Below are 144,179 nucleotides of genomic sequence, written 5' to 3' on the forward strand. Positions count from 1 at the left end.
CATTTTACAATCAAGGTACACATCCCGAGCTGGTAGATGTGGGGTTAGTATGCCATGTGTATATGCACTGTACTGTGTGACCTTGCAGATGAGTGAAGCATACCTGCTGATTCATGCCAAATCAACAATGAAGTACACTACTACATGCTTCTTTATTTATGCCACTTTGGTAGATGTATTCAGGAACATAACTGTCAAAGGTGTTGCAAGCCTGCTTATGTAATTTTTGCACGGCCCGTGGACAGCTTCACTTCGCTCCTTTCTGTACGTCTGAAATGGAATTGAAAGAAAATACCTAGAGCAAGAGCAATGCTAAGTATTTATACCCATTTAAACATTCTCATGGTGCGTGTGTACAAGACCTCGCTTAGCATCACTGTTTCAGAAATCAAAAAAACAGAAATGGTACTTTGCAGATATTTCTGGACTCGTGATCAGATGAAGAACAAGGGGCGTGATTTCACGAAGGCATATTGCTATAGTACACAAGAATTCAGGGTCAACACACTACATTCTAACTGCAAGAGTATTTATGTACGTGCATAAACAATTCTATTTAATTATTGGCATGATGTTGCAGAAAAGGTCTTAACAGTAAAATTTTTTAACGAGCTAATGCTGCCGAGAAGGCCGAGAGATGCATGAGTGAAGAAACGAAGAATTGCGCAAGTATAAAATGGAATCAGCTCGCACAAGACGAGGCAACTGGCAGACCACTGCGAAGGCCTACTGCAGCAGTGGACAAAATAAGGCTGAAGATGACAAAGATTAAAGCGCAAACGTAGAGGATGAGCATTAAATTGAGAAGCATAGCTTGCTGTCAATAGCTCTTGAATTCCATCAGAACACAACATGACTGTTGTATCCTGTACATGTAACGCGACAGAAGTTGAGCTGAATATGGCGGCTTGAATGAATGTCAAACCATTGAACAAAGCGTGTTGTTGGAGGCAATGTTTCAAAAACTGATATGTCTAAGGTGTGGCAGCAACCTTGATGCGATTCGCTGCCCCTATAAAGACGAGTCCTCTTGTCGAATAACTAGCTCCAACAACATTCTTTGTTCAACAATTTTTTCATGAGCTGTACATCTCGTTACATCATTACAAACATCAACTCTACCAAATGCTACTATGGCAGTAATAGTGGGTGCAATACCTAAACTGCAGCGTCATAACCAGGTGACCGGCTATTCAAACCGTTTTATTATAACAGATCGTTAAAGACTACAAACCTTGAGGCAAGCACAACACAAAGAACAAGCATAAGGAAAGTGAGAGAGTTTAATTTTAATAAATAAGGTCTGAATTAGTCGTCCGTATTTTAAGTTTACAAGATGGTTTTTCAACTACCTCGTTTGCTGTCGAAAAAAATCATGCTGCTAAAAAGATCATACCTGTAGTCAAGTGATAATTTGCAGGACGAAATTTCTTGATGCTGAGAGCGTGCATTAAAGGGACACTAAAGAGAAACAATGAATTGGTTTAGATTGATAAAGTGTGCTCGAAGAACTCTTGTGTAGTTTATATCACCACCATAGGGTGACGAAAAACCAAGTTCAAAGTTTCATAGTTAAAAACAGCGCGAAGAAGACGCGGACAAGAAAGAACACAGGAGTAGCGCTGACTGCCAACTGATGGTTTATTGTTAGAACGGCAGAATATACACAGATACAGACAAAACAGGGAAGGGAAACATAAGAGAGCTTCTAGCGGCGCTGCGTCCAGCGGCACATGTCGTTTAGGTCATAGGTGATTAGTTACGGAGATAGCAACACTCCTTGTCTGTTAGATTAATAGACGGCTCGATTACATGCTTCATCTTAATTTTATTGCGAAAGCCTCGTAGACTTCACGTGCGGTCGGTCCTTGTAGTCCGCAGCACACGCGTCTCCTGAAACGAGGTAGGCAGCCACACTTAGCACAGTGAATTAGTCGTCCGCATTTAAGTTTACAAGGCGGTTTTTCAACTACCTCGTTTGGTGCGAAAAAGATCATGCTGCTAAAAAGATCATACCTAGAAGCGGGTTCACGGAAGCTTGCTACATGACTGAAGAACTCAAAAGTTCTGTCTTAAGGCCTTCTTCTCTGCCAAGACACAAAGAAGGTACCCCTTTCCGGGTGATTGTCTCCGAGGCTGGGTCTTGGCAAAGGTGCTTGGGAAGTCACTTACTCAATTGTTTGAAGCTTCTTGAAGTGAATGTCCCGTACATGGTTCACAGCGTCTGAGGTATCGCACTTTCTTGCTGGTCTTGCCTGAGGGAACGCAGGCGTTCTCAGTGGACATCAAAGACCTATTTTACTCCTGCGCAAGAGGACCTTGTCAGAGTCGTGAAGAAAAGTATAGAAGATCATGGAGTCGTACGCTTTCAAACACCATAGGTACCAGCGCCTCCAGGTTCGAAGAGTTGCTGGTGCTGTACCTCCGCTCCACAGCGGTTGAACACAATACACAGATGTACGTACACAGGAATGGCGTTTGCATCGGCTCGCGCATAGCACCTGTGTTGATCGATCTGCTTCTAGCACATTATGATGGGATCCTCGATGAGAAGCTTCAGTCCGTGCTGGGTCCGGATCTTCCGGTATGTCGATGATTTCCTGGTTTTATTCCGGGTCCAACCAGAGGAGACCTCCAGTGAAGTGGAAAGAATACTTGGTATGTTCCGGTCTTGTTTTCCGGGCCTTGCCTTCACCCGAGAGCTGCCTGTTGAAGGCAAGATTCGCTTCCTTGACATGTAAATCTACCTCGGCCTTAACCACACCTGCTGGTCTTACGCACCACGATCAAAGAAGCTCCTCCTGCCTGCCGTTTTCATCGAATCACTCAAAGATTGTGAAACGGGCCATCGCGTGTGGAGCCCTGAGAAATGCCCTCGTTCGCTTCTGCCACCACTCGATCGCAAGCAGCTATGGGTCGCAAGTTCAGAAGCTAAAGGAGAGTGGCTACCCGGAGAGCCTGCTGATATCGTTGACTGCAGCTCTTTTGCGGGAAGTGAGGTCATCGAGGGAACGCCTTCAGAAGTCTAAGACTGTGGTTATCCCGTATGTACACAGTGTGTCCCACCGCATCAAGAAGGCCGCAGGGCGAGCGGGGTCCATGTAGTATTGTTGGCCCCCAACAAACTGAGCTCCATTTGCAAGAAGGTGAATGAGAACAAGCAAGTCAGCAAGGGTTGTATAAAAAAGCACGCAACTAACTATGTCCCTTGCAGTTATGAAGTAGTGTACGAGATCCCGACCACGTGTGGGGGTGCCTATATCGGGCAGACGGGCCGTTGCCTGATGGCGTGTTCGCGCCTGGCCGTTGCGTGAACACGCCAACAGCCTCATGGCAAGAAGCCGCAGCAATTTGGCCATTCTCTGTGCTAAGTGTGGCTGCCTACCTCGTTTTCAGGAGCCCCGTGTGCTGCGCACATACAAGGACCAAACCGCACGTGAAGTCTACGAGGCTTTCGCAATGAAATGTAAAGATGAAGCATGTGTAAGCGAGCCGTCTATTAATCTAACAGACAAGGAGTGTTGCTATCTCCGTAACTAATCACCTATGACTAAACGACATGTGCCGCTGGACGCATGCGCCGCTAGAAGCTCTCTTATGTTTCCCTCCCCTGTTTTGTCTGTATCTGTGTATATTCTGCGCGTTTTAACAATAAACCATCAGTTGTCAGACAGCGCTAGTCCTGTGTTCTTTCTTGTCCGCGTCTTCTTCGCGTGTTTAGGGGCGAAGTTCCCTAAGGCGGCACCCGTTCGTCCCTCGTAGTCGTCGTCGTCGTCGTAGTAGTATTAGTAGTCGTAGTCCGTAACAAGTCTTACGCTTTGACCTCCAGGTGGTGCCGGTGGGAGATTTTTCCTGTGCGTTGTTGAACAATAAAAAATTCGCAGCGTGCGCGTTAACTAAAAGCCGAATTCTTCTGTCTCTCATTCCCATTAGCAGCCATTGGCATGTTCCAGTAGCAAACGTTAGTAGAAGTAGAAGTGTAAGTGTTAGCTAAAAGCCGACTTCTTCTGTCTCTCATTCCCATTAGCAGCCATTGTTTACCTCCAAGGTAGTGCCTGATGAGATTTATCCTGTGCGTGATTAAACAATAAAAATTTGTTCAAAACGCCGTTGATTGATGAAATAAACCAACGAAAGACGCCAGATGTTTTGTAAAAGCAAAACGAAAGAACGCCAGATGTTTCTAAAGCAAAAAAAAAGACGCCAGCTGCTTAACGAAAGACGCCAGATTTTTCTAAAGCAATGGTTTTCTAAACAATGAAAATTCACAGCGTACATGTAAAATTAAAGTGAGCTGCAAGTCGTCATAATCATCGAACCTTTAGTATAAACGCGCCCGATCTCACGTCGGTGATGATGTACTGGGCAGAATTCACGGAAGATTCACGGTTTACCGATGAACCTCCGCAGTTTCGCCCACTCATCATCATTGACTCCGTGGATATGCTGTGATTTTTTTAACTATGGATTCTTACCAACTGGCTCGCATTCACTCGCTTCAAAGTTTCGTAATTAGATTTCGCGCCGAACTTTGTAACCCGTGACGTAAAACATTTCAAAGAGCATTTAACGTATTTTGGCGCCACTAGCGCGACGAAATTTCCACAAACTCGTTATGTCATATCTCTTGCCCCTTCAGAGGACAATGTACTTCGATTTACCCGGTTAGGAACTACTTGGGCCCAAGCAGGCGGCGTCAAAAATATGTGACGTCACGGCAAATGGTGCGGGAATTCCAAGGTGGCGGCGCCACCTGTATTTTTTTTGCGCGTTTTCTCGCTTATTAAGTGTCTTCTCGCAGCAAGCGTGGTGTTGTTGGTATCGTGGAAGGCTACTTTACTAATACGAGAAAAATCGTTTTGTTCTTTAGTGTCCCTTTAAACTTTGTGCACGATAAGCGTTAGGCGCAAATTCAAAGAGGTGGAGATGATTCATCATCATCATCATCAGCTCACTGCAGGGCAAAGGCCTCCCATGTTGCTTCAATCAACCCGGTCCTGTGCTTTCTGCTGCCATGTTATACCTACAAGCTTCTTAATCTCATCTACCCAGCTAACTTTCTGTCTCTCCCTCACGCGTTTGCCATCTCTTGGAATTCAGTCAGTTACCCTTAATGACCACCGGTTATCCTGCCGACATGCTACGTGCCCGGCCCATATCCATTCTTCTTGATTTCAACTATGATGTCCTTAACCCCCGTTTGTTCCCTGACCCACTCTGCTCTCTTCCTGTCTCTTAAGGTTACACCTATAATTTTCCTTTCCATCGCTCGCTGCGCCGTCCTCAATTAAAGTTGAACCCTCTTTGTAATTCTCCAGGTTTCTGCTCCGTAGGTATGTACCGGTAAGATGCAGCTGTTATATACCTTCCTCTTGAGGGATAGTGGTAGATTACCATTCATGATTGATAATGCTTGCCGAATGAGCCCCAACCCATCCTTATTCTTCCAGTTATTTCACTCTCATGGTTCGGCTCCGCGGTTACTACCTGTCCTAAGTAGACGTACTCCTTTACAACTTGCAGCGTCTCGCCACCTATCGCAAAGCGCTGTTCTCTGCCAAGATTGTTCCAATTTACTTCAGTTTTATACATAATAATTTTCAGACCTACTCTTCTACTTTCCATATCCAGTTCAGTAATCATGAGCTGTAATTCGTCTCCCGCGTTACTCATGAATGCAATGTCATCAGCGAATCGCAGGTTACTGAGATACTCTCCATTGACTCTCATCCCTAACTCTTCCCAATGTAGGGCCCTGAAAACCTCCTGTAAACACGCGGTGAATAACGTTGGAGAGATCGTGTCTCTCTGCCGTACGCCCTTCTTTATTGGGATTCTGTCGCTTTCTTTATGGATGACTACAGTGGCTGTGGATCCGCTGTAGATTTCTTCCATTATGTTTATATAGGCTTCGTCGATGCCTTGATTACGCAGTGCCTGCATGACTGCTGATGTCTTCACCGAATCAAATGCCTTCTCGTAATCTATGAATGCTATGTATAGGGGTTGGTTGTATTCAGCGCATTTCTCTATCACCTGAGTGATAGTATGATGGTCTATTGTCCTGTACGTACGAAATCCTGCCTGGTTCCTTGGTGGATTGAACTCTAATGTCGTATTAATTGATTACTGAGATGATTCAATGGATAGCAAATACTACAAAAGGCATCTCTGGGATAACCATTGGAAGGATAAGGACGAAGTAAGGAGAGCATATTGTGATGAGCTAGTGCTATGTTTGAAGCGAGGTCATCTTGCCTTAGGATATGCAGTCATAAAGTAAGATCCAGTAAGTAGGCGTCACATGTGTGGTTGTGACAGAAATACCGAAATGACGGGCCCCTTTTATTTAAATGTGGTCCACATGTGTTGGGTATAACAGCAGGTGTGCCAGCAGCAACTTGCCCTTTGAAGAGGGAGAAGATCTCTGACAAATGGCTAAATAAGAGACGTTGTTCTTCACAAGCTATTATTATGCGATGAGACGTGGAACTTCAATGCCGGACGCACATATTAGTGTTGAACGCAACTGAAAATTCAGCTGAAAATTCGGCTTGTCAAGTTAGGTCAAGCGCATAAAGGTTAAAATTGGGGCAAATCAACTGAACAACATAAAGTGTCATGCTGCATAAATAGCATTATTAGCAAATCTACGTTAGCTGTTGCTTGAAAGACGATAAGCTATGTCCAAGAATGATAACTTAAACGCTTTTAAGGGTCACGTTACTTAATGACACATTAAATGCGCACCTAAAATATCCCTAGATTCACATTGCTTCTCCCACTTTAGCGATTCACGATTCACCGCACAACACGGTGACCGAAGATTATTCCTTCAGAGCTCGTGCGAAAGAAATGAATGTTGAAGCTTCAGTTTCATGGCGTTACTCTAAGTTGACAAGAGTAAACTACATTCTTAAAACGCATGACAAGTGTGTGCCTGACGAAAATATTGGCTCCTTTCAGCAAATAATAACGTAGAGCAGTGCGTGCAACCAAGCTAATTACCAAAACTTTATAACTACCGACTACGTTCTTGACAAACGTAATGCGCGAGAACAATTCCACGACTACAACCGCATACAGTACCAACACGTTGTGCGATTTTCTTCGGAGACAATGCGTACTGCGATAAGAACTCACGATGTACGAAGTATCACGTTCAATATCACTTACCTCTTGCAAGAAAACACGCCGGCGGCGTACACTGCAGGCTGACCGCCGTTTTTCAACGATGCGCCAAGCGAGGAATGGCCAAGCTGAAGCCCCTACATCGCGTCGTCCGGGCGTCCCCGAGCGTCAAGGCATTTTCCAGGGCTACAGAGCGCGTCGTCGAGAAAGGATTGCGGCACTGCTACTCACTGACGTGCGGACACATTTGAAGGTGTTCTTCAAAACAATGCATCGCGTCCGTTGAGCACACTGAACAAAGAAGTCGCAGATATTGGAGTCGCACGGCCGGCATCTGGTGACTATTTGCCTGTTACCGCGTATAACACTGTGTGGAGACCTCGCTCTTACGTCAGTAACCACAACATACAACACACAATGCGAGGCAGCGCGGTTAAATTCGATCGCATGAACAACACTCGGCACGACAAAACACAGACGAATGCAGAACTTTCGTGGCTAGAAAGGTTTGCCTAGTGTCGTGAGCGAGCCAGCAAGTCAGCCAGGCGGTAATAGTTTTATAAGAGGTTTATTAGCGGCGACGATACTCAACAGCGACAGTCAAGGCGGGGCCGACTCTCAGCGCGAGTTGCGTTCTCTTCGAAAAGAGCCGAAGAGGGCGACCCACTAGAAGGTGTTCGAGAGAGAGGGCGACCCACTAGAAGTGTTCGAGAGGACAACCCATTACCAAGTTCGATCGCTTCGCCACATTACCCCGGGTACGAAAAGGGAGCCGCTGGCGACCTAGCAACTTGTCACATGAGGGGATCGTGGTAGGGCTTCAGGCGCTCCACGTTGACAATGTCGCGCCCTCGACGGCGCATGTCCGAAGAGGTTCTATGGGTTCGATCAGGTAGTTGACCGGGATGTGCGTTCGACGATACGGTAGGGGCCTGCGTATTTGGGCAGTAGTTTGGAAGAGAGGCCAGTTGCAGTGGTAGGGACAGAGAGCCAAACGAGCGCTCCACGGAGGAACGGGGGCGTAGAAGTGGTGGTGTCACCGCGAATGCTCTTCTGCCGCTCTTGGTTATGCGTAGTGAAGGTCTTGGAGAGCTCACGACACTCCTCAGCAAGTCTGGCTGTGGCAGAAATAGGCGCACATTCAGAGCTATCCGGCTTGTAGGGAAGGATTGTGTCGATTGTGTGCGACGGGTGCCTGCCATACAATAAGAAAAAGGGTGAGAAACCATAGTGCTCTGAGGGGCGGTATTGTAGGCGTACGTAACGAAGGGCAGAATGGCATCCCAATTTGTGTGGTCGGCGGCGACGTACATCGAGAGCATGTCGCCGAACGTGCGGTTAAAGCGTTCGGTGAGGCCATTCGTCTGCGGATGGTAAGCAGTAGTTTTGCGGTGAACAACGTTGCACTCTTTGAGAATGGCTTCGACGACTTCCGACAAGAAGACACGGCCTCGATCACTGAGGCAGCTCTTGGGGTGGACCGTGACGCAGCATGAATCCATGGAGCAAGAAGGAGGCCACATCGCGCTGTAGCCGCAGGAGGCGGCAGTTTCAGCGTATCGCGGTGATGTAGTATACGACGATGGCCCAGCGGTTACCAGTGGACGTCAGGAAGTGGCCCGCCACAATCGATGCCACGCGCGCCGCAACGGCCGGTCAGGAAAGGTAGGCAGGTTTGCAGACCTGCCGTCGACAGTGCTTGAAGTTTTGCGGCGCTGACAATCGTGATGAGGAGCGAACAAACTAGGTGGGGCGCTGCACGGTTAGCGTTGTACATTCCTCGTCCAACAAGGTGCCGTTGCGAATTGCGTGTAAGGTTTCTCGATACCCCATAGTGTGCACACGCGGATCAGAGTGGAACGACTCGCATATGTGAGTAACGCAGACTGCGGGTATTACTAGTAGCCACTGGACCGTCGCCGTCGTAATTGCGTCGGTGGAGGTAATCTCGCGAAGGCGAATGGTGGCTTGACGACGCATGCGCGAGAGGTGTGTGGCCGATGGATCGTCAGCAAGTCTATCAGTGACGCAATCCATGATCCTTGCGCTGTTCGGTAGCGATGGTGTGAACGTCATAAGCGACAGCTATGTGAGACACTGAACTGTGGCCATTGTCGTCAGGCAAGGAGAGCGGGCAGGGCGTCGGCGTCAGCATGCAGGCGTCCGTTGCGGTACAGCGGATGTCGTAGTCTTGCAGGCGAGTGCCCACCGGCGAGACGCCTGAGGGATCCTTCAGGACGACACACACAGTGCATGATGGTCGGTGACGACATCAAATGGGCGACCATACAAATAAGGTCGGAACTTCATAAGGGCCCAAATGATTGCCAGGCATTCTTTCTCCGTAACGGTACAGTTGGTCTCAGCTTTAGTAAGCGTACGACTTGCATATGCCACGACGTATTCCGGGAACCCAGGTTTGCGCTGCGCAAGGACAGCACCGAGGCCAACACCGCTGGCGTCGTGTGCCTCTGTAGGGGCCGTAGTATCGGAGGAGACGTCAACAAACTACGCAGCTTTGCGAAAGCGTCATCGCACTCTGACGACCACGAATTGAGGGGCCGTTGCTGCCAAGGAGCTTCGTCAGCGGCGATATAATAGTCGCGAAGTTGCGGATGAAGCGCCGAAAGTAGGAGCATAGTCCTACGAAACTGCGCAGTTCTTTGACCGACGTAGGTTTGGGGAACTCTGACACGGCCCGAAGCTTGGCTGGATCGGGGAGAATTCCGTCCTTGGACACCCGTATCCTAGTATCGTCAGCTGCCGTGCTGCAAATCGGCACTTCTTGAGATTCAGTTGTAGCCCGGCGTCGCTCAAGCGCGTCAAAACCTGCCGCAGGCGTTGAAGGTGCGTTGAGAAGTCCGGGGCGAAAACGACGACGTCGTCGAGGTAGCATAGGCACGTGTGCCATTTCAAGTTGCGCAGAACAGTATCCATCATGCGCTCAAAGGTCGCGGGCGCATTGCACAGCCCAAACGGCATGACGTTGAATTCGTACAAGCCATCCGGCGTGACAAAGGCTGTCTTCGGTCGAGCGTCATCAGCCATGGGGACTTGCCAGTACCCTGACCGCAAATCAAGCGATGAAAAGAATTCTGCTCCTTGCAGGCTGTCAATGGCGTCGTCTATTCGAGGTAGGGGATAAACGTCCTTACGGGTGATCTTATTTAGTCGTCGGTAGTCCACACAGAACCGCAGAGAGCCGTCCTTCTTCGCAACAAGAACGACAGGAGACGCCCGCGGACTGTTTGAGGGTCGAATAACGTCGCGGCGAAGCATGTCGTCGACTTGCCCGTTAATTACACGACGTTCTGCTGGATACCCGATATGGACGTTGCCGTAGTGGTGGTTGAGCGCCAGTGTCGATGCAATGGGTGACAGCAGACGTGCGGCCGAGAGGAGTTTGCGCGACATCGAACGAAGAACGACATTCTTCCAACAGGCATAGAAGCTGGGAACGCTCGACCGACGTGAGCTTGTCAGCAATCGAGGAACGAAATACATCAGCGCATGACGAATCAGATTTGGAAACAGCACTGAGCGTACGGGAGCTGGCGCAGTGCGTGTCACCCGGTGCGTCCATAAGTTGTGCGTTTTCGAGGGGTTCCGCTCTGCCGAGACATTCCCCTCGCACCAACGTAACCATGAACGGGGATGGGTTGGTAACAAAAATATCCGTGTCGCCCTGAGTGATTTCCACGGTCGCAAATGGCACCAGCAAGCCTTTCCTAGTGAAAACGCGGTCACATAGAGAAAGAAGTGCCACGGCGTCGCAGAGACCGGTGCAATAGACTGACACAGCCGTTGACGAGTTTGCATTAAGTGTGATGTCGTCTTTGACGAATACCTTGGTCGCAGCCGATGAACTGTCTGCCGGCGTCAAATGTGAGAATGGTGAGAGCTCTAATTCGGCTTATGCGCAATGAATGACGGCGTCGTGGCGGGCGAGAAAATCCCATCCCAGGATGACGTCGTGAGAGCATGAAGAAATTATGATGAATTCGACGGCGTACAGAGCGTCCTGAATGATGGCACGGGCTGTGCATACCGCCGTCGGGTGAATACTTTGGGCGCTGGCTGTACGGATGGAGAGCCGGGGAAGCGGCGTCGTCACTTTTCGTAGCAGGCGGCTTAGTTTAGCGTCCATAACGGATACGGCGGCTCCAGTATCGATAAGGGCAGATGCGCGAACACCGTCCACAAAAACGTCTATCACTTTCGATGGTCTTCTCTGAGGGCTTTCGCAGTTCGATAGCGTCGCAGCCCTTGCCTCGTGGACTGCGACGACTAGTTTTCCTGGTCGCGTGGGACCGGACGTGCCGGGATCGGTGACAGCGAGCGGCGTCGTGATGACGGTGAGCGGCGGGTAGATGCAGCTGGGCGAGACGGCGGCGACGGAGGCGTAGGTGGGAGGCGTAGGAGGCGCCAGTGAAGACTGGAGGGTCGCGAATACGAGGGACACCGGGACATGTCGGTGCGGGCGGGGTCGTTTGCTGGGAGGCGTCTTGAGACATGGTAGGCGGCAGGGTACAGGATCGAAGAGCCAGGGGCATCGAATGAGGGCCGAAGTTGTTGTGAAGGCTCAGCACTCTCCACCAAATTAGAAAGAGGTTTATTAGCGGCGACGATAACAACAGCGACAGTCAAGGCGGGGCCGACTCTCAGCGGGAGTTTTGTTCTCTTCGAAAAGAGCCGAAGAGGGCGACCCACTAGAAGGTGTTCGAGAGGAGAACCCATTACCAAGTTCGATCGCTTTGCCACAGTTTGCATACAGCTTGCAGAGGGCGTGGCAGTTCGCTGGCGTGCTCACATGCGCTGCGTTCTCCTGCGCCCTGTGTAGTTTCTTGTTTAAATTTACGCGAAACATGGCGCTGATAAATTGTAAACGAAGAAAAAGAAGCCTGGAGGCTATGCGGGTAGGTTAGCGTCTTCTGAACGGCACATGCTGGTGTCATATAGCGCGTAGAGAACAGAGATGTGAGAGATTCGGGGTTTCCGATCTAGTTCATTAACGTTATTTTTCAAGCAGTTATGTTTGAGTACAATGATTGAAATATTCATAGACAATTATAGTGGTTACATAAAGAACAAAAATACAATAAACAGTAAAATAGACGCAAAGACATATATTTTGGTACAGAATGTGAGTAAACAGCGAAAGGAAAAGACACCTGCATATCAATAAAAAATATTTAATTAAAAGTAAGAATCAACGAACAGTCAAATGAAATGTATGTACACTTGAGGTACCTCCCTTGATTTCATGCCCATTGTTGCAGGCGTACTGGATCCGTAGAAGCTCTGAATAAGAATCGATGCCTTTTCTTTGCACGAATTCTTTTGCCTAACGTCATAAAAGAAGTTATCTTTCGTTTAGGCATGGTGCGTTGGAGTGGCTAGAAACATTTGCAGTTGCACGCGAGCATGCACGAAGCTCTCAACACGCAGCTAGCAATGAAATTGCAACACCCACCAAAATTCCAGGGTCGGATCCAAGAGGAACAGGATACCGGTGCCCTTACCCCCTTCCCCCTTTAATTTTCCTTAGCAAAAGAAATGCAGGCATGAGATTTTTTTTGCTTTCGAAATTTTTTCTATTGCATTACTAGCTCATGGCCAAAGCACTGATGGGAAAGGTGTGTACGCCGCAGTAGTCACCGCGACGAGCGCGCGGGCGTCACGCTTTCAGTCTGCACCGTGCCATCACTTCTTAATCAAGTGAATTTGACAACGTGTAACATATTACTGCGTAATTCAGTCATGAACTTCTTCTGTGTGTAAAGACGGCCTCTTTGCGATTTCTATATAGTGTTCCCGCGTGCCCCTGTAGGACGAGCTGAGCGCTTTTGAAGCGTTGATGCAGTTGTTGTTTTTAGGGGGGATGCAGTATGCCCTACGGCATAACTGAAACAAGAATATGCAAATCGGCTCCCTAGACGAATTCCACGAGCGGTCACTGCTATTCGCTGATTCGTTTGGAACCAACCTACGTCCATCAACGCTGTTGACGAGCACAAGTGCAAGGCTCCGGGATTTAAGCATTACGCGAGCGAGTAATGTCGTCATTTATTAAAATAAGATATATTGATTAGAGAGCCCACGCCTGCCTCGCACCGCAGGTAAGACAGGTTATGCTTCCATTCATTGACGCCATCTGCAGATGGTATACATTTTACGAACGCCGGCTGTGTCTGCACGAGTTGGCACACATGTGACCACACTTTAGATTTAGATATGTGCAGCCGTACTCATGAGAAATCAGAGGTTACATTTTGTGGACCATGGTGGCTCAACGCCGGTGACAAGCGCAGGAGTGTTCATGGCACTAAATGCTCAAGCGGAAAGCTATATTTGTCGCAGTTCGCTACATCACATTCGTATCATTACATACATTACAAGCAGTCGCCGAATAAGCATGAATTCACGGTTCGAGCTAGTATAGGAGATGGGTCGGCTCGTTTCATCTCTCCTTCAGCGGCGTTCGTCACCCTCGCTCGGACGCTTTTACCCGCGGGTGGAACATACGATGCGCGGGGGGACGTTATCTATTTGGACTTTATACGGAACATGACGGCGACGGCAAAAACTCGTCGAATGTCCGTATAATTGCTATCGTAAAAATATTAAAAATAAACCATGGAGAGCACTCGTAGTTCAACGCTCCCCAGGCTTTTCAACAACACATCGCTTCTATAGAAAAAAGTAGACTGGTATATAGTCGGAGAGTGTGTCCCTGGTTAATGTCACACACTCCTTACCTTAAAAGAAAGCAATATGTCGGTGGTATACACGTCCACATATGTCCAATATGTCAGTGGTATCCAAGTTCCAAATAATTACGGGCATCTGTATGTTTTACGGCTGTCTTGTTCGTGCTTCTGAAGGACAGTTTTTGCAGTGTAAATGCGCCAAGGTAAAGTGAAATGGAAGAGAGTTAGTGGATTCACTTGCGTCAAACGCCTTCGTCGCCGATGTCTCCTTCGGCTCAAGCGTTGGCCACATACGCTATGCTGATCTCGACGATGGCGACGCCTTGTGCGCTGCAGTGTAAGCGTCCTTCATTTCTCGGCGTCGCGTCTCCCTCTAGCACCCCATGCGCACCAGATCTTGTGACAGTCGCAATCAATGCAGAGTCTGTGACCACCGGCAAGATCACCGCTGCTGTTGCCGCTGCCATGTAGTCTGCTAATTGAGCCCAGTACCCCTGCTCTATTTCAATGTACCATAGAAAGTACGTCCGTGCGCACGCTGCTCCCACTTCTCTGACAGCGTCCTTTCGCCTGCTTACGCCACGAGTTGCTCTTCTGGGTGTGACGTGCTATTGTGAACTAGAAGGGTGCTAGTGGGCTCACTCGCATAGAACGCGTTACGCCACCGATGTCTCCTTGGGCATTAGGGTATGCTCCAGGACCAACGAACCCCGATACGCGATTACCACAGCCAGAGACCTAAGCAGAGGATTATGGTCGTCTACACAACATTTATGGGCAACGCTTCTTTTTACTCGAACTTTAAACAAGGACACCCATACATCTAAATGAGAATATTGATCCGAACGATGAATCACGAGGATTGATATGAAAGTGATAGTGCGGAATCTTGAGCCCAACAAAATGTGGGTAGAACAAAGCGAGGGGGAACGACACAGACAATATTCTTACATTTGTCATGACACAAAAATTCTTTGACGCTGATTTCAATCAAATTTTGTCATGTAACAATAACAATGAATCATAAATGATTGAGAATTTTCACCAGCAGCCTCAAGGAAATTGAGTTTTGTTGAAATGTGTCTTCAATGACATTCGTAGAGTAGTGGTAGAAATTAATAGAATGCAACAGAATGCATAGCTAATTATTTAGTCAATAATTGAAATATTCTAATTGCGAGAATAGGCGCAACATTTAGTAGTCAGCTTTGTAAGGCTTTCTGCGACTATTCCAGCTGCCGTTTTAGATGTGAAGCATGTTATGGCGCAGTTCAATCCGGTGGTGGTGGTGGTGGTGGTGTGCGGCGTGACCACCCTTACTGCGCATGCGCAAACCTTCTCCACTTCTCCACTCCCTCTCTCCAATTTGCCTCTCCACATCACCTCTTCCCTTCCCTTTCCCCTCCTTTCCCCCTCTCATTTCTCTTTCCCACCCCTCCACTTACCCTATCCACTCCTCTCCACTCCCATCTCCCTCTCCTCTCCCTCCCCCCCCACTTTCCCTCTCCCCCTTCTCCATTCCCCCTCTCCACTACCCTCTCCCCTTTCCCCTCACCACTCCACCTCTGAAACGCGGGCTCTACATGCCGAAACACTGCTTCGCATCGCCTCATGGTCCCTTTTAGCGGGAGATGGTGTGATTTTTTCTATGCAAATAAATCAACTTGTACCAAAGCCAGCATCAATATTGACGGACGATGTCAAAAAAGAACGCCAGTCCTGTGCGGAACACGCAACGCAGTGACGAGGTAGGCAGGGCAATTGACATTGAAGCCCGTTGTAAGCACTCTTAGGGTGCCGAGTGCAAGTGCAATTGCTAAGTACGCACTACGCCGTAATTCATGGTCATTTTGAGATGTAGCGATGTACCCACTTCGCATCTTCAAGGCAGTATATGCACGTACGTGGAGGCGCACTTAGTTTTGGCTGTTGCTAAGGGTGACGACGATTATGTATATTGGCTCGGCAATATGTGATGAGTGTGTCGTTTTACATCACGCACTCGCTACGCACTTCAAATGATGTGACACCTGGTGTCATTTTAAGCTTCTGCCACGCAATTTTACGTGTTGTAACTTCTCGCACGATATGAAGAGCCGTCCTGGCTCGCTGAACTTTTGGAACCGCCGCTGTATATTAAAAAATATAGGGCACATGCGCCACCTTCTACGATTATTGTACAGCACTGCAGTGGCCTGGTTGCCCCAGGCTGGGCTGAGGTGATGAAATAGTCGCGGTTTATCTTCCGGCCCCCTTCCTGCCTGGGAGAGCGCAAAGGCGGAGCGGTCTCTCGCACGCATACTCTTGTACGTAGTATCGCCATTGTAATACAGTACTCCGTTTCTCATTTAATGGCGTGCACCTTGACTATTTGGTAATCTTGAATTTTGAGTGGTTCCAGCTACCTAGAGGGTAAGACAAACGAGGACACAGCTGTCTTTCGTTTTCCATTTCAAATTAGCTGCAACCACTCAACAAGCGTAACGCCCACGGAGCGCGTTGAAATTATTGCCCGTGGACACTGTACGGAATACCACACAAACATGACGCCGAAGCCAAACATTCGCTCACTGCGCCTATTCGCTATCCTTCTCCAATTGCTACCGCAATAAGCATTCAACGATGTTTCACCTGTTAACAAACGAGCGTTAGAAAGTCACCGCTTAAGCAACACGCCGTACAAAGGCTTCTTTACAAGTGTAAGTTTAAAATCATGCGTCTGCCGCTTTTGTAGTGACTCCACGGGGTCTCACAAACCTCCTGTGTGCTGTTATTCTCGTTTCAGCTTAAAACTTTTTCTCAAGGACAAGTCCGGGATAGGGAGATATCTATTCGCCATAGGTGTATTCTGGGCGAGGAGTTCCAGGTACATATTCGCAACACGCCGACGGTTGGCTTATACAGCCAGTTTTAGAGGAACTGCAGATTTTGCCCACGAGCACACAGACACGTTATAGCGCCAGAATCACAAGACTCAGCGACAGGATCTACCTAGTGAGATCATTTCGCAAAAGCTACCACTCAATAAATGTGGCGCGCACACTACACTTTCGGTACATTCACTGTTGCCAGAAACAGTAACTCATAAAATATTTGCAGTCTGTACGTCTCTTACAGTTAAGTGAACAATAATCTCGCTTACCGGTAGAGCTCGCTGACGCTAAGGTTCCCTGGGCAGTAACTACTTGCGACGTGCTCCTTTCCTAAAGGAGACAAGCAGCTACGCACAAAGCAGTTTCAGAGCACGAATAGTTTAGGCTGTAATTCATGATGACCATGGTCGAGCCGCAAAATTTCCTCGCGGACGCACATGTTCGGGCAGCATTCCAGGTATATCATACTTCTCACCTCATTTTTAATGATCCTACAGATGACATAGTGTAACTTAAATCTACACTTATAATAACCGAGAGCTGAGCTAGTTCGTAAGTATTCATTTTAAAAGACAGGGCTGTCTCATTCCTCATGGCACAACTTCAAAGCGCTAAAAACAGGGACAAACGAAAAAGAGTGGACACGACGAGCGCTAACTTGAAACTGAAATTTATTACAAGAAAGACTGGAAAAAGGTAAACCCTATTAGATGTAATAAATTTCAGTTTCAAGTTAGCGCTCGTCGTGTACACTCTTTTTCGTTTGTCCCTGTTTTTTAGCGCTTTGAAGTTGTGCCATGTCTTACAAACTCACCCAAGCTTCCGTGCTTCTAAGATTAATGTCTCATTCCGTTTGTTTCAGAGAAAGGCACCTGGCAATTACTTGTATCTAGTTACTTATAGAACTGCTTAACCTGTTCGAGTTTTTCAGGGCATTTCTTATGCGTAATTCTCAGGCGCTAGTTCCGTTCCTCTCAGAGAAGAACCCCAGTGGTTGTAAAGCTTTTAGTACGGATATTGAAGATCTTTATTACTCTTTGCCGCAAGAGGGGTTGCTAAAATATGGTAATTACTGCATTAACGAGCAGGAAACGGTTTTCACCGATGAACGAGGTGTTTCTACGGGGGCTTTTCTAAAAACTCTTTCCATATATTTGAAGTCGACGCTAGTACGTTGGAAGGAAGCCATTTAGGTGCAGAAATCAAGGATTTGTATTGGTTAGAAGGTCTTTGCGGTTCGATGTCAAAGTCCAAAGAAATCAAAACGATTTGTTAGTAAAAAGATAACTATTAACATTACGGCGAAAGGGTAAAACATCAGTACAAAACTTTCGAACAGTCTCCTCGTATGACATCCGCACCGGTACCGCTAACCCTGGCCCCGGCGGACCGCAAGGCGCGCACACGCACACACTTCACGACAGTTTGCCGGCAGCTCCCCCTTGGCTGCTCGCCGTGCCTGTTTATGAAGCATGTCCATACCAAGGCGCATGCGCAGTGGCGCTCGCTGCGGGGTCTTTTCACCGCCGGGGCAGACACGGATGAGGTTGGTGATCGGGTGGTTATCGTGAATTCCGCACAGGCAGCTCCGTTTTTACAGCGAAAGCTGTTATGAGATCACTTCACCGGCCGTTTTTGGCGCCGCAGTTGTCCGCCGCCGCTGGTGTCCGTAACCACTATCGCCCGAAATAAGAAAAAAAAACGAAACAAGAAAAACATTCCAGGATGGAACGAGGTTTGAACCTGGGCCATCTGCGTGGGAGCCCAGTATTCAGCCTCTGAGCCATGCGGGTTTTTTTTTCTTTCATGGTATTTATTCAACATAGGATAGCACTTGAAAGCAATTGAATGCAGACAAAGAACTAATATGTTGATTATGCTCTTATCGCAACACAATGAAGACAGAAGGCACTACAGAATTCGCAATCACCTCTATAGCAAATACATCAAGTAACTGATTTGCATGCTAGAACAGCGGTAAGGATAAGCACCTCACCAATGCCGTATACCATTCTGGTTGATATTCCAGTTGCTCGTAGACATCTCTTAGCTGAGTGACCAACCTAATGAATTGGGCTGTAGAGGAAACTATCGGCTCTGCGTTTCTCTGCAACATGCGCGTCTTCCACAGGTTGAGCCATGCCGGTGCTTGGAACTGCTTTGCAAAAATGTCCTATACAGGCTTCCTGTCGGGAAGAAACCACATTAGCATATGAAGTATAGCGTGACAGAAGAGTAAAATAAGCACCAAGCGTCGCACAACGCGAATTCTGTAACAAGGCATCACACAATGCGAATTGCGCAACGAGTAGGTTGTTGAATGCTTCTAACCCATTACAAAGGGCTCTGCCATAATTCTTCATTGTCATCAGGCACAGCATCAACAAAGTGCGCATAATGTCTTACATGCGTTTAGCAGGAAAGAAGTGTACGACCGCTCTCCGCAGAATGACGAAAAATGGCACAGTGCCTGCTTTCCTACTTTTCAAAAACTACGATTTATAGCATAGTGGGTTCCTCGCAAGTGCACTTGTATTAGTTGCCAAGGAAGCACATAAGCGCGTGATCCATTTCCTCGGGGTCTCAGTAAAGTTCTTTGCCCCCCCCCCCTCCACCTTTCTGTCCCACGTCAACGTATGTTATACAGCATGGCGGGAGAGGGACATAGCGACCGGGCGTCACCTAATACAAATACCTAACTGGTGGGCCGTTTAAAGCTTCCAACCCATTACAAAGGGTTGAGCCATAATTCTTCATCGTCAGCAGTCGTCGCGACAACAAAGTGCACATAATGCTTACAGATATACATATTGTAGCGAACCTTATTGGAACCCTCAAGTGGGTCGTCCTCCGGCCCCTTCTAGTGGGTTGCCCTCTTCGGACAGAGCGCAGCTCGCGCCGAGTCGGCCCCACCTTGACTGTCGCTGTCGTTCATCGTCGCCGAGTGTCCGCCAATAAACATCTTTATAATTTGGTGTAGAGTGCTGTGCCCTTCAAACAACTACGGTCAGCATTCAATGCCCTTGGAGCTGCGATCCCGTGCCGTGCCCTCTACCATGACTCAAGATGCCGCGCAGCAAACGCCTCCCCCTGCACCGACATCCTGTCCCAGTGTCCCCCGTATCCGCGACCCTCCTGTTTTCACCGGCGCGGATGGCACTGACGTCGAGGACTGGCTCGCGATTTACGAGCGTGTCAGCGTACCCAATAAATGGACGAGGCCGGGAAACTAAGTAACCTGGTTTTCTACCTCGCGGGTGTCGCAAGCCTATGGTACAACAACCACGCTTCCGATTTCACTACGTGGTCCGCTTTCAAGACCGCCATCGTCGACGTGTTTGGCCGCCCTGCCGTTCGTAAGCTGCAAGCTGAACAGCGTTTACGTGAACGAGCCCAGCAGTCCGGCGAGTCTTTCACGAGTTACATTGAAGACGTCCCGGACTTGTGCAAGAAAGCCAATGCGACCATGCCTGAGTCTGACAAGATCCGGAACGTCATGAAAGGCATCGACGACGATGCCTTCACCATGTTGCTCGCGAAAAACCCTAGCACTGTGGCTGAGGTCATCACACTGTGCCAAAGCTACGAGGAGCTGCGCCGGCAGCGGCTGATGGCGCGTCGACCTCCATCACGCGACGCCGATCTCGCTGGCATGTCGGCCATTTCGGACCACTCCGTCTTGCTCGCCGAAATCAAGTCCTTCGTGCGCGAGAAGATTGCCCGCCAGTTCTCTCTACTGGTCTTCGCTCACCCGCAGCCTCTTGAACAGCCGTCGAGCACACTGCTGCCTCCCCTACGCCGGGCTATTGAGCAGGAAATCGCAGAGGTCATGCCGGAATACCACCAGCCCCCTCGGGCGCCTGTGCCGCTCAGTTACACGCAAGTTGTCGCCAGGCCGCCTCCAGCGATTCCTGTGGTTCCCCCACATACTTACGCCGGAGCCGTCGCAAGGCCTCAGGCCTTCGAAGAGAGTGTGCCGGATGCGTACGCCGACGTCATTCATACGCCACGACTGCAGCCCACCATGCAGTCATATCAGCAGCCACCCGTCCCTCGCGTCCTGCGACATGGATGGGACCTAGCCCGGCAAGCCGATGGCGCACTTCCGACAACCGCCCCATCTGCGTTGCGTGTGGTTGCGCCGGTCACGTCGCCCGCTATTGGAATCGCATGCAGCCGCCTCGATTCGGATCGAGCGTCACCAGCCAGTCCAGCCGCCCATACTACGAGCCGCCGCCGCCTATGTCACCGACGTCACGCCCGTCTCCATCTACCCACCGTTCGCCGTCCCCAAGGCCGCTCACTGTCACCGATGAGGCCCCGTCCGGTCGCGCGCGACCAGGAAAACTAGTCGTCGCAGTCCAAGAGGCAAGGGCTGCGACGCTATCGAACTGCCAAAGCCCTCAGCAAAGCCCATCGAACGTAGTAGACGTGTTTGTAGATGGCGTGAGCACATTGGCCCTTGTGGACACTGGAGCTGCCGTATGCGTTATGGACGCTAAATGCCGACTACTACGAAAAGTGACGACGCCGCTTTCCGGGCTCTCCCTCCGTACAGCCAGCGCCCAAAGCATTCACCCGACAGCGGTGTGTACAGCCCGTGTCATCATTCAGGACTCTGTACGCCGTCGAATTCATCATCATTTCTTCATGCTCTCACGACGTCATCCTGTGATGGGATTTTCTCGCTCGCCACGATGCCGTAATTCGTTGCGCACCAGCTGAAATAGAGCTCTCACCATTCTCCAATTTGACGCCGGCGAATAGTCCATCGGCTGCGACCAAGGTACTCGTCAAAGACGACACAACAGTTCCTGCAAACTCGTCAACGGCTGTGTCCGTCTATTGCACCGGTCTCTCCGACACCGTTGCACTCCTTTCTCCCTCTGACCGCGTTTTGACCAGGAAAGGTTTGCTGGTGCCATTTGCGACCGTGCAAGTCACTCAGGGCGACACCGATATTTTCGTTACGAACCCATCCCCGTACATTGTTACGTTGGTGCGAGGGGAATGTCTCGGCAGAGCGGAGCCCTCGAAGACGCACAAGTTATGGACGCACCGGGTGACACGCACTGTGCCAGCTCCCGTACGCTCAGTGCTGTTACCACATCCGACTCGTCACCCGCTGACGTGCTTGCTTCCTCCATTGCTGACAACCTTACGTCGGTCCAGCGTTCCCAGCTTCTGTGCCTGTTGGAAGAATTCGTTCTTCGTTCGATGTCGCGCAAACTTCTCTCGGCCGCACGCTGCTGTCGAGCATCGCATCGACACTGGCGCCCAACCACCACTGCGGCAACGTCCCTATCGCGTATCTCCTGCAGAGCGTCGTGTAATTAACGAGCAAGTCGAAGACATGCTTCGCCGCGATGTTATTCGACCCTCAAACAGCCCATAGGCGTATCCTGTCGTCCTCGTTGCGAAGAAGGACGGCTCTGTCGGTTCTGCGTGGACTACCGACGACTCAATAAGATCACCCGTAAGGACGTTTATCCCCTCCCTCGAATAGACGACACCATTGACAGCCTGCAAGGAGCAGAATTCTTTTCATCGCTCGATTTGCGCTCAGGGTACTGGCAAGTCCCCATGGCTGATGACGCTCGACCGAAGACAGCGTTTGTCACACCCGACGGCTTGTACGAATTCAACGTCATGCCGTTTGGGCTGTGTAATGCGCCCGCGACCTTTGAGCGCATGATGGACACCGTTCTGCGCAACTTGAAATGGCACACGTGCCTGTGCTACCTCGACGACGTCGTCGTTTCCGCCCCGGACTTCTCCACGCATCTTGAACGCCTGCGGCTTGTTTTGACGCGTTTGAGCGACGCCGGGCTACAACTGAACCTAAAGAAGTACCGGTTTGCAGCTCGGCAGCTGACAATACTAGGCTACGTCGTATCCAAGGCCGGAATTCTCCCCGATCCAGCCAAGCTTCGGGCCGTGACAGAGTTCCTCAAACCTACGTCCGTCAAAGAACTGCGCAGTTTCGTAGGACTATGCTCCTATTTTCGGCGCTTCATACGAAACTTCGCGACCATCATATCGCCGCTGACGAAGCTCCTTGGCAGCAACGGGCCCCTGAATACGTGGTCGTCAGAGTGCGACGCCGCTTTCGCGAAGCTCCGTCGTTTGTTGACGTCTCCTCCGATACTACGCCACTACGACCCTGCGGCCCCTACAGAGGTACACACGGACGCCAGCGGTGTGGGCCTCGGCGCTGTCCTTGCACAGCGCAAACCTGGGTTTCCGGAATATGTCGTGGCATATGCAAGTCGCACGCTTACTAAAGCCGAGACCAATTACACCGTCACGGAGAAAGAATGCCTGGCAATCATCTGGGCCCTTACGAAGTTCCGACCTTATTTGGTCGCCCATTTGATGTCGTCACCGACCATCATGCGCTGTGCTGGTTGTCGTCATTGAAAGATCCCTCAGGCCGTCTCGCCCGTTGGGCACTTCCCCTACTGTACCGCAACGGACGCCAGCATGCTGACGCCGACACCCTGTCGCGCTCTCCCTTGCCTGACGACAGTGCCCACAGCTCAGTGTCTCCCCTTGCCGTTTCTTCCATCGACAATCACACCATCGCTACCGAACAGCGCAAGGATCGCTGGATTGCTTCACTAATAGCTTGCTGACTAATCCGTCGGCAACACCACCCACTCGCGCGTTGCGTCGTCAAGTCCACCATTTCGCCGTTCGCGACGACCTCCTCCACCGACGCAACTACAGCGGCGACGGCCGCCAGTGGCTACTAGTAATACCCCGAAGTCTGCGTTCTGACATATGCGAGTCGTTCCACTCTGATCCGCAGTCTGCGCATTCTGAGGTATCGAAAACTTACCACCGCATCCGCCAACGGTACTTTTGGCGAGGGATGTACCGCTACGTGCAGAAGTTCGTTCGCTTCTGCATCGATTGTCAGCGCCGCAAGACTTCAACGCACCTGTCGCCGACAGGTCTGCAACCTCTACCTTGCCCTGACCGGCCGTTTGGGCGTGTTGGCATGGATTTGTATGGGCCACTTCTTCTGACGTCCGCTGGTAACCGCTGGGCCATCGTCGCTGTAGACCACCTCACGCGATACGCCGAAACTGCCGCCCTCCCAGCGGCTACAGCGCGCGATGTGGCCTCCTTCCTGCTCCACCGATTCATGCTTCGTCACGGTCCACCTCAGGAGCTGCTCAGTGATCGAGGCCGTGTCTTCTTGTCAGAAGTCGTCGAAGCCATTCTAAAGGAGTGCAACGTTGTTCACCGCAAAACTACTGCTTACCACCCGCAGACGAATGGCCTCACCGAACGCTTTAACCGTACGCTCGGCGACATGCTCTCCATGTACGTCGCCGCCGATCACACCAATTGGGATGCTATTCTGCCCTTCGTCACCTACGCCTACAATACCGCCGCTCAGAGCACCACTGGTTTTTCTCCCTTTTTCTTATTGTATGGCAGGCATCCCTCGCGCACAATCGACACAATGCTTCCATACAAGCCGGATCGGTCTGAGTGTGCGCCGATTTCTGCTACCGCCCGACTTGCTGAAGAGTGTCGCGAACTTGCCAAGACCTTCACTACGCATGACCAAGAGCGGCAGAGGAGCATTAGCGGTGACAGAATCACTTCTGAGCCGACGTTCCTCCCTGGAGCGCTCGTATGGCTCTCCATCCCTACAACTGCACCTGGCCTCCCTTCAAAACTACTGCCCAAATACGAAGGCCCCTACCGTGTCGTTGAACGCACATCCCCTGTAAACTACCTGATCGAACCCATCGATCCATCCTCGGACATGCGCCGTCGAGGGCGCGACATTGTAAACGTGGAGCGCCTCAAGGCGTACCATGACCCGCTCATTGTGACAAGTTGTTAGGTCGCCAGGCGGCTCCCTTTTTCGCACCCGGAGTAATTGTAGCGAAGCTTATTGGAACCCTGAAGTGGGTCGTCCTCTCCGGCCCCTTCTAGTGGGTTGCTCTCTTCGGACAGATCGCAGCTGGCGCAGAGTCGGCCCGCCTTGACTGTCGCTGTCGTTCATCTTCGCCGAGTGTCCGCAATAAACATCTTTATAATATATGTATTATATGTATTATATAATACATATGTATTAATTTTATGCGCACACTCATGTTAATGAGCCGCATATGCGTTATATAACCAGTTATTTGTTGTTTAGCGCTGCCAACAGCGACATGGGTATTATCAACACCAGAAGCGGTATGCTGATATGTAGTGCTTATACTTGTCCATTTGACGGAGGAAGCACACACGTTTACGAACATGTGTGCGTGGTGGAACGGGGTCTCGATGGTTCTTGAACAATGCCATCATCACCGTGATGACTGAGCACCAGCAGCCGTTCATGATATGTTTCAGATCTGGTCGTGATCGGGTGATGACGGGTCCATGTGTAGTTAAGTATGGGGTATAGTACAGCTGTTGGAAATCGTGGATGCCTCTGTCGTCTTCTTGACAAATTGTCTGTCGATAATATAGCCGGCGACATGTGGGAACCTGAAGTCACCCTCTGCGCTCGTGATGTATAGGCCAGAGAGGCTGGTAGCCCTGGATAATACTATTTAGACCGACATCACTGGATTGCGCTTATCGTATTAGTAGACTACTTGGGTTTACGTCTCCCTGGTAGCCTAGTCTGCAAAGCGGTTGTCGATCAATCTGACGTCATCGTCGGTCATCGTGAGGCTATCACCCAGCCTCGTAAGATATGCAGGGAACACTGAGTCGTTCAGGCGGACCCTGTGCATGGCATAAATGAATTGTAATGTCGAGAGACCACGTGCCAGCTGTTCGAGTGCACGATCTCCGACCGACGGGCCATTGTACATGGTCAACATTATTTACCTGACATTTATTTATTTATTTCGACAATAATTTACTTATCAAGGTAGGTAATTATGAAGTGTTGTAAGAGCGGGTAGGCAACGCTACAATCACAAGTGACGATGCGCCACAGCTGTTATACTCGGTGAATGGTCATGATATCGATTCCCACAATGCTTGGGATCTGCCAAAATTTTCAATGGGTATATTCGCTGTTACTGTATTGATTGAGACTGTGAATCATATGTGGCGCATAACCGCAAAACATGAAATATGGTATGCGGGTATGTGCCACACGTGACTGAGGGGAAAGGATTTCATGATATACGCGACAGTATGCTCGGTAACTCATGTCATAACCTTGAATCGGGTTCTTCATGCATTGATCCCCTGCTATGTCAATTTCCGCATATTACAAGTTATGGAGACGACCAGGAGAGCGCACAGACGTAGGCGGCTGACTAGATAGATAGATAGATAGATAGATAGATAGATAGATAGATAGATAGATAGATAGATAGATAGATAGATAGATAGATAGATAGATAGAAACAAACGGCCAATGTGCATGATGTTCGCAAGAAATGCTTCGCATTTAGAAACGTGTCGTAAGTACTCCTTATATTCATTGAGTATTTCACAGGCTAAAGTAAGTGGGAAGTAGATACGGTGTTAACGTTGTTTTTACGGCTGCTAATAAGCTAGGTAATGTTTGTGCTACGGCACAGAGAGTGTATGAGCGAATAATCGACAAGAAGCAGACCGACATTTGTTTCGTAAAACACACAGCATATTCACTGATTGCCGTACAGGTGTGGTGTATATGGTTCCTTTCAGCTGCGACTGCTTCTACGTAGGACAAACGGGCCTCCTCCTTACACAGCTATTCTTGGAACATAAGACATCGCTAACCTGAAGCTCACCTTCAAATTTTTGTTTACATTTCCAAGACTGTAGGTGTACGACAAAAGTCAATGAATCTGCACTTGTTTACCGGCACAGGAATGAAAAAACGCGTCCAATGATTGAAGCGCGGTACATAGTTAATAGTGGTAGCGCATGCGTGAGTCAACCATCGATTAACTTGTATAAAGAAGAAATCAAATGCCTTAACACTTTCTTTTCACGTAAACCAACACGCGTGCCGGGTCCGCGACCGTGGAGCAGTGGTTGTGGTGCTCGGCAGCTGACTCAAATGGTCGCGGGTTCGATCCCGGCCGCGGCGGTCGCATTTCTATGCAGGCCAAGTGTTATAGGCCAGTGTACAGTACGATCTCAATACAGGTTCAAGAACACTAAATGGTCGAAATTTCTCGAGCCCTCCACTACGGCTTCCCTCTAATCATATCGTGGTTTTAGGACGTGAAACCCCAGATATTATACCTATCACACACGTCCCGGATTGATAGGTTCGCTTATTGCTTGGAAATACACAGATAAGTTTTCGTGGCTTCTTTCTTTTTCTGCCGTTGGGCGCATTCGCAGTTGTTGATAGGCGCCTGTAGAGTCGACTTCTTTCTTCTGTCCGTGTTTCCACGCGCCGTCTTTTTAAACTTAACCTGTTTTATCTGTCACATTAGCTCTGCCGCTCTCTTTATTTTTTAAATAAAGTTAGAAAAATGAAGAAAACATCTGAAAAACAGCTTGAAATACTTATTTGCAACGTCGACAAGAATAGATCGGGGACCGCTTGCGACTGAGAGAGCAAGCAGCGGCAGAAGGCGACCGTTGTTCTCACCCGCAAGCGACACCTGCCCACGCCATACCTATGTACATCTCCATTGGGGCCATTCACGTCTACTCTAGCCGTCCTCTCCTAGTAAAATAGGCGCCCTTTCATGTATTGCGCAGCTAACTGATTCAAAGGCCTCGCGAATTCATTTGCGCTCCAGCAACATTCAAGCGACGAGCAATTGCACAGACATGGTCGTGTTTGATTAAAGCAACCGTGTCACATCAACATGATGTCGGGAATGCTGCGATACGTCGCAATGGCTGGAATATAAGGAAAGCTAACCAGGTACGAATGAGCAATGAGAATGAAGTCCAACTGTTAGCCCCTGAGAAATTCGATGGCCAGGTCATTTACAGTGATGCGGACTGTTCGAAGGGCAGTAGTGACGAAAAAATTTATCCCTTTCAAGAAATGTCGGAAATCGGGCATATGCACGCCACACTTGTTATATTGTATTATATATATATATATGTGAAAAGAAGACGCGTCGCCGGTCAGCAGTATCGCCAACGCTCGGCCTCGCGCTGCTGTCGCTGGCATCTTTCTGGACGGTGCTCTGCCCCGACTCGCTGTGTTTGTTCAGAGCGTCACCACGGAACGCACCGCCAAATAAACCTCTTCTCAATTGGTGGATGGGTGCTGAGGGTCCCCGTCCACTGAACCTGGAGCTGCGAAGCAGACACACTTCCGCCCGTCATGAAACCACGTCGACCAACCGGCCCCGTCCGCCCAGTCCTGCAGCGGCACCGGAGTTCCTCGGCTGAGGGACCCAAGGTTTTCAGCGGTGCCGGTGAGACCGACGTAGAAGACTGGTTCACAAACTACGAACTGGTGAGCGCACACAACAAGGGGGATGACGCCGACAAGTTGACCCACGTCGTGTTTTATCTCACTGACGTTGCCGAAATGTGGTATCACAACCACAAAAGCGACATCCCGACATGGTCAGTATTCAAGACGTCTTTCGCTGAAGTGTTTGGCCGACCCGCTGTCCGTAAATTCCGCGCCGAACAACGCTTGCGCACACGAGCACAGAAGCCGTCCGAAACGTTCACAAGTTACATTGAAGACATCATCGATCTTTGTAACCGTGTCAACCGCCGCCATGCCTGAGTCGGACAAGATTCAGCACATCCTCAAAGGGATCGGACGATGGCGCATTTCAGATGCTCCTGGCCAGGAATCCTCGCACAGTTTCGGAAGTCGTCACTTTATGCCAAAGTTATGACGAGTTGAGGAAGCAGCGCGCCCTGACTCGGCCATTTTCATCGCACGCCGACTCGCTCTCGAGTCTTGGTGCTGTTCCCGAGCACTCGCCGACGCTTCAGGAGATCAAGGACTTCGTGCGCGAAGAAGTTGCTCGTCAACTTTCCTTGGTCCCCTTCACACAGGAGCCGCCCTCTCGTCTGCCGCCAACGCTCCGCATGTTATTGCCGAAGAGGTCGCTCAAGCCGTTCCCGTCGCTCACCATCAGCAGTCCGTGGCCGCGCCTCTTACATATGCGCCGGTTATGCAGCCCGTAGCCTCACCTATTACGTATGCCCAGGTGGTGCGTAGGCTCCCCAGCAGCCTTACCCACCTATGCAGCAATATGCCCACCAATCTGCACCTCTTCCTACATCTTGGGCCGAGCCGCGAGTCAGCACTTCTTGGAGGACTCCTGACAATCGCCCCATTTGCTACGCCTGCGGTACTCCAGGGCACGTTGCTCGATATTGTCGCCGTCGCTTTCAAACATACAGCGACGCTACCCGGCCGTTCCAATACGGCGCTCAATCCCATGCGCCCATCTCCTACCGGACCCTCACCATCGGATGCTTACACTGACCACCCTGACTTTCCGTCGCGCCGCTCACCATCTCCTCGACGGCGATCGCTCTCCCCAATGCGTCGCCGACCCGGACCCTCGAACCAGGAAAACTAAACGCCGCAGTTCAAGAGGCAAGAACTGCGCCATCTTCGAACTGCCCAAGTCCTCGCACTTCCCCTGCTAACGTAGTCGCCGTATCTGTCGATGGTTTTCCTTCATTTGCCCTTATAGACACCGGCGCAGCCGTTTCTGTTATAGCCGCCAAGCTCTGCCGTTCACTACGCAAAGTGACCACGCCGCTCTCTGGACTGTCGCTACGCACGGCCAGCGCACAGCACATCACACCTCTCGCATCCTGTACTGCCCGCGTATTCATACAAGGCACTATGTACGTCGTGGAGTTTATTGTTCTTTCTGCCTGCTCGCACGACGTCATCCTCGGGTGGGATTTTCTATCACGTCACAATGCCGTCATCGACTGCGCACGCGCTGAAGTTGAATTTTCGCCGCTGTGTGCAGAGCCATTCCACGACGCTCTTGTTCAGCTGCCTAAACTCGTCGTGCGCGAGGACACCGACATTCCGCCTGCCTCTCTTGCCGTTGTCCCTGTCTTTTGCGGTGGCCTCAACGATGCTACGGTCTTGTTCACACCTTCCGACACCTTCATGAGTCGCAGAGCCGTCCCACTGCCTTTTGCTGCTCTTGACATCGCTGCCGGCCACAGCAATATTTTTGTCTACAATTCCCTCTCCGCACCGGTTACGTTGCTTGTCGGCGAATGTCTCGGTCGCGTGGAAGAGCTTGACCCTTCGTTCTTTCTGAACGTGCCAGACGAATCGTGTCATACTGACTCGAGCGACCTTCTTGCCCTTTCAACACAGGAGGGCTCGTCGAGTGAAATATTCACGAGTTCAATCGCTGATACCCTGACTGCCGAAGAACGCGCCGCGCTTCTTCGACTTCTCCAACACTTCACGACTTCGTTCGATGTTTCTCAGCCGCAGTTGGGCCGCACGTCGGAAGTCCACCACTACATTGACACCGGTTCGCACCAGCCGTTGCGTCAAAGACCGTACCGCGTCTCTGCTGCAGAGCGTCGCGTCATCAACGACCAGGTCGAAGATATGCTACGCCGTGGCGTTATTCAACCATCCCACAGTCCTTGGGCATCTCCTGTCGTGCTAGTTCGCAAGAAGGACGGGTCTATTCGTTTTTGCGTCGACTACCGTCGCTTAAATAAGGTGACGCGGAAAGACGTCTATCCTTTGCCGCGCATCGACGACGCCCTTGACAGCCTTCAAGGAGCAGAATTCTTCTCGTCCTTAGACTTACGTTCTGGCTACTGGCAGGTTCCGATGGCTGAAGCTGATCGCGAGAAAACTGCATTTATTACACCTGACGGGCTGTACGAATTTAACGTGATGCCCTTTGGCCTTTGCAACGCACCTGCCACGTTTGAACGACTCATGGACAACACATTGCGTGGCCTCAAGTGGTCTATGTGTTTATGCTACCTCGACGATATTGTCGTTTCTCTCCCGATTTTCCTACCCATCTACATCGGCTCAGACAGGTTTTGACGTGTTTAACCAACGCTGGACTGCAACTCAACCTTAAGAAGTGCCGCTTCGCCGCGCGGGAGCTGACCATCTTAGGCCACATAGTATCTAAGCACGGTGTTCTACCCGACCCTGCGAAACTTCGTGCCGTCGCCGAGTTCCCGAAGCCTGTTACCATCAAAGAGCTTCGAAGTTTTGTCGGACTATGCTCCTACTTCCGGCGCTTCGTCCGAAATTTCGCGTCCATCATGTCGCCGTTGACCCAGCTCCTACGCGGCGACACAGACCTCTCCTCCTGGTCTCCTGAGTGCGACGTCGCGTTTGCTACGCTCCGTCGTCTGCTCACTTCTCCTCCCATCCTTCGCCATTTCGACCCAACAGCTGCAACTGAAGTGCATACAGACGCTAGTGGGGTCGGTCTTGGCGCTGTCCTCGCCCAACGTAAGCCCGGCTACTCCGAATACGTCGTCGCCTATGCGAGTCGCACGCTGACAAAAGCAGAGACCAATTACAGCGTCACTGAAAAGGAGTGCTTAGCTCTAGTATGGGCGCTTACCAAGTTCCGCCCGTATTTGTACGGTCGCCCGTTCGACCTGGTAACGGATCACCATGCCCTTTGTTGGCTCGCCACGTTGAAAGATCCGTCTGGCCGACTAGCCCGTTGGGCACTCCGAATTCAGGAGTACGATATTCGCGTCATCTATCGCAGCGGACGCAAGCACTCTGACGCGGACGCCTTGTCTCGTTCGCCTCTACCTCCAGACTCGGCCTGCGCAACGAACTGCACACACTCAGTCACATCTCTCGACATTGACTCCGTAGCTACTGAACAACGCCGTGACCCATGGATCGCTTCTCTTTTCGGCTATCTTTCGGGAGCCTCGACCACTCCTGCATCCCGATCTCTCCGCCGCCAAGCTGCCCATTTCGCCATTCGTGATCGGCTGCTACACCGACGGAACTACGCTCCCGCAGGCCGTAAATGGCTCTTGGTAATTCCCCGAAGCTTAAGATCACAAATATGTGCTGCCTTCCACGACGATCCACAATGTGGCCATGCCGGAGTTTTCAAAACCTATGAACGTATTCGCCATCGCTACTACTGGCGCGGCATGTACAACTTTGTACGAAATTTGTTCAGTGCTGCCCCGACTGTCAGCGTCGCAAATCACCGCCTTCACGCCGTCTGGAGCCTTGCAGCCACTTCCGTGCCCTGCCAACCCCTTCGACCGCGTCGGCATAGATCTCTACGGCCCACTTCCAATGACACCGGATGGCAATCGGTGGATCATAGTCGCTGTGGACCATTTGACACGCTACGCCGAAACTGCTGCTCTGCCAAGTGCCACTGCGCGGGACGTAGCGTCTTTCGTCCTACGCCGATTCATCCTTCGACATGGCGCACCTCGGGAACTCCTTAGTGACAGAGGTCGAGCCTTCCTCTCGGAAGTCGTCGAAGCTCTGCTTTCCGAATGCCACGTTGTTCATCGACGGACCACGGCATACCACCCGCAGACTAACGGGCTCACCGAACGATTCAACCGCACCCTCGGTGACATGCTCGCGATGTACGTGACATCTGATCATGGTAACTGGGACCGCGTTCTTCCCTTCATAACGTTCGCATACAACACCGCGACACAGGCTACCACGGGATTCTCACCTTTCTTCCTCCTGTATGGCCGCGAACCTTCGCACACCATCGACACTCTCCTACCATATCGTCCGGACGCTTCCGAATGCCCACCTGTGTCCGAGCTGCCCGACAAGCGGAAGAGTGCCGCCAACTCGCGCGCACCTTTACATCCCAAGAACAACAGCGCCAGAAGGAAAACAACGCCGACTCACTTCCAAGTCCCAGCTATTCCCCTGGATCTCTTGTATGGCTGGCTGTTCCGTACCAAGCTCCTGGGCTTTCCTCAAAGCTCGTCCCAAAGTACGAAGGGCCTTACCGTGTTTTGGAGCAAACATCCCCGGTGAACTTTATCATTGAGCCAGTTTCCCATCTGACGACATGCGCCGGCGTGGACGTGACCTCGTCCACGTGGCACGTCTCAAGCCATACCACAGCCCTCTGCCTCCAGACTCCTAGGTCGCCAGATGGCTCTTTTCCGGCGGGGGCGAATTGTGAGAAGAAGACGCGTCGCCGGTCAGCAGTATCGCCAACGCTCGCCTCGCGCTGCTTGTCGCTGGCATCTTTCTGGACGGTGCTCTGCCCGACTCGCTGTGTTGTCAGAGCGTCACCACAGGAACGCACCGCCAATAACCTCTTCTCATATATATATATATATATATATATATATATATATATATATATACTATTATATAGATATATTATATATATATTGTTAAAGGGGTGGTGTCATCAAATTTCGAGGCTAAAACAAGCCTGTTGTGGGTTTCCTCTGTATGCAAGGACACTCCAAACGAAGAAGGGACACAGCAAACGTTTAGAATATATTTTAATTCATTTTCAAAGTGTACATAAATGCCCATTCCCCGACCGAGACCCATCGCTACCGCGCCAACACTGACGTAGCTCTGTAGGATGAGCAACGAAAGTTGTAGTGACGTCACACCAGATCTGCTGTAGTGGCGTGAGTGACCTCCGGGGCTCCCCCATTTCCGCAACGTACGTACCGGCTGTAGTGAAGTAGAATATACTCGGTGACTAGTACCGGCAAAGCATCGGTTGCTACATCACTCGCCGAGTTTCGATCGTTTCCTGGCTATGTGCGTCACAGCCTTGTGTGGTCACGTGACCAAGCCCCCTACGCTTCTATGTCACTGCCCAACCTCGGAGCCCGGAAAGCGAAACCGAAAGTTGTCCACATAAAAAGGCGATATTAAGTTATTAAGCGAGAATACATGAACCTTGGTGCGTGCATCATGCTTCCTGGAGCTATAGGGAAGGCTTACAGCAAAGAACACGCAAGCCACAAATTTCGTGGCACCAGGTGTTTATATCACGGCACTCAGCGGCAATACGCAGTGGCGCAACCCATTACAAAGTACCAAGGCTTTGCCACAATTACCCCGGGTACGAAAAGGGAGCCGCCCGGCGACCTAACAGCTTGTCATTTTGAGCGGGTCACAGTAGGCCTTGAGGGGCTCCACGTTCACAATGTCGCGCCCTCGATGGTGCATGTCCGAAGATGCCTCAAGGGGCTCGATCAGGTAGTTGACCGGAGATGCGCGTTCGACGACACGGTAGGGGCCTTCGTATTTCGGCAGTAGTTTTGTAGAGAGGCCAGTTGCAGTCGTAGGGACCGAAAGCCATACGAGCGCTCCATGGAGGAACGTGGGCAAACACGTGTTGGTGGTGTCACCGCGAATGCTCTGTTCTCGCTCTTGTTCATGCGTCGTAAACGTCTTGGCAAGCTCGCGACAGTCTTCAGCAAGCCTGACTGCGGCAGAAATCAGCGCACTCTCAGATGTTTCCAGCTTGTGTGGAAGTATCGTGTCGATGGGGTGCGACGGATGGCTTCCATACAGTAAGAAGAATGGTTAAAAACCAGTAGTGCTCTGAGGGGCGGTATTGTGCCTGTAGGTGACGAAGGGCAGAATGGCACCCCAATTTGTGCGATCGGCGGTGACGTACATTGAGAGCATGATACTGAGCGTGCGGTTAAAGCGTTCCTTCACGTAAAAAACAGCGCTACGAGACGGGACAAAGAAAGGGCACAAACACGGCGCAAACACGGTGCCCTTTCTTTGTCCCGTCTCGTGGCGCTGTTTTCTACGTGAAGTCATGCACCAACCAGCCCAAATCCGTACCCTACTAAAGCGTTCCGTTAGGCCATTTGTCTGCGGGTGGTAAGCAGTAGTTTTACGGTGAAACGTATGGCGCTCTTTGAGCATGGCTTCGACGACTTCTGACAACAAGACACTGCCTCGATCGCTGAGAGGCTCCTGGAGTGGACCGTGACGCAGCATGAATCGATGTAGCAGGAAGGGGCAACATCGCGCACTGTAGCCGCTGGGAGGGCGGCGGTTTCGGAGTATCGCGTGAGATGGTCAACGGCGGCGATGACCCAGCGGTTACCAGCCGACGTCAGAGCAGTGGTACATGTAAATTAATGCCCACGCGCCCAAATGGACGCTTAGGGCAAGGTAATGGTTGTAGAAATCCTGGCGACACGTGCGTTACAGGTTTTCGGCATTGGCAATCGAGGCAGGAGCGAACGAACTTCTGCAAGTAGCGGTACATCCCTCGCCGGAAGTATCGTTGCCGAATGCGGTGGTAAGCTTTGGATACCCCATAGTGCGCACACTGCGGATCAGAGTGAAATGACTCGCATATTTCGGAACGCAGACTGCGGGGTATCCTAGTAACCATGGCGGCCGTCAGCGTTGTAATTGCGTCGGGTGCAGTAGGTCGTCACGAATAGCGAAATGGTGGGCTTGACGACGCATAGCGCGAGTAGATGGTATTGCCGACGGATCAGCAAGCAAGTCTATCAGCACGGCGATCCATTTATCATTGCACTGGTGTGAACATCGATGGAAGAAACAGCAATGTGAGATTCTGAGCAGGAGGCACTGTCGTCAGGCAAGGGGGAGTGCGAGAGGGCGTCGGCGTCAGCATGCTGGCGTCCGTTACGGTACAGCACGCAGATGTCGTAGTCTTAGAGGCGAATCGCCCAGCGGGCGAAACGGCCCGAGGGATCCTTCAATGACGACCACCAGCATAGTGCATGATGATCGGTGACGACATCAAATGGGGGACCATACAATAAGTCGGTACTTTTTAAGGGCCCAGAAGAATGTCAGGCACTCCTTTTCCGTGACGGTATAATTGCTGTTGGCTCTAGTAAGCGTACGACCTGCATATGCCACGACATAATCGGGTAACCCTGATTTGCGCTGTGCAAAGACAGCGCTGAGGCTTACACCGCTGGCGTCCGTGTGTACCTCCGTTGGGGCCGTAGGGTTGTAGTGGCGTAGTATAGGAGGACACCTCAACAAACAACGTAGCTCTGCGAACGCGTCGTCGCATCGAACGACCACGAGTTTAGGGGCCTGTTACTTCCGAGGAGCTTCGTCAGCGGCGATATGATGGTGGCAAAGTTTCGTATGATGCGTCGCAAGTACGAACACAGGCCTACAAAACTGCGCAGCTCTTTCACGGACGTAGGTTTGGGAAATTTGGCCACGGCCCGAAGCTTGGTCGGAGCCGGAAGGATTCTGTCCTTGGACACAACGTAGCCTCCCAGGCAGCACGCCGCCATTGGACCGATCTTGGCCCAACGTCGCCAAATGACGGCAGCAATATTGGCCCCACGTCGGCAAATCACGCTCGCGCTACTTTCACCAGCATCGGCCCGACGTTCGCTAGCCGCAGTTGTGCCGATGCGGGCTTGCCGGCTTCGGGCCGACGTGGGCGGGCTAGCCAGCTTCGGTCCGGGACGGCCCTGCCGTTATTCAGCTGATGATGGGAAGCCGTCATTGGGCCTATGTATGCTAGCAGATGCGTGGTGTCGGCCCCGCCGACGTCGGGTAGGCGCCGGCGTGACCGTTTACACCCGTTATTATGTTTTAGCAGTGGTGGCTTACCGTGCGTTAAGTACGGTAGTACTGTACCGTCGTGGTCTGCACGTGGCTAGTTTATATGGCGACACCGGCGGTAGTTGCTCGATGCGTAAAGTAACTTGATCAGGCAGACTGATACACGTGTTATAAAGTAAAATGGCTGCGTGCCGACCACGGCAGTTCGGTATTACTGTAGTTACTGTACTGTAAGTCAGCAGCGCTAAAATAGACTATTCGCGGCCGAACGGCATTCATCGACTACCATGGTGCCATATTCGAAAAATGCTTCCTAATTAGAACGACTGCTCTGCCGATGTCTTAGTGTGCTATTAAGACCCACAATTCTGTCGAACCGTGCAAGGCCGAGAACGAAAGTCAATATTGTCTCAAACACAATAAATTGATGAAAGGCCTGCTGCACCAACTACGCATGCGTCTGAGAAATTAAGGAGCAACACATTTCCACCTGATAAACACAAATTTATTCATAGATATGAACACACACCAGCAGTACCGGAATAAGTATGCCATAAAGGAATATCTAAACATCTATAGATACTGTAGGCAACATCTAAACCCCACAGCCACCGTATTTCTCAAAAAAGCAGGACAATCCTAATCGAGAATGGGGTCAGGCGCAAAACCATAGGCGTGAGCAGGGCTCCCCTTTAGAGGGGGGGGGCGAAGGTTCATCGAGGCTCCCTCCCCCCTCCCTATTAAGTCAATGTGTTTGGCAGACCTTGCGCCCACCTCTTCTTAAGTGACTACGGGGGCCGGCCGCCCGCTGCCCCACTGTGCGCACGCCTATGCGAAGAGTTACAATCTCTTCAACGTTATGCGCGGCACATTCACTAAATATTGAAAGAACTAGAACGGGCAAAAATAGGAATAAGGATTAACGAAGAATATCTTGGCTACTTGCGTTTTGCAGACGATATCGCGCTTTTCAGTAACGACGGTGCCGAATCACGAAAAAAAATCTGGAGATGTAAACGAAGGCAGCACTAAAGTAGGATTAAAGACGGACCCGAAGAAAAGAAAGATAATGTTAGGCGGCTTGCCGAAAAAGCGAGATTAAAAGTGGCAACAAGACTCGAACATTGTGCATACGCGTGAGCTAAATACGGGAAGAGGAACCCCTTCTCGCGTTTATTAAGTTCACCAAGGAACGGTAGGCATTCACAACACACCACTGGCATTTAAATTAGCGTTATCCTTTAAGCGGAAATTGCAATTTTTTCAGTGATAACCTAAGGGTCAAAAAGATGGATAACGGCTGCACGCGACGCGAAAAACATTGCGAGCGGTACCAGAAGATCCCATGAACTCTACATCTAAACAAGATAAACACACATGCATTCCTAATCTAAAGGTAAGATTGTAACAGAAAGGAATCGTGCATAAAAACCACTCACGTGTGCCCGTTGGATCGCTAAAAACACGAGCGAATAAAAAATGCAAGCGCACCATATCAGAATACACAAAACACGATGGTCAATAGAAAATACGCGATAAGAAGGGAACAAAAGAACACGTGGCCTTATATGAGGCGAGCGAGTTCAACATGGAAACAGGAGGCCACTGGTTTCTCGCTGTGGTGATCAGTGCCGAAAACAATGCCGGAATCCTGCCGCGTATCCGTCTCGTGCACGATTTTGACTTTCCACCACACATATCCACACACCGCACTTCTTGAAGAATTCTGCTGGTCGGAGTGAAAAAAACCTGCTCCCGCAGCTACGATTGTCCCTCCGTTGGGACGGCTAACCTACCCTGCCTGGTCAAGCGAGTTTCGCGACAATCACACTGAACGAGGGGAAGGGAGGGAGGGGGTGGGGGTAGAGGTTGAAGAGGACGAAAAAAAAGCCAATTCTCCCTTCTTGAAAGCACCGCTCTACCTACCACAATTGTTGGCGATCCCCCCCAGCATGTCTATGGGCATGCCGTTTGAGAAAGGCGTCCGTCGAATTTTCAATGCATCACTTGTTGCCACATGTCGCTACATGAAAACTTTGCGTACACCACGTTGAAGCCGCATTTTCATCGTATTTCATAATAATATTATCGGTGGTTTAACGTCCCAAAACCGCGATATGATTATTAGAGACGCCGTAGTGGAGGGCTCCGGAAATTTCGTCCACCTGGGGTTCTTTAACGTGCACCTCAATCTAAGTACACGGGCCTCAAACATTTTCGCCTCCATCGAAAATGCAGCCGCCGCGGCCGGGATTGGATCTCACGACCTTCGTGTCAGCAGTCGAGCGCCACAACCACTAGACCACCGTGGCGGGGCTCATCGTATTTCACGTGCAATAATAATAATTTTATGGGACTGTTTCTGAAAGCACGTGGGAAGCAATCGTTGAGCGAGATTTTTACTTGAAAAAGTTATGTATGTCATAAATGGACGGCAACGAAGTGCAAATGCCAACTGAAAAACACGTGGCAAACATGTGTTTGTCGTTCGTTAAAGATGGTCTGCGGGCTAGTTGATTTGGAAACATTCAAACGACAAAACGTGTCTTCGCCAAATCGGTTTTGCACCATACCTATTTTTCTCAAGTAATGAACCAACTAGGTCAGCAACACGCCTTGCTGAGCTTTTTACTATTTTCATAAAGTAAAATTATGTGACATCACTGATGCAAATGCACTTGTTACGCTTGACACAACCACGCGCGTGAGTAAATATGTGTAAACACTGAGATCGGAAACTGTCCGTGTAGTATATGAGCGCTCGCGCCACACATTCAGCGGCTGAAAGGACATAGCGCTATAATATGACAGGCTTGATTTATGCACATAATTAGTATTCACATAAAACTTCTTGCGCTAAAAGCATTCGTGCAGGAATGTTTGGGTGAATTTTGATACAGGATACATTAGTGAACTCGGCCGACCAGTGGCAAAAACATGTACGAAACAGAAGTACTTCGAATTTGGCCCATGAAGTTAATGGTATGTGTTATGACGTTTCAACATTTTTCATAGCGTTTAACAACTGGTCAACAAAGTGGCCATCTAATTTGAGTCAGATTTCTAAAGACCACCTTTTTGGTAGAAAAGTGACTGTGCTAGTGATAGCTGTTAGTCATTGTGATAGCAGAAACTAATAAGAGAATGCAAGCTATTCAGTCGGCGATACTTCGCTCCCCGAGTCGTACGTGCGGCATTAGCACGGTACAGTATTTGAACCTTGTTATTGTGCTAGTACAGCAATTCATGTAGCGGCATTCTGCAGCTTAAGCTACAAATATTCAACGCCTAATGCTCTATTACATTACGACTGTATCCTAGACGGGCGAGCTGCCGGGCTTCTTCGACGGGCTGAAGGTAGAGCGCAACGTCGAGGTTATTCTCGTCACTGACGGCCGGCAACGCGGCGTCCAGCGTCGTTCAGGGGCTTCCGTGAACTAGTTTCAACGGCGTCATATGTGCGCCGTTTCTTACACTGCCGTGTTAACTTCAGGTTATGTGCGGAAGATATTATGGCGTCCCATGTCATGTGTTCGACCTACAGTACATTGCCAGCATGTCGGCGAGGGTTTCATTTAGCCGCTCGGTGAGGCCATTCGCCTGCGGTTGATGTCCGTCGGTGACTTGTGTGGCTCTATTTCAAGATGGTTTGCGTTAGCTCTGCCGTAAAAGCCGTACCTCTCGGTGAAGAGGACTTTTGGAGCGCCGCGACGCAGGAGGACGTTCTCAACAGGGCATGTATAACTGTTGAAGGCAGACAAGAATGTTCCAACATCGACGATAAGCCATCGGCTCCACCGATGTCAGCTGAAGCACGGTAGAATGACGGCATGCTCGGCGCAATGTTGCCGGTGAAAACCATCGGCTCGGCCGATGTCTGCGAAAGCACGGCAAAATGGCGGCTAACTCGGCCCAATGTTGCTGGTGAAAGCCATCGGCTAAGCGGATATCGGCGGAAGAATAGCGAAACGTCGGCAAACTCGGCCCAATATCGCCGGCGAAAAAGAATGGGCTAAGCCGATATCGGTGGAAAGACGCCAGAACGCCGGGAAACACGGCCCAATGTTGCAGGTGAAAGCCCGATATCGGCTGAAAGGCGGCAATGTCGGCCCAATTTTGCCGGCGAAATTCAACGGCGCTGCCGATATCGGCGCCAAGCCGGCGATGCTGGACCGAGGTGGGGCCACGCACAGCCGCCGTAGAACCAATATCGGCCCGACGTTGTGTGCTGCTGGGCAGGTGGGCCATTTCAAGTTGCGCAGAACGATGTCCATTATGCGCTCGAAGGTCGCGGACGCATTACACAGACCGAACGGACACGTTGAACTCGTACAATCTGCGGGCATGACAAAGGCTGCCTTCGCTCCAGTGTCATCCGCCATGAGTTCTTGCCATACCCGGAGCGCAAATCATGAGATGAAAAGAATTCTGCTCCTTGCAGGCTGTCAATCGCGTCGTCGATTCGAGGCGCGGATAAACGTCCTTGCGAGTGATCTTGTTGAGCCTCGGTAGTCCAAGCAGAACCACACAGAACCGTTCTCCTTCGCAACTTGACCGATCCCTTTCATAAGTGCCTCATCTTGTCCGATTACGACATGGTAGCATCGTCTTTCTTACAGAAATCGAGGATGTCTTCGATGTAGCCGGTGAAGGTTTCACGAACTACTGAGCTCGTTCGCGTAAACGCTGTTCGGCCGGCAGCTTGGGAACGGCAGGGCGGCCAAATACGTTGATAATGGCGGTCTTGAAGTCAAACCACGTTGCAAAATCTGATGCGTGGTTGTTGTACCACAGGCCTGTCACACCCGTGAGGTGGAAACCAAGTCTGTCAATTTTCCTGCCTCGTCCCGTTTACTGGGGACACTCACGCGTTCATAAATCGCGAGCCAGTGCTCCACGTCGGTCCCATCTGCGTCAGTGAAGACAGGGGGTCGCGGATACGAGGAACACCGTGACATGAGGTCGGTGCAGGCGGATGCGTCTGCTGGGCGACGTCTTGAGGCATGGTAGATGGCAGGGTACGGGCAAGATCGATCCAAATAGGTCGCGAAGCTTCGGGTGAAAAGCAGTTCAGAACCTACTGCCAACGACACCTCAAGGAGAGTTATGGATGCTGCGATTGAAGCGCGGCTATGTGTGGAGGGAACAAGCACCAATAGACGTCAGACTCTGCCCAGGCGGCGCTGCAAAAAACACCGCCACCAGCGCCCTCATCGTAGCCCTGGCACTAACTGGGTTGTGCAAAGAGAGCCGCCCGCGAGCGACTGTGCATAGGCCGCAATATAACCCTCCTCTTTCGTTGGTGTCGAGGCGCGGTTTCCTGAAAATCAAGGACCTGGAAAGCTTCTTCCACCAATCCACGCTTCAGAAACAAAGGAAGCTGAGGAAAGCGAACTGCGAGTACAATGCAAAATAAGTTTTAGTTATTCCCGCGCGCTGCAACTCGCAAGTACAAGCGAGCATCACACGACACCGAGTTCGAGGCAAGCCCTCCGACATCCGTTATCTAGAGCCTAAATGCGTTAAAATCGGGTATATACGTATCCCACAGCGATAAAGTACCTACATACACGATCAACTTACTTAGCTATGCATCTTACGATCAGTGGTACAAAACTCGGTTCATCAGGGGCGAATGGCTCCGGCGATTGTCGCCTTTTCAGTTGCATTCTGCCTTAATTCATCTCTCGCCTCCTTTGCATTGGAGTGTTTTATTACGCATCCTCAATGGTCTCTTGATGGTCGTCTTCCGTTTGTATGTGCTGCAAATGGGGATACGTGCGTGTCCACTTTCGCGGGGCACAACCAAAGGTAAAACCGTGGCCTCCGAGATAGCTACGGCAACCGCGGAGGCCACGGGCGAAACAAACCTGAAGGGGGTCACGACCAACATTCTGCGATTTACTTGTATGACGCACATGGTGTTAGCTAGTTAGAACCAGAACTCTGAGCCTTCAAAACGTACATACGTACGTCCGCGATGCTGTGTTGTGACGACCACTCGTCGCGCTGTGCGTACCACGCATCTCCAGTCTGCCTCTAGCTGCTCACTTCGTGTTACACGACAAGCACCGCGGTCAGAGCCTCTGCTGAGCTTCATAGTCAAGGTTACCACGGTTTTGCATCAGGGCTACGCAAAACAACCAGAGCCACACATTCATGCCACCGGCTGTGGAGAACGCGGGTGCTTCGCTTACCCAACACGCTCGCAACGGCCCGTATCCAGCGCTCTCGCCTTTCTTCTTCGTGCGACAACTATGTAAATCGGTAAAACTGAACGTTTTTATTCAGTCTTTTACGTCCGTGGCAATTCACAACGCAACAATGCGTCTTTTGCGGAGTTTCTTCGTAGCGTGCGGAGGGCTCTCGTCTGCTGCTGTTTTCGCCGTCGTTCAGTGATCCAGCAAGCACTTCACGACGGCTCGGTGGTAGACTCTATCGGTGGCGCGTCTGACTAGCGGAGAGCAATTCACAGCTCTCGTTCTGAGTGCTAAATGCGCAAACACACGCGATAATATGCTCAATCGTTCTTTCGCACTCGCTAGTTGCACCTGGTCCCATAGCACACTGTGCGAGAGAGTCGGTCTATGCCTACTCAATACTTCTCCGACAGGTGGCGCCACACATCTTGGAAACTCCAGAGTCTGACGTCTATAGCGAAAACCGCGTTTTAATCTAGGGCGAAGCAAGCCTTATGTTTTACAAATGACATTTATTTCCCGAACCATATTAGTAGCGCAATCTGCCAACAATGTATGACAGTGTTTAATTATACGAAAACATCTTTCTTAGCGGCTCCTGAAGAGAGGCGCACGTCATTGTTATTCAGTGCATCCTTTGCGCTCCTTCCTAAAGCGCGCTCGTAATGTTCATCTGCGAGGACACGCCCCTTCACGTGGTCATTGTTTCGCATTCTCCGAATTATTGTGGAGAGAATTTCATTTTTTGGCACGAAGTTGCGAGGTACGTTTCATCGTTGGTGAACGTGTTGATTACGGTGTTCAACGGGCAACGGGACGACGCGGCTAACATTTACCACCGAACGCTTTACTCGGTACCCGCGGAAACGATGTGGTGTGCAAGGATGCAACAGCAACACGCCTACGCCTGCCGACCCATCTGTGTGTGCGCGCATAAGATTCATGGTGCCTCTGTGTGATGTGCGCGAAGAGACAGACGACGACGACAGTGGAGCTCGTGCGAAAAGTGCGTGAGTGCGGCGAGGGTCGAAGGAGCCGAAGAAGAAAAAGAAGAGGGCAGACGCTGTTGGGCGTTCGACGCAGTCGGGTGACCGGGCCGAGTGTCGACGCTCTGGGACGCGGTCCAGGAGTTGAAGCTATGGCTTCACGTGGCCGCCGAGGACCTCCGCCTCTAACCTTTTCCTTCGACAAACGCCAGGTTCCTCGTCAGCCTTCGCAAGCCATCACTGACCTTCTCAAGGATTCTTGCGACGGTCGTCTCCTCGCATCGCCCTGCACGTTCTACTACCTGACGGGTGAGCCTGTGTCAGCTGACTTTCTTAAGGACGCTTGCTTCCCAGAAACTGTTTTGGTTTATTCTTCCTTTGTTTGCTATGTTTGATTTTGTGTGTGTGCCTTTCGTTCATGTTTTTATAAAGTGTTCAGTGAAACCTGCAAGCAGCCTCGTCAGTCAGGTGGGAACCTTCCGCGTTCCTCACCTAAATATTCTAAGAAACGAGCCGTTTCTCATTACAATGGCGTCCGCGACAGGACGAGGCTGATTGTAGAGTTTTACTGATAAAAGAAACATGGATGTATGTTAGCTAAATATCGTCTGTGAGAAGTTAGGCCTAACCGTAGACGAATTGAGGGAGTGGATGCAAGAGGAGCAAGCGCGTGCCCGAGAGGAACGTGCAGCTGAGTGTGATGCAAGGTGTGAGCAGGCCGAGCGCGAGGAGCGCGCGTTAGTTTTGGCTCGCGAGAAGGCAGCGTTGGAGGAGAGAATTTCTTTACTTTGCTTGCGGGTTTTAGAAGCTCAAGCGTGTTCTTCAAGACGCGCAGCACCAGGCTTCGCACCTGATCACTCCGATGTATCTTCAGTGTGTCATCGGAGCATGAAGCCTGCGCTCGACGGAAAACTAGATGATGTTGATACGCACAACAGCCGAATCGAAGCTTTGGCAACAGAGCTGAACTGGTCTAGAGATAAGTGGGGCACCACACTGACCATGCTTCCGGCAGGCATCCAAGCATCTCGGAAGGGTAAAGTTGGGTCCGAGAAAGTACAGAGATGCTTGACTAACTTGGAGCAAGCACATTCCTTAGAGGATGACTTGGGCTTTAGAGCGCCTGAAAGGCGAGGCACATTTACTACAAAGACAAGATCGCCTCCAAGCAGTTCTAGTGAAGGCAGACCATCTGCTGCAGAAGCAGATGCTTTCGGTATGGTCGAGGAGCGTAGCAGTAACTCACCTCAAATTAAGAAGTTTCCTTTGTGTAAAAGAGGTGAATATATTGAGAGAAGCATTCTGCAGAAGAAGGAGGTGACTGCTAAAGGGCTCAGCGAAGAGTCGAGAAAGCGTTCAGGTGGAAGGAAGCGTGACCTCTGGGAAGGCAGCGTGACGGTAGTGCAGTGTTTACGCGACACTATTCTAGCAGCCGAGAAGCTGATACACCGTGTGTTTCATCAGGTGAGGCACGGGCTATGTCCGTTGTACCACTGAATGCGTTTTCGCCTCACCTCGAGAGAGACTGTGTTGGCGTGGAGGAGATCATTCAGGCGCGTTCACCACGGTGCGCGTGGTTCGAACGCCTGCGCGCCAAGTGTCATAATCTGCACGTCATAGCTGCGTTTGCTTTCAAAGCATGCAAGGTGCTGGAATCGGCCGTCTTCCCGCATCCTTTCGTTCGGAGGCGCAGACGTGCGTATGTGCTGTGTTAGCCTCAAAGGATGTGAAAGACGCAATTCGTTTCGTGTGGGACGCGATAACTTGAGTGTCGTGTTTAAATTACTGACCGTTGTTTTCTTGGACTTTCACTTAAGACTGAAATAGGTTTTTTTGTTGATGATCAGCTATGCATTGTCAAGTGATGTGCCATTTGAACTCATCGGGAAGCATTCCAAATTTGTAGATCATTGTTTGGTGGCCATGTGTAGTGTACTGTGTGTCATTGTTACGCGCACATGTAACGCCTTTTGTTTATTTTGCACAACAAAAGGCTTCAATGGAGGCCTCAGTGATGTGCGCGCATAAGATTCATGGTGCCTCTGTGTGATGTGCGCGAAGAGACAGACGACGACGACAGTGGAGCTCGTGCGAAAATGCATGAGTGCGGCGAGGGTCGAAGAGGGCCGAAGAAGAAAAAGAAGAGGGCAGACGCTGTTGGGTGTTCGACGCAGTCGGGTGACCGGGCCCGAGTGTTGACGCCTGGGACGCGGTCGAGCTACGGGACGAGGTACGGGCTTCACGTGGCCGCTGACGTCCTCCGCCTCCAACCTTTTCCTTCGGCAAGACGCCAGTTCCTCGTCAGGCCTCACAAGTCATCGCCGACCTCCTCAAGGCTTCCCGCGACTGCTCGCTCTTCTCATCGCCCGAAGCATTCGACTATCCGATGGGTGAGCCTTGTCAGTTCAGATCGACTCTCTTAAAGACGCTCGCTTCGTAGATAATGTTTTTAGTTCATTATTTCTGTGTTTGCTTGTTTACTCTTGTATGTTGTGTTCATTCCATGTTCTTATAAAGTGTTATCAACATGGAAGCAGCCTCGTCGGTTTGTTAGGAACGTCCACGTTCTTAACCTAAAGATTTCAAGAACCTCACCGTTCTCATTACACAATCTCTTCTGGATAAGACACCGGGGCAACGGTTCGGAGTAGTGTGCTTGCTGGATCAGTATTTCTGCTGTCTGGCTTCCTTCGTGAACACGCAGTGCCTACTATATTTGCTGTTGTCGGTGAGCAGATTGCCATGTCATCTGACCCGCTACAATTTGCATGCTTGAATACATTACACGTAAGGGTAATTGATCAGAACATAAGGCAAAACGTAGTGCACGTAGTGTTCGCACTTTTTGTATTTATTAAGACACTTGTTGCTCATTATGTAAGGGTCATAAAATTGCGCTATCGTGACCATTGAATGAAACAGAAATGTCATCATTTGAGCGTAACGAGGCGTCATTTCTTCTCGAAGGACTGTAACATGTAACATGTACCTAGTACGGAATCAAAGCGCCAGGGGCATCGAATGAAGACCGAAGTTATATATATAATATAATATATATAATATATATATATATATATATATATAATATAATATATATGATTAAGCGGTTTATTGGACGGGACTCGGCGACAATTCACTATGGCGAGTCAGGGCAAGAGCACGGGCTCTGAGAGCGAGCGGCGTTTGTAAGAGGACGACCCACTAGGAGCCGCTGGAGACGCAACCCGTTAAACAATACGAATTGCTTCGCCACAATTACCCCGGGTACGAAAAGGGAGCCGTCCGGCGACCTAACAGCTCGACACTATGAGTGGGTCATAGTAGGCCTTGAGGCGCTCCACGTTGACTATGTCGCGCCCCGACGGCGCATGTCCGAAGCTGGTTCGATGGGTTCGATCAAGTAGTTGACCGGGGATGTGCGCTCGAACCCGGTATGGGCCTTCGTATTTCGGCAGCAGTTTTGAAGAGAGGCCACTTGCAGTGGTAGGGACCGAGAGCCATTCGAGCGCTCCAGGGAGGAACGTAGGCTCAGAAGTGGTGGTGCCACCGCGAATGCTCTTCTGCAGCTCTTGTTCCTGCGTCGTAAATGTCTTGGCAAGCTCGCGACACTCTTCAGCAAGCCTGGCTGTGTCAGAAATAGGCGCACACTCAGATGGATCCTGCTTGTATGGAAGTATCGTGTCGATGGTGTGCGACGGGTGCCTTCCGTACAGTAAGAAGAAGGGTGAAAAACCGGTAGTGCTCTGAGGGGCGGTATTATAAGCGTAGGTGACGAAGGGCAGAATGGCATCCCGATTGGTGTGATCGGGGGCGACGTACATTGACAGCATGTCGCCGAGCGTGCGGTTAAAGCGTTCGCTTAGGCCATTCGTCTGCGGGTGGTAAGCAGTAGTTTGCGGTGAACAGCATGGCACTCTTTCAGACTTCTGATAAGAAGACACGACTTCTGATAAGAAGACACGGCCTCGATCGCTGAGAAGCTCTTGGGGTGGACCGTGATGCAGTATGAATCTGTGTAGTAGGAAGGAGGCAACATCGCGCGCTGTAGCCGCTGGGAGGGCGGCGGATTCGGCGTATCGCGTTAGATGGTCAACAGCGACGATGACCCAGCGGTTACCAGCCGAAGTCAGAGGAAGTGGTCCATACAAATCGATGCCCACGCGCCCAAACGGACGGTTAGGGCAAGGTAATGGTTGTAGACCTGCTGGCGTCACGTGCGTTGCAGGTTTTCGGCGTTGGCAATCGAGGCAGGAGCGAACGAACTTCTGCACGTAGCGGTACATCCCACGCCAGAAGTATCGTTGTCGAATGCGGTGGTAAGTTTTGGATACCCCAGAGTGCGCGCATTGCGGGTCAGAGTGGAAGGCTTCGCATATTTGAGAACGCAGACTGCGGGGTATCACTAGTAGCCACTGGCGGCCGTCGGCGTTGTAATTCCGTCGGTGCAGGAGGTCGTCACGAACGGCGAAATGGTGGGCTTGACGACGCAACGCGCGAGTGGATGGTGTTGCCGACGGATCAGTGAGCAAGTCGATCAGCGACGTGATCCATTTATCCTTGCGCTGTTCGGTAGCGATGGTGTAAACGTTGATTGAAGCAACAGCCATAAGAGGTACTGAGCAGGGGCATTGTCGTCAGGCAAGGGGGCGCGAGAGGGCGTCGGCGTCAGCATGCTGGCGTCCGTTGCGGTACAGCACGTTTCGTAGTCCTGCAGGCGAAGTGCCCAGCGCGCGAGACGGCCTGAGGGATCCTTCAATGTCGACAGCCAGCATAGCGCATGATGGTCGGTGACGACATCAAATGGGCGATCATACAAATAAGGTCGAAACTTTGTAAGGGCCCATATGATCGCCATGCACTCTTTTTCCGTGACTGAGTAATTGGTCGCGGCTCTGGTAAGCGTACGGCTTGCGTATGCCACGACGTATTCGGGAACCCTGGTTTGCGCTGCGCAAGAACAGCGCCGGGGCCTACACCGCTGGCGTCCGTGTGTACCTCCGTTGGGGCCGTATCGTAGTGGCGGAGTATGGGAGGAGACGTCAACAAACGACGGAGCTTTGCGAACGCGTAGTCACACTCGACGACACGAAACTAGGGGTCCGTTACTTCCAAGGAGCTTCGTCAGCGGCGATATGATGGTGGCAAAGTTTCGTATGAAGCGTCGAAAGTACGAACACGTCCTACGAAACTGCGCAGTTCTTTACGGACGTAGGTTTGGGAAATTCGGCCACGGCCCGAAGCTTGGCCGGATCGGGAAGGATTCCGTCCTTGGACACGACGTAGCCGAGGATTGTCAGCTGCCGTGCTGCAAATCGGCACTTCTTCAGATTCAGTGGAGGCCGGCGTTGCGCAAACGCGTCAAAACATGCCGCAGACGTTGGAGATGCGTGGAGAAGTCCGGAGCGAAAACCACGACGTCGTCCAGGTAACACAAGCACGTGTGCCATTTCAAGTTGCGCAGAACGGTGTCCATCATGCGCTCGAAGGTCGCGGGCGCATTGCACAGACCAAACAGCATGACGTTGAAGTCGTACAAACCGTCGGGCGTGACAAAGGCGGTCTTCGGTCGAGCGTCATCCGCCATGGGCACTTGCTACTACCCCGAGCGCAAATCAAGAGATGAAAGAATTCGGCTCCTTGCAGGCTTCAATAGCGTCTTCGGTTCGCGGCAGCGGATAAACATCCTTGCGAGTGATCTTGTTGAGCCGTCGGTAGTCCACAGAGAACCGCACGGAACCGTCCTTCTTCGCAACGAGAACAACGGGAGACGCCCATGGGCTGTCAGAGGGCCGAATAACGTCGCGTCGAAGCATATCGTCGACTTGCTCATTAATGACCCGCCGTTCTGCGGGAGACACGCGATATGGACGTTGCCGCAGTGGTGGTGGGCGCCGCGGTGTCGATGCGATGCGTAACAGCGGAAGTGCGGCCGAAAGAAGTTTGCCCGACGTCGAAAGAAGAACGAAATTCTTCCAGCAGGCACAGAAGTGGGAACGCTGGACCGATGTGAGGTCGTCAGCAATGGAGGACCTAAACACATCAGCAGGTGACGAATCGGACGCGGAAACAGCACTGAGCGTACAGGAACTGGGACAGTGCGTGTCATCGGGTGCGTCTATAACTTGTGCGTCTTCGAGGGTTCACACTCTGCCAGATATTCCCCTCGCACCAAGTAACAATGTTGGAGATGGCTGGAACAAATAGCGGTAATGCCCTGAGTGACCTGGACGGTCGCGAAAGGTACCAGCAAGCCTCTCCTTGTGCAAACATGTCCGATGGCGAAATGAGTGCAATGGTGTTGGAGAGACCGGCGCAGTCGACTGACACAGCCGTCGACGAGTTTGGAGGCACTTTGGTATCGTTTTTGACGAGTTTGCAGGCACTTTGACGTCGTCTTTGACGAGACCTTGCTCGCAGACGATGGACTGTCTGCCGTCGTCAAATTAGTGGTGGTGAGAGCTCTATTTCGGCGGGTGCGCCATGAATTACGGCGTCGTGGGGGAGAGAAAATCCCATCCCAGGATGACGTCGTGAGAGCATGCAGCAATTATAATGAACTCGACATCGTACAGAACGTCCTGAATGACGACGCGAGCTGTGCATATGCTGTAGGATGAATACTCTGGGCGCTGGCTGTACGGAGAGACATCCCAGAAAGTGGCGTCCTCACTTTTCGTAGTAATCGGCTCAATTTTGGTCCATAACGGATACGGCGGCTCCAGTGTCGACAAGGGCAGATGCGGGAACACCGTCGACAAACACGTCTATCACGTTCGATGGGCTTCGCTGAGGGCTTTCGCAGTTCGATAGCGTCGCAGCCCTTGCCTCCTGGACTGCGACGACTAGTTTTCCTGGCCGGGTGCGACCGGACGGGGCGCATCGGCGACAGTGAGCGATGTCGTGGAGATGGAGAGCCGAGTAGATGGAGCCTGGCGTGACGTCGGCGACAGAGGCGTAGGTGGGGCGTAAAATGTGCGGTTTGACTGGCTGGTGGCGGGCGACACGACTTGAGGCGGTTGGACGCGATTGCAGTAACGCGCCACGTGGCCGGCGTAACCGAATGCGAAGCATATGGGGCGGTTGTCAGGTGTGCGCCATCGGTTTGCTGGAGCAGGGCCCGCCCATGGCGCAGGACGCGATTGACGGGGTGGCGACAGGTATGGCCGCATCGTTGGCTGCAGTCGTGGCCTCTGCATGACGTCGGCGTAGGTAGCCGGCACAGCCGCTTCGAAGGACTGATGTCTAGCGGCGGCGTCGGCGTAACTGTGTGGGGCAGCCGTAGGTATTACTGGGGACGTCCTGGCGACAACTTGGGCGTAACTGAGTGGTGCAGGATCTGGATGGTGCTGGTGGTACTCAGGCATGACCTCCGCGATTTCCTGCTCAATCGCTCGACGAGGGGAGGGAGAAAAGTGGTTAACGGCTGTTGAACGTACTGAGGTTGAGCAAAGTCCAGCAGAGAGAACTGGCGCGCAATTTCCTCGCGCACGAATGACTTCACCTCCGCGAGCAAGGCGGCGTGGTCGGATATGGTCGACAAGCCAGCGAGCTCGGCGTCGCGGGATGGAGAGCGACGGGTCATCGACCGCTGCCGGCGCAGCTCCTCGTATCGATGAAGTGGATGCGCTTGAAAGACGAGGACGAAGAAGAGACGGGACACACAGTGCGCAACTTACAACTTGTTTATTGGAAAAAGGGGTAGCGTCACTTATATACACTTAAGCACGTGACGCAGGGGCTGCGCGTTACACGTTACTGAGCACTCAAAAATGCTATCTCTTTCTTAGATAATGTCAATGAAGCTATGCTGACACACGATTCTGCGCATTCTAAAATATATTTTGCTTCAACCGGTGTGTCCGGCGCGGAGGTGTGTCCCGTCTCTTCTTCGTCCTCGTCTTTCAAGCGCATCCACTTCATCGACATGCAGAACCAACTGGCCCAACTAAGTGCACTGACAAGCTCCTCGTAGCTCTGGCAGAGGGTGATGACCTCGGCCACTGTGCTGGGGTTTTTGGCGAGCAGCATCGTGAAGGCATCGTCGTCGATGCCTTTCATAATGTGCCTCATCTTGTCAGATTCCGACATGGTCGCGTCGGCTTTCTTACACAAATCGAGGATGTCTTCAATGTAGCTGGTAAAGATTTCGCCGGCCTGCTGAGCTCGTTCTCGCAAACGCTGTTCGGCCTGCAGCTTACGAATGGCAGGGCGGCCAAACACGTTGATCATGGCGGTCTTGAAGTCGGACCACGTCGTAAAATCGGATGCGTGGTTGTTGTACCACAGGCCGGCCACACCCGCGAGGTAGAAAACCAAGTTGGTCAATTTTCCCGCCTCGTCCCATTTATTGGGGACACTCACGCGTTCATACATCGCGAGCCAGTCATCCACGTCGGTCCCATCTGCGCCAGTGAAGACTGGGGGGTCGCGGATACGAGGGACACGGGACATGAGGTCGGTGTAGGCGGAGGCGTCTGCTGGGCGGCGTCTTGAGGCATGGTAGCTGGTAGGTTACGGGATCGAAGCTCCAGAGGCATCGAATGGGAGCACAGCACTCTCCACCAATTTGTTAAGCGGTTTATTGGACGGGACTCGGCGACAATTCACTATGGCGACAGTCAGGGCAAGAGCACGGGCTCCGAGAGCGAGCGGCGTTTATAAGAGGACGACCCACTAGGAGCCGCTGGAGAACGCAACCGTTAAACAGTACGAATTCCTTCGCCACAATATATATAATATATATAATATATATATATATATATATATATATATATATATAAAGTTTTGAAGATGTTTAGTGGCGGGCGCGACAGCGGCGACAGTCAAGACGGGGACTGACTCTCTGCACGAGCTGCGTTCTCTCCGACAGGACCCACTAGGTGCTGGAGAGGACGACCCATTGCATATTCCAAGGCTTCGCTACAATTACCGCGGGTACGAAAAGGGAGACGCCTGCGGCCTTACAACTTGTCACAATATGCGGGTCGTGGTAGGCCTTGAGGTTCTCCACGTTGACAATGTCGCGCCATCGATAGCGCCTCTTCGAAGATGGCTCGGGTTCTTTAGGTAGATTACAGGGGATGTGCGTTCGACGACATGATAGGGGTTCTATTAGTATTAGCAGGCATTGCAGTGGTAGGGATCGAGAGCCATACGAGCGCTCCAGGAAGGAAGGTTCGCTCAGAGAACTTGTGTCACCGCGAATGCTCCTCTGCCGTTCGTGGTCATATGTAGTGAAGGTCCTGGCAAGTTCGCGACATTCTTCAGCAAGTCTGGCTGTGGCAGAAGTAGGCGCACATCAGATCGATCCGGCTTGTATGGATGGATTGTGTCGATTGTGTGCGACGGGTGCCTGCCATAGAGTAAGAAAAAGGGGGAAAATAGTGGTGCTCTGACGGGCGGTATTGTAGACGTAGGTGGACGAAGGGGAATGGCATTACAGTTGCTGTGATTGGCGGCGACGTACATGGAGAGCATAGTCGCCGAGCGTGCGGTTAAAACGCTCGGTAGGGCCATTCGTCTGTGGGTGGTAAGCAGTAGTTTGCGGTCAACAACGTTGCATTCTTTGAGAATGGCTTCGGCGACTTTCGACAAGAAAACACGGCCTCAATCACTGAGCAGCTCCTGAGGTGGACCATGATGTAGCATGAATCGGTGGAGCAGGAAGGAGGCCACATCGCACGATGTAGCCGCTGGGAGGCAGGCAGTTTACCGTATCGTGTAAGGTGGTATACAGCGACGATGGACCAGCGGTTACCAGCGGACGTCAGCTGAAGTAGGCCATACAGATCGTTGCCAACGTGTGCAAATGGCCGGCCAGGGCAAGGCAGATGTTGCAGACCTGCCCGACAGGTGCGTTGAAGATTTGCAGCGCTGACAATCGATGCAGGCGTCAATGACCTTCTGCACCCAGCGGTACATCCTTCACCAAAAGTATCGTTAGTGAATGCGGTGGTAAGTTTTCGATACCAGAGAGTGCACACTGCGGATCAGAGTGGAACGACTCACATGCCGGACGCAGACGTATTACTAGTAGCCACTGGCGGCTGTCCCCATTGTAATTGCGTCGGTGGAGGAGTCGTCGCGAACGGCGAAATGGTGGGCTTGACGACGCAAGGTGCGAGTGGATCGCGTTGCCGAGGATCCGTAAGCAAGTCTATCAGTGAGGCAATCCATTGTTCCTTGCGCTGTCGGTAGCAGCGATGGCGTGAAGTCGATGAAAGAACGGCAAGGTGAGACATTGCGCTGGGACATTGTCATTAGGCAAGGGAGAGCGCGACAGGGCGTGGGTGTCAGAATGCGCGCCCGTTGGGGTACAGCACGCGGATGTCGTAGACCTGCAGGGGAAGTGCCCAACGGGCGAGATGGCCTGAGGGATCCTTCATTGACGACAACGAGCATAGTGCATAATGGTCGGTGACGACCATGAAATGGGCGACCAGACAAAAAAATCCCGCCGAGACTGTCATATAATTGCTATCGCAATAAAAAGTTGGAACTTCGTAAGGGCCCAGATGACTGCCAGACGTTCTTTTTCCGACACCAATTACACCGGCACGGTGTAATTGGTCTTGGCTTTAGTAAGCGTACGACTTGATATGCCGCTACATATTCCGCTGTCCGAATATGTCGCTGCCACGACATATTCCGGCGCTCTCCTTGCGCTGCGCAAGGACAGCGCCGAGGCCGAGACTGTGGCCTCTCTGTGTACCTCTGTGGGTCCGTAGGGTTGTAGTGGGGGTATCGGAGGAGACGTCAACGAACGACGGAGCTGTGCGAAAGCGTCGTCGCATCTGAAGGCCACGAATTGAGGGGCCCGTTGCAGCCGAGGAGTTGGTAGCGGCGAAATGATAGTCGCGAAGTTTCGTATGAAGCGCCGAAAGTAGGAGCAGTCCTACGAAGTCTCATAGTCTCACGGCCCGAAGCTTGGCTGGATCGGGGAGAATTCTGTCCTTGAACACGCCGTATAGGTATCGTCATTTGCCATGTGAAAATCGGCACTTCTTGAAATTTAGTTGTAGCCGGTGTAAGGACGAGTGGTGGTTCGTCACGTTTGCGATTGCGTGGCTCAACGGGACGGGCGACAAGAGAATACGCACGAATGAGTTTCGATCAACATTTATAGGGACAAGGTATGCTAGGGACGATGACGAAAAACATGCACGGAGAAAACACACATAGATTAATCTGAAAGTCTTAACCGCGGAATGTCCGTTCAAGGTAGCAAGAAAACGAAGTCTCACGACTCGTAGACGACGTTGCCTTGACGAGGGTCAGTCCACATGCGTGTTGAAGGCAAGCCCAGGCACGCAGGGTGACACGTCCCGTGTGCTTCACAGCAGGAAGACAAGGCCTCCGTAAGGCTTCCCGTTTGATCACGGCCTTGCGCCGTCCCAGGTGGCGATGGTGTTCAGGAACTTGTGACGCCTGCCCGCCGACACAGCAGAAGCTGGCCCTGTACCCGTAGCCTCAGGCAGGTAGCTCGGCTCCCCAGGTCTCACCGAGAACAGTCAGGAAGGGCTCCCCGGACAGCACACTGGTCCGGCACGTCCTGGCTGGAGCCTCCGCCTACGCCCGAACCACCAGGCAAGCACCAGTCCTCGCTGAGCACGGTCACAACTTCTAGGACAGCGCCTTGGTCCGGCGTGTCCTTCGGCTTGCTTCGCTCAGCCCTCTGCGCGTTCCACATGCGCATCTCTTCTTTCTCGTCTTTTCTTGCTTTCGTTCTCGTGCCGCCGCCGCACATGCCTCCTGCCTCTGGCTCGCCTTCATGTCGCCGTCGTCTTCATTCTCACAATCCGCACAAACATTTCAAAGTTCCACCAAAAATTCACAAAACATACATTTCTTTCAGAAATTCCCTTCATTCACAATTACCCCCCACTCAAGAAAGTTGTTCGGCACAACTTTTCCACAATCATGTAGTCCAACAACACACAAGGACAATTTATATCATGTTGCCCTCTTTTCGATAGTTCTGAAAACATAACACATCTTTGTTCGAAGGACCCTATCGGTGATGGGGTTCGATTTCCTTTCCTTATCTCTTGAGGAGGTTAGCGTGAAATAAGCTAACTCGCGAACCCAGGTCTACTAGATAATCACAGGCGTTGCGTCTCTCGATGACTGTAAAGGGACCTTTCCATGTGAGGAGTAGCCTATTTTTCCCGATGGAAAGAGCAGCAACACTCTATCGCCTGCATACAGCTCTCGAGGTCTTTTCATTCTGTCATCATACTTCTCTTGTGAAGCTTTTGCTTTCTCGACCTCTTCTTGGGCAGTCTTGCAGGTGTTCTGCGAGCTCTCTAGTAGCTTGGTGACTATTCGTATATCGTCTTGGTCTCAGCATCGAGGTTGTCGCTTGTCCACAGTTCCTTGAGGATGGACATTGGGCTGCGTACAAATCTTCCGTACAGGAGCTCAAATGGTGAAAGCCAAGGCTCGCTTGTGGGACCTCACGATAAGCAAAGAGTAGTGGAGCCAAATGCATCTCCCATTGTTTAGGGCACTCCTGACACATTCGCCTAATCATCTGCATCAATGTCCTATTGACGTTTTCAACAAGCCCGTTCACCATGCTGTGATAGGCATTGTGGGCAGTTGTCGAACTGGCAGTAGTCGTCTCAGTTCTTGTATCAGGCCAGATGCGAAAAACTTGCCACGGTCACTTACTATATTCCGTGGGACCCCAATGCGAGCGAACATTTCCAGTAGCGCTTCCGCTACTCGCTCCGTTTCAATACTGGGCAAGGCTACCGCATCTGGGTAGCGCGTGGCAAGGTCTATCATCGTTAAAACGTATCTATTTCTTTTTTCAGAAGTTGGGGTAAAAGAACCGCAACTCGATGAAATGGGGTTTCGATTATAGGCATATACCCAGATCAACACGACCCACGAGGTGTTTCGGCACTGTTCGTTCACAAATGTCACACGACTTTACAAAGCGTGTTACATCCGCTTGTACTCCAGGCCAATAAAACTCCTCAAGGACACGGTTTGTGGTCCTTTTTTGCCCCTGATGTCCAGCGAGCAATCCCTCGTGTGCCATCTTAACTGGCGCGTAGCTTCTTCGGAACCACCAGTTGTTCGAAGTGTCGCTGTTCCGCAGTCTGGTAATGCCGGAAAAGGACCATGGACCAGCACGAACTTGGCAGTAGCTCGTTTCTTGGACGTTGTTGTTTGGTCCAATGTTTGGAACAGGCCTCCAGTGTCTGATCCGTGCTCTGCAATTGCCGACGTTCTCCGGGATGACGTTTAGGGGTCATCTTGCGGTGCAGGTAATTTCTGCAGCTTTCCCGTCTTTCCTGCAGCGGCCGTCACTTCCCTTGATTTACTATGCTGTGTCGCTATCTCTGTCACTTTCTCACTCGGTGAATCTGTTTGCTTGAAATCGGATCTGAATCGGGACAGCACCTTCGATGTTGCCAAGGATAACATCGTACAGGGTTCTCCATGCAAACAGCACGAGCAACTCCCCTGAAAAACGGTGAATCAATAAATACGTCGGCCTCCGGGAGACAATTACCGACCGGTCTAGTAAGCGATAATGCGTGTGTTGCCAGTTAGCTTGGTGTCGGGAACCGGTGAGCGTTTACTACAACCGTGCTGCCGCCGGTATCTCGGAGGACAGTCACCAAGTTGCCTTCAAGACGACCCGTGACCGTCGGCATCTGTTTCCGCCCTCCACAACCGGTTGTACAGCTCTGGGCATATCCAGCATACCATGACTTTTGCATGCACTTGTATGGGCAGCTTCCGTTGTTTTTTCTGCTCATCCTGCAATTCTTCCCGTCTTAGAACAGAGCATGAAGCTTCACCATGTCTCCCAGAGCCAATAGAGCACGTGTCGGCGCTATGACCAGGCTTCTTGCACTTCCAGCATGGTGAGGCTTCGGTGCCCTAGATCTTGTCCAGCAGTCGGAAGCTTTGTGTCCCGGCTTATTGCAAAGAAAGCAGAGAGGCTTTCCTTTGCTCTCTGTCGTCACAGCTGCTTTATAATGGCCTGGCGGCTTCCCCTTCTCTTCTTTAGCTTCCTTGCCTCTAGCAAGATTTATGATGCCTTGCGCTTCCAAGTACTGGTCAGCTGTCTTTTCCAGTGTGTCAAGGTCATCACATCCTCTTTCCTTCAGAAAGATCGCCACTTTTTCTTCGCAGCGTCGTAAAAACTGCTCAGACACGATTTTGTCTCGCAGCGCTTCATAGGTCTTTGCTGTCTTGGCTAACTCTTGCCAGTGGTCAAAGTACCCTAGAAGACGACCAGCAAACTGCCGTGTGGTCTCAAAATTTTCAGGCTTGGCATCCCGAAACTTTACACGGTATCCTTCTTCCGTGTAGCGGAACCGCTGCAGCAAGGTCTGCTTGAGCTTGGCGTAATTGGTAGCGTCTTCCGCGGACATCCGACCTACCGCCGTTAATGCTTCGCCCGTTAAACACAGACTCAACGATAAGGCCCACTTGTCTTGTGGCCAACCTTGACTAGACGCCACTCTTTCAAACCGTTGTATATAGGCATCGAGTTCATCCCTACCCTCGTTTAGGGAGGAATCATCTTGTGGGGGCTGCGAAAACCCTGACACCAACTGTTTCATTGCCTACGACTCTCGGAATCAAACGCTCTGGCTCCAAGACACGCCTTCGCTCTTCGAGGAGCGCCCGTTCAGCCTCCATACGCGCTAACTCTCGCGTATGTTCCTCCTGCGCCGCTACCCTCGCTTCTTCGCGCTTCTTAGCTCGCTGATCCCTCATGTCCTTCTGCTCTGCGCTAACCCATGCCTGCAACGCCTCTCCACTCAGCCCCTCTTCTTCCCTAGCTCACTAGTTTCTTCTCGTCCATTATCGTCTGCCACACGCAAACAACGTGAGGCTCTAAATTGTACGGAAGAGCTTGGTCCTGTCTCGCGGACGCCAGAAAATTGTAAGGACCGAGTGGTGGTTCGTCACGTTTGCGAGTGCGTGGCTCAACGGGAGGGCGACAAGAGAATACGCACGAATGAGTTTCGATACATTATAGGGACAAGGTATGCTAGGGACGATGACGAAAAACAGCACGGAGATAAACACACATAAATTAATCTGAAAGTCTTAACCGCGGAATGTCCGTTCAAGGTAGCAAGAAAACGAAGTCTCACGACTCGTAGAAGACGTTGCCTTGACGAGGGTCAGCCACAGGCGGCGACGAGTGTTGTTGAGGCAAGCCCAGGCACGCATGGACACGTCCCGTGTGCTTCACAGCAGGAAGACAAGACCTCCGTAAGGCCTCCAGTTTGATCACGGCCTGCGGTCCCAGTGGCGACGGTGTCTGGAAATCGTGACGCCTCCCCGCGACAGCAGAAGCCGAGCCTGGAAACCGGTAGCCCAGGCAGGTAGGTCGGCTCCCAGGTCTCACCGGAACAGTCAGGAGGGGCTCCCGGACAGACCCTGGTCAGGCCGTCCTCGCTGGAGCCTCGCCTACGTCCGACCACCAGGCAAGGACACCAGTCCTCGCTGAGTATGGCCACGACAATTGTCGGACAGCGCTTTGGCCGGGGTAATTCGGCTTGCTTCGCTCAGCCCTTGCGCGGGTCCACACGCGCCTCTCTTCTTTCTAGCTCTCTTTTCTTGCTTTCTTTCTCGTGCCGCCGCGCGCATGCCACCTGCCTCTGGCTCGCCTTCATGTCGCCGTCTTCTTCTCACATCCGCTCAAACATCTCAAAGTCCAAAAAAATCACAAACATATACATTCTTCACGAAATTCTCTCATTCATACACCCGGCATTCCCAAACGCGTCAAAACCTGCCGCAGGCGTGAGGATGCGTGGAGAAATCCGGGGCAAAACGATGACGTTGTCGAGGTAGCACAGGCACGTGTCATTTCAAGTTGCGCAGAACGGTATCCATCATGGGTCAAAGGTCACGGGCGCATTGCACAGCTTAGACGGTGTGACGTTGAATTCGTACAAGCTGTCGGGTGTGACAAACGCCGTCTTCAGTTGAGCGTCATCAGCGATGGGACTTGCCAGTACACTGACGCAAATCGAGCGATGAAAAGAATTCTGCTCCTTGCAGGCTGTCTGTGGCGTCGTCTATTCAAGGTAGAGTAAACGTCCTTACAGGTGATCTTAATGAGTCGTCGGTATTCCATACAGAACCCCACAGTGGCTTCAATCTTCGCAACGAGAGCGACAGAGACGCCCATGGGCGATTGAGGGTCGGATAACATCGCAGCGAAGCATGCCTTCTACTTGCTCGTTGTTTACACGACCTCTGCTGCTGATGGGGGATGGACGTTGCGGCAATGGTGGTTGGGCGCCAGTGTCGATGCGATGCGTGACAGCAGGTGTGCGGCCGAGAGAAGTTTGCGCGACACCGAACGAAGAACGAAATTCTTTTAAAAGGCACAAAAGCTGGGCGCTCGACCGATGTAAGGCTGTCAGCAATCGAAAAACCAATTACATCAGCGGGTGACGAATCAGATGTGGCAACAGCACTGAGCGGACGGAGCTGGCGCAGTGCGTCTCAGCCGGTTCGTCCTTAACTTGTGCGTCTTCGAGAGCTGACACAGCCTTTGACGAGTTTGCAAGAGCTGTGGTGTTGTCTTTGACGTGTACCGTGGACGCAGGTGTAGTCTGACCGCCGGCGTCCAATGAAAATGGTGAGAGCTCACAATTGAGTGCACTGCAAGCATCTTCCCTCCCTTACCAGTCTTCCTTCACCCCTTACGTAACGAGGAGCTGTGGGATGATACTCTCCGCGACGGACCTCCCGAGTCCTCCGAGCTGTAATACAGCGGGCCCGACTCGTCGCTGGAGTCATCTTAGGGACCCCGGACTAGGGGTTCCTCCCACGCGCTTCTTTGCCATGCAAACATCAATAAAGACGTTTTACTCTCTCTCTATTTCGGCTGGTGCGTGTGATGAGTGGAGTGCGCGTTTGAATTGTGCGCCTTTGAAACGTGTGCATCATAAAGAAAAGACGACAAGGGTGCGCGCGCGTAGATGAGCACAGTGCCGAAAGGAAGACGACGACGATGAAAACCTTCACGAGGGCGCGAGGTGTAAGGATTCGACGGACACGTTGGCCCTATAAGGAACAACCCGGTAATCTCAAGAGCCAATCACCTGTCAACGCGCCGGGCGAGCAGTGTCCAATGAGAGTACAAGTGGGACCGAGACCGAGAAAAGCCTTGTGCACGGAGTTCCAAGGGGGAGTTCGAAGGGAACGAGGCAAGGAGAAGGTTGTCACCGGACCGGGCGCTGAAGATGGCCGTCGGGTTTCGGACCCGAGCCACCAAGACTTCAACCGCCGTGGCCTCCTGCCATCGAATTCCCTGAGAGGCCATAGACATGGTGCGAGAACTCCACCCCAAGGCCTTCGGACTCCAGTGCCGGCAGGCAACGTAGCAGCAGCAGTGGGCTACGGCCCGAGCTGTGCATCGAGTTGCCTGGCCAGGTTGCCCTGGCATCTCATGCGTCGGGCCGCAGCCACCGCGTCCCTCTTCGTCGACACCAGCCAGCCCGTCAACTCCATCCGTCAAGCCTCGGCGATTTGGTGAGACCGACTTGTACTATTCCCCGCTCCGCTGCTCAGCCGCGTCAGAATTACCTATAGTTTAGGTTTTTGAACTGAGTTTTGTTTGTTGTTAAGAGTGTGCTACCGTGTGCAATGAACTTTTTATTAAGTGTTTACTTATGTAGTTTATCTCGCCTTCAGTGTATAATTAATGTTGTGTGTGTCTTTGTTAAACCACGGCTTTGTCCTATTAAAGCTCTCCGACGCTCAGTCATAGCTATCGTAAACAGAAAAGAACCTGCATCACAAATTGGCGTCCGCAGCGACAGGACAAAGCCGTTTGTTTTTCACCTTGATGTTGAATAGTTAAAGCCATGACGAGCACGTGGGAAATATTGGAACTCGCGGAACGTATGGGTCTCGAAGGACCAGAGTTCAGCGTGGTATGAAGAGCGGATGGCGCGAGAGCGAGAGGAACGGGCTGCAGAACGAAAGGCAGAGAGGAGAGCTCGAATCGGAGCTTAGGGCTAAAATGGAACAGCTCGAAGTGGAGCTTAGGGCTAAAATGGAACAGCTCGAAGTGGAGAGGCAAGCACTTGAGCAGCGACTCGAAGTGGCTGTGGCTAAAGAGACGCAACTTGAGATACAGAGACGTGAGCAAACAGTCGACGTTTGCTCCGATAGCACTTTTTGCGGGAGCGAATTCGATTTCTGTAAGGTTAGCCTTGACCTCGCCATAGAGCCAGGAGCTCAGATAGAGGATGGCAGAGAGGTGGGCAGCCAAGAAAGCAGAAGTCTTGCTGAGCTTGATGAAGCGGTGGACAGCTTCGCAAGCATGGAACAGGTCAGTTCCACTCAGAGTAACTTGCTTCCAGCCTCCGTGAGGGCGAGCCCACTTAATGAAGAAGTAGGAGGGCCTCTGAATAGCTCCATTGAAGTAGTATTACAGGTTGTCTTGGATAACGACGGTGATTGCCGTAATGAAAGCACCGATGTGGTGGCCGCCGATCTTTGTGTACCACTGGAGATGGTAACAGGCGCCACATACATGGTCGAGGACCATGGGAATCACTCGCTCCTAAAGCGAGAGAGTCAGCCTTATCAGGTTTCTACAGATGCGGTCTCTCCGAGAGAGCATGGAGAGAGTTCAGAAGCACTTGTCCAAGCGGATAGTTTAGCGTCGGAGGTGCTTCCCCAGTAGATATCGATGTGGCTGAGCCGGATGACCAATATGGTAAGGTGAACGGTGTTGAACCCAATGCAAAGTCGGTTGAAGGCGAATCAGAAGAAGACAGCCGATTGAAAGGGCATTACTCTATGATCAGCGACGAACCTGATGCGTTTTCCGTGGCGTCTCGGGCCGCAGAATGTATTTCCTATTCTATAGGTTTTAGGTTCGTTAAAAGTTCGCGAGTCGTGGAAGGCACTCCCGTAAGCGAAGACGTCGTTCAGACGCTGATGTCTCGGTGTGCCTGGAAGCAACGCCTTCAGTTTCGGTTGATGCCTGGTTACGCTGCGGCTAAAACTCCGCTGAGCGTCCGTGTGGTTGTCATGCAGGTACAGCGCGTTTCAGCGAACAAGCTTCACAGCGTCTTTACCGCGGTTGTTTCTTGAGCGTCTGAATAGGCCATCGTCTGGTTTGGGACGCTATAACTTGAGCGTTCAGTTCAATGACCGGTCGCTGTTTTTCGATTCCTGCTTTGGCAACGGATTTATAGGTTTTGTAGATATCCGAGTTGGTTGTTGCCATTCATTTGAGGTTGAATGTGATATAACAAGCTTTTCGCAAGGTTTTTGTTGTTTCATAGGGAAAGCATTGGTTGAACTAAACGGGCTGAGGTTTCAATATTCATTGTACTTGTGTGTTCGTTAGGTCCGGATAGTGCGCGCAACTGATAATGACTTCTAGCCTATAACCAACGGCTTGAGTTGTGAATACGACTAAGAGCTTTATTGTGAACACTGTGTTCTCGATGTCTATATGATTAGAGAGCACTACAAATTGGCACTCATTGTGTTATTGTTTAGTGTTATCATGGTAATATAACGCAATTGGTTAATTACTAAGCAAGTGAACAAGTGTGGCGTTCTGGCTGTCGTGGTTGTGAGTGATATTGCGTGCTATCTATCACTTATATTTTCCGCGCACTGAGCAGCAGTTTTTTCAAAACGAAAAACTTTTCGAAAAAGGGGCCTTTGTGATGAGTGGAGTCGCGTTTGAATTGTGCGCCTTTCAAAAGTGTGCATCATAAAGAAAACGACAAGGCGGCGCGCGCGTAGATCACAGTGCCGAAAGGAAGACGACGATGAAAACCTTCACGAGGGCGCGAGGTGTAAGGATCGACGGACACGTGCCCTATAGGAACAACACCGGTAATCTCAAGAGCCAATCACCTGTCAACGCGCCGGTCGAGCATGGTCCAATGAAGAGTAGACAAGTGGACCGGAGAGCGAGAAAATCACAGCATATCCACGAGTGAATGATGATGATGGGCGAAGCTGCGGAGGTTCTCGGTAAACCGTGAATCTTCCGTGAATTCTGCCCAGTACATCCACCGACGTGAGATCGGGCGCGTTTATACTAAAGGTTCGAGTATGACGACTTGCAGCTCACTTTAATTTTACATGTACGCTGTGAATTTTTCATTGTTTAGAAACCATTGCTTTAGAAAACACCTTGCGTCCTTTGTTAAGCAGCTGGCGTCTTTTTCGTTTTGCTTTAGAAACATCTGGCGTTCTTTCGTTTTGTTTTTACAAAACATCTGGCGTCTTTCGTTGGTTTATTTCATCAATCGGCGTTTTGAACAAAATTTTTATTGTTTAATCACGCACAGGAGAAATCTCACCAGGCACTACCTTGGAGGTAAACAATGGCTGCTAATGGGAATGAGAGACAGAAGAAGTCGGCTTTTAGCTACACTTACACTTCTACAGAGACAGAAGAATTCGGCTTTTAGTTAACGCGCACGCTGCGAATTTTTTTATTGTTCAACAACGCACAGGAGAAATCTCCCACCGGCACCACCTTGGGGTCAAAGGGTAAGACTTGTTACTCACTACTACAGCACGACGGGGACGAACGGTGCCGCCTTAAGGAGCTTCGCCCCTAAAAGCCTTGTGCACGGAGTTCCAAGGGGAGTTCGAAGGGAACGAGGCAGGAGAGGTTGTCACCGGACCGGGCGCTGAGATGGCCGTCGGGTTTCGGACCCGTAGCCACCAAGACTTCAACCGGCCGTGGCCTCCTGCCATCGAATTCCCGTGAGGCCATAGACATGGTGCGAGAACTCCACCCCAAGGCCTTCGGACTCCGTGGGCCGGCAGCAACGTAGGATCAGCAGTTTTGGGCTACGGGTCCGAGCTGTGCATCGAGTTGCCTGCCAGGTTGCCCTGGCATCTCAGTGCGTCGCCGCAGCCCCCGCGTCCCCTTCGTCGACACCAGCAGCCCGCGTCAACTCCATCCGTCAGCCTCGGCGATTTGGTGAGACCGAACTGTACTATTTCCCCGCTCCGCTGCTTAGCCGCGTCAGAATTATACTCTATAGTTTAGGTTTTTGAACTGAGTTTTTTTGTTGTTAAGATGTGCTACCGTGTGCAATGAACTTTTTATTATGTTTACTTATGTATAGTTATCTGTCGCCTTCAGTGTATAATTAATGTTGTGGTGTTCTTTGTTGCCACCAACGGCTTTGTCCTTATTTAAAGCTCTCCGACGCTCAGCTCAGGGTGCTCGCTATCGTAAACAGAAAAGAACCTGCATCACAGTGCGCAACAATTACGGCGTCGTGGCGGCGAGGAAGTCTCATCCCAGGATACGTCGTGAGAGAATGAAGAAATTATTATGAATTCGCACGCGTACAGACGTCCTCATGATGACGAGGGCGGTGCACACCGCTGTCGGGTGAGACTTTGAGCGCTGGCTGTACGGAGTGGGAGCCCGGAAAGTGCGTCGTCACTTTTCGTGGCAGGTCGGCTAAATTTAGCGTTCATAAACGGATACTCCTTTAGGGTCTTCGCGCCGTGTGTGGACACCATCTACGAACACGTCTGCCTGCGTTTCATGGGCTTTGCTGATGTCCTTGACAGGTCGATAGCGTGGCAGCCCTTGCCTCGTAGGCAGCGACGACTATTTTCCTGGTCTCGTGCGACCGGCGAGGCCGCATTGGTACTGTGAGCGGTGTCGTGGGGATGGTAAACGGCGGTCAGTATGAGCTGGGCGTGACGTCTGACATAGGCGGCGTCGGGTCGTAATACGGGCGGCTGGACTGGTTGATGACGGTTGATCCGACTCGAGGCGGCTGCACGCGATTTCAATAGCCGGCGACGTGACCGGCGCAACCGCAAGCAAAGCAGATTGGGCGGTTGTCGTAAGTGTGCCATCGGCTTGCCGCGCTAGGTCCCATGCATGCCGCAGGACGCAAGGGACGGGCGCCTGGATGAGTCGGGCTGAGGAGTCGGGGCGTATTGTGACGTCGGCGTACGCAGCCGGCATACTCGCTTCGAAGGCCTGAGGCCAGACAACGGCTACAGCGTAAGTTAGCGGGGCACCACAGGGAGCGTTGGGGGCGGCCTGGGCCGACTTGCGCGTAACTGAGCGGCGCAGGCACCGGAGGGCGCTGGTGGTATTCCGGAATTCCTGTTCAATAACCCGGTGTAAGGGAGGCAGCAGTGTGTTCGACGGCTGTTGAACATGCTGCAGGTGAGCGAAGGCCAGTAGCGAGAACTGGCGGACAATTTCCTCACGTACGAATGACGTGATCTCTGTGAATAAGGCGGAGTGGTCTAAAATCGCCGACAAGCCAGCGAGATCGGCGTCGCGTGATGGAGGTCGACGCGTCATCAGCGGCTGCCGGCGCAGCTCTTCGTAGCTTTGGCACACTGTGGTGACCTCTGCCACAGTGCGAGGATTTTTGGCGAGCAGGATGAAGAAGGCATCGTCGTCTATGCCTTTTATAACGTTCCAGATCTTCTGGGACATCGACATGGTCGCTTTGATTTTCTTGCACAAGTCGAAGACGTCTTGAATGTAACTCGTGAAAGACTCATCGGACTGCTGGGCTCGTTCACATAAACGCTGTTCGGCTTGCAGCTTACGAACGGCAGGGCGGTCAACACGTGGATGACGGCGGTCTTGAAAGCGAACCTCGTAGCGAAATCGAATGCGTGGTTGTTGTGAACATAGGCTTGCCACACCAGCGAGGTATAAAACCAGGTTGCTCAGTTTGCCTGCCTCGTCCCATTTATTGGGTACGCTCACACGCTCTTCAATCACGAGCCAGTCCTTGACGTCGCTGCCATCCGCGCCGGTTAAGACAGGAGGGTCGCGGATGCGGGGGACACTTGGACATGCCGTCGGCGCAAGGGGAGGCATTTGCTGGGCAGCTTGTTCAGTCAGGGTAGAAGGCACAGTACGGGATCGAAGCTCCAAGGGCATCGCATGCGGACCGCAGTTGTTTAGAGGGCACATCACTATCCACAAATTGTAAAGACGTTCATTGGCGGCACTCGGTGACGATGCACTACAGCGACAGTGAAGATGGGGACCGACTGTCTGCACGAGCTGTGTTCTCTCCGAAAGGGTTTGAAGAGAGCGACCCACTAGAAGGTGCTGGAGAGGACGACCCACTGCACATTTCCAATACTTCGCTACATATATATATTGATCGTCCTCTTCGGCCTCTTCTCCGAGAGCACGCCCCTCACTCTAGGAGAAGAGGCTAAGAGGACGACCACATATATATAGGACGACCCATATATATATATATATATATGAGAGAGAGAGAGAGAGAAGAGAAGAGAGAGAGAAGAGCCCAGGAAATGAACACTCAAAGTGCAAGCAATACCCACCGTACATTGGTATGGCGATGATCGCAGTCATCCGCCTCCGTTGTTGTTATTTGCGGTAAGGCGCGTGGGCATTTATACGCGTGGCGTCGAAACGCCCAAGCTTATCGTTGGGGAACGCGTTAGTTCCAGAATAAACCCCATTCTTCGCCTTGGGCTCAAGCTTATCAGAACAACTTAAAATAATTGGCAAAGCTGTACATTCAAGCGCGGTGAGTGCAAAGCAATTGTTAGACGTTTAACAGGTCGGTTACTCAAAAATAGCAAGAAAATGCGAGTGGCATTTCCTCCTCTGAAAAGGCATTTTGCCGACGCTCAGGACAAAACATGGAAGCGAAAAATGTGCGTACACAGATGAACAGTAATAAAGAAACCTTAAAGTAGAGTCCCCTGGATCGCTAACGCGTGTAATACAGTTCAAGGCGCACAACATGCACGACTTCAGGTCGTGTGCGGCGCCGCTGAGAGTTCGTAATGTCGTCCAGGATAACCTCGTAGTCTAGAGCACCGATATGTATAAGTACCTTGCATGGCTTAAGTATCGCCGAACGCAGACAACTGGACAACATAGACACTTCACTAGTCCACTTCGGCGTACACTGCAAAAAATCTCTGGCCCCCGTTCACGGACAAAGCTGAAGGCATAGCCTTGCCGAGCACTTTTCCTTGATACTAATTAAACGACTTCTCCAAAATGGAGTCTTCTTACGAAGTGCTTTCGTTGGCACAGATAAGACGAAGCACTCCGTCACTTCGTTTAAATACGAACACTATTCCGTGACCAAAATACAACAATTTCCTTCAAGAATCTTCTTACGTACTTCCTACGTTAATTCCGCAGATTGGTCTGCCCGTATTGTCCAATATAATACGGTACATTTGCGTTATTACGAAATAATGGTGTCCTGCCACAGCTGCACCATAAAATCTATTTGCAAAATATGAAGATGCTTTGTTTTGTTAACAAAATCACATAGAAGCTTTGTCACCTATGCAGGTTGAAGTCTCAGTATACACTGGCAACAAGTGAGCGGAGGTCGACCAGTCCACTAGCCATATACGTTCTCCTAAACGTTCGGTATGGGTCTGTGGCTGTTGTTTCAAGCAAATACTTCCTGACGTATGAACCATAACTCCAGTAGATTTCCTACCCCCACCTCCTTTCCGGAGCCAGCATCATCGCATTGTTTAGGTCGAAGCTATAACCTGTCGCCTAACAGTGTTTAACAAGCTGCGTTAAAATGCACTGCATGGGTGGCTTTAGCAACATCCCCCCTTTGTGTTCTTTGAACGTCTTTGGCATTTTCCTGCGCATTTTACTGATGTAAGTGGTGTCGTGATCCCCGCGTCGTACTCTATAGATGACGCTGCTCTAATCTACGCAGGTGTGCGGTCTTCGGGCTTTGTGAACACATTCCTAAGGACAAAGTATTCACAAAAACCGCTGAAGATTACAGCGGGTCACCTACAAAGTACAACGTGGGGATTGCGACACGACTTGCATAGGCGAAACGGGTGGATGAAGGTCATCGATGTTTAAAGAACACAGTGAGGATGTTGCGAAAACCTCCCATGAAACTTGTTCCCAGACGGAGCTTGTTGAACGCTGGTGAATGACAAGGCATAACTTCGACCTAATCAATTTGACGACGCTGTCTCGTGTACAAAGTGCGAGGAAAAGAAAAATCATGGAATCATGGTTCCTTCATTGCGGCGCATTGGCTTGCAACAACAACAGCGGCCCCATACCAGAAGTTTTACAAGGAAATGTGTGACTACAGGACCGGGCTGAACTTCGCTTATTTGTTGCCAGCGTATACTGAGAATGTCGCCTGCATAGGTGCAAAACGTTCATGTGACTTTGCTAATAATTGTTGGTTTATGTCAAGTAAACATTTTACAATCAAGCTACACATCCCGAGCTGGTAGGTGTGGGCGTAGTATGCCATGTGTATATACACTGTACTTTATGAACTTGCGGATGAGTGAACCATACCTGCTGCTTCATGCCAAATAAACAATAAAATAAACTACTACATGATTGTTTAAATGCCACTTTGGGAGATGTATTCAGGAACATAATTGTCATAGGTGTTGCAAGCCTGCTTGCAACTGTGCACGGCCCATGGACAGCTCCACTTCGCTCCTGTCTGTACATCTGAAAAGGAAGTGAAAGAAAACAGGAATAACAGCAATGTTCAGAATTTATACCCATTTAAACATTGTCATGGTGCATGTGTACATGGCCTCACTTAGCATCAGTGTTTCAGAATAAAAAAAGCAGAGACGGTACTTTGCAGATATTTCTGGACTAGTTCTGATCATATGCAGAACAAGCATTATGATTTTACGAGGACCTATTGTTATAGTGCACAAAATTCAGGAATAAATACAATACATTCTAACTGCAAGAGAATTTATGCACTTGCATGACAAGTTCTATTCAATTATTGGCATGATGTCGCAGAAAAAGTCGTAACAGTAAAATTGTTATAACGAGCTAATGCTGCCGAGAAGTCCGAGAGATGCATGAGTGAAGAAACGAAGAATTGCGCATGTATAAAATGGAATCAGGCTCGCACAAGACGAGGCAAATAACACACCACTGCGAAGGGCTACATAAAGTAAGGCTCAAGTAAGGACATAAAGTAAGGCTCAAGATGACAAATAATAAAGCGTAAACGTAAAGGGTGAGCATTAAGGTGAAAAGCAAGGCTTGCTATCAAGCTCTTAAATTCTATCAGAACACAACATGACAGTTGTATATCCTGTACATCTTAACGCGAAAGAAGTTGAGCTGGAAATGGCGGCTTGAATGAATGTCAAACCATTGAAGAAACAGTGTTGTTGGAGCCAATGTTTCAACAAAATGATGTGTCTAAGTTGTGGCAGCAAGCTTGATGCGATTCGCTGCCCCTTTAAAGACGAGTACTCATGTCGAATCAGTAGCTACAACCCCATTCGTTACTCAACAATTAAATGCGAAGCATTTCTTGGCGAACCTTTGGCACTTTGAGCATTTCTATCTATCTATCTATCTATCTATCTGTCTATCTATCTATCTATCTATCTATCTAACTATCTAGCTAGCTAGCTAGCCCCATACGCCTGGGTGCTCTCATGATCGCCTCCTTAAATATGTGAAGACCAAATAGGCACGGGAGGGTAAGAGGATTTGACGAATATGATTGTCGGGTCATGACGTGAATAACGTGAAAGTCCTGTCGCGTACGTCGTCAAACGCTTTCCGCCAGACACGTGTGGCACATGCGCGTTTACCATGGGCCACGGTGTACGGGTATGCGCAACAGGTTAACAGTTTACATCTACACAGTAACGGCAAGAACAGACATTGGTAACTTAAATGAGACAGCGTTAAGAAAAACCAACATAGGCAGTGTTGAATCCACGACTGGAAAGAATAAGAATTAGGATCCCAGCAGAAATCGAACCCAAGAATTCCGCGTGGCAATCAGGTATTCTACCTCAGAGCAACGCCAGGTCTATAAACTTGTTTCGAAAAACAGCGTAAGCAGGCGTAATGTAGGTGCAACGTCAATTGTGTTTGTGGTGCTGGCTATCTAATTTTACAAGAAATCAATCAACACTACATATGTACTCCTGCGATACAGGCGTCATATCAGATTAACGTCTGTGCTTGCAGTGTTGGCTCCGTTTTTTAACAGTCTAGTAAAAGTTACATTTTATTCCGAGGTCGTGACGTCGACGAAGACAGCAGTCGGCGTTTGCAGGATGAAACTGTTATTTGGCCGAACTTGTGGCCGGAAAATGAGAACTAGAGCTCACAGCAATACACGCTGATACAATGATAGCGGCGAAACAGGGCGTCGTCCGTCGATCAACTGAACAAGCGGTCAATCGCGTCGGCTTTTATACAGGCGGTATCGAACTTTCCAGCAATATCGCTGGTGGCGGCGTTATCTCTAGACAAAGCTGGAACATTCGCGTGCGGGGCGCAATCTTAACAGAACGATCTACTATAGACGTGAAGCTTCTCGAACAATGCTTCGCGGACAGCGTCGAGCGTTGATAACCGTCCCTGCCGGTCAAACCCGAATACATCAAAACAAGACAAGAAGTGGGCGTGGCATTGCCCCCCTCTGAAAAAGCATCGTCCCGATGCTTGTGAAAGAACATAGAAGAGAGAAAAAAAACAAGTGCATACAAAAATAAATTACAATAACAAAGGAAGAAAAATAGAGTCCCCAGGTTCGCTAACGCGCAAAAAACGGCTTAAGGCGCACGACATGGACGACTTCAGGTCGTGCGCGGCGTCGCTGGGAGTTCGTAATGCCGTCCGGGATCACCTCGTAGTCAAGAGCGCCGAGGCGTCGAAGAACCTTGTATGGCCCGAAGTATCGCCGAAGGAGTTTTTCGCTAAGCCCACGTCGGCGTATCGGCGTCCAGACCCAAACACGGTCGCCGGGCTGGTATTCCGCGAAGCGTCGTCGAAGATTGTAGCGACGGCTGTCGGTGTGCTGCTGGGTCTTGATGCGCAGGCGGGCGAGCTGTCGAGCTTCTTCGGCACGTTGTAAGTAAGCGGCGGCATCGAGGTTTTCTTCGTCGGTGACGTTGGGTAGCATGGCGTCGAGCGTCGTCGCCGGGCTCCTTCCGTAGACCAACTTGTACGGCGTCATCTGCGTCGTTTCTTGGACGGCCGTGTTGTATGCGAAGGTCACATACGGAAGGATGGCATCCCACGTCTTGTGTTCGACGTCGACATACATGGCCAACATGTCGGCGATGGTCTTGTTTAGCCGCTCGGTCAGGCCATTTGTCTGTGGGTGGTACGCTGTGGTCCGGCGGTGGCTTGTTTGGCTGTATCTCAGTATTGCCTGAGTTAGGTCAGCAGTAAACGCCGTACCTCTGTCGGTGATGAGAACTTCTGGGGCGCCATGACGCAGGACGATGTTCTCAACGAAGAACTTCGCTACCTCGGCGGCACTGCCTCTAGGCAGGGCCCTCGTCTCGGCGTAGCGGGTGAGGTAGTCTGTAGCTACGACGATCCATTTGTTTCCGGTATTGGACGTCGGGAACGGCCCCAGTAAGTCCATCCCGATTTGCTGGAACGGCCGTCGAGGTGGCTCGATAGGCTGCAGAAGTCCGGCTGGCCTAGTGGGCGGTGTCTTGCGTCGCTGACAGTCCCGGCAGGTCTTCACGTAACGAGTGACGTCGGCGGAAAGGCGCGGCCAGTAGTACTTCTCCTGTATTCTTGCTAGCGTGCGAGAAACACCCAGGTGTCCAGCCGTCGGGTCGTCGTGCAGAGCCTGGAGGACCTCTGGCCGCAATGTCGAGGGTACCACGAGAAGGCAATCGGCTCGAAGCGGTGAGAAGTTCTTCTTTAGGAGAACACCGTTGCGCAAGAAAAATGACGCCAGTCCCCGCGTGAATACCTTCGGAACAACGGTGGTCCTGCCCTCGAGGTATTCCACAAGGCCCCTGAGTTCTGGATCCGTTCGCTGTCGTTCGGCGAAGTCGTCGGCACTTATGATTCCCAAGAAGGAGTCGTCCTCCTTGTCGTCCTGCGGCGGTGGGTCGACGGGGGCGCGAGACAGGCAGTCAGCGTCGGAGTGTTTCCTTCCGGACTTGTAAACGACGGTAATGTCGAATTCTTGAAGTCGTAGGCTCCACCGTGCGAGGCGACCTGAAGGGTCCTTCAAGTTAGCTAGCCAACACAATGCGTGGTGGTCGCTCACAACTTTGAAGGGCCTGCCGTAGAGGTAGGGGCGAAACTTGGATGCAGCCCAGATGATCGCTAGGCACTCCTTTTCTGTTGTGGAATAGTTCGTTTCTGCCTTTGATAGCGACCGGCTAGCATAACTGATGACCCTTTCCTGCCCGTCAGTCTTCTGCACAAGGACGGCGCCGAGTCCTACGCTGCTTGCGTCGGTGTGGATTTCCGTATCGGCGTATTCGTCGAAATGTGCTAGTATCGGAGGCATCTGAAGGCGTCGTTTCAGTTCTTCAAATGCTTCGATTTGCGCCGTTTCCCACTTGAATGGCACGTCGGTCTTCGTGAGGTGAGTTAGCGGTTCGGCGATTCGTGAAAATTCCTTGACAAAGCGCCTGTAGTAGGCGCACAAGCCGAGAAAACGGCGCACGGCTTTCGTGTCGGTGGGGGGCGGGAAGGCAGCGATGGCAGCTGTTTTCCGCGGGTCTGGGCGAACACCACCCTTGCTGATCACGTGACCCAAAAACAGCAGCTCCTCGTATGCAAAGCGGCACTTTTCAGGCTTCAAGGTGAGGCCAGAAGTCTTGATTGCTTGTAGTACAGTGTCAAGGCGCCGGAGGTGTTCGTCGAAGCTTGAGGCAAACACAATGACGTCGTCCAAGTACACAAGGCAAGTCTGCCACTTCAATCCAGCCAGCACGGTGTCCATAACGCGCTGGAACGTCGCAGGTGCCGAGCAAAGACCAAAGGGCATAACCTTGAACTCGAAGAGGCCGTCTGGTGTTATAAAGGCAGTCTTCTCTCGGTCTCTCTCGTCGACTTCGATTTGCCAATAGCCGGTCTTGAGGTCCATCGACGAAAAGTACCTCGCGTTGTAGAGTCGATCCAGGGTGTCGTCTATCCGTGGGAGAGGGTAGACGTCCTTCTTCGTGATTTTGTTCAGGCGGCGATAATCGACGCAGAAGCGTAGGGTTCCGTCTTTCTTCTTCACTAACACCACGGGTGACGCCCATGGACTCTTCGACGGCTGGATGATGTCGTCGCGTAGCATTTCGTCGACTTGTTTCTTTATGGATTCGCGTTCTCGCGTTGAAACTCTGTACGGGCTCTGCCGGAGTGGCCTGGCATTTTCCTCTGTTATGATGCGATGTTTTGCGACTGGGGTCTGGCGGATTCTTGACGATGACGAAAAGCAGTCCCTGTATTTCAAGAGCAGGGTTTTGAGCTGTTCTTGTTTATGCTTCGGAAGGCTAGGATTAACGTCGAAAACTGGTTGAGAAGCTTGGTTCGTCGGTGTTGGCTCGGAAGAATCGGCGATGGCGAAAGCCATCGACGTAGCCGTGATTTCTTCGATGTAGGCGACTGTCGTGCCTTTGTTTACGTGCTTATACTCGTTGCTAAAATTTGTGAGCATCACTGTTGCTTTGCCTCCCCGCAACTCTGCTATTCCTCTTGCGACGCAAATCTCGCGGTTAATCAACTGGTGCTGGTCGCCTTCAATGACGCCTTCCAGGTCTGCTACTTTCTGAGAGCCGACGGAAATGATGACGCTGGAGCGAGGGGGAATGGTGACTTGGTCTTCCAGCACATTCAAGGCATGCTTCCCTGGCGGCGTGTACCGCGGTAATGCTTTTTCTGTAGATAGTGTTATCGACTTCGATCTGAGGTCGATGACTGCACCATGAAGGCCTAAGAAGTCCATACCAAGGATGACATCTCGGGAGCAATGCTGAAGGACTACGAAGCTTGCGGGATAAATCCGGTTGTTGATGGAGACCCTCGCTGTGCAGATTCCTGCCGGCGTTACTAGGTGACCTCCCGCTGTGCGGATTTCGGGGCCTTCCCAGGCGGTCTTGACTTTCTTCAGCTTCGTCGCGAACGGTCCACTGATGACAGAATAGTCGGCTCCAGTATCGACGAGAGCGGTGACGTTGTGGCCGTCGATGAGAACGTCGAGGTCACTCGTTCGTCGCCTACCGTTTCGATTTGGTCGCGGCGTCGGATCACGGCTACGTCGGTTTGTCCCGCTGCTTCGTCGTTGTGTCGTCAGGTCTTCTTCGGGCCGTGAAGTTTCGACGTCAGGGCTTCGTTCGGCTTGCGGCGTGTTCTTTAGATGTCGTTGCGGCGTTGTCGTCGGCGGCGGAGGATCTTCGGTATTTCGTCGTACAGCAACCGCACCTCCATCGGTTGCTGCCCTTAGTTTTCCGGATACGGGCTGGGTGACCGGCCTCGCGTTGGGCCAGTGTATGGTCGGCGTTGGGGGGAGACGTAGCGGCCTGGCGACGGCGAACGGGAAGGTTGTCGGGGCGTCCATTGCGTTCCCGCGAGGTAGTCGGCGATGTCGTGTGGTCTTTCCCCTCGCTGTGGACGCGGCGCGTCGATGGCGAACCCACGCAGTCCCATCTGTCGGTACTGGCAGCGGCGGTAAGTGTGGCCAGCTTCCCCGCAATGGTAGCAGAGTGGGCGGTGGTCGGGGGTGCGCCAAACGTCGGTCTTTCTCGGCGTGTATAGCTGGCCGGCTGGCGGGCGGTATGACGTCGGTGGCGGCGGCGGTGGCGCCTGGCGGCGGAACTGCTGGGGTGGCGCGGCGTCTTGACGTGGGCGAGGAGGGGGGGCGTTGCGTCGGGCTGCAGCGGCATAGCTCACTGCTTGCGGCTGTGGCTGCGCTGACTCGGGGGTGCCCAGAGACTGCTGTATTTCCTCTCGGACGATATCAGCGATCGAGGCAACTTCAGGCTGTGGTAAGGGTAAAAGCTTGCGCAGTTCTTCCCGCACGATCGCTCGGATCGTTTCACGCAGGTCGTCGGAGCCGACGGCATGAACAGCTGGGCTGTCTTGAATCGATCGGCGATTGTACTGGCGGTTGCGCATTTCCAGGGTCTTCTCAATCGTCGTCGCCTCTGAGATGAATTCTTGGACTGTCGAGGGTGGGTTCCGCATCAGCCCAGCGAAGAGCTCTTGCTTTACCCCTCGCATGAGCAACCTGACTTTCTTGTCCTCGGGCATGGCTGGGTCAGCGTGGCGGAACAGTCTGGTCATTTCCTCTCCAAAGATGGCAACACTTTCATTTGGAAGTTGGACCCGCGTCTCTAGCAAGGCTGCGGCCCTTTCTTTTCTGACGACGCTTGCAAACGTCTGCAGAAAAGCGCTGCGAAAGGCGTCCCAAGTTCGAAGAGTGGACTCCCGATTCTCGAACCAGGTCCTTGCTGCGTCTTCGAGGTAAAAGTAAACGTGACGCAGCTTGTCCTCGGAGTCCCAGTTGTTGAATGTTGAGACCCTTTCGAAAGTCTCGAGCCAGGTGTCCGGGTCTTCGAATGACGACCCGCGGAAGGTTGGCGGCTCCTTGGGCTGCCGGAGTAGGATCGGCGCAGGCTGCACGGGGTCGGTCATCGTCGCTGCGGTGGGTGTTGGGACCTTGGGCTGCCTGGTTTGTTCGGGAAGGAGCCCGTGCTCTGGCTGCAGTCCCTTCTGCCTGCGGCTTGTTCGACGATCCGGGTATTCTTTGCTGTCGTCCTCCTCGCGGCTTGGACTTGGGTCAGCGCTTCGCGGGGGCGTCCGGATCATGGAAGAAGCAGCACCTCCACCAGATGTCACGTGGTCGTGACGTCGACGAAGACAGCAGTCGGCGTTTGCAGGATGAAACTGTTTATTTGGCCGAACTTGTGGCCGGAAAATGAGAACTAGAGCTACAGCAATACACGCTGTACAATGATAGCGGCGAACAGGGCGTCGTCCGTCGATCAACTGACAAGCGGTCAATCGCGTCGGCTTTTATACAGGCGGTATCGAACTTTCCAGCAATATCGCTGGTGGCGGCGTTATCTCTAGACAAAGCTGGAACATTCGCGTGCGGGGCGCAATCTTAACAGAACGATCTACTATAGACGTGAAGCTTCTCGAACAATGCTTCGCGGACAGCGTCGAGCGTTGATAACCGTCCCTGCCGGTCAAACCCGAATACATCAAACAAGACAAGAAGTGGGCGTGGCACTATGATAAAGGAAGCTATAGTGAAGCATTGCTTGACACCGGTGGAATGAATTAACGAACGCTACGTGTGATATTCACATCATGGCATCGTAAAGTGCACTTTGCCAGAACGACGCAGGTCCTCTTCATTTGTTACGAGGCTGGACGATGGAGTCATGCTGACCGAGGATGATGCCAGATTGATTGAAAGCCGCTTTGTACACGAGGCTACGTAGTCCCATACTTCATGTAGTCTACGAATACGGCAAGCGCTATCCACTGATATTGCTCTACGTAGCACTATCCTGCCTATCAGCCTCGACGGCCTATACCTCACCAACGCGAAGGGTGACTTCAGGTTCCGACATGTCGCCGGCTATATCAAGACAATTTGTCGACGGAATGACCGAGACATCTAGGATTTCCAACAGCTGTACTATACCTCATACTTAGCAAGGGTGGATCTTTGGCCTTGTTGGTGCGACATATGCACGTTAAGCGCAGTACAGAATTGACGAGGACGGGACGGGAATTATCATTGTCCAGAAAAGAATTGTCATTCCTAGATCCTTCACATTTGCGCATGCCTGATGTCCGCAATTTTCATGTATTTATGCAGTGATCCGGCTCACAATAAATCACTGTTGAAAGTTAGCGCTTGTGTGTGTGTCACTCCCTGTCCCGGTCTCTTCAATTCTGTACTGCGCTTAACGTTATGCATATACCTCATACTTCACTACACATGGACCCCTTGTCACCGCGTCATGACCAGCTGCTGGTGCTCACTGGTCACCATGATGCAGAACTTGTTCAAGAACTGTCAAGAACCTCTTCCACATATGCACACGGGTTCGTGAAACGTGCGTGCGTTTTCCATCATAAGGGTCAAGTATAAGCGCGCCAATATACTGGTGTTGGTAATAGCCAAGTCGCCGTTAGCAGCGGTACCCAACTGTAAAGAACTGGTTATACACATATCTGGCTCTTTGACATATATGTGTGCGTATAAAATATAATAAATCTTTAGCATCACTTGGTAACGTTTCGCTCAGTAAACAAAATTACGCCACAATCCCTTCCCACCGCAGGCTTCGCATGACATCGACTCCCACGGTACGTGGGATCTGCACATTTTTTTTCAAGAGCTGTGCATCTCGTTACATTCATTACAACCTCAACTCTAACAAACGCTACTATGGGTATTATAGTGGGTGCAATTCTTAAGCTGCAGTGTCATAATCAGGTGACCGGCTATACAACCCTTTTAAAAAACAGATCCATAAAACAACAAACCTTGAGGCAAGCACAACACAAAGCACAATCAGAACGAAATATTAGAGGTTAACTTTAATAAACAAGGTATGAATTAGTCATTCTCATTTTAAGTATACAATGGTTTTTCAACTAACTCCTTTGCTGCTGAAAAGATGTTGCTGCTAAAAAGATCATACCTGTAGGCAAGTGATCATTTCCAGGGCGAAATTTCGTGATGCTGAACGCGTGCATTGAACTATGTGCACAATAAGCATTAGGTACAGTGCACGATAAGTGTTAGCGCAATGTCAGAGAGGTGGCGAAGATTTATTTGGTAACAAATAATAAAAAAGCACAGCTCTGAGTAACTACCAAAGTTTAAGGACAAATAAGGAAGGAAGCATACTATGAGAACCTAGTGTTGTGTTTCAAGCGAGGTCATCTTGCCTTAAATATACAGTCATGAAGTGAGATCCAGTAAGTAGGTGTCACATGCACTGGTTGTGAGAGAGATATAGAAATAACGGACGGCCTTTTAAATAAATGTAAAAATGTCCACCCATGTGCGTGTTGGGAACTAGCTCTCAGGAAGCCCTAGGTTTAGAGAAAGCTTGATAAAGATTACATCTCCGCAATAGAAATCAGTAAAACACAGAAGAAGAATTGGTAGTGGAAAAGTAGGGAGATCAGCCAAGAATAAACTTGCACAAAAACAAGGGCCTTCACGTACAATGCCGAAAGATAAGCTATCAATTCATAAGTTTTTTCTTAAGGAAAGACATTTAATTTAGGTAGGAAAGGCATTAGGCTGATTCAAAAATTGAGCTTGGTCTCTTGCATGCCACTGCTTCGCCATAAAGGGGGCACCCATAGCACACATCCATCTACAGATGTGAAACTGTGTCATGCTAGATAACTTATACGTAGTTACAGCTTTGACAAATATAGCAAATATTTCAGGAGAGCACTGTCACGAGGCTATTCAATTAATGTGCTCTCGTGTAGGTTCGGTAAACATTCAACCGATGACATAACCGTCATCAAGAAACGAGGCGAGACCATTTGTGCACACACGAAACCAAACACTCAATATATTTACACATAACCCATAAAGATAGCGAGGGAGAGAGAAAGGTACAGCAAATGCAAGTGCAAAAGAAGTTAACATGAATAAGGAAATGTCAAGACGCGAACGGTTCACAAAAGATAGGTACAAGAGGAAAAAGCAATGTCACCACTCATCGGGACGCGGAGCTTGGAGCGGAGACTGTGAAGGCAAGGCACGGACGCACTCACGCAGACGACGATGGCTGAGGCGGAGACGCTCACTCGGTGGACAGAAGCGTAGGGCGAGTCGAGGTCACGGCCGGACGCCCTTTCGGCGTTCGCCAGCCGCGGACTGGGGTTGAAGCGGGAGACGCCGGTCCTGACTGGCCAACGCCAGACGATTGAAGAAGCTGGGTACGCGCCAGGTGGGAGCCCGCAGCGGCCTCGACGCAGGAACTCTGCCGGCCGCCACTCCCGCGCCCTGGTCGCCTTCTTCACTCGGTCACGTCCCGGCCACGTCTCTCGCTCTGCCGTTCTTCACCCGTGGCTTCCTCTTCTGAAACACCGTGGCGGCTCTTCATTGGGCTAAAATTGTTCACGCTCACACGCGCTACGGTCGCGAGTCATCGTCGTCGTCTTCATCGGCTTGTGTTTGCGTCGCGCCCTTTTCAAACGCGCACTTGCACATCACAAAAGCCCCCCTTTCGATAAGTTTTTTCCGATGAAAAAACTGCCGGTAAGTGCGCGTTTCGCCACGCACAACACACGTTCGGCACAGCGTCCACTGCACAATCTTACACCAACACACTCACTGCACCTTCAGCGTTAACACAAAAATATGCTGGTGAAGTCCCCATACATTTCAAGACATGGTCCCAGCGTCATGCCAAAACTATATTCACGTCACACTTCACAGCAAAGGCAAGTTCGAAACATAAATATATACAAGAAATCATTTCCTTGTCCTCAGTCGAAATCCAAAGCAGCTACCGGTTAGTTTCGACTATTAGGTGATCGCGTCCCACACAAGAAGAGATCTCCTTTTTCTCTGTTTAGGACACAACAGCTGTGGAAAAGTTTGAAAAAATCTTCGAGGACATGCCTGTCTGGCCTCTCCACGAAAACGCTCGGAAACTTGTCCCATTCAAGCACCTGGTCTTTGCTAGAAGATGTGCTGTCAACCTGGTTGAGATTGCCATAGGATCGAAGGCGTTGTGAGCAAGAGACCCCAGTCAGAATTGCTCGAATGACTCGTTCCCGTACTCGAACACCTCTCTTTGGCCGATACGCCTTCAATGCCTTCAGCATCTCGCTTGGAACAGTTGCTGCATCGCATGATGAGGTAGAAACCTTATGTTCTTTATCTTTACTTAAGGAACCCTGCACAACATCTGTGCTACCATTCTGGAGCTCACTGTTAATGCATAGGTGGCATGCTCCTTCAACTAACTCCTTTCTACTTTCCATTCTCAGTGATTTAGTAGTCGTTCCCCGCGCTTCACACGGAACGCTACGCTCTCTACGTTGACCTGAAGTAAGCGTCGCGCTGTTTGAGGCGAGCTGCATGCATGGTCATCGACCATTCCTGTGCCGCCGGTCCACTGCTGCCAGTGGTACACAGAAGACTCTGCGCCTGTCGCCTTAGAACGCTCGACATGGCATACGCGCGGTGCTATGCCGTTTATTCACTCACTGTACTGAAGACTTGGCGTCCTTTCTAAAGATCGCTCGAAAGTCTTCGAAAGCGCACTCCGTAGAAACATCTATTGCCCTTTCATCAGGGCTGTCCCGAGGACCATGTGCCTCTTCGATAAATGTGCATTCTGCCGCACTATTTTGCGTAGCTGCATCGCTTTCCAGGGAACACGACTGTTCCTTCTTTGCTAAGTTTTGCGAAGCCATACTCAGCACTGTCCCTAGACCTTGGTTGGTCTCACCCTCGCTCTCCGCCTCGCCTCTGTCCTCTATTTGTAGAGAGTCTGTACCAGTGTGGTTGCTGGCGTTTGCAATACTGCCACTAAAGAACGATAGAGATTCACTCGTGAAGGCCCTGCCTTCAGAACACACATTGAGTACCTGCTCTTTGGAGCTCAGGTATGAAAATTGCTCCCGCCATTCTCCGCCTTCTCGCTGTCTCGTTTCGACCTCCGCCAGTTTAAGCCGTAATTGCTGCGTTCTTTGTCTTAGCTCCTCAAGTTCTCTTTCCTTCTTTCTCATTTCACGTTCGAACTCCATTTCCTCAGCCTCTCTTCGCGAATCCGCCTCTCGCGTTCCTCGCACCATGCCACCAGTTCCTCGCCTTCTAGGCCCATGCGCCTTCCCAACTCTTCTAAATCTGCCCTGCTCATCTTTCTCTCTATTTCTGAACACCAGTAGAGTGTCACAAACGGTCTCGTCCTGTCGCGGACGCCAATTTGTTATGCAGGTTTAGTGCTTTGAGCTTGTTTTATTGAGGCAAGGCCTCTGACCGGGAAAGAAGGAGCCATTTTTGTACTCACACAAAAAAATCACTTTATAGCACACAAAAGGTAAGGAGAAAAAGGGAAAAAAACACACAACAGCACCAAATAGAGTAAAGCTATGCCTAAACTAACATCATGGTGTCCGGGGCTATGAAATGTATCTAAGTTCAGGGGCCGTTCGAGAGAAACAAGTCACCGGTTTTGAGTCGCTGGTGGTGGCTCGGGCGGCGGAGTCGTCGCGGACACGTTGACGGTGACGGCACTCGTGGAGCGACGATGGGTTGAGTCGGCGCAGAGGTTACCGAGGGGGCGGCCTTGGCAAAGCGGCTGGCCACCTTCCTGCCCACGCACCTAGCGTGGACCTGGCGGCAGGCACCCGGCTCGTCCCGTGGCTGGCAACTGGCAGCAGGAGTCCTCTAAGCAGCCGGACAGTGATTTCTGCACTCCACGGAGGCTCAGCTGCCCGGATCCGCTGCTCGGACGATGGAGCGACCAATTTCCAGAATTGCCCGTCTCCGAGACGCTCCTGGAGGCAGACGCTGTCGGGCCCTTTGTGCTCGAGTCCGAAACCCGAAGGCACAGACCCTGCACCAGCGTCTCGTCCGAGCTGTCCGAGTCAGACTGGCTGCCTTCTATCTCCTCCTCTCCTCTTCTCACCTGTCCGCCGTGCCATCTTCCTATTGGCGGCGGCCACACGTGCCATGCCCCGCCGACGTCTTCCTCTTTGACGTGTCACACGTGTCCGTTGCGCGGTGCTTCTGTAGCATCACCCACCGCGTTTGGAACCCTTGCGCCACCAACACCAAGACAAAGCACCGAATACATGACGCCCGCATTGTTCGCGCACTCACTCATCACAAGCACCTAACTAGGCTTGTTAGAACATGATTAAGACGGGAACGAAGAGCGCTGGACAGAGGATGGAAAAAAGCTAGACGAGGGCGACAGCTGCCTCGTCTATTGTTCTTTCTTTGTCTAGTGTCCAGCGCTGTTCGTCTCCGTTTTGATGCAAAATATTTCTTTCTGTATTCTTAAGGTAGCAGTGTGTCATGGCTAAAGTAGCATATTAGCTTGCATTTCAAGTTACATTTTTTTCAGCCATGAGGAAACATTGCAAAATGCTGAAGTTCTAATGTTAACGTTTATCAGGAGAAAACCCAATTCTTTCCTGTGGAATACACACAACCAATGCTTGCATGTTGATTGGCTAATGTTCACTGCCTTTGTATTTGTGCTGTTCTCTTATCATTTTCCTAAGACGGTTGTATTATTTTGATTTACATTGTCTTTTGTATATGTTGTGCTTCTCTTTTTTGTTTAGCAAGATTATTATGTGTAACTTATCATTGTAGCCCACATTCCAATACTGCTTACGGGTGTAAGCAGTATTGCGAAGTAATAACTAAATTGGTAAAGAAATGATTTAAATAAAAATAAATAAGTAAATTGATATCCATTTGTCATGAAAGTACTGTGAAAACAGTAAACAGAAACGTTGCACCCAAAGTGCAACAGAGTTGGAAAAAATAGCTTTTTGACCCATATTGCAGCTTAACTTTTGTTATGTACCATTACAAGCACAAATGTCGCCAAGGCATTATTGTGTGGTATGCTTTGCTGGCAATTTCTATTCAATCTACAAAATATAATGTTTGGTTGTAAGCAATAAAAATTTACTGAATTGAATAATCCCTAGGCTGCACAAATAGTTTTGTTCCTTGAACTTCGCTGCACTGCACATTGGAACAGGATTCACGCCGGTGCCCCTGTGCTCATATTGTGCAAGTCCAAACGTTTCTGATTTAAGCAATACTTCTGTCTGAAATGCCATGCAAGAAAAGTGATGTGCTGTGAAGTGAAGGCAAACATCCAAGAACTTCACACAGCCTTGTTATTTTCATTTGAATAACTTTTTCTTCGCTTCAAGATAATATTGCACCTTAAAAAGGTTCCGTCTAAATATCGCAAGAGAAACCACACTTTTGCTTTGAATGCTGCACTGTGAAAGAGAACCCGCAATATAGCTTCAAACGCTATTTCTTCGAACTCTCAATTTTGAAAACATTTCTGTTTCGTTTTGGCAGCAGCATTTTCAACCCTTGGTAAATGCACTCAATCATACCATGAACATATTTCACGTGGAACAATCAGTCGCTTTACAATATACTAACAATGCAGCATTTTGCGATGTTTCCTCACGTCTGCAAATAGCAAATTGAAATGAAAATAAATTCGACTATCATAGTCATGAAAGATTGGTGATTGGTGAAACAGATTCTTTGTAGTAATACTCGAAGCAATTTTCATGTGTCAATAATTTGACTGACAAAGGCTTCATTTCTGCGTGCGAAGTTTGAAAGATCTTTGCTGCATCACGAAATTCTTTCCCCGAAAATAGCGCTTGAACGACTACTTCCCATATTGAAAAATAACAGCACCAGTTTTCAAAATATTGGGAATGGTATAGAACCGACCTGGCACAGTGACGTGATGACCCAAATAGGTACTAAAATAAAACAGTGTGCACCGTGAGACACAAAACTAAGCACTGATCTGTTTGTATTGCTAAATTACTCGAAAACCCTGCTCTGAATAACTGCCATAAAAGGTTGATGTCAAAAAAATTACTTTACATCTGAGCTATTTTATCTATGTCGTAGAATGTCACCTAACCTTTAGAGCAGACACAGAGGCACAATACATTTCATATGGCTCGATGCCTGCAAACAGCATGGAAGGTCATAACGTTGAGAGCGTAGTCTGGACTAATGTTACCCACCTATGTATTTATAACATCCAAACAGAGAAATACGCAATAATTTAATAACTTGCGCCCTCTAAGAGTGTTGTTCTCGCAGCTCCAAATTCCATTCACGGGCTATACTTCCTAAAATATTAAAACGCAGCTGCACTTCCATCTCAATGGTGGACGCACACTGTCTACACCAATAGGCACGTACTTTTGCTTGATTTCACAAGCCAGATTGCCGGTAATCCTACCGTTTTAGAACCCTACAAAGTGAATGAGCTGGACTATTACTAAGCTAAAGTGGAGCTTGGGTGTGCTGGTACGACATAGCAAAACAAAGCAGTGCAGAAGATTGCAGCACTGTTTGTGTCTTCCTTTCTCTTGTGCTCCGTCTACTACGCTGTTTTTAAACTAATGCATTGATTGCAGAAGCAATTGGCTGCCGCGATTGGGTTATCTAGGTGGACCTTTTTGGGCCTTGTACCAGACTAAAGTGTTGTGCTATGCAGTGCAGCTATGAAAGCAACAGGTTGTAACAATATTGCACTACAAATCAGGGAATACAAAGCATCGATAAGCATGTTCAGCAAAATTGAACGCTTCAGCAATACTTCTAAGACGCATACTCAAGGTTAATGCTCATTGACAGCCTCTATGGCAGCCCCATGATTTCTGTGCGCACCTGTGCGAGCCTTCCTTCTGCCTTTGGGCAAGCCTGTGTAGAATGTCTGCCAGGAAACCAAAACATCAGAAACAAGATCACTTTTTCTGGAATGCTTCACGTCACCCAAATTACCCTTTCTCGCCCCATGAGGTAGCTGTTTAGAAAGCATCCAAACAGCTGCTCTTTGTGTAGGTATAGCTCATAACCATTTAGTAGCATCCAACATGAAACCTGGTCATTTTCATATGAGACAAAACCTGAGACAAGTATAAGCAAACAGCAAGCGGCTATATTTCGCCATTATATCGTTTTCTAATCCAGCCCGATGCATTCATCGCCGAAATTTAGTTTACACTGCTATTTTGGTGCTCGCCCTGAACTTACTTTTGAAATAACTCACTGGATAACCTATTACTCTTAAGCGCTATAGGAATACATGTTAAAAAGATGGCGCATGCAAACTGGACAAAAGGTAGAGTCAACACACCTGAAAGGCCGAGATGGCTAACCGGAAGCTCATCACCTAATCTATCTTTACATTGTCGAGAGCGTAAATGCAGGACAAAATTTCATGAACGCACAGTTTTGTACAAGCGCATGAATGAAAAATGCGTCCAATGGTCGAGGCCTGGTATATAGATAATGGCAGTGCACAAGGAAGTCAACCATCCATTAACTAGCATAAAGACGAAATAAAACGCTTGAGCAGTTATCTCTCACGTAGACTATCGCGCGTGCCAGACTGATGGGTATCGCCTCTTGCCTGGGCATGCGCAGATAAGTTTTTGTGTCGACTTTATTTTGTGCCACTGGCGACCTTTTCCGTTGGCGCTAGTGGTGTCTTTACTTCTCTCTTGTGTCCATCTTTGATTGTGCTGCTTTTTTTACTTGAAGACCTACCAACTAGCTCATCTGTCGGTTTTACTAAATGTGTATACAATCTAGAATTGCCACTCTGTTCACTTGCTGATGTGATAATAGCAATGGGGTTCTGCAATGTGAACGTCAATTCAAAAGCACACGAGCCTCTAGGGTTTTCACCTCCATCAAATGTGCAACCACTGCGCCAAGGATCGAACCCGCACAGTTCAGATCAGCAGGTGAGCTTTATAACCACTGTATTACGGCGGAGGATGTTCACTTGTTAATGCAGGTTAAAGTTAAGGATTATCGAAAGATCTGTAGGTTGAAGAAACACATGCAATTAAACAAGGAGCTGCAGACATTATGCAGTTTAGATACTTCTAGTAACCCAAAGGGCTGGTGCTCAAGGCATGCACTTATGTAACTCCTGTTCAGTGTCTCTTTTCAAACCAAAGCTTCGCAGAATCGATGTTCCTGTCTTCATATTCCTCTTAAAACCACAGTTAAATAGATGAAAAGTTCAACACTAGAAGACAGAAAAAATCCAATTACTGGTATGATATTAAACACCTCAAGATGCAAATACACCGAACACCCTGCACTGTGAAATGCATTTATTGAAAAGATATCAGTTAAACAAAGCAGCATAGCAATGCACTTCCATGTGGCTGCCACACGGCAAAAAAAAGGTGGATCTGGTGTCATGAAAAATCGATAACTGATGCAAAGTGTTAATGCGGGCTTGTTGGTACATACTGAACTACGGTTAAACATCGCTACAACGGGACAAAGAAAGAAGGGACAAGAAAAAGCACTGACTAACAACGAAAATTTCGCTGAGAACAACAGCTAAATAAGCGCTTGTTGTAAGTCAGAGCTTGATCCTGTCCCTTCTTTCTTTGTACCGTTGTAGCGATGTTTAACCGTAGTTCCATAATAACACCTATTGAATATAACATGACGTATTGTAGGATAAATGTACAAATTACCGCTCACAGAAGACGATATGCTAATTGACAGATGAGCGTTGCAATAAATAAAGGAAAAGTCACATGACGTTTTAATTTACCATTCATAATTTAAAGCTAAAGGGCCACAACAACCCTGGAGTCTAAAATTTGTGACAACTGCAAGCTTGTACAATGTGAACATGCTGCCAAAGGAATTTTGTCATTAAGTGGTGTAGTAATGAAGCCGCCGGGGATAAAACAAACATTCCAGCTGGTTTCAGTTTCTCGCTCAGCCTCACAATCGTGACCAGGGGCTTCCTCGATGTGCCACTTTGCCAGAGCAGTGCGATGAGGAAGCACAGTTTAAAGCACTGGCGAGATAAACACATTCGCAACACTTGTGAAACCACAGAGCCTATACTGCATAATCGCAGAGCTGAAATGCCGTTTCATATTGCGAAGGCCTATTCGACAGTCAGCGCTACTTAACTTTACTCATGGGCAACGCTACACCACTTCGCTAGGAAAGAGGATTAGTCAAGCGCTGAAGAGGAGGCGCGGTTATTGTTTTCCGAATTGGAGTGTGTGATATTACTGCAGCCCTCGTACGAATTATCGAGTTGTTTGGGAGGTGTTAAAAAAAATCGCCAGGCCTGCGCTGAAACCGCAGCACAGTCACCTGCGATAACAAAATGAGCACAACACAACTATGGTGTTTTGCAAACATCCACAGAAGACTACATTGCTTCCCTTTCTCATTAAATTTCACTCTAAACTGATTACTGCGACAGCATTCTCCTACATTACAGGGTATCATACTGCTTTGCCTGGCCTGGTTTTTACTCAATTAATTGTGTTCACTCACGACAGAATGTAGCAGTAAAAAGCTTCGGTTAGGGAGGGTGCAGTCGTAAAGTATGCATGCAGAGTAACAATATGAAAAAAAGAATGGCATAATTTCACAGCAGATATAAAAGATTGCCATATTTGCTGTAATGTCACGCACCATGAATTGTGTAATTGAGCAAGTTTTGACTTCAAACCAAACAATGCCCTTTATGGAAATTGGGATATCCAGAGTGAGCTCTGCTGTTGATATTGGGTGCCTCTACTGGGTGCCTCCATTGTTTGCCTCTACACTTTACGCACGCCGGATGTGTCTTCGCGTGTTGGCTCCCATGTGACCACACTGTAGATATGTATAGCCGTGCTCGTGAGCAATAAGATGTTACATTTAAGGGCCATAGTGGCTAAACGCGGTTGGCAAGCGCAGGAGTGTTCATTACACTAAATGATCAAGCGGAAAGCTAAATCTCTGGCAGTTCGCTACGTCACATTCTTATCATTACATACAAGTAACCACCAATTCACGGTTCCACCTCATATGGAAGATGGGTCGGCTCATTTCCCATTTCCTTCAGGGGCGTTCGTCATCCCCCTCGCACGCTCTTACCCAAGCGCAGAACATACGATCAGCGGGGGAATCGATTTTCGATTTGGACTTGATACGGAACATGACGGCGACGGTGAAAACCCATCTATTGTCCATATAATTGCTATCACAATAAAAACATTAAAGACAAACCATGGACAGCACTCGTAGTTCAACGCTCCCCAGGCGTCTTCGTCGATATGGGCCTGAATTCATGGCGACTGCAAGTGTAGTGTCACTTCCTTGATTGCTTCCTCCTGCGGCATTTCTCACTTAAACTCAACGTCTGTTTTGGTCAGGTTAGTAAGCGACTCGACGATGAGAGCAAAGTTCTTGACAAACCGCCTGTAATACGCACACAGACTGACAAACCGACGCATGGCCTTCTAATCGGCGGCTGGTGGTAATGTAGCGATGGCGGCTGTCTTCTGTGGGTCGGCGCGGACTCCAGGGTTGCTAATGACGTGTCCCAGGAAGTGCAGCTCCTCGTACGCAAATGACACTTTTCTCATTTGGGTTTTAGAAAAATATCCAGGATCACAAGAGATATTAACCCGGGCCCTCCGCCTGGCGGTCGAGTATTCAACCTCAAGTCCATGCTGGTGCTCTAACCTCCTTCGCAAAGGGACCCTATACAGGCGTTATGTCAGTGAAGGAATTTATGGTGTTTGCGGTGTCTTGACTTCTCTCTTGTGTCCGTGTTTGTACGCCCAGTCTCTTTCACAAGGAATTACGTTAACATATTAATAGAGCATGGCAAAAGAGTAAAATAACAACGAGGTGTCATACAATGCGCATTACGTAACAAGCGGGTCGTTCAAATCTTCGCACCCATTACAAAGGGCTGAGCCGTAATTCTTCATCGCCATCAGTCACAGCTTCAACAAAACGCAAATAACACTTTACAGACGTATGGCGAGTGTCACGCTTGTCTTCCTAACATCACAAATACTGTGATGATTTATGGCGTAGTGGGTACCTTGCAAAATGTACTTCTACGAGTTGGATAAAATCCAGCGGGAAACACGAACCACAGAGAACTAATACGACTGCACAGGCTGGCACTTACAATTGAACACAGAATGCTTGAAACGTAAACTTATACCCACCGGCAACCACCTTAGCGCGTGCGTGATGCAGCCATGCGTCATACGAAACAAAACAAAATCTTTACATCTTAACTAGTTATCACGCCGTCTAGATAGGCCACCCCTTAGCAGACAGGTGCACTGACGTGTCACTGACGCAATTCGTTCGGCCTTTCGTAATGTAGAATGCTTCCAAAATTTCCCTTTGCGCTTTTGTCTTTGGCCGACCTAAGATTCTAGTGTTGTCAAGAACGGGACTGCACCCGCACGGCCTGCACTGACCCTGTCCCGTCGTATTACTTCTCTGTGGTTCGTGTTTCCCGCTGGTTTTTAGATGCGAAGTATCTTAAGGCGGAGCTCAATCCGGTGGTGGTGGTGGTGGTGGTGGTGTGCGGCGTGACCACCCTTACTGCGCATGCGCATACCCTCTCCACACACCTCCTCTCCACTCACCCTCTCCCTTCCCCTCCCAATTTCCCTCTCCACTTTCCCTCTCCCCTTCCCATCTCCCCTCTCCCCTTCCCCTCCCCACTTTCTCTCTCCCCCCCATCTCCCATACCCCTCCCCTTTCCACTCTTCCTCTGAAACGCGGTCTAGACATGCCGAAATTCTCTCCTGCGCAACGCCGCGATGAGCTCGAGCGCATGCGCGTCCCCTCCCCTTCTCCCTCCTCTACGCTGCCCCCTCTCGCCCTGTGAGAATTAACGGCCAGGCTAGATGGAAGATACGACGCGCGTAGCGTCCCTCTTCGCGTTCCACGACGCGAGGTCGGTAGCATGCCCAACGAACGCCAACGGAACGCGATCGTGCAAGTGCTCCGGCTTCGCATCGCCTCATGGTCCCCTTTAGCGGGAGATGGTGTAATTTTTTATCTAATATAGTGATTGTTGAAGGAAGAATAAGGAACTTATTTCTGTCTCCCAGTTGGGGAGACGGCTCAGTGCCCGGTTTTTATCTAATTCAACATCTACCAACAAGCCCAGTCTATCGCCTTGACGTACTTCTACTAGTTGCACCAAGAGTTTACTACGGGCTCTAGAAAGGCTGCTCTTCCACCTTTCGCTGTGACCGTCCTGCGTGTTCCTCGCAGGCCTGGTGTTTTTTCTATATACCGCACTCGACTAGCTAGAGTTTATTGGCCTCCTATTATGAATGAAGAATGTTAGCCCTTGGAATCCTCTCCTCGCCATAGAGGTCCATAAGTGTCATTGAAGTCTACTGACAGGGTAAAAGGACAGCCACAGGTTGTAAATGTTGTCATGTCTTGAGAAAGAGCCGTAGAAACGACGACAGAATGAACAGCTGTTCGTTTAGGAGACAGCATTTACCTTTTACTTATACATATATCTGCTTGTCGACCATCTCCAATCATGGTGAAAAAACACCGTGCTGGCATAAGTAAGTGCGAGAGGTAGTTATCAGGGTGGTATTTCCCGGTAAAAAAATTCCTGCCTTGAAGTCAAGCTGTCTCGCGCCAAATAATAATAACAAAGTTGCTTCGCTGATCCACTGCTACGCAGCCACATTTTCTTTCTAATGTGAAGGACCCAGTTTTCCATGACCATGACAGTTTTTGAGGTCATGATCCCTGGAATTCGTGAATCGCCTATACGCGAGCCACCAATCTCGAAGGTATGGTCACATTCTCAAAGATTCACTCCACTAATCTGGAAGGGGAGGCATCTTACGGGTAGCCTCGATGCAAGCTTTGTCCAATGATGAGCACTTCTAAAACAGCCAACGGCACCGGGTCTTCATTCTCATTCAAAATACAGGGGAATCACAACTGTGACTCTTGGAACGCTGTTTATCTTTTTGAATGTTCTATTTGCTGTGTGCGCAATTTGTAATGCACATTGAAACCGCCTTTCAGGCTGCGTTTCAACTGTCACAAATACCATTCAAATCCATGCCACAATTGCTCCTCTCCAAACATGCAAACACTGTCGGCCACCCTATTGAGAGGTAAGAGGCTGCCATTCTATAATAGCTCGTCAACCATAGGAATAATTTTAGTACAGTGTTACTTTGCCGTGATACGCAGCACAATTCAGCCAAATGAGCTATACATGTCCACTCAGGAAGCTTGTACGAATGTGCACATTCCATTTCAAGCCCGTTGAAGCAACACTCGGTGCGTGACAAGCCTCTACATTTAGTGCGCACACTATTACATTTTATTGACGCAAGCGCATCTGAGGCCAAAGGCCGCCAGTACTAGTGTCATGTTATTGCGCATTTGAAATGTACAATTGTACACACTGTAGCTGAACCATACAATACATACATACATACATACATACATTACATACATACATACATACATACATACATACATACATACATACATACTCTTGTGAACATGTCACTTAAAATAATGGCACCTAAAACATGTCATCGGGACTTATCACAGAAAGGGACTTCTCCGCCGCATTTGGGCGACCAAGCGATGTGATTAGGAAGACGTCGAAGTCTGGGTCAGTTGGTACATGACACTGAGGCAAGTCCTTGTGTGGTCACTTCTTCCCCTTGTCCGGCGTCTTTTTGACTGGTTTTTGCCTCAGGATTAGGAAGACGCCGCGCGGAACGAGTAGAAACTACCGTATGTCATCACGCGCTTTCCCCCAGGGTCCGTCGTCGTTGCGGCGCCAGCCCGCGTGCGGCGCCACCGTTCGCTTTGTGCGGGGTCACCGCTCTCTTTGTTAACGCAACGGATGCCGTAAAACATAACAACGTGTCCATGCTTTGCAAAGCTGGCGATAATCAACATCAATCAATCGCTGCGTATTGCATCACAAGAAGCTCGCCAAGTATGACCGGAGTCCCTAACGACTATGGTAGGATATTGGAAAACGAGGCCGACATTGGGGCTAACGGAAACTTGCCTCTTCAGGCGTCCGCAGTGTGCGTGCAGCTCAGTAGGAAGAATATGAGGCGCGATTTACGCCGATGCTATATTTATCACATATAACCCACTCCTGCTATAATTCCACATCCCCGACTGCAAACCGTGAAAAATACAAACTAAGAAAAAAACAGTAACTGTTTATTGCCCAGAAGCCGTCTTTCTCTCTTTTTCTGCATTTTGAACACTCTTTTCGGCCTGTTGGCGTCACGAAAAAGAGTGTTCCACACACGCCACCATGGCTGCGATCGGCGCTGACTAACAATCCTAGGTTTAAATGCACATATATATACCCCATAAGGTGGACGGGAGGGTGACCGCCGCCGTAGCTCAGTGGTAGAGCATGGGACGCGTTATTCGAAGGTCGCAGGTTCGGTGCCTGCCGGAAGAAAGTAAGTTATCTTTTCGTCCACTTAACTTTCTTCACCGTTATATCCTAATTACTACAGATTACAGTGCCGCCCAGGGGCGTCTGCGCAAGCAGGCGTTTGGTGTGTAGAGACACCACGGACCCGAGCTAACGGGGGGGTTTCGACCCCTCCCACGCCTTGCCGTGCGTGGCTGAGCCGTGTCCGGGGAAAAGGGGATCCTGGGGGTTGAGCCGACGCTGGGTGTTTGGACCTTTAAAGCCCCCCAGCAGAGGCAACACACCTCTTGGTCCTAGCTTCACGTAGACGGCACCCCTGGGCTGACCCACCCAGGGGAAATCGGCAGTCGCCTTTTCCTGTCCCTCTCTTCTCACACCTTCGCCTTTGTCTCTCACTTTACATCTTTCCTGTCTTCTCCTCACTTCTGTTTACTTCCGTTTTTCCTGGCGGCAAGGGTTAACCTTGTGGATGACCAGTCTTGGCTCACCATATATGGTTATAGCGGTGGTGTACGACTGGCGCTGGCAGACCTGTCTTCGCACATCTGCTGTCGCGTCCCCTTGTTGGGCTCGGTGGTGGGCGGTAGGCACCGTCGCCGAAACATAAAGCATGCTATGTTAAGTTCATCTTTTTGCAAAACCGATCGTACTCTCAAAAGGGTACGCACCGAAGCACCCCTGCAACTTTTTTCTAAAACACCTGAACATTATCCAAAGTACCACGTTGTCCACAGCGAGCAGTCAGACGAAAAAGCCAGAACCATTTCACCATTCCTGGTGGCAAAAAGTCTTACGTAAAAACTAGGACCAGGTTACAAGGCGACTAAGATGGCCAGTGGCGATCTACTTCTTGAGCTGAAAGACAGAAAACAGTACGAAAATCTCTCCAACCCTACATCATTCGGAAGCATCCCTGTCACAGTCACACCACATAGGTCCATGAACACCGTCCGTGCTGTCGTCTCAGATGAAGATCTCTTGAACCTCTCCGAACCTGAACTTCTTGATGGATGGAAACAACAAAATGTCGTCAACGTTCAAAGAATCAAAATAAGAAGGGACAATGTAGAGAAACCAACCAAGCACATAATACTAACATTCGGATCGAGCGAACTACCAGAGACAATAGAAACAGCCTACAAGAAACTGAGAGTGCGCCCATACATTCCCAACCCACGAAGATGTTTTAACTGCCAAAAGTACGGACACAGCTCACTAACGTGCAAAGGACAACCCACCTGTGCCAGGTGTACCGCTAAAGATAACATGTCAGACAAATGTGAGGCTGCAGCTCACTGTGCCAACTGTGGTGATGGCCACCCCGCATATTCACGGTCCTGTGTTGAATGGAAGAAAGAAAAGGACGTTATTTCTCTGAACGTGAGAGAAAATATCTCTTTTAGAGAAGCCAGGAAGAGATGCGCACCCTTTTATGGCACAACTTACGCGGATGCGGCGCGTCAGGGGGCAGCGTCGCACCGACCTCCGCCACTCGCCCGGCCCGTCCTAAGCGGACTGTGGCCTAAGCGGACTGTGGAAGCAGGCTGTGGCACCTGCCCCCGAGGCGGCAGTAGTCCAGGCTACTCCACCAACTCGCGAACAGGGACCGGCGACTCCAGGGCCGTCGGATCTCAAGGCGTCGTCTCACCAGGCCAGGCCCGAAACTCGAGCCACTAGACCCCGTGCGGGCATCCAGTGCCTCCGAGGAGGCAATGGACATGACATCGGCACCTCGGGTGCCGAAACACCGACGCAGTTCTCTGGACCGCGCCAAGAAAACAAAAAAACCAATAACGGGGCCGGACGACCGTCCTGCCTCCTGAAACAAAGTATTTCACTTGAACACTCCACACTTCCTTATTGTACACCCAGCACTTTTCTATGACAAATATGCAGACACAAATATTACAGTGGAACATCCGAGGCCTTCTCCAAAACCTCGATGACATTCAAGAACTCCTCCACGAACTCAATCCAAAAGTGCTGTGTGTACAAGAGACACATTTGAAACCACAACACACAAACTTTCTACGCAACTACGTCATTTTTCGAAAGGACCGAGATGATGCCACGGTATCATCTGGTGCTGTAGCCATTATAATCAATCAATCCGTAGCATGTACACATTTACCACTACAAACGTCCCTAGAAGCAGTGGCTGCTCGAGCAGTTTTTATAAATAAACTGATCACGATTTGCTCTCTATATATACCGCCACAATACAACCTACAAAAACAAGAATTCCAGTCCTTGGTAGACGAACTGCCAGCCTTATCTCGTCCTTGGGGACTTAAATGCGCATAGTGGTTTATGGGGTGATTCTCGCTGCGATGCGCGAGGTCGTCTCATTGAACAGTTTCTCTTCTCCTCTGGCGCGTGTCTGTTGAATTGGAAAGTGCCAACATACTACAGCCTTGCCAAAAATACTTACTCGTCCATAGACCTCAGCATCACATCTCCATCCCTTCTTCCAGTCCTTAATTGGAAAGTTATTGGAATCCCTACGGAAGTGACCACGTCCCAATAGAGCTAAGCGCAGCAATAACAAATCAATGTCCTCCACGGGTTCCTAATGGCAGACCGAAACAGCTGATTGGGAATTGTTTCGAAAACTTACCCTCTTAAGCTGGACTGACATGTGTACCTTAAGTATAGAAGCTGCTGTGGACTACTTTACAGCCTTTTTGATCGATGCTGCAACCAAATGCATCCCGCAAACAAGTGGGACATCTGGAAAACAACGTGTCCCATGGTGGAATAAAGGTTGTCGCATTGCACGCAACAAGCAAAACAAAGCATGGAGGTTGTTTCGGGATTCTCCGACAGCGGGGAATCTTATAAACTTTAAGAGCATAAAGTCCCAAGGAAGGAGGACGCGCCGACAGGCTAGAAGGGAAAGTAGGCGGAAGTTTTTATCAGGCATCAATTCGTATACACAGGAGGCAAAGGTCTGGAACAGGGTCACTAGGGTAGTAGGAAGACAAGCATATTCACTCCCTCTAGTAAGCACAGAAGGCGACAGCTTGGAAGACCAGGCGAACTACCTAGGCGCACACTTCGAACAAGTGTCCAGTTCCGCGCATTACTCTGAAGTCTTCCTACGGTACAAAACAAGAATAGAAAAACAAAAACTACAGCGGAAAAGTACAAAAAACGAGGCATACAACCAACCTTTCAGCTTAGCTGAGCTACAGATATCGCTAAACAGCTGCAGTAATTCAGCCCCAGGTTCTGACCGTGTGGTATATGACATGTTAAGAACCCTACCTGCCGAAACGCAAAAAACCTTACTATCCCTGTACAATACCATCTGGTTTTCCGGCGAGATCCCTCGTCTTGGAAGGAGGCGATTGTCATTCCTATTCTGAAACAGGGCAAAGATCCATCCTCCGTTACGAGTTACAGGCCCATCGCACTAAAAGCTGCCTGTGTAAACTTTTCGAAAAGATGACAAACCGCCGACTTATGCATTTCCTGGAAACAAATAATCTACTGGACCCGTATCTATGCGGATTTCGCGAGGGCAGATCCATCACTGATCACCTGTTACGTATCGAGGCACAAATCCGTGACGCATTCGTCCATAAGCAGTTCTTTCTTCTGTGTTCCTCGATATGGAAAAAGGCTTACTACACAACATGGCGCTGTGGAATACTAAGAGATCTGTCCCACCTTGGTGTACGTGGTAGAATGCTAGGTATAATAGAGAGCTACTTGTCGGATCGTACATTCCGCGTCCGAGTGGGAAATGTTCTCTCGAGACCATTTCTTCAAGAGACTGGAGTGCCACAGGGTGGTGTACTTAGCTGTACACTCTTTATCATCAAAATGAATTCCTTGCGCCTTTGCATCCCACGAAATATGTTTATTGCACATATGTCGACGATGTACAGGTCGGTTTTAAATCATGCAACCTTTCGATATGTGAGTGGCAGATCCAGCTAGGTTTGAACAAGATCTCCAAATGGGCAGACGAGAATGGTTTCAGCCTTAATCCTCAAAAAGCACCTGTGTCCTGTTCTCTCGAAAGAGAGGCCTTCATCCTGATCCAGATATTGACCTGTGTGGTCAACATCTCTCCGTGAAGACGGAGCACAAATTCTTAGGCCTAATTCTGGATAGTAAGCTTACGTTCGTATCACACATTAAATATTTAAAAAACAATGCATAAAACAATGAATGTTCTAAAGTGTTGTCATGCACTACGTGGGGTAGTGACAAAAAGTGTCTTTGAACTTGTATAAGAGCCTCATACGCACTCGCTTAGTCTACGGGGCAATAATCTATCAATCTGCGACACCAAGCGCCTTAAAGATGCTTGACCCAGTCCACCATTTAGGCATTCGCTTATCTACGGGCGCCTTTCGCACTAGCCCCGTAGAAAGCGTCTACGTCGAATCGAATGAGTGGTCGTTTCATCTACAGATATCCTACTTATCATTTGTATATTTTCTCAAAGTGAACGCAAACAAGCAACACCCCTCACACGCCACAATCAATGATTTGTCCACGTCTGCCCTTTTCCACAACCGTCCTTCGCTGCGAGAGCCCTACTCACTTCGTGTGAGAGGCTTGGCAGAGGAAATGGGTGTTCCACTTCTTGAGCACAACGTGATGCCTCCTGCAGTAGAGCTTCCACCGTGGCAGTGGCAGCTATTAACTGCGACCTATCCTTTGTAGAGGTTACAAAACACGCACCACTCGCACATATCCACGCATACTTTCTTGAATTACAGCACAAATATTCCTGGCCTGAATACTTTACAGATGCTTCAAAATCTCACACTGGTGTGTCTTATGCGGCGGTCGGCCCCTCTTTCTCCGATGCCGGCGTTCTGCACCCTAATACAAGTATTTGCACTGCAGAAGCATATGCGATATATGCTGCCGTTAAACATATTAACCCTTTGCGGTCCGTTGTCGGGCAGCGCCCGACAACGCAACACGGCCGTAGCGGTCCGCTGTCGGGCCCCGCCCGACAAGGGTGTTCGTGGTTTAAATTTTGCTGTTTTCTCACCGCGAGTCGTGCGCATTTTTTGTATACATGAAGGGCCATCTCTTGAGGAATAAGGGAGCTTTGTTTGTTGAGGTTTTACTTTTTTGACACTAGGGTGCAGCACTATGATCAGCACGGGGCCTAGAGCGTACCCACTCGCGCGCGCGGTTCGCTGAGAAGCATGGCCACGTTTTCACCGCGTGCGTTTTACGGCGGTGCTTTTAGCGAAAGCGAGGATGACTTTAGTGAGGAAGAGAATTACGTGCCTCCACCAGACAGTGATGACAGTGATTCGACAGAAGTGAGTGACGAAGACGACGACGGCGGCGGTGCAAACCTGCAGTAATAACCCTGGCCTGCACACAGGGGAATGCTTTGAGCGGTATCATACGTTGCCCAAATATCACTAAAAGAGTTGCCTGCAGAATGCAGGAGCAAAAATAAATATCCTGTGCGTTTCTCTTCCACAGCTTGTGTTTTTATTCGCGGCGCCAGAAACTGGCGAAATAGTTTCGGACCGCTAGAGCCGGAAAGTGGGTAAAGGTTTTGGACCGCAAAGGGTTAAGCACTTACAATTACGAAATTCAGTCATATACACTGATTCATTAAGCGTTGTAAATGCATTGAAAACTCTCAAGAAACACAAAAATCCTGTCATCGTCTCAATGTATTCACTGCTATGTACCGTTTACACACTCGAACAGCATGTTGTAGTGTGCTGGGTCCCAGGACACCGTGACATAGAAGGCAATGTTATGGCAGACAAACTAGCTGCATCCGTTCAACAAAGCGCTGCCAATACATCTGTTGTAGTCTCTGCATCGGACCTTAAGCCCGTTATAAAGAAATCACTAAGGGCACACTGGCAGCGCTTGTGGGATAGAGAAACAAAAAATAAATTGCATGTCATCAAGCCGCGTCTTGGCGCCTGGTCACCGGTGTCAAAGTCACGCTATACAGAAGTCACACCTTGTAGAATGAGAATAGTACACACGCACAGTACACACGCACACCTTTTGTCCGGCGGTGACCCACCCATGTGTGAGAAATGCGACGCGCCACTCACAGTACTCCACATCCTCCTTCAATGCACCCATCTTGATGCCATGCGAGAAAAGCATTTTCCATCATACGGCCGACATCTCCCGCTCCATCCCTCAATGTTCATAGGCAGCGAACCTGTTTTTAAATACAATTCACTCTTCGGTTTCCTTAAAGATACACATAGTTTTAATGTTATATTCCCAGGCAACCGAAGCACGGCCTCCCAACAGAGGCCGCTGCCGCGGTAGTTCTCTCCAAAGAAAGCACTTACCTCCAGGCCTTTGGACACAAAGGACCTGAGGAGGCGCAAATGCTATTCACTCCGTACGTCATCGCCATAATTTCATTGTACAATATATATAGATCTGCTCACATATTTCACGTCACTGTCATGATTTTAATAGATATATGTTTTACCCGCCTTTATGGCGTAGAATTTAAGGCCCTTATACAGCCAGCTACCATAATCATTGCTTACATCTTTTGTCCCCCGACCTGGCGCTCTTTGGCCATTAATTGGCCCTTGCGCCACAAAAACATCACATAACAGATTACATCTCCTATACTTTACTTGGAATTATTGTATGTTAGTTGTCATAGTATTGTGTCTATCAAAGAAAACAAGCCCTTGAAAAGTCACTTTCTTATATATATATATATATATATATATATATATATATATATATATATATATATATATATATATATATATATATGTGTCACGTGGTCGTGACGCCGACGAAGACAGCAGTCGGCGTTTTCAGAATGAAACTGTTTATTTGGGCCGAACTTGTGGCCGGGAAAATGAGAACTAGAACTACAGCAATACACGCTGTACAATGATAGCGGCGAACAGGGCGTCGTCCGTCGATCAACTGACAAGCGGTCACGCGCGTCGGCTTTTATACAGGCGCTATCGAACTTTCCAGCAATATCGCTGGTGGCGGCGTAATCTCTAGACAAAGCTGGAACATTCGCGTGAGGGGCGCAATCTTAACAAACCGATCTACTACAATCGCGACGCTTCTAGAACACTACTTCGCGGACAGCGTCGAGCGTTGATAACCGTCCCTGCCGGTCAACCCGAATACATCAAAACAAGACAAGAAGTGGGCGTGGCATTGCCCCCCTCTGAAAAGCATCGTCCCGGTGCTTGTGAAAGAACATAGAAGAGAAAAAAAACAAGTGCATACACAAATAAATTACAATAACAAAGGAAAAAAACAATAGAGTCCTCAGGCTCGCTAACGCGCAAAAAACGGCTTAAGGCGCACGACATGGACGACTTCAGGTCGCGCACGCGCGCTGAGAGTTCGTAATGCCGTCAGGGACAACCTCATAGTCGAGTGCGCCGAGGCGTCGAAGTACCCTGTACGGTCCGAAGTATCGTCGAAGAAGCTTCTCACTAAGTCCTCGTCGACGTATTGGCGTCCATACCCATACACGGTCACCGGGTTGGTATTCCATGTGGCGTCGGCGAAGGTTGTAGCGGCGGCTGTCAGTCGTCTGCTGGTTCTTGATCCGTAAGCGGGCGAGCTGTCGTGCTTCTTCGGCGCGCTGTAGGTAGGTGGTCACGTCGATATTTTCCTCGTCGGTCACGTTTGGTAGCATGGCGTCGAGCGTCGTTGCCGGGCTCCGTCCGTAGACCAGCTTGTATGGCGTCATCTGCGTCGTTTCCTGTACGGCCGTGTTGTACGCGAAGGTCACGTACGGAAGGATGGCGTCCCATCTTGTGTTCGACGTCGACGTACATGGCCAGCATGTCGGCGATGGTCTTATTTAGACGCTCGGTGAGGCCGTGGTCTGTGGGTGGTACGCGGTGGGCGGCGGTGGCTTGTGTGGCTGTATTCCAAGATCGCCTGAGTCAGGTCAGCCGTGAACGCCGTACCTCTGTCGGTGATGAGAACCTCTGGGGCGCCGTGTCGAAGGACGATGTTCTCAACGAAGAACTTGGCTACCTCAGCGGCACTGCCTTTGGGCAGGGCTTTTGTTTCGGCGTAGCGGGTGAGGTAGTCGGTAGCCACGACGATCCATTTATTTCCGCAAGTCGACGTTGGGAACGGCCCCAGGAGGTCCATCCCGATCTGCTGGAATGGTCGCCGAGGAGGCTCGATCGGCTGAAGGAAGCCTGCTGGTCTTGTGGGCGGTGTCTTCCGTCGCTGACAGTCTCGGCACGTCCTTACGTAGCGAGTGACGTCGGCGGCAAGGCGCGGCCAGTAGTACTTTTCTTGTACTCGTGCGAGCGTTCGGGAAAGTCCGAGGTGTCCAGCCGTTGGGTCGTCGTGCAGGGCATGCAAAATTTCTGGTCGCAGTCCCGAAGGTACAACGATAAGGTAGCTGGCTCGGGCCGGAGTGAAGTTCTCTTTACGAGGACATTGTTTTTCATGGAAAATGATGCAAATCCTCGCCTGAATACTTTTGGGACAACGATGGTCCCGCCCTCCAGGTATTCCACTAGACCCTTCAGTTCCGGGTCGGCTCGCTGTCGTTCGGCGAAGTCTTCGGTACTTATGGCTCCCAAGAAGCTGTCATCATCCTGGTCGTCGGGCGTTGGTGGGTCGACGGGGGCACGAGACAAGCAGTCGGCGTCGGAGTGTTTCCTTTCGGACTTGTACACGACAGTAATGTCAAATTCTTGAAGTCTTAGGCTCCACCGTGCGAGGCGACCTGAAGGGTCCTTCAAGTTAGCTAGCCAACAGAAGGCGTGATGGTCGCTCACAACTTGAAGGGCCTGCCGTAGAGGTAGGGGCGAAACTTTGACGTAGCCCAGATGATGGCGAGGCACTCCTTTTCTGTTGTGGAATAGTTCACCTCTGCTTTAGACAGCGACCGGCTAGCATAACTGATAACCCTTTCCAGTCCGCCGTTTCAAGGACGGCGGCCGAGTCCTATGCTGCTTGCATCGGTGTGAAAATCTCCGTATCGGCGTATTCGTCGAAATGCGCAAGTATCGGAGGTGTCTGCAGGCGTCGTTTCAGTTCATGAAATGCGTCGACTTGCGCTGTTTGCCACCTGAATTCGACGTCGGTCTTCGTGAGCTGCGTTAGTGGCTCGGCGATACGTGAAAAGTCTTTGACAAAGCGTCTGTAATAGGCGCACAAGCCGAGAAATCGGCGCACGGCCTTCTTGTCGGTGGGTGGCGGGAAAGCGGCGATGGCAGCTGTTTTCTGCGGGTCTGGGAGCACTCCAGTCTTGCTGATCACGTGACCCAAAAACAAGAGCTCCTCGTACGCGAAGCGGCACTTTTCTGGCTTCAGGGTGAGCCCGGAGTTCTTGATTGCTTGAAGTACGGATTGAAGTCGCTGGAGGTGTTCGTCGAAGTTCGAGGAATACACAACGACGTCGTCCAAGTAAACAAGGCAAGTCTGCCACTTCAAGCCAGCTAATACAGTATCCATGACTCGTTGGAAAGTCGCAGTGCCGAGCAAAGACCGAAAGGCATGACCTTGAACTCGAACAGGCCGTCCGGTGTTATAAAGGCGGTCTTTTCTCGGTCTCTCTCGTCGACTTCAATTTGCCAGTAGCCGGTCTTGAGGTCCATCGACGAAAAGTAATTCGCGTTGTGGAGTCGATCCAGGGTGTCGTCTATCCGTGGGAGAGGGTACACGTCCTTCTTTGTGATTTTGTTCAGGCGACGATAATCGACGCAGAAACGTAGGGTCCCATCTTCTTCTTCACTAACACCACGGGAGACGCCCACGGGCTGTTGGACGGCTGGATGATGTCGTCGTGTAGCATTTCATCGACTTGTTTCTTAACGGCCTCCCGTTCCCGCGTCGAAACCCGGTAGGGACTCTGACGGAGTGGTCGAGCATTTTCTTCTGTTATGATGCGGTGCTTAGCAAGGGGCGTTTGTCGGACCCGCGATGACGACGAGAAACAGTCCCTGTATTCCTGCAGAAGGCGTCGAAGCTGTTGCTGTTGGCGAGCGGGAAGACTTGGGTTTACGTCGAAGGGTGGCTCAGGGATCGTCGTCGTAGCTTCGTCAGAATCTGAAAATGCAAACGCATCGCTGACGGCCGAGATTTCTTCGATGTATGCAATCGTCGTGCCCCTGCTCAGGTGTCTGTATTCCTGGCTGAAGTTCGTTAGCATCACGCTTCCTTTTCCTTCATGCAACCGAGCAATGCCCCTTGCGACGCAAATGTCACGATCTAGCAGCAAACGCTGATCGCTCTCGATGACACCTTCGATGTCTTCAGCTTTTTCGGTGCCGACGGAAATAATGACGCTGGAACGCGGCGGAATGGTCACCTGCTCTTCTATCACATTCAATGCATGGTTCCCTGGCGTCACGCGGGGCGGGAGCGCTTTATCTGAGGTTAGTGTTATCGACTCGGACCTCAGGTCGATGACGGCGCCGTGTTCACTTAGGAAGTCCATTCCAAGTATTGCATGCCTGGAGCAGTTTTGTAGGATTACAAAGCTCGCAGGATAAGTCCGGTTATTGATGGTGACTCTCGCCGTGCAGACACCAATCGGCGTTATCAGATGGCCTCCAGCGGTGCGGATTTCGGGGCCTTCCCAAGCGGTCTTAACCTTCTTCAGCTTCGCGGCGAACGGTCCACTGATGACAGAATAGTCGGCTCCGGTGTCGACGAGAGCTGTGACGTTGTGGCAGTCGATAAGGACGTCGAGGTCGCTAGTTCGTCGTCTTGCATTGCAGTTAGGTCGTGGCGTCGGGTCACGGCTACGTCGGTTTGTTCCGCTGCTTCCCCGTTGCGTTGTCAGGTCCACTTCGGTCCGCGAGGCTTCGTCGTCAGGGCTCTGTCTGGTTCGCGTCGGGTCTTCAAGGTTTCGTCGTGGCGTCGTCGTCGGCGGCGGAGGATCTTCGATGTTTCGTCGTACAGCACCGCACCTCCATCGGTTGCTGCCCTTAGTTTTCCGGATACGGGCTAGGCGACCGGCCCCGGAACGGGCCAGTGTACTGGCGGCGTTGGGGAGAGGCGTAGCGGCCTGGCGACGGCGATCGGGAAGGTCCTCGGGGGGTCCAATGCGCTCCTGCCAGATAGTCGGCGATGTCACGTGGTCGTTCACCCTGCTGTGGACGCGGCGCGTCGATGGCGAACCCACGCAGTCCCATCCGTCGATACTGGCAGCGGCGGTAGTGTGGCCAGCTTCTCCGCAGTGGTAGCAGAGTGGACGATGGTCGGGGGCGCGCCAAACGTCGGTCTTCCTCGGCGTGTATCGCTGGCCGGTTGGCGGGCGGTATGGCGTCGGTGGTGGCGGCGGTGGTGCCTGGCGGCGGAACTGCTGGGGCGGCGCGGCGTCATGACGCGGGCGAGGAGGGGGGCGTTGCGTCGGGCTGCAGCAGCATAACTCATTGCTTGAAGCTGCGGCGGTGCCGGCTGAGGAACACCCAGTGACTCTTTGATTTCCTCGCGGACAATGTCTGCGATGGAATCCACTTGAGGCTGCGGCGAAGGTAACAGCTTGCGCAACTCCTCCCGCACGATCGCTCGGATGGTTTCGCGCAAGTCGTCGGTGGCTAGTGAGTGCACTTCGGAATAGGTTGCAGACAGCGGCGAGCGGTTGTACTGTTTCGTCCGCATGTCCAATGTCTTTTCAATAGTCGTAGCCTCGGTGAGGAATTCGGCGACCGTCGTGGGCGGGTTGCGGACAAGTCCCGCGAAAAGTTCTTGTTTGACACCCCGCATGAGCAGGCGAACTTTTTTGTCTTCCGCCATCGCAGCGTCGGCCTGACGGAAAAGTCGAGTCATCTCTTCCGTGAAGATGGTGACGTTTTCGTTTGGCAGCTGCACCCGGGTCTCCAGCAAAGCAGCGGCCTTTTCCTTGCGGACGATGCTCGCGAAGGTATTGAGGAACGTCGTCCGAAAGAGGTCCCAGGATTGAAGGCTCGATTCATGGTTCTCGAACCACGTCTTCGCGGCGTCTTCTAAGTAGAAGTAGACGTGGCGCAGCTTCTCTTCAGTGTCCCAGTGGTTGAAGGCGGCGACTCGCTCGTACGTCTCCAGCCAGCTCTCCGGGTCTTCAAAAGACGATCCACGGAAAGTTGGTGGCTCCCTTGGCTGTTGCATCACTACCGTTGTAGGTGGCAGTTGGTCTGTCATCGTCTCGGCGGTAGATGTGACGGTCTTCGGCTGCCTGGCGTTTTCGGGAAGGAGCCCGTACTCTGGTTGTAGTCCCTTCTGCCGGCGGCTGGTTCGAGGATCCGGGTTGACCTTAGAGTCGTCTTCTTCGCGGCTTGGGCTTGGGTCAGCGCTCCGCGGTGGCGTCCGGATCATGAAGCAGCACCTCCACCAGATGTCACGTGGTCGTGACGTCGACGAAGACAGCAGTCGGCGTTTGCAGAATGAAACTGTTTATTTGGGCCGAACTTGTGGCCGGGAAAATGAGAACTAGAACTACAGCAACACACGCTGTACAATGATAGCGGCGAACAGGGCGTCGTCCGTCGATCAACTGACAAGCGGTCACGCGCGTCGGCTTTTATACAGGCGCTATCGAACTTTCCAGCAATATCGCTGGTGGCGGCGTAATCTCTAGACAAAGCTGGAACATTCGCGTGGGGGCGCAATCTTAACAAACCGATCTACTACAATCGCGACGCTTCTAGAACACTACTTCGCGGACAGCGTCGAGCGTTGATAACCGTCCCTGCCGGTCAAACCCGAATACATCAAAACAAGACAAGAAGTGGGCGTGGCTATATATATATATATATATATATATATATATATTATATATATATATATATATATATATATATATATATATATATACATACATATACATATTCAGTGCAGTTTCTGACATGCGACGCGCCGCCCTACATCTGGCTAGAAGACCACTGCTATGCCTACATCTTATTTCCATTTCCGCGTGGGATAATCCTACTTTTTATCTCTTCGCCAGGCAGCGCTGGGATTCTGACGCGACGCGGTGCTGAGATAACCACTCCTGCCGTCAATGTATCCTTTTATATTGCGTCGTTAGCCTTTTTAAAACCAGCATCATCAATCGTTTCGATACGTGTGGAGCCTTTTCTTGGCGTTGGAGGTTTCAACTTCAAATACGTGAGATGAAACACCCCTTTTATTAATATAATATGTCAGAGCGCAGCTGCTGCTTTTTGTAAATACATGTCGAGTAAAAGCTCTGAGGACGCTTGTGCTTCCCTGCTATAGTAGAGCGAGATCCCGTAATCGGGTCCCGTGTGCATCGCCTTCTCAACTGCTTCCCTGGATTTGGTTCTCGGTGGATGTCTCAATCGTGCCGAAAGGAAACGAACCTGTGTGCGCGTAACATTGGCCGTTTCAAACTATCCTAGAGTGCCTGCTGCAAGCACAGCTGCAGTAGGCATTAAATCAGAAAAGGGCCCCCTACGCGTCAGTAACGTAACACGCGAAACTACGCAACGGCTGACTTTGTTCACGCTTTTGCTGATGATGATGACCAAAACGTCTGAGCGCTTTGTAATGGCCCAGGCAGCACGCCGCCATTGGACCGATCTCGGCCAACGTCGGCAAATGACGGCAGCAATATTGGCCCCATGTCGGCAAATCACGCTCGCGCTACTTTCACCAGCATCGGCCCGACGTTCGCTAGCCGCAGTTGTGCCGATGCGGGCTTGCCGGCTTCGGGCCGACGTGGGCGGGCTAGCCAGCTTCGGTCCGGGACGGCCCTGCCGTTATTCAGCTGATGATGGGAAGCCGTCATTGGGCCTATGTATGCTAGCAGATGCGTGGTGTCGGCCCCGCCGACGTCGGGTAGGCGCCGGCGTGACCGTTTACACCCGTTATTATGTTTTAGCAGTGGTGGATTACAGTGCGTTAAGTACGGTAGTACTGTACCGTCGTGGTCGGCACGTAGCTAGTTTATATGGAGACACCGGCGGTAGTTGCTCGATGCGTAAACTAACCTGATCAGGCAGGCTGATACATGTGTTATAAAGTAAAATGGCTGCGTGCCGACCACGGCAGTTCGGTATTTCTGTGGTTACTGTACTGTAAGTCAGCAGCGCTAAAATAGACTATTCGCGGCCCCAACGACATTCATCGACTGCCATTGGTGCCTATTCGAAAATGCTGCTTAATTAGAACGATTGCTCCACTGATGTCATAGTGTGCGATTAAGACCCACAATTCTGTCGAACCGTGCAAGGCCGAGAACGAAAGTCAATATTGTCTCCAACACAACTAAATTGATGAAAGGCCTGCTGCACCAACTACGCATGCGTAGAAATTAAGGAGCAACACATTTGCAAGGTGATAAACACAAATTTATTCACAGATATGAACACACGCCAGCAGTTCCGGAATAATTATGCCATAAAGGAATATCTAAAAATCTATAGATACCGTAGCCAACATCTAAAACAACCCCACAGCCACCGTATTCCTAAAAAAAGCAGGACAATCCTAATCGAGAATGGGATCAAGCGCAAAATCATAGGCGTGAGCAGGGTTCCCCTTCAGAGGGTTGGGGGGCCGAAGGTTCATCGCGGCGCCCCCCCCTCCCTATTAAGTCAATGTGTTTGGCAGACCTTGCGCCCACCTCTTCAAGTGACTACGGGGGCCGGCCGCCCGCTGCCCCACTGTGCGCACGCCTATGCGAAGAGTTACAATCTCTTCAACGTTATGCGCGGCACATTCACTATAAATATTGAAAGAACTCGAACGGGCAAAAATAGGAATGAGGATTAACGAAGAATATCTTAGCTACTTGCGTTTTGTGGACGATATCGCGTTTTTCAGTAACGACAGTGCCGAATCACGAAAAAAATTCTGGAGATGTAAACGAAGGCAGCATTAAAGTAGGATTAAAGACGGACCCGAAGAAAAGAAAGATAATGTTAGGCGGCTTACCGAAAAAGCGATATTAAGAGTGGCAACTAGACTAGAAGATTGTGATACGCGTGAGCTAATTACGAGAGAGGAGCACCCCCCCCCCCACGTTTATTAAGTTCACCTAGGAACGGTAGGCATTCGCAACACATGACTGGCAAATAAATTAGCGTTATCCTTTAAGCGGGAATTGCAATTTTTTCAGTGATATCTTAAGGGCCAAAAGATGGATAAACTGCTGCACGCGACTCGAGAAACATTGCGAGCGGTACCACAAGATCCCTTGAACTTACATCTAAACAAGATAGACACGCACGCATTCCTAATCTAAAGAAAATTGTAACAGAAAGGAATCGTGCATAAAAACCACTCACGTGTGCCCGTTGGATCGCTAAAAACACGAGCGAATAAAAAATGCAAGCGCACCATATCAGAATACACAAAACACGATGGTCAATAGAGAATACGCGATAAGAAGAGAACAAAAATCTGATGACACGTAACAGCAGTGAAGACGCGGCCTTATATGAGGTGAGCGAATTCAACATGGAAGCAGGGGGCCACTGGTTTCTCGCCGCGGTGATCTCTGCCGAAAACAATGCCGGAATCCTGCCGCGTATCCGTCTCGTGCACGATTTTGACTTTCCACCACACATGTCCACACACCGCACTTCTTGAAGAATTCTGCTGGTCGGAGTGAAAAAAACCTGCTCCCGCAGCTACGATTGTCCCTCCGTCTGGACGGCTACCCTACCCTGCCTGGTCAAGCGAGTTTCGTGACAATGACGCTGAACGAGGGGAAGGAAGGGAGGGAGGGGGGGGCTAGAGGTCGAAGAAGACGAAAAAAAAAATGCGAATCTCCCTTCTTGAAAGCACGGCTCAGCCTACCCAATGGTGTGCGATCCCCCCAGCATGTCTATGGGCATGCCGTTTGAGAAAGGCGTTCGTCGAATTTTCAATGCATCACTTGTTGCCACATGTCGCTTCATGAAAACTTTGCGTACACCACGTTGGAGCCGCATTTTTCATCGTATTTCACGTGCCATAATAATAATTTGATGCGACTGTTTCTCAAAGCACGTGGGAAGCAATCGTTGAGCGAGATTTTTGCTTGAAAAAGATATGTATATCGCAAAATGGACGGCAACGAAGTGCAAATGCGAACTGAAAACACGTGGCAAACACGTGTTTGTCAGTTCGTTAAAGATGGTCAGCGGGCTAGTTGATTTGTAAACACTCAAACGACAAAACGTGTCTTCACTTCGCCCGGTATTTTTGCATCATACCTATTTTCTCAAGTAATGAACCAACTAGCTCAGTAACACGCCTTGCTGAGCTTTGCTGTTTTCATAAAGTAAATTATGTGACATCACTGAAGCAAATGCGCTTGTTACGCTCCACCCAAACACGCGCGTGAGTAAATATGTGTAAACACAGAGATCGGAAACTGTCCGTGTATTATATGAGCGCTGGCGGCACACATTCAGCGGCTGAAAGGATATAGCGCTATAATATGATGACAGGCTCGATTTATGCACAGAATTAGTATTCACATGACTTCTTCCGCTAAAAGCATTCGTGCGGGAATGTTTGGGTGAATTTTGATGCTGGATACATTAGCGAAGTTGGCCGACCAGTGGCAAAAACATTTACGAAACAGAAGTACTTCGAATTTCGCCCATGAGGTTAATGGTATGTGTTATAACGTTTCAACATTTTTGATAGCGTTGAACAACTGGTCAACGAAGTAGCCATCTAATTTCAGTCAGTTATTCTTCTAAAGACCACCTTTTTGGTAGAAAATTGACTGTGCTAGTGATAGTTGTTAGTCATTGTCTAGCAGAAACGAATAAGAGAATGCAAGCAAATCAGTCGGCGATACTTCGTACTCCGACTCGTACGTGCGGCATTAGCACGGTACAATATTTGAACTTTGTTATTTGTGCTAGTACAGCAATCCATGTAGCGTTATTCTACAGCTTAAGCTACAAATACTCAAGCGCCTAATGCTCTATTGCATTACGACTGTATCCTAGGCGGGCGAGCTGCCGGGCTTCTTGGGCGGGCTAAAGGTAGAGCGCAACGTCCAGGTTATTCTCGTCACTGACGGCCGGCAACACGGCGTCCAGCGTCGTTGAGGGGCTTCCGTGAACTAGTTTGAACAGCGTCATATGTGCGCCGTTTCTTACACTGCCGTGTTAACTTCAGGTTATGTGCGGAAGATATTATGGCGTCCCATGCCATGTGTTCGACGTACAGTACATTGCCAGCATGTCGGCGAGGGTTTCATTTACCCGCTCGGTAAGGCCATTCGCCTGCGGGTGATGTCCGTCGGTGACTTGTGTGGCTCTATTTCAAGATGGTTTGCGCTAGCTCTGCCGTAAAAGCCGTACCTCTGTCGGTGACGAGGATTTGGAGCGACGCAGGAGGACGTTCTCAACAGGGCATGTATAACTGTCTGAAGGGAGACAAGAAAGTTCCAACATCGTAGAAACCATCGGCTCCGCCGATGTCAGCTGAAGCACGGCAGAATGACGGCATGCTCGACCAATGTTGCCGGTGAAAACCATCGGCTCGGCCGATGTCGGCGGAAGAACAGCAAAACGCCGGCAAACTCGGCCCAATGTTGCCGGTGAAAGAAATCGGCTAAGCCGATATCGGCGGGAAGACGGCAGAAGGCCGGATAACTCGGCCCAATTTTGCCTGTGAAAGACCAACATCGGCTGTAAGGCGGCGAAATCGGCCCAGTTTTGCCGGCAAAAGTCATCGGCTCCGCCGATATCGGCGTCAGGCTGGCAATGCTGGCCCGAGGTGGGGCCGCGCACAGCCGCCGTAAAACCAATATCGGCCCGACGTTGTGTGCTGCCTGGGGGGTGGGCCTTTAAAACACCCACTCTTTGCGCAATCCGCAAGTTTTGACGCCTAGCGCGATTCCACGCTTCTGCCACGCAATATTGCATGCGTTAAGGGGACTCCTTCCACTACATGACATTCATATAGTGGTTTAGAGCGCAGCTCTTAGGCGTCCGCTCCTGTGGGAAGGGCCTCGCTGTTGATGGCTGGCGTCGGCGTAGCGGACGTAGGGAACGAGGACGAAAGAGGGCGAACGCCGAGTTTGTCGATATCTCGAGCCACTGGCCTCTAACCTCTCTTTCTTCCTCCGTCACGCGCGCTGGCACCTCGGTCGGAGCTCGCACGCATGCAGGGCTGACACGTGCACTGCGGCTGGTTTTGCTTTCGTAATGGGGCTGTCGACGCTTCGCTTGGTTCGCGGTTCGCTTTGGTCGCGTCGCACGCAATGCACAGAATGGTGGCGTAGCTCTCGAGCGCTGGCAGTTTCTGTGGAAATATGTTACCTTGCTACAACTACGGATAGCCTAACTTCAAAACAGTTGGCGTTGCCTTAACACGAAGCTGCGCTCAGAATTCGCATTAGGTAGTATCGTAACCATCGCAGATTTTTTTTACGAAGCAGTGTCGAGCAATGGTGTTTGTCACACAGACGACCTGGGTTCGATTCCCACTCTAACCGAGGATTTGTATTCTCTACTTGCATCTTTATCGATATTTCATTCACAGACAACACTTTTCTCGCTCACGGCCTACGACACCGACACCGGAATTTCTGCGAAACGAGCTTTTTAACACTATCACGTTTAGTAGGCCACGTTGGGCTCTGCGAGTGTTCTGCCAAACGTTTATTTGTAAAACCACCTTCGCAGCTCGGCTGTGTGCCTCGTAATTGTATGCGCTTCAATGCAGCGTCATTATTTCGATCTGGGAATTTACCCGATTTCTACTACTTATTTTCCGTACATAATAACTGCGTTCTTGATGTCTTGACGTCATGTTTTTTTCTTCGTTGCAGGAATCTTCCGTGGGATCCGTGGAGCGCCCCCGAATAAATAAACAGATTATATCCTGTATGTCTGCGTGGTTATTTCTCTTGCTTTATATTTAGAAGTTTTTGTCGTGCTCCTGTCCGAATAGAGGTGATCACGCGCCTGGAAGACAAGAACATATCGTTCAGTAGAGAAGGATTGTTCACATGAAAAGCAAACACATTATGCATTAAATAACTGAAATAACCTTTTTCTGCGTAGTGTTTCTGAAAACTAAGAATAAACTGCTCAGTGCTAGACTACGAACATGACGTCGGTATTATTGTAACGCACCAAGTGAAGGATATTCATCACGTCGGCTGCCATGAAGACCACATATTGCTTTCGTGATGCTGAGCGGATTTATGATGCTGTTCTTGCTTTGCAAGCGGGGAAAGCGACGACCGCACAAAGCTCGGCGACGAAGAAATATGTGGTTGTGAAACATGGGCAGGCATCGCAATGAGTGATGACTTCCGATTTGTCCAATCTGCAGGGTCGGGGCTCCGCCACCGGCACGTAGAGGACAACTCTACCTTGTTTCCAACCGTTTTTGAGGAGAAAACGACTAGGAAATCTTCCCTGGCGAAAAGCGGTGCCGTGACAGTGACGTCTGGAGCGTTTGACGGCTGTGTTGAATGATGTCCTAAGTGGCAACATTGCCATTATCTATGCACAGTGGCACCACGGTGCATGAATAAATAGCTGTATTTCCTGGAAAGAAAGTTCTCGAAGTTGCGCATGTCCTGTCCTTGTCAGCTAGCGCTGAATATGTTTTCGAAGTAGTCACTTGGATATGCCTGTTGTGCAGTGAGCATCGTGATTTATCACTTGGCTTAAACCAGGCTAACCATCTAACTGACTCTCTTATTCTGCAAACAGCTGCGTGTTCGGGTCGTTAATCAAAGCTGCACTGTAGTTCGTGCATTGCAAAGCCTGCGACATTTTCCCTGTATTGAATGAAAAACATTGCCATGTTAATTGGTGAACGTCTGTGCGGCAGGATAGCCTGCAGTGCGTGCATGGCACTGTCGTTTTGTCGCGTTTTAGCCATTTCGCTAGACATTGTGTGTAGGCTTAATTTGCAAAGACCTTCTTGGCGAAGGCCTCTTGACAGCATGATAGGGGCGACTTGATCGAAAGGAGGACATAATCTACTTCAGACGTTATTTACTCGAACTATGAAGAGACGTACTATGTGCGTACGTCTCTGCATGGTTCAAGTAAATAACCTTAAATAAGCTTGTCCGACATGCCCTCTTTCCAAGCAGGTCACCCCTATTATGCTGTCAAGAGATCAACAGGTTGCTATCAAGCGAAGGATGCATTGAATAAAGGAAGCTGTAGCACGCGCCTAACCCGGACGATGTATTTCAGGGAAGGATGTGTGTGACACAGTAAATACACGAGGCGGTTTCCGTACGATGTACGAGAGGCTTGCAGTCGCCCTTCACAAAGCAAGGAGTTGAGCATGCACTGCGGTAGTGTACGGAAGGCGGCAGCTAAATATCTTTGCGGTATACGGTGGTCTGCATGCAAACGCATGCTATATAGGGCTGGTCATATGAGAGAGCAGCGTCAGTGTACGTGTTAACAGTGTCTAAGTTCAATTCCTTGAGTTGTGGCATGGCAAGAAGTTGGTGGTCAGAAGCGTTATTCCAAGATATCGGACGTCGGAAGCGTCGAGAAGCATCTGGGGCTTCCCATGGGGGTAATGACATGATGGGCGGTGCATCGTGAAGTTGCAGATAATTCCAGGCCAGAAGGCGATGACTCTGCGGCCTCTTTCCCATGCGAATCTGATGTAAAGTATGGGCTTCAAGGATGACGTCCAGCAATGCAGTCAAGCTAGCCGCGTGTTCATGTGTGGATATCGTCGTGCGTTTTGGGGGCCCCGTGATGAAGTGGCACAAAACGGGACCATTATACGGAGGAATTTCTGTGCGACAAGTTTAATAGCTTCGTAAAGATATTTGCCATATTTGTATTGAGACACTTCATATGGGATTAAATTTCCTGCAAAAGCAGAGAGAGTATCCTGAGCTGTTTTAGTTGTCTCTAGGCACGTGTAGGGTCCAACTGAGATATGGTCTGGGCGAAAATGTGGATACGGCCACAAACGTATTTACAAAGAAAGACGAATTGTCAGAGCTATCGTTTTACAAGCTTTCCAACTGAATCAAGGAAAGTGCTGTCTGGGCAGTCACTCGAACAAGAAGTGCTGTCCATCCTTTGGGTATCTGCAGTTTGTGTTTGACAGCCGGAGCCTCGAACGCGCAATATTCATTGAGCGAGTATGTTCCGTGCGTCTCCTGGAGAACGAAAACTTTGAACATATCTAGCACGTTGAGTCAATCTGCAACATACCAGTTCACCCCCTTCGCCGAGAAGCCGATGAAGCTAGCACATATTTGGGGGCACTCGCTTATCATCAGTGACATACTGCGCTGCATACGTCGAGCATGTTTCGAAACCAGTCGGCGTGATATCAAGCTTGTGTTAGAGCGTTGACATATATGATCAAATCGATTGTTCCAGTTTAGATTCTTGTGCCCGTTCTACACTGAGGAGCCCACTAATGTTAGAGTAAGCGAAGCATTAGTATATTTACAATATTTACAAGCAACTGTACCACCGAATGGCTGCCAGCATCTCGCGCGGCATTCCAGCTTCTTCCTTGCCTCTTCGTCTCCAACGGCGTGCTCGTCCACAATACCTCGTAACAATATGATGTAATATGGCTGTAGAGTGGCCTAAAACGTGCGCTACTGGAAGCGTAAGAGACATGGGGCCCCGCCACGGTGGTCTAGTGGTTATGGCGCTCGACTGCTGACCCGAAGGTCGCGGGATTGAATCCCGGCCACGGCGGCTGCATTTTCGGTGGAGGCGGAAATATTTGAGGCCCGTGTACTTATATTTAGCTGCACATTAAAGAACCCCAGGTGGTCGAAATTTCCGGAGCCTTCCACTACGGCGTCTCTCATAATCATATGGCGGTTTTGGGACGTTAAACCCCAGATATTATTATAATGTACGGTATGAAATAATGTCAGTGACATGCGGAGTGGTTTCATATTTGGTACCGAGGCCGTCCTGCGGATGGCCTCGGTACCAAATATGAAAATATTTAATGACTTCTGAAATGCCAATAATAATATGCTTAAAAAGAGGTTTTTAAGCATGTATCAATCTTTGATTTTTGAAAAGAACTAACATCCTTTGCAAGTAGCAAAACAAGGAGCTCAGCCCAGGCAAAAATTTGATGCAAGTGGGACCACTTGATGTGGGTTATCGAACAGGGACCACTTGACAAGTGGGACCACTTGGCAAGTGTTCCATTAGGTGAGCGGCACCACTTGCAACGTGGCATCGCTCCAACCGAACTTACGCATTTATAACGAAGTGAAAATGTTTTGAACGTTTATTCCAGCCTCATTTTTCTCCCTCAACCTCTTCATACTCTTTCTGACATCTTGTATCTTCTGTGACATGATTGTTGGCATGTTTTCGATTGTTGCTTTCACACACTGGTCATTCTGAGCACCCAATGTGTCACCATTTCTAAAAAAAGAGCCGACTTAATAAATGAAGCATAGAGCTCATTGCACTTCAATACAGCAAGACTACTTACTGATGATCAGAGCCACCTTTTCGGGACTCATCTGCTTCCTAACTGTGGCGTCTGTATTTTTATAGTCTTTGGGTGCCAGTTTACCCCCATAAGTTCTTGCAAGGGCCTCGCGGCCCCATATGGCTTGGGCAATGTCTTTTGGACTAATGATGGCTTCTTTTGAGCCATAATTGTTTGCGCTTGGTGGCTACCAATACAAAATCCATTTGCCACGTGGTACTGCAAAGAAAAAAGAGCAATTACAAACAAAAATGCCAGGAGTGCACTTGAACATAGTTACCCCACCACCAATGTCGGCGAAGGCTTGCTGGGTGGCAACCTGCCAGTCAACTGTCAAAGAAAGGCAAAAAGAGGTCATATGTAGCTAACTGATTCATGCATCACTTCTCAAAGTAAAACACATTCTGAGAAGCATTGCAGCGGAAAGCTAGATAATTCCGGCCCTCGTGGTATTTTTGCATTCCTCCACACCAGGGTGCAGCAGATAAAGCCTAGCTTCTAGCAAATTATCAGAACACAGTAGTGCTGAGCCGCCTAGGCAAGTATCTCATAAATAGATAATTTGGCTTTTACCTGCGGGCAGTGCGTCTTCAGCGGGCTGCCTCTCCAGGTTATCACTTGTGATAGTATGATGTTCTGGATGGCGACTGGAGGATGACTGGATGGTGACTGAGTGGTGTGGTTGGGGAGTGCTGTTCAGCCAAGGGGGGTGACATAGGTATTTCAATGTCTGGATACCCCTCAGAAGGGCAGCCTATACCATTGAGAAACATATTGCAGGCAATTAAACTGAGAACATAACACATGCCTCAATATGAAACACTGGCTGTGGTGTCATATATGTTAACTATAGTACAGTCAAAAAGTAATTTAGAGGCGTCATTGATAAGGGTCATTATTTAAGGAGAACGGTTTTTTAATATTGTCACCACATGAACACGCGATGAGGATATACAAACATAGAGCTATTCAACGCCTACTTCAAGTGGCTAATGAGAATTAGACAGTAGAACAGCACAGAATCAAAACATTAACCACAAATGTCAGGTGTTCAAATTACACACATAAATCACTTTGAGCAGTTACATTCAAAAGAATGGTTGACAATAGGCATGCACTCTTACAAAAAACAGGAAGCACATGCGGGAAAATAATGTGACACTATTTCCTTCCATAGAATTTCGCCTCGATCAAAATGCAACCACCAATGTAGACCATGGTTAATATGATGCTTTTAAACTGTGGCCTGAATATTACCAAGGGCCCGTCTACTTATAGTGCATGTGTGGAGATTGTTTCAAGGCCCCTGTATAGAAAAAGAAGTGAAATAGTTCATGCAGTCTAATGAATTTTACCTGTTTGAGACCCCTGCACGTTTGGAAGCTCGACTCTTCGGCACTCTAGCATCTCTACCACTAAAAACATACAAAAACATCATTTAATGTTCACTCTGGAAAATTTAATTGAACTCCACATATGAATATAATAGCACTATACTTACCTGCTGAGAGTTTAACATCAATGTTATCACTCATTGAAGTCATAATGGCCCGCAGCTCGGCATTTTCTTTGCAGGATGCCATCATTTACAGCGCCAGTAACGGGCATCTGCTTTCGCCCTCTTTAATTCTTTCAAGGAGACCACATCGTCGTCTGTCCTGCTCCCTGAATTGGTCTCAGACTGAGTCTGTTTCTTTCTGGAGTCCTGCAAACAGAGCTGTACCGTAATAACTTGAACGTATAATTACATAAGCAAATATTTAAGGACACATCCCTGAGCAGCACGGGCGGCTTCATTTTTCTGTGAGGTGCTTCGCATGTGTTCTTTTAATATGCTTGCATAGGCATTTTTCTTAGCCTCTTCCCCATTGCGTTTCGCTTTCTTGTTGGCCTGCAAAGGTATGTTGAAACTAGAATGCATTAGTAAGTGGCAATGAAAAAATTTCATGCACTCTACCTGCTTGGATGCCCGCTTCTGTGATGCTGGTGCATCGGTCTCGCTGCCACCTCCATCTCAATGTCTGATGGGTTGATCACGCCTCTGCGATGTCTCGTGTTCGCTTTTTTATTTTCCAGCTCTTCTCTAGAATCTGTGATGCAGTGTAGAACTGTTAAAACTCACTCACAAAACCTAAAAAATCGAACATAGCCAACACTTAGCTGCTTAGCACACAAAACATGCAGTTATAGCATCCATGTCTTTTTGCCTCAGTGCCTAATTAACCCTTTAACTAGCAAGCTGAACTTGTGTGCATCCAAAATGTTTATACCAATATTGCTGATAACAAGCTGCGCTTGTCGGCTCAGTTTACATCACACTTTTGATTTAAATGAGTGAGGAGTACTTAAAGTGTGCAATAAAGACCATCTCAATATGAGGCTTACACAAGTGTTGAAAGAACGTCTCTCTTCGAAAGTAGGTGAAAATGATAACTGCACATGTTACATATTGTATGAGTGCAGATATAATGCCAGTGAATTAGCTGGAACAAAACGAAATAACTGTTGTACACACCTAAAACGGATAGTTTATTGCTTCAACAAAGTGGATGTGCTAAATTATGCAAGGTACTGGGAGGCCCATGTGAAATTTCCGATGCTGTACTACATTACATGTACTTTTTGCATGCTCAAACTGTACAGCGACAGCGCACGTAGTAGAACTTCGCATTGCTCTGCCAACAAACACGGGATTTCAGCAGAATTTGCTGGCGAGTGATGCCATCAATAAAGTTATTTCAGTGCACTCGCTACACACGTGGCTACTACCAGCACACACAAGTGATGCACACGGTAGTAACCACTGGTCGATTACTTACTTACCAGTAGGAGAACTTGGGACGGATATGGTCCGTTGTTCTCCGGATTTTCCTCTTCTATCCAGAATGTAGTGTACCTTGTTGTTGCTGAAATCTTGGTCATTTCGAGGATGAAAATCTTGCACGTTACTAGCTGGAACAACGTACTCCTTCTTATCGAATGCATCTAAGAAGCGCACAAGTGCGAACATTCTTTCGGTGGACATGATGACCGCGGCATCAACTAAATACTTAATTGTTTGCAGGCTTTCAAAGAGGCGCTAAAACCACTAAAACATGCTACGACCTGCTGCAAAATTTGTACAAAGTGCGGCAGCCATCGAATCGGGACAATAAGGATGGATTGCACTGGCTTGGATATGGGCTATGTATAAGCCTACATAGCCATTTTCAACAACATGGCGGCAATGACGTACTTTTGGCTATTTACTGCAGATTGGGCAAGTTGGTGCATTATGATATCGTATTGGTATAGCGCAGCTCAGTTTGAGCATGAAGAAAAGAGGCTACAGCGGAGAAGAAACAGAGGCAACAGGATGAGTGCCATGCTTTTGGCACGCAAAATGGCTGGCTTTGAAAATTAAAGAACTAGTGCAAGCCAAGCATTAAGCCAAGCACGCAAACCACGCGCTTTGTTGCTACCGTTCATCTAGTTGTATCGAAGTGTTTTGATTTTTGCGTCATTATAATGCCAACTGCAAGCATTATGCTTTTCGTGAGCCGTGTCGAATTAATGACCGAAAAGATGAGTACGAACAGAAAAAGCCGCAAGCGATACCTCGAGCCTGCAGCAAGGAATGATTCCCTCCCTAGATCGACGTTGCAGGAGATACGAAAAAGGGCGCTGCCAAGTTCAGCGGAGCCTGATTCGAACGTTAATTCGCCCTGAATCCCCGGATAATCGGTGTGGAAGTGAACCGGCAGAAGACACCAGTAACTACAGTTACCCATCTATCGTTGAAGATGAATCAACCGCAAGTGATGGTCAAGCTGAATCAAGCTCAGCCCAGCCAACCAACACTTTCGCCAGCTGCAGCTTCTTTCGGATGGAGTTTCAGGGTCATATCGGCAGCGGAAACAAACTGTCTGTTGGGGACGCTCTTGTGCTTGCTATTGACTTCGCTATAAAGCACGGACTGACATGGACTGCTATTGAGGATCTCTTGAAGTACAGCAACCAACTCTTGGGAACTGATGTACTACCGGACAGCAAATACCTCTTCAGGAAGTTTTCTGGAGCTTCACCAGAAGAGATGAATTTCTTCTTCTACTCTCCAGAGTGTTATCGTCTGTTAGCAAAGACAGGGGAGCTTAGAAGAGCGCAACAGAATGACTGACACGCGTTGTGGAAAGCACCACACTGGTCGCCAGTTGTCAGAAAAAGGTTCCTTTTTCGTGAGCTCAATCAACGAGCTGCCACCGCGCATTCGCTGGAGAAACGTTATTTGCGCTCTGTTGTGGTACGGCACAAAGCACCCTGATATGACTGTACTTCTTGAGGCGTTCGCTGAACAGATGAAGGAGCTTTCCTCCGAAGGAATTCACTGGAGCCATAATGGGGAACAGCTGTATTCAAAGGTATGTAACAGTATATCTGTTATTGCTGTGTTGACCCTTGAAATTCATCTCTCGAAACCAGGGACTGCATTCTCCTCCCAGGCTAACTTTAATTCATTTTCTTTCTCTTATTTTTTTTGTTGCAGTTAATGTCAAGGTTTTGCCTCCGAAATATTGCTATTTCTGCACACTACTGTGATCCTTTTTTGTTTATAATGTTTCATGTGAATAATAATACCTCTGATTGCATGCTGTGAACGTTTATGTTTTGTACTAGTTGATTAGTTGATTCATATTATCAACGTTGCCATTTATTTAGGTTGTTTTTAGAGCTAAAAAAGTAACTTGCTGTTATTTTTTAGGTGTACTGCATTACAGGCATTGCACATGCTCCAGCCAGGGCTTCAATGCAGAATGTCTTGCAGTTTAACGGTTACTATGGCTGTTCATGGTGCCTGCACCCTGCACATTAAAGGTGCAGTAATATTACCCACCCTTGCATGTGTCATGTGAAGTTGTCGAATATCTGAAGAGTGCTCTAAAAAGCATGTTTCATTGTGCAGGTAGTGTCAAGTATCCCGTCTCCGTGACTGCTAAAGACAGAGACGCAGCTATGATATTGGCAGACATGCGAACGGCAGCAGACCTTGAACGCTCTATCAGAGGTGTAAAAGGACCTTCGCCTCTCATCAATGTCCCTGGGTTCGACATTGTGTGGAACTTTCGTCCCGATTATATGCACACTGTTTGCTTGGTGTCGTGCGCCAGATGATGGACATTTGGTGTTCAAATGTGGGCAAGGCGCATTACATTGGGAGTGCCAGAACTTTAGCCGAAATAGATGGTCGCCTCCTAAGCCAGAAACCTCCACTATGTTTCCATAGGGTGCCAAGGTCTCTCAAACTGAGGAAGTACTGGAAGGCGTCTGAGTGGGATTGGCTGCTTTATTACAGCCTTCCGTGCCTGAAAGGCATCCTGGAAGCTGTGCTTTTTGAACGTTTTGCGCTTTTGGTGTGTTCTGTCTACACTCTCTTGAAGAGCCGTGTGACAGCAGACGATGTAGATATCAGCACCAGAAAAATCACAGAATTTGTGGTAATGACCCAGTGTCACTATAGTGCAGGTGCAATGACTTCGAATGTGCACACGTTACTGCATTTGCCCAAGAGCGTACTGCTGCATGGACCACTCTGGGCAGTTTCGTGCTTTGAGTTTGAGAGCAACATTGGGCGCCTGGTACATCTAGTGTCGTCTTTTAATGGCATTCCTTTTCAAATCCTTTCACGCATCCTTTTATTGAACAACTTCCACTTTCTTCAGTCTATGGCATCGCAAGAAGTCCAGGAGCTATGTATCCAAGCAAAGAGGAGAAACATTCAAGACTTAAATTACTTGGAATACCGCAGGCACCTTGTATGGAGCTGTCAGATCACATAATAGAAAACATTTCTGGAGTTGTCAAACTTGACGAATATAGTCGGGTCTCAGCAGAAGGCTGCACAATCCACAGTAAGAATTAGAAGTCCGCCACCCTAAAACGAGATTCAAGTGTTTTAAAGGTGGGAGGTGAGTACACAAGGGTAGAACACATAGTGGACGTTTCTAAAGTGCATGGTACATCCGCAATTTTATTATCTCAGATGTGCACCATATCACCAACTTTGAAGAGGTTGACCACTTGAAAGAAGCTGTCAGTTCTGGCTCTAAAAAGGTGCATTCCCTCTCGAAATCCCTGCGTCCGTGTGTGTGCCTTGAACTTAATGGGAAGTTGTTGTTTGCTAAATTGTGCAACCGCTTTGGCTCATTTTAAGCTCTGCTTGCATTTACGTACAATGCCAATTTCCGGACAGTTTTTTGAAGGAGTGTGAACAGGTGGTCAGTTTTTACTATCTTATAGGCACATTTAGGCAAAATGAAGTATTGCATAATTTGTTATAATGTTTAGGCTTTTGCCACGATATGATTATGAGCCACGCCCTTGTGGAGGGCTCCAAAAGTTTCGTCTGTCTAGGGTTCATTGACGTGGGCCGAAATCTCTTACATTGTGCCTCCACGGAAATGTGACCGCGGCTGCCGAGTTCGAACCCGCGACTTTCAGGTCAGCAGCTGAAGTATAGTTGGTTATAATGCTATAATTCTTTATTAACAAATACGCAAAAAATGTCTGAACTTCCATATTGATATGTATCATGTAAAATGATTTGTAGTTGTCGGCTGGAGAAACCGTTTGTTCAAATTTCTAAAAGAAATGCGATACATCCACAGTTTGCATAAACTATTCGGAAAGCTAAACTATAGTGACTTCTTAGCATGTTTCCTCCTAATTTTACATCGAAAGGTGTTATGAGATCATTTCACCGGCCGTTTTTGGCGCCGTAGTGTGCCGCCGCCGCCGCGGTGTCCTTAACCACTATCGCTCGAAATAAGAAAAAAACGAAATGATGGAACGAGGTTCGAACCTGGGCCCTCTGCGTGGGAGCCCAGGATTCAACCTCTGAGCCATGCCAGTGCTTGAAACTGCTTTGCAAGAAGGTGCTATGCAGGCTTCATGTCGAGAAGGAACCACATTAACATATGCAATATAGCGTGGGAAGAGTGAAATAACCACCAAGCGTCGCACAACGCGAATTCTGTAACCAGGCGTCACACAATGCGAATTGCGCAACGAGTAGGTTGTTGAATGCTTCCAACCCACTACAAAGAGCTCCGCCATAATGCTCCATCGTCATCAGGCACAGCATCAACAAAGCGCATAATGCCTTACATGCGTTTAGCAGGTACCACGGCTCTCCATAGAATGACGAAAAATGCCATAGTGCCTGCTTCTCTACTTCTCAAAAAAACATTGATTTATAGCGTAGTGGGTTCCTCGCAAGGGCACTTGTATTGGTTGCAAGGAAGCCCATAAGCGCATGATTCATTTCCTCGGGGTCTCAGTAAAGTTCTTCGCTCCCCCCCCTCGCGCTCCCACGTCAACGTATGATATACAGCATGGCGGGAGAGGGAAATAACGACCAGGCGTCACCCAATGCAAATTGCATAACTGGTGGGCCGTTTAAAGCTTCCAACACATTACAAAGGGATCAGCCATAATTATTCATCGTCGTCAGTCGTCGCGTCAACAAAGTGCACATAATGCCTTACGGACGTGCAGCTGGTGCCTCGCTTCTCCGCAGAATGACCAATAATGGCTTAGTAGGTGCTTCCCAACATCAGAAAAATTGTGATTTATGGCGTAGTGGGTACCTTGCTTCTATTTATGGCGTAGTGGGTAGCTGTATTAGTAGCCCCAAGAGAGCTTACAACCGGCTCTAGAAACGGCGCTCTTCCAGCTTTCGCTGTGACTGTGCTGCTGTTTCAGCGCAGGCCTGACGTTTTTTTTTTTTCTTTTTGTCTGGTTTTGCCCATGGGCACCCCAATTTCCCTTTTTCTAGCTTGTACTGCGCCTTCAGTACTGTAATGGAAGGCTTTTGCTAGAAAAGCCACTGAATTGTGAGCTAAGTTGGATCATGTGACAGTTTCATTTTGTTTTAATCCACTACCACTGTCCATGTTCACGGACGCGACTTCTTAAACAAACTGAACAGCAAACTGCTCAGCATCATTGAAAACGTGTTTAGATTTCCCAGGGTAGTTTTTACCCAATCTCCTAGAGTGAGCAGCAGATGTCAGCTTTAGTGGCTGCTGTGCTAAAAAGAAAATGACATTGAGCAGTGCATGGCTGTTTAGGGATAAGTGCTTGAAGTTTTGTCACCGTTTGGCATTTATTTGGGACATCACTTAAATTTTTTAGGTTTAAATTCATTTGTGCATCTGGTCGTAGAGATATTTCTTATTTTACCATTGCCATAGCTTTCACCAAAGCCTTTCAGGTGCTGTTTAACCACATTTGCTTGCCGACATATTTTATGACCGCAAATATTTTAGACCCTCTGATGCTTTTTTTGTAGTGGGTTAAGTAAGGCTTTTCTGTCAAAATTCAATAACTTTACCAGTTGTGCCTGTAACTGTTTTCAAGATTTTTCTGTTAAATTTCTGGCTTTGTGTATACATTTGTGTTTAATAAACCTCCTCCTTTTCAAGCTCAACTATGTGTTCACAATTTCTGCATTTGCGTGATACATACACAAAGTATTACATAAATTGCATGGGCAAGAATGAAGAAGCTGTATATTCAGAAATGCTCACGATTTAGAGATGTTGGTGCCACATAATGCAAAGTTACAAGCAAAATGAGCTGCTGTGTTTACTTATTTTCCAAGTAATGAAGGTTGGAGGCAGATGCCATATGTATAGTAGAAAAAAAAATCTGTACCATTTTAGCAGCTACTTGAATGAAACATTTAGGCCACCTGTGAAATCTAGCTTATCTGTTGTAGAGATCTGGTCAATTGTTATTTAACTTAAACGACTTAACTGCAAATAGAACTGTTTAATGGTATGAATTATGATCCAGATAGGGCCACTTTCAACCAATATGCATCAGTGGAAGTCATTGTGGTCAAATGGCACAATTTGAACAGCCACGTTAAAGCAGGTGAGACCAGTTGTCAAAGTGTTGCCGTCTTGATGGCCACTTGAAAGCGAGTGGGACGTACCACTTTGAAAACCACTTGGGTTGAAAGCAAGTGGTACCGCTTTAAAAACCACTTGGCAGCAAGTGGGACCAGTTGTTGTCCAAGTGGCACCACTTCAATGACCACTTGAAAGCAAGTGGGACCACTTTGAAAACCACTTGGCAGCAAGTGGGACCACTTTGAAAACCACTTAGCAGCAAGTGGGACCACTTGTTGTCTAAGTGGTACCACTTCAAAGCAAGTGGTACCACTTTGAACAACTTGAAATCCCACTTCAAATTTTCGCCTGGAAAGCCTCGCTCTGCTTATTGTAGGAAAAGCTGACGCTCACTGCTCTGCCTGCAGCGTCTTAAAACTCAATAAACAAGGCAAACACCATCACGAAGCTAATAAACTTTTTTTCCGCAGATATCCGAAAATGCACGAAGTTATGCACGAAGTCGGAAAATGCACGAAGGCTTGACGGCGCGCTGGACGCAATCCGTGAACCCCATACTTCACATCACATCCGCACGGAAAAGAGGCCACAGGATCGTCGCCTTCTGGCCGCAATTTCGCTCCAACATGACAATGCGCCCCCTGCTAATCTGCCCTGGCCCCCATGGGACACCTCGGCTTGTTCTCGATGCTTCCGACGACACATATCCCGTCAAAACGCTACTGATCACCAACTTCCTGTCACGCGACAACTCAAGCAGCGAACTTAGACACCATTCACATTAGCACTGACGCTGCTCTCTTAGGTGACCAGACCTATATAGCATGCACTTGCACGCAGACCGCCGTCTACACAGAGATATCGAGCTGCCACCTTCGGTGCGGTACCACAGTGCTTGCCTCCTTTCTATGTGAAGAGCGACTGCAAGCCTCCCGTACACGTACTGAGAACGGTGCGTGTGCTGTGTCACATAGTCCAGCTTCGGAGGGTGGTGCAGCTTCCGCCATTCAATGCATTCTCTGTTGGGGTTAAATGTCAAACGGTACGATAGAAATCATCTGGAAGCAGCGGCGAACGGCTGTTGCCGGGTACAATACGGCAGCACACGCCGCTGCTGCTTCCGCAGCTGAGCAGACATCTCAAGGTGAACCTTTATGATGTGTCAATTGGAATTGACTTGCTTACTAGCAAACTCTTCATTCTTGACAGCGTGATAGGGATAACTTGCTCTAAAAGAGGAGAGGCTGAATAAGCTACCTCAGACGATATTTCTTGAACTATGCACAGAAGTACGCAGATAGTGCGTCTCTGCATACTTCAAGTAATAACGTCTCAGATAGGTGAGCCCGCACGTCCACTTTTCGAGCAAGTCACCCCTATAATGTTGTCAAAAGGTATTCACCAAGAAGGTTTTTGCAAGTTGAGCCTACAGACCGCAGTCGTAGCAAAATCACCAAAACGTGACAGAACGACAGTCACATGCACGCACTGCAGGCTATGCTGCGGCACAGACCTTTACCAATTAATGTTGTCACCTGGTCGTGACACTAACTAGGGCAGCGGTCGGCGTGTTCAAGACCAAACTATTTCTTTGGGTGAACGTGTGCCCGAATAATAGAAAGACAACGTGCAAGCGATTCACACTGTTAACCTATAGCGGCGTGAACGGTGGTCGGCTGTCCAGTAATCAGATCACCGGCAGAGCGCGTCGTCTTTTATAAGGCTGCCGTCAAACCTTCCAACGTTATCATATGGCGCTCTCGTAAGCTCTAGAACAAGCTTCACCATACGTGTCCTGCGCGTAATCTTAACAGAATGATTTCAAGTATTTGCGAAGCTTCTAAACCATTGTGGCATGGTCTGCGCCGAGCGTTGCTAACAGTTCTGGTGGCCGACACCCGAATACAGCGAAATAAAGTTTCTAAACCCACGTGACAATGCCCCCTCTCGAAAAGCATCGTGCCGAAGGTGAAAACAGAACACGGAAGTGAGAAAGTGCATGCAATACGAAAGAACAGTAATAAAGTAAGCAAGAACTACAGTCCTCAGGTTTCTCAACGTGCACAGAATTGTTGAAAGGCCGAAACATATACAACGTTATTGCCGGCGTTTTCTTATGGTGCGTCCCTCGACGTCGTCGCATTAACGCCTCCAGAGAGGGTCGCAAATCATATGAGGAGCCTTAAGGTCAGCGTCAGCTCACCGTCACATAGTGTGCCCAGAGCGCATGAAGCTGGCACTTTGTAAAGCAGTGTACAGTTTCCGTCAATGGACCAACAAGGTATAGACCAGAACACCGAGAATTCATGCGCATCGCCATATTTGCATCGCGCGTCGCGCCATCTATCGCACACGCGACGAAACAACATGCGCGGGCTGCCAGGCCAGCAGACGCTACACAGATCAACGTAAAACTCCAGAAACTCAGCCCGTCGGAGAGCGTGTTTCGCGTCTTTCCAGCCTGGGCATTTTTGCTGATTTTATTGGAACATCAAGAACATCTGGCTCATGCAAGTCCACAATGTATACAGTACGGGCTGAGTGGGCTGCGGAAGCATCCTCGTCAGATACGTACGCTGTTACATTTGTAAAAAAACGTTCTCGCTGTAGTACGTGTGAATCGTAGTTGCAGGTGCAGCTCGCGAAAGAGTGAAACGATGTTTTGCTGCGCCATATTACAAGTTGTGCACAAAGTTTTGTGAAAGCTCATCATTTCCAGCATGCATCGCATAATTAGAGTACGCATTACGGGTAGTTTCGCGGAACGTAATTTTTGTTTCACGAGCGCTCTTACAATAATGCGTCTTGCTCACAAAAGCGTGCTATCAGAGAGTATAACCTGCAGTATCGTTCAGCGATCCCTTTTGGAGCTACCTGCGCGATTTTATTCTTGTAACGATGGGCTTTACAAGCGAAACTGTGCTGCTCTAGTTAAGCCGGTTAGCTACGCCTGCGACGTAAAGGACACTGGCGCGAGTACTGTTTTACTTACGTGCCAATATAATGTATTATGTGCAGCTGGATGCCTCGTGTCCACATAAATTTGGGACATCAAACACTGCAATGAAAGCAACGAAATTCTGACCAGCTGTTGAGGAGCACCGTGCCATGTATTACGCTTTGAAGACGAAATCTCGAAGGTGTGGATGCCATCAAATCATAAAGCTTAATACTACGTTGAAAGTGGCAAAGCATGCTGATTGCTTGTGCTTGAAAGCACTACCTTGCACCTAGATTATCGTCAAAGGCAATGCTCAAAGGTATGAAGTGCACCCCCACACAAAGCTCGCGCCTGCCTTCAACCCAGCTGCGTGTCATGCAAATTAAGTTCGCAAAATGAAATAGGTGGGCATCACACTGCAGAATACGCGCACTTAGTGTACTTACTCGCGCATTTTCACTCGGCTCCTAGTTTTTTTTTTTTTTTGCTTGAATCACAGTTATCTACTTGCGGGCGAAGCTGAAAACACCACACCGGCACTATTTCCGTGGCGCGTCATAATCGTCGCAGAGAACGCTAATATCCTCTTGCTGCGCTGCTTGTTTTGGCATCCAAAGACGACGCAGTGGTGCTCAGACGAGCTCTTACACGCTGAAGCGGCGTGACGGGTACTTTTTCGCACTTTAAAGCCTCAGAACTGCAGCTTGCCATGTTTACTTGTGCAACCCGCGAGCCTCGGCAGCCCGGTCAGCCCGGCGTCTGGGTGCGAGAGTATCCGCTCGGCTTGCCAGCAGCCTGGGTGCGAGACAGGCGTGTTCTGGTGTATATTCCTGTGGCGGTATTTTGTAAGCATTCCTAAACCGGACGGAGGCGGTCCGTCCGTTTGAGTCGCACGTGACTAGTCAATGTGAGCACGCGATTCGTCGCGGCGCTCGTCACGGCTCACATTGACCAATCGCGTGCGACTCAAACGGACGGACCGCCTCCGTCCATTTTAGGAATGCTTACAAAATAACGCCGCTGATTATAGCCTTGATGTCTCATTTGCAGTTTTGTGGTGCAAAAGAGTCACAGTCCCGCCGAAGGCCTATTTTATTTTATTTGACTTGTAGCGCCAGCCATTGGCATTAAGAAGAACCAGAAGTATGCTTAAGAAAAACCAGGCGGTGCTTAAGCGTGTACTATCACCCGCGAGATGGCGCGAAGGACGGGCTTTAAAGCAACGTTCCTAGATTATGTTTCAATTTGAAAACTGCCCTTGCGACGCCCACGATAAAAGGTCCCTTTCTGTACTCACTCGCGTTGTGAAACACCGCGCGGCACGAGACGCAAATTGGTCACTCCACGTGCCGCAGATTAAAAAAAGAAGAGTTATGTAAGAGCGTATGGCTGTGCATAATCGACACTTTCAGCGCGCTTCTTAATGCAAAGAAGTAACAAATAGACCGATCTCACCGCGAGTTGCACTACGCCACCGCTGCCGCAAGGCATGCCGGTACTTAGAATACTCGGTACGTTCAGCTCAGTGCTGGGCAGTATCGAAGATACATGTATCTTCGATACTATCGTAGATACACTTTGGGTATCTTGTATCTGTATTTCCGATACTTTGAAGAATGTATCGTGTATCTTAAGATACAAGATACTGCGATCGCCCCACCACCGTGAATGCACTGCATCTATTCTCCCTTTTTTTTTATCTTCCCTCCTCTCTATTTCTCGTCTTTCTATTCCCCTTCCCCGATCCCCCAGTGTAGTGTAGCCAACCGGAAGTGCTTCTGGTTAACCTCCCTGCCTTCTCCTTTTAGGGGCGAAGCTCCTTAAGGCGGCAACCCGTTCGTCCCTCGTAATCGTCGTTGTCGTAGTAGTAGTAGTAGTCGTAGTCCGTAACAAGTCTTACGCTTTGACCTCCAAGGTGGTGCCGGTGGGAGATTTTCCTGTGCGTTGTTAAACAATAAAAATTCGCAGCGTGCGCGTTAACTAAAAGCTGAATTCTTCTGTCTCTCATTCCCCATTAGCAGCCATTGGCATGTTCCAGTAGGAAACGTTAGTAGAAGTAGAAGTGTAAGTGTTTAGCTAAAAGCCGACTTCTTCTGTCTCTCATTCCCATTAGCAGCCCATTGTTTACCTCCAGGTAGTGCCTGGTGAGATTTCTCCTGTGCGTGATTAAACATAAAAATTTTGTTCAAAACGCCGTGATTGATGAAATAAACCAACGAAAGACGCCAGATGTTTTGTAAAAGCAAAACGAAAGAACGACCAGATGTTTCTAAAGCAAAACGAAAAGACGCCAGCTGCTTAACGAAAGACGCCAGATTTTTCTAAAGCAATGGTTTTCTAAACAATGAAAATTCCACAGCGTACATGTAAATTAAGTGAGCTGCAAGTCGTCATAACTCATCGAACCTTTAGTATAACGCGCCCGATCTCACGTCTGTGATGATGTACTGGGCAGAATTCACGGAAGATTCACGGTTTACCGATGAACCTCCGCAGCTTCGCCCACTCATCATCATTCACATCCGTGGAGATGTGATTTTTTTTCTGTTTCCTTCCTGCCCCACCACCATGCGAAGCTATAAACGTTGGCTGAACTTCGCTTCTAAAGCTGATACTGCTGCCGCTAAGTCACCAGAATAAAACTAAAGGCAGGTGCATTATTTGATATTTCCGCAAGAGCTTCCCAGCGAGGATAGGCGATAAGCTCTGAGCGTCCCTGTATATTGGTTGAGTTACGAGGTGGCACTCGTGACGTCTCGGACAGACGAGCGCGCGAACATCTGCGCCCAGCCGAATTTTTGTTTAATCATTATTTTTTAGTTTTGGTCAGTGCCATCGCCACTGGGAATTTAGCCACTCTCCTTTACCGCGTACTACAATGCGTGCGGCGCCTTTTGCACACATGCTGATGACGCTGAAGAGTCATTATCGAAGTTCCTCTTGTGTGGTGCTTCGTTACGAAGTCTGAAGAATGCAAGAATGGCGGGTTGTTTTGCGTCTCGTGGCTTTCACACATCGGCGATTTGAAGGATCTCGTGGGTGTAAGTTTGCATTACATGCGATAAGATTGACTAATATGTAAATAGATTCCAACAGCTATAGTACCAACGGTACCGATGCTGGATTTAACAGAACAAGCATTCACCTAACAGACGTTATCTTGGCGTACGTCATTTTTATTTTATTCAAAGAGTTTTTAAAATCATAATTTGATTGTTAGCAGACGTTTTTTCTTAGCTGTCCATTCCATACATTACCTATGACTCTATTTTTTTCTGCCGGTCTGTTTACTGCAGTATGCCTTTAACGTGCTGCCAAGGTAAGCTCTCTGCTTTATTCCCAGTTTTAACTGTCTGCGTCGTTTCTGCTACTGTGTACATATTTATATTCCACTTGAATTCCATAGTAATATGGGCGTGCCTTGAGTCTACAGTAACGATAATTCGGCTTACTGCTAAGTAAAATAGCAAAATTGAGTTGGCATTATAAAACGTAAATTATCAGGCGCCATCTTAAATACGTTCGCAAAGGTATTCAAGAAACACTGTTATACCAAATTCTCCGTTTTCTTATGAGCGTACCAATGAGTCGTTTTACACAATTTTCTACAGACACTGAATTCATTTTTGTCGTAGTTGTGAGGGGTTAACCGCCACGGTTGTCTAGTAGTTAGGGTGCTTGACTGCTGGCCCGAAGGACGCGGTAGCCGGATTTCGATGAAGGGAAAATGGTAAAGGCCCGTGTGCTTATATGTAGGTTTTAGGACCCCAGGTGGTCAAAATTTCGAGGTCTTCGTACAGCGCCTTCATAAACATATCGAGGTTTTTCGACGCAAACGCAACAATTATTAACTCTTGGGGGTGCTTCGTGTATCGTGTTTCTGTACTTATTCGCTGTGTTTGATACGGAAACTGCTTTTCTATTTTACTTAGATATAGTTGTTTTCGTTGTTTAGGCTTCCCTGAATTCTATTACTGTTGCTGATCACCAGGTAATCGGATCTAGTATAAGTGGCAATAGTGTGGATAGCGGCGGTGTCCTGCAGCGCTTTGCGCAACTGTACGATACGTCTGAAACGTTTCTGGGCTGCACATGTTCTTGGTGACGTACACCTATCCGGGTGATCCGTTATTGCTAAAACCGTAATATGTTTACTGGCAAGGTAGAACTCCACAGCGGTATTTGCTCCATCGTGCGGAGGCTTCTTATTGAAGTTCATGTGGTTAGTTGACAACCCGCTACTGGTCAACAAGCAGAGCAGCGACTCCCATGAATTACAAACGCTACAAGTAAGAAGCGCTATCAGCGAAATGTGTAAAGAGCAGTCACGTTAAGCAGCTAACCCAACGCCAATAACTTGTTTCGGAAAGAAAGCATATATCTTCAGCGAGAAATACAAAACTTTTGAGATAATAACGTTTCCATTCAAGTGAAATACAACTGGTTGCCGTTAATAAATTTGGAAGCGAACAATTGATGTGCATAGGCGTTTAAAAGGCCACTCCGGCGATTTTTCGAGTTCGATGGATCTCAATGAAACTCACTGGGTACGTTCCTTTGCACGTTTCCGTCATTTATGCCAAATTACAGGCTTGAGACATGCGCAGATTGTTTACAAATGAATTTTAAAGATTGTCTGCAAACATCCTCCTGGCTTCCCACAATTATTGGCAACATTGCGTCTGTGACGTGAGTATTGGGAAGCGGCGGAAGTGACGCAGCCGAGGGCACCGCTAACTTCGGCGCTTCGGCCGCTACAGCGAGCGTCTGCTGTGCACAAGGCGACAGACAGCGTTGGTTTGGCCGGCACTTCGCTGGTCGTCCCGGCTGTCACAGTTTTCATACTCCGCGCCGGCGTGACCGGCATGCCTTGCACGACTTCCGGTTCGTTCGTAACAACATCTACGTCATACGTAGACAGTACACTCGTTTGGGTTTCGGTTTCGGTGTTGCGCTTTTTTGCTTATTTAAATTATTCTCCAATTTGCCGAGTATTTCTGCTATCGGGCCCGTAAGAGGAGCGTCTCAGGAACATAAAAGCACCATTACTTTTACATGGCCAAAAAATCGCCGGAGTTGGCCTTTATAATGCGGCATTATAGTATAGATATATAATAAAAATTTGAGAATGTATCGAAGTATCTTAAGATACAATTGGAATGTATCGTATCGGATACAATCAGTGTTGCAGTATCTTGTATCTGTATCTCAAATACTTCTTGCCTGAGTATCTTGTATCGTATCGCGATACAATTTCAAAGTATCTTTGCCCAGCCCTGGTTCAGCTGCATATAGTGGGTGCATCGGCGATCTGCTAACAAGCTTTAGCAGCCGTATTTGGATTAATCGCGATGGTTGGGTTCACGTGCTGCGTGCTGGAATGCTACAACAGCAACCTGAAGCAAAAGGACTCGGATTTGACGCGTTTTCAAAGGATGTCAGGCTCCGACGGGAATGTGTGCGACAGTGAACGAAGTGGGACGGAGCACCGCGCACTTTCAACGTATTGTTCAACGTGCTTGTGAATTCCGTGTGTATATTGCATGGTAATTTAGCAGCGCTCTATTGCGTCATAACAAGATTTCTGCGCGAGTGATGTGCCGATCAGCGACCGCAAAACTCCACACAACGTGTGCTCGATCCCCTCGCCGGGGCGACAGATTGAATACAACGTGTTTTCAGGGCAAAACAGCGATCGCTTAAATATATAGCGATACCTAAACCGACGTCTCATCAAAAGATATGACGACTGTCAAGTGTCTAGTATGAATGAGACCTGTGATACAAGCCAGACTTATAACTGCATGCTGTGTACAGCTCGAGCGGTGGAGTGCACGGCGAAAACTCGACCGTGCCGGCATCGCAGCCAACTTCGCCGCCGGTATTTCCCTATTACCTTTCAAAATATATTATCGCGAATGCAGCGTAAAGAAGCAACAGCGGTAGCAAAGCTTAGCTTCTTATATGAGCGTAGGCGGCTCTTATTGGCGTAACGTACACTGCAGCTTTGAAGCGGTATAGGCCTACCTACGATATCGGCGCCCAGCCATCGGCTGAGGCTGCCGCCGCCGGACTGAGCGGGCTACTTCTCATCCACCGCATTGTGTGTGTCACCGAAACCTCTTAGCGTCGAAGGACTCTGCTCTTAGTGACTCATCCATCCCTTGTGCAGCAGGAAATATTTTGCTGTGCACAAGATTTCCGTGACGTTAAACTTTTGCAAACAGCATGCGGCCAGTCATCGCCCCGCGGACGCGCTTCTAACCTGCTTCACGGCGACTTCATTCACATTTAACGCATCACTGTGCTCGAAGTCCTGCGTTGAGAACACAGTGTGCATTGAAAGTACTGCTTGAACAAAAAGAAGCGCGAAAAGCTTTCTTCTTTTTTTTCCCGTCCCATCGGTTTTTTTTTTTCCCCGTCTTCATAGTCGCTGAGAGCTCTACGCAGTTTGGCCTAATTATTTTCCGCACACTGTAACTTGTATCGCTCGCGTGCTGACGTTCACTAAAGAAGATTGTTGCTCTCATGACAACAGGAACGTGATTTCTCTTTTATCTAATACTTATTGAACGAAGCGACGCGAGCGCATCAACACGACGAGACGACCTGGCCACATGTAAGCGTTGTCTACTGTTCTTTATTTTTCTCTCTTAACGCTAGGATATGCAGTGTAACCTGAAGTAAAATGACATATATTAAAGCTCCGGACACAGTTTAACACAGCGTTCAATGATCTTCTGTGACGAGGATTCATGCCAAACGGCAATATACCTGAAGCACGCAGCAAGCAGCCGCACCAGCACTGCTCAGAGTACTCCAGCTAAGATGGCGGCAGTGCCGCTGTCGAAAACTCGCGCATGCGCAGATCATCTGGTGAGATCGGTCTATTGGGACAGTTGTTAGCTCACACTCGTTCCGTGTGCGCTCTTTTCGTGTCTCATTTGTGCTTCAGCAGCGCGCAGCAAATTTCGGGGCTTTCGGGTCGGCCCGGGCCCGTGCAGTGCTATAGTATGAAATCTCCTTTGACTTGCCCTCTGTTGTCCGTTTTCTCGCTGCTCCAGAGTGTACAGTGAGCGTTAAAATCACCAACTAAAAGCAGCGGTTCTGGTAGCTGCGCTGTTAAGTCATCGAGTTGTTGGATTACATGTTCATAAGGCGGAATATAATCTGAACAGATGGAGGTGACTTTGTTGGATAAACTCGTTACAGCTACGGCTTCGAGGGAGGTATTTTCCTTGATTTCACGGGTAGGAATGCCACCTTGTACGATTATGGCAACTCCTCCTGAAAGTCGGCTGGCATTCTCCCGGTCGCTTCGATCAACCGTAAAATGTTTTACAATAATTGATGTTTTTCGGGTCTAGATTCCTTGCTTGTAGAGACATTGCTACGGGTGCAAAGTTCTCTATAATATCTTTAATGTCCCTCAAGTTGTTTATGAGGCCCCTACAATTCCAATGTACTATGAACGTCTTGATACACTAAAACGAAAACAGCTATATTGTTCTCAGGGTAGTGTTCCTACCAATCCATCATCAGACCAAAACTTTAGTATGCCGCTGCTATTTGGAGCCCGCATCAGGCTTATCTAAGAAATACACTTGAGGCATTACAGAAATGCGCAGTACGATTTATTCGTTCTTCATATTCGCATCATGTCAGTGTGTCATCACTGGAAGAAGAATCATCCCTATCAACTCTTGCACTTCGTCGCCGCATTGCTACATTAGCTCTGTCCCACAAGTAGTATTACAGCACATGACCGCCCAGAATTTATCACCCCTCCAGCCCGCATATCTGAACGTAGCGGTCGTGCCTTGCAAGTCACCAGACCACGCAGCCGCACCACTATATTTTCTGGCCCCTTCTTCCCACGTGCATCTGCTGAATGGAACGACCTTTCCCACAGCAATGCCGCCACTACCTTCCCTACTTTATTCGTGCTAAGTGTAGCACATCGCCTGTCGCGCAATTAACATATCTGGTTATTTGTTATATATCACCCCTTATACCCAGGCAGCACACCGCCATTGGACCGATCTTTGCCGAACGTCGGCAAATGACGGCAGCAATATTGGCCCCACGTCGGCAAATCACGCTCGCGCTACTTTCCCCCACATCGACCCGACGTCGGCTAGCCGCCGTCAGCAGGCAATGAAGCATTCTGCCGTGGATTCCTAGATTCGCAAAGTCTTTCAGTATACCATACCACCCATGTGGTGTCGTAGGCTTTCCCCAGGTCAAAAAACACTGCTAGGCAGTGTTGCAAATGTAAGAACGCTTCAGGTATTGTGTGTTCTGTGTTGGTGGCCTTTCCTGTACCCACACTGATGATAGTCTAGTAGGTTCTCTATTTCGAGGCTATATGTTAGCCTGCTGTTATTATACTCCGATATGATTTTGCCATGCATCTTGTAAGCGTTATAGGTCTAAGGTCTATAGCTTCCCGGTCACGTTGGTGGTTTTCCAGTTTTCCGAAAAGGGACTGTGATTGCCATTTTCCATATGGTGGGCATTATGCCAGTTTCCCCGATCAAATTGCAGAACTTTAGTAGTGCTTCGACAGCGGCCTGCGATAGGTTCGCAAGCATTGCGTAATGAACTCTGTCCGCACTGACCGCTCTCTTCTTCCCTGCTGAGAGCACAGTGTTTAGCTCTTGGAGTGTTAAAGGTGTGTTATACGGCTTACCCAAACTCCTGTTATCGCTAGTTTCTGTTTTTCGGTTGCTGTTTGTACGCAAGCAAAGATTGCATGCAATTAGGTGAGCTGGATATGGTGTAAAAATGTTCTGTTAGAATGTCCGCTTGCCCTGCTAGGGATGTCTGTGTACCTGGGTCTGTAAGTAAAGGTACTGTGTATGGGGTGTAGTCCTCCGCTGAACTTTCGAACCTGGTCCCACATATTTTTTCATGTGATTGAGCTACTGATTGTAGATGTGTATTTCTGCCAGGATGATTTTTCCGCCTGCCTCCGGACATAACGCGCTTTTGCCTTGGCCTGTTTGAGGTTTATCAATTTACTGTAGGTGGTAACTTTCAAGATACCCCATGCCTTATTTTGCAGTTTCTTTACCTGTGTACATTCTGGCGTCCACCAGGGGTACAGCTTCTCTCGCACAATATTCGATGATTTTGGTATTGCTTTTGCTTTTTCTGCTGCTGTGATTAGTTCCGCTGTGTGTTTTCATTCATTTCGTCTACGCTTTTTTTCGAATGTGTGTGCGTCTTCGACTTTCGCGTTCTTCCTAAAATGAGGCCAATCCGCCTGTTGTAACTTCCAGCGGCGTGGTTTAGGGCTAATTGTAGGAAAGGTGGCTGTCCTTTGCACGATGGCAGGAAATTGTTCACTTCCATATGAGGCGTCGATGACCTCCCATTTAAAATAATTAAAAATGCATGGTGAGCAAAAGGCTCAATCAAAACAGCAAACCTTTGGTACGGTTGGTGAAAAACACCTAGGTCAAGCAGAATTTAAAATACATATGTTGGTTGATAGTATGAAATAGAGCACTACACAGGCCTGATTTCTCGATTTTTTGCGCTGAGCAGTTTAATAATGGAATACCAACTAGCCCAATCCCACACTTTACTTGCTACATTAGCTCTGTTCCACAAGTTGAATTAAAGCTCACGTGACAACCCAGACTTTATCACCCCTCCAGCCCGCATATCGGAACGTAGCGGTCGTGCCTTGCAACTCACCAGACCCCGCAGACCACGCATTCTGCTGAATGGAACGACCTTTCCCACATCAATGCCGCCACTACGTGCCCGACTTTATTCCTGCTAAGTGTAACACATCACCTGTCGCGCAAATAACGTGTGGTAATTTGTTATATATCACCCCTTATATATATCCACCCCTTATGTAACACCCCCAAGAGGAAATAAAATGAAATGAAATGAGAGTAAAACTATAAACGTGAGTGACGAGAAGAAATTTAAAAAATATGGGGACTTTTAAGGTTCGCCTTTAAGAGTTGAACGCGATAGCGAAATGCGGTTCCTAGTGCACACTTCAAGCACTAAGTGGTTGAACCGCACACAGACACACACGTGCGCGCGCGCGCTTGATGCGGTCAGGCCAGGAAAGCGGAGGTCAAACGCCAACAACACTATGAAGATGCCTTGCTGAGAGCCAGGGAAGCTGAAATGAAGCATCGTTGCCGTGATATGGATCCCCAACTAAGAGCGCGGGAAGCCGATCACAGGCGTCAACGACGCCAAAATGACGCTGAACTTTGAGCTCGAGAAGCGGAGGCCAAGCGTCAGCGTCGCCAAGACAACCTTCACAGGAGAGCGACTACCTGACATGAATGTCCCGCCGGCACTTATCTAAGAGCAAGAGCTCTGCTGTAGTCGCATGGCCTCTCGGAGGCCATAATGTTTGCTGTTTGATATGTTTCCGCTAGATGGACATAGTTGTCCATTTTGGAGCTGTTTGTAATTTTGTGAGTGTGTGTTTTAGATGCGAAGCATCTCTTGCTCGGGGGTATGTCCCTCGGCGTCGGCCTGGTATACCGCACTCACACTACGCATCCGCAACTCTCCTCCTTCCCTCCCTCCAACAGCTGCGCGTTACTCTCTCCACTTCTCTACCAGCACCTTGGCCCGTATTCTCAAACGATCGCAAAAGGCGATAGTATCGCGTTTGGTGACGTAGAATCACATGCGTTCAATAACTGAAGAAACACTTGCCTGTGACGTCATTGTTGCTCTGGGTGTCGGTGTGACGAATGTTTGACAAAACAGGAGTGAGTGTACAGTACGAGCGCAGAGCGACCCGAGTGCGGCGTTTTCGAGCGCATGCTGGCTTCTACGCAGTGACCAGGCTTGGCTGTGGCTACTTGAAATATAGGACGTGCTGAAAGTGCTTTCAAAGTTTTTTTGTGCGATTATTTATAGCACCGTATAATTTTTAAAGAATGCAACCTTGCGTGAAATGTATTTTTGTTGCGAGTTTAACACGGCATACTCGGAGAGTTCAGCTGTTGTGTGCCGCCGCAGCGATATCGTCTCAACATCTCTGTTGCCGGCTCGCGATAAGCCACGCGAGCAACGCACGGTTCATGTTCCTGGGACGTTCAAACCACGAAAAAACAGGCGCTGGCAAAGAACAAGTACTGATAACACCTCAAGGTAATGCTCGCTGAAAGGTTCAGCGCAAAAAATGCTGCGTATATCCACCGAGGATTGAATACTAGAAACTACCGCCTACGTCACTGAAACACTAGTCTTCACCACCAACCGACGGTGATAAGGTGTGTTCGTTTATTCCAGGCATTTCAGGAGCGCCGTAGAGCACCGTCACGTCGACGGAAATACTAGATGACACCCTCACTTTTCCTGTTTTGGTCAATAGCCAATCAGCGCGCACCAAAGGCGATACTCTTGCGATTGTCGCCTTTTGAAGATACGGCCCCTGCTTGCGCTTCCCCTGCGTTCTCGCTTCTGCTTTAGCGGCTCATGCGCTACTCCCCTCCTCTAGGGAGCCTACATGCGCGTGCCTCCGTCTTTTAGGGTGGTGACATGTTAGAACATGGTTGCCTACCACCGGCTTCGGCGGCCACGAAACTTGACGGCCCACCATCTTGGTCCCCAGCCTTCGCTCGTTTGCATTGAAGGTAGCGCGGGATCAGAGGGCTTCAACAAAAATGGGGTCGTTTGTTCATATAGCAAGTTTGGAAAGCTGTAGGGTTGTTTTCTGAAGTTAGCCGCCGTTATTCTAGAACACAAAGAACGTATTCGCGAGTAAATAAAAAAATAATGCAGTCCATATGAATTATACCAGCGAACAAACATTCCACAGTGTTATTTGTTCATAGTTGTTCTATTTGTTTTACGTCTATTTAATTTAGGCACCGAAGCAATACCTGAACTTATATTTGTTTACACACAGCGCTCACACGTTAAAACCCTAATCTGGATATTATATAAATATAGGCAAAACAAAAATGCCCGGATGATTTGGCCACGATGTTCGTGCACCAAAATGCACGAACCCCAAAAATAAAAGTGATTCCCTACGCACGCTGCGTTGTAATGCACGGCACGCTTTCCGCGCACAGTTGGGAAAATATATAGTTCCAAGGACCGGTATCGCCATACACACACATTTCCAAATGTCAACCGCAGGTCAAATTAAAACGCAAGGTGTTTTCGAAAAGTGTGGTAACGCTGCTGAAAACTGCGGAGCTAGCCTGCGCTAACGATTCGCAATCGGCGACGTTCGCCTGTTGCGCGTCGGCACGCAACAAAATCAACGTTAAACTGGCAAAGCGCTCGGAGCAGGTGCATTGAACACACGCTTAAGAGCTGTGTGTGATACAACGAGCACTCACCTCACAAACACGGCAAGTAGTAGTAGGCTCCCAGCAATCTCGCTTCACTTGAGCAATCCAACGTTTCCGTCGGTTAGGGCAAGTCGGGAAGCGGAACATTCTTGCACCAATATGCAGCGGTTTGCGCACTGCGCCACGCAGCAGCCTGGCATTTTCACTCCATTGTTGCAGTAGATGCAATTAGTGCGGGGATGGTGTCATAGCAGAAGCTAGAATTAGAGCGGTGGGGCCAAACGCAGCGCATACCGCAACTTGCACACCCGCGCTGTCGCTGATCCCGTTGATCGCCGGGCAGATTCCAAGGGCTGGCGTATCGGCCCCCCGAAACCCACCACGAAAGTACGGGCAGTTTAAGGGTAGGTCCTCTTAGTGCGGAAGCGAATGCCGGTTGTGGTCCAAAGACCGAGTCAGAGCCAAGAGTTGATAACACAAACAAAATATGTTCTCAGTTAAGGCAATATAAACATCACACAAACATTCACACTCGGCTGGTATCAATCACAACTCATATAACTCAGATGGTGTTTAAAACAACGGGAATAGAACAAACAGATCGCGCTACAAATGATTTCATGCATTAGAAACTATTCAAGAACATATGTAGTCTTATATATTCACTTGTACAGTCCACAAATCCTTGGAACTTCTCCAGGAACACTCGCGCGCATTCCAGGGCTGGTCGTCGTTGTACCCGTTACATCGTCGTCGGCCCGTTACATGTCTTCTCGGCGACACTATTCGACACTGTTCACTGCTCCCTCGGCGTCATCACTCGATTCTTCAAGATCGACTGACGGCACTGCATCATAAAACACGTGTTCTTTGGCCAACCGAACCACTCTCACTCGAACAGCATAGCGGCATAGCTCCTTCTCTGACTGGCTCAGAAACTCACTGGCCCTCCGTCGCCGCACCTGGGTTCGCGATCGCGAAGCTTCCAGGGCCCGTATTCTCAAACGATCGCAAAAGGCGATAGTATCGCGTTTGGTGACGTAGAATTAGATGCATTGAATAAGCAAAAAAAAAAGACTTGCCTGTGACGTCATTGTTGCAACTGGCCGTTGGTAACGAATGTCTCACAACACGGGAGTGAGCGCAGTGTACAAGCGCACAGTAACCCGTGTACGGCGTTTTCGAGCGTGTGCTGCTGCTTCTACGCAGTGGCCAGGCTTGGCCGGCTTGGCTGTGGCTACTTGAAGTGTAAGACGTGTTGAAAGTGCTTTCAACCTTTTTTTGTTCGATTATTTAATGCACAGTATAATATTTAAAGAATGGAACTTTGCGTGAAACGTATTTTCGTTGAGATTTTAACACGGCGTACTTGGAGAGTTCAGCTGTAGCGTGCCGCCGCAGCGACATCGTCTCAAGATCTGAACATGTTGCCGGCTCGCGGTAAGCCACGCGAGCAACGCATGGTTCATGCTCTTGGGACGTTCAAACCACGAAAAAACACGCACTGGCAAAGAACGAGTGCTGATAACACCCCAAGGTAATGCTCGATGAAAACTTCAGCGTAAAAAATGCTGCGTATATCCACCGAGGATTGAATACTAGAATCTACCGCCTTCGTCACTTAAATACTAGACTTCACCACGAACCGACGGTCAACGGTGCCTTCGCTTATTGCAAATATGTCGAGAGCACCGTCGAGCACCATGACGCAAAATTGACGTCCGCGGAAATACCAGATGGCGCCCTAACTTTTCCGGTTTGCTCTATAGCCAATCAGCGCGCACCAAAGGCGATACTTTTGCGATTGTCGCCTTTTGGGAATACGGGCCCAGATGTTTCCTCTGCACGTAGCACAGCGAAAGCTTAGGAAAGAGTGACATCGTTCTCGCGCCTTCGTCTGGGCGCGGCGTCCCTCAGCATTTCATCATTTCTGCTTTCGTAATCCTTGCCTGAGTTTTGATGCGAGCATGCTGGTTGACGGCGGCCGTGTTAAGGGGGTGGGGGGAGCGCTTTCGCTGCCTTTCGATACTTGTTTATTTTTCTTCGTTGCGCGCGTTCGTTGAGGGAACTGCTGGCGCGGTGATTTCGCGCTGTCCTCTGAAAGCGGAGGCGCGGGCTGCTCGTTTGTGACACGCGCCAAAGTATAGTCGGTGCAGCAGGTGCAGCACATCGGAGAGGGAATGAGTCCGGGGGCGCCGTTGGGGACCAACATGGCGCTCTCGTCACGCCGTTGCTATGTAAACCTGGATCGGCAACACTGTGCTTTGGCGGACGGCGGCACGTAGTGGGACAAACGCTGACGCCACCCTAAAAGACGGAGAGCACATATAGGCTCCCTATCCTCCTCTAGTCTCCTCTCCTTCAAGTGGTAGAGCGCTGCACGCGTTCAATCCCGCGCTTGCTTCGGTTGACTCCTCTGAAATGCGGGCTCGACATGCCGCAATTCTCTTCTGCGCAGCGCGGCGATGAGCGCCAGCGAATGCGCGTCCGCTTGCCCCTCTCTCTCCTCACCTACGCTGCTCCCCTCTCGAGCGCCTGTCGACTGCGTTCCCCGCTCACCCTGTGAGAATTAACGGCCAGGCTAGAGGAACACACTACGCGCGTAGTGTTCCGCTTCGCGTTCCACGACGCGAGGTCGGTAGCATGCCCGAAGTCGGTAGCACGCCCAACGAACGCCAACGGAACGCGATCGTGCAAGTGCTCCGGCTTCGCATCGCATCATGGTCCCCTTTAGCGGGAGATGGTGTAATATTTAGCATGGTTTTTGGGTGCACTATACAGCCTTTTTCGAAGCATAGCGTCGTGCAAAAAACGTAGTTTGATCGCCTCGCCAATGCGCCTACAAATCGCCGAATGGGCTCATTTTCGTCTCGACAGCTGCCGAACAAAATAAAGAAGATTCCCTCAAGGCTGTGCTTAGGTTGCAAGGAACACGGCAAGACGTACGAGAGCCGATGGGAGCTGTTTAGACGCTTGCCGCTAGCGGTAACCTCTCTGGACTCTTCCGTGTCTGCAGGGCATACTTTCATTGAGTCAGCACCGCAAAGGTGCTCCTCATTTGAGGTGCTCTGCGAGGGCGTCGGCTTTTTTGTAGGAAGCTTTCCATTCAGCACCGTTAGTGAAGTCTGCGTGGTCTCTGCGCTACGCTGGCTGGTACCAGCAGCAGTGGAGACTTCCATGCCTCGAGTGGAACATGCACAGTGTGCACCTCCCGACTCTCTTTGTGAGGGCTGCAGTACCGACACTGGGTCCTGTAGTTGGACCGCAGTGCTGACCGACACCATTTGCGGTACCCGTCCTTTCTATACCGCTTGACTGTAGGAGCCCTTCTGCGCAAACTCTACTCGTTTTCTCGCTTCGGTGCATGAGATATTCTGTTGTGCCTTAAGTGTGTGGAATTGTTTTCCTCTTTTCCAGACAGGACACGTTCGGGAATATGCGGCATGTGGGCCCTCGCTGTTGATTCAACGCAAATCATTAGTGCATTCCTCACCGCTGTGGTCTTTAGGACCGCACTTCACGCACGTCGCTTTTACTCGGCATGACGGCGACCCATGCCCGCACCTTTGGCACCAGAAGCACCTTCGTGGGTTCAGGGTATAGGGTGTTACTTTGAGGTGTAGGTGGGCCGCGTGTACCGCAGATGGAAAGATTGTACTTGCGAAAGTTAGCACTACCTGTCTTGTTCTGATTTCTATTCCTTCCCTTCTGATGATGGTGTTGTGAGCGGAAATGACTCGTTGATCAGCTAAGGCTTCGGTTATTCTTCATCGGTGCATTTTACGAGATGAATATCAGAGATCACGCCCGCGGCATATTTTAATTATCGGTGTGGTGTAACAGATAGTTCATCGTCACCCATCCTATTCCTATTCATTTTTCTAATCTTGTTTCTCTACTGCTCATTGTGGACTTCAATCAGTAGATTACTGGAACTCATTTTCCTGGGGTCGTAGTCACCATTAATGCATCCTTTGATGCCTTTGGCGACTGGGTCGTTTGCCGAATCACGAGCCTAAGGGGTGTGTTGCCTCCGCCAGGGGGCATTAAAGGTCCAATTACTCGGCGTTGGCTCAACCCCCAAGATGGTCTTTTCTGCGGATGCGGTTGACTCACGCACGGCGGGTCTTGTAAGCGGCGAAATCCCCCGTTAGCTCGGGTCCGTGGTGTCGCTACACGCCAAGCGCCCGCTTCCGCAGACGCCCCTGCGGGGAGTTATAGCTTCGCTCGCATCCTCTATGCATCCACTTGTTCTAAAGTATTGCATTTGTTTTCAAGAGCACTCCAAATTTTTATCGTTTTTAAGCTGGTCAAATCTCTAGGGTGTCGCGAGACAGCGCCTTTCAAAGACCATCGCGTGCAGTTCACAACGTCGCAGAACAAACGCGTAGGCATTTCGAAATCTTACAAATAACTGCAGTAACATAACAAGTAACTGAATAAAGTGCCAATATAATTTGCACAAACAACACATACAGTACCACAAATGCGTGGCGCCCTGAGGGTTCGCGGAACCGAGTTGCCGAATCGCTTGCCCGGACCTCCCGCGAGAGAGAGCCGTCCGTAAATCATACCAAATCCCAAAAAGAGACCGACTACTCTTCATGCGCCCGCGTATCCTGGCGCTATCAGGTTGGTACTACCGCAGGAACTGTGCCCTCCCTTGTACGGTGACGAGTACGCTACTTAGCACGCGTTGCTCGCCGCAAGATGTGCGGGTGCCATGAGACAAAAATGGCCTTACAGGTGGTGTATTGTATCCCCGCTCATCTAAGTTGGTCAGTTTTAGCGATTGATTTTGGTCTTTCCCTCTGTACGATGAGAGTGAACTCCGCTTTCACATACCTAGATCACTGGCTTTTATCTGGCTTGATACGATTCATATGTCGTGTGTTATGCTTGTATCCTTGCACATTGTAATTCTATGTCGTTCTTTACTTGTCATTTAGGGCTTTTACATGCACATTCCCTATTTCTATGCTTTCTAGAGAACATCTTCCTCATACGAAGTCAGGGCCGTAGGCAGAAAGTTTTTTCGGAAGGGGGGGTGCACTGCCTTCATTTGAAGTGGGGCTGGACAAGCAGATGTGGTGGAGTGCCATTTCGTGCTCTGTATGCCATGGCAAAAAAAATTAAGGGGGCAGGCCACGGGGCTGGTGTACCACCCCCTGGCTACGCCACCGTACAACATCGATTTCGTCGTGCGAATGCTGCTAGCATTTTTTTCCGTCATTTGCAGACTCAATGCCATAGTTGCCGACTGCTTGTTCTCTTTCACAATTTCGCGTAGAAGTCACCCACGACGGTGGCGTAATTGGCTTATACGTTTTTTTCTTGATTTTCCTTATACGAACATGTACAGGATATAAAACGTTGAACGCTTGAGCTTCATCTTCAAGAGTAAAACATGATAGCGTAATCGGGCCCCGTGCGCATGGTTTACTTAACTACCATCCTAGCTTCGGTTCTCAATGCGTGCTTCAAGCATCCCTCAAGGAAACAAACTTCTGTACTCGTAACACTCGCCGCTTCAAGCTTTCCTAAGATGCCTGCTACAAGTAGGGTTGCGCAGTGCCCACT

At 49.6% G+C, this 144,179-nt stretch overlaps 1 pseudogene; it reads left to right on the forward strand.

Moving 5' to 3' along the window:
- The first annotated feature begins 61,360 nt into the window (after positions 1–61,360).
- LOC125756630 (uncharacterized) lies at positions 61,361–120,657 on the forward strand (annotated as a pseudogene).
- Positions 120,658–144,179: the final 23,522 nt, after the last annotated feature.

Source organism: Rhipicephalus sanguineus, unplaced genomic scaffold, assembly GCF_013339695.2.
Source record: "Rhipicephalus sanguineus isolate Rsan-2018 unplaced genomic scaffold, BIME_Rsan_1.4 Seq339, whole genome shotgun sequence".
NCBI lineage: Eukaryota > Metazoa > Arthropoda > Arachnida > Ixodida > Ixodidae > Rhipicephalus > Rhipicephalus sanguineus.